General features: G+C 40.4%; 8 protein-coding genes and 1 pseudogene across 9 annotated transcripts; 6 read left to right on the top strand and 3 right to left on the bottom strand.

Moving 5' to 3' along the window:
• Positions 1 to 2,305: 2,305 nt before the first annotated feature.
• LOC307201577 (vomeronasal type-2 receptor 26-like) lies at positions 2,306 to 21,549 on the top strand (the record flags this gene model as incomplete). The annotated part of the gene is made up of 10 exons (XM_079950859.1): positions 2,306 to 2,448; positions 3,295 to 3,586; positions 5,751 to 6,584; positions 6,861 to 7,082; positions 14,821 to 14,846; positions 15,147 to 15,438; positions 16,461 to 17,306; positions 18,768 to 18,989; positions 20,213 to 20,339; positions 20,651 to 21,549. 10 exons carry the CDS (start codon positions 2,306 to 2,308, stop codon positions 21,547 to 21,549), a joined length of 3,903 nt encoding a protein of 1,300 aa, XP_079806985.1.
• Positions 21,550 to 50,368: 28,819 nt separating this feature from the next.
• On the top strand, positions 50,369 to 61,643 carry LOC307201576 (vomeronasal type-2 receptor 26-like; the record flags this gene model as incomplete). Its single annotated transcript, XM_079950858.1, has 7 exons — positions 50,369 to 50,511; positions 51,434 to 51,725; positions 55,131 to 55,973; positions 58,090 to 58,104; positions 58,211 to 58,432; positions 60,144 to 60,270; positions 60,742 to 61,643. The coding sequence occupies 7 exons, from the start codon at positions 50,369 to 50,371 to the stop codon at positions 61,641 to 61,643; spliced, it is 2,544 nt and encodes an 847-aa protein (XP_079806984.1).
• Positions 61,644 to 65,418: 3,775 nt separating this feature from the next.
• On the bottom strand, positions 65,419 to 66,387 carry LOC307201575 (olfactory receptor 6M1-like; the record flags this gene model as incomplete). Its single annotated transcript, XM_079950857.1, has 1 exon — positions 65,419 to 66,387. One exon carries the CDS (start codon positions 66,385 to 66,387, stop codon positions 65,419 to 65,421), a length of 969 nt encoding a protein of 322 aa, XP_079806983.1.
• Positions 66,388 to 71,475: 5,088 nt separating this feature from the next.
• Positions 71,476 to 72,444, bottom strand: LOC307201574 (olfactory receptor 6M1-like; the record flags this gene model as incomplete). The annotated part of the gene is made up of 1 exon (XM_079950856.1): positions 71,476 to 72,444. The coding sequence occupies one exon, from the start codon at positions 72,442 to 72,444 to the stop codon at positions 71,476 to 71,478; it is 969 nt and encodes a 322-aa protein (XP_079806982.1).
• Positions 72,445 to 78,427: 5,983 nt separating this feature from the next.
• Positions 78,428 to 79,366, top strand: LOC307200179 (olfactory receptor 14I1-like; the record flags this gene model as incomplete). The annotated part of the gene is made up of 1 exon (XM_079948595.1): positions 78,428 to 79,366. The coding sequence occupies one exon, from the start codon at positions 78,428 to 78,430 to the stop codon at positions 79,364 to 79,366; it is 939 nt and encodes a 312-aa protein (XP_079804721.1).
• Positions 79,367 to 84,422: 5,056 nt separating this feature from the next.
• On the top strand, positions 84,423 to 85,365 carry LOC307201573 (olfactory receptor 14A16-like; annotated as a pseudogene). Its single transcript has one exon. The product of its transcript is annotated as an olfactory receptor 14A16-like (transcript).
• Positions 85,366 to 90,656: 5,291 nt separating this feature from the next.
• LOC307201572 (olfactory receptor 14A16-like) lies at positions 90,657 to 91,340 on the top strand (the record flags this gene model as incomplete). The annotated part of the gene is made up of 1 exon (XM_079950855.1): positions 90,657 to 91,340. One exon carries the CDS (start codon positions 90,657 to 90,659, stop codon positions 91,338 to 91,340), a length of 684 nt encoding a protein of 227 aa, XP_079806981.1.
• Positions 91,341 to 96,371: 5,031 nt separating this feature from the next.
• Positions 96,372 to 105,753, top strand: LOC307201571 (olfactory receptor 14I1-like; the record flags this gene model as incomplete). The annotated part of the gene is made up of 2 exons (XM_079950854.1): positions 96,372 to 96,622; positions 105,081 to 105,753. 2 exons carry the CDS (start codon positions 96,372 to 96,374, stop codon positions 105,751 to 105,753), a joined length of 924 nt encoding a protein of 307 aa, XP_079806980.1.
• Positions 105,754 to 108,894: 3,141 nt separating this feature from the next.
• On the bottom strand, positions 108,895 to 114,212 carry LOC307201570 (vomeronasal type-2 receptor 26-like; the record flags this gene model as incomplete). The annotated part of the gene is made up of 6 exons (XM_079950853.1): positions 108,895 to 109,796; positions 110,176 to 110,302; positions 110,448 to 110,675; positions 111,185 to 112,045; positions 112,635 to 112,926; positions 114,067 to 114,212. 6 exons carry the CDS (start codon positions 114,210 to 114,212, stop codon positions 108,895 to 108,897), a joined length of 2,556 nt encoding a protein of 851 aa, XP_079806979.1.
• Positions 114,213 to 114,489: the final 277 nt, after the last annotated feature.

Below are 114,489 nucleotides of genomic sequence, written 5' to 3'. Positions count from 1 at the left end.
GGAGCTGAAGGTGGCATATATTCCCCTCTTCATTTTATTTTCACAACCACCCTGTGAGGTAGGTTAAGCAGTGACACTGTGACAGGACCAAGGTGACACTGGAATGGTGATGAGGGGAAGAGTGGGGACTGAAGTTCTGATCTTGCACAACCCATTCAAACACTCCAGCCACTACAACACGTGGCTAACTATTAAATTATATAATATCCTGTCACTATATTTCAAACTGTAAAGATGATGTTGTGTGGTTGTCACTTCCACTGGCAAATGTGTGATTTGTTCTTTATTTGTATTTTTTAAAATAAATAAATAAATAAATAAATAAATAAATAAATAATAAATAGGATTGAAACTGCCTACTTAATGATAGGCCACAATTAATTCAGAATGCAGCTGGATTATTTTATATGCACCCTGTCAGAGCTGCCTCCAGGTCCCAGCTCACAGAGGACCAACGCTAGGCTGTAGTTATGTACAAAAGTCTTTATTGAGATTCAGTTTCCATTTTAAAGCCGCAGCGTGCAGCTCTACGTCTCGACCTTAGACCGGCGAAGTCCCGTCTGAGTCTCCTCCCCTTCCACACCAGTTTAAGACTCTCTCCTTGCTCCACCTCTTCCTAAGTTCCTTTCTCCTCTGGGCCCTCCTGCCCGCTAGGGTCTCATCTTTCCTGGACTCCTCTGACGCTGACCCTGACGATTCTTGCCCCCTCCTTCCGGCGGGCTTTAGGACCTGGTTCCCTATCCGGGCTACCTTTTGTGCCGCTCGCCTGTACCTTTGAACTTGGCGCGTGCGCCCAGCCTGCAACTTTCCTCTTGACCGTTAACTCGCTCTCCGATGGAGGCGTGGTCAACCCTGACTCATCTTCTCTCGCTGGTGGTGCATATGTGGGCTCTGACACCTGGAACTCCTCCCCCCCACTGCGCTCTGGTGGGGAAGCTGGTCCTGATTTCCAACTGCTGCTCTGGGAGTCCCCGCTGGCCCCTTGCTTCTGGGGTGTCCCCCTTGGCTCGCCCCTTGCCCTGCCCATCGGCGCCCCCCTCTGTGAATCCTCCGATTCGCTGGAGAGGCTCATGGAATCTCTCGGGCTGCTGTCATATTCTCCTACGCTGCCCTCGGATTGCTCCCCCTCGCTCTCCATCTCTTCTCCTCCCTGCGCTCCCGCTGAGTCCCGCTGAGTTTACTTTAGATACATAAATACTAAACCTGGATGAAGTATCCTTGGATGAAGGAATTGAGGGGCTGCTCATGAGATTTGTAGATGACACCAAACTGGGATGGGTAGCTACAACCCCTGAAGATACAATTAGGTTTCAAGACAACCTTAACAGGTAGGAGAACTGGGCCATAATTGACAAAATGAAATTCAGTAGGGAGAAATGAAAAATTCAGTGCACTTAGGCAGGAACAGTCAGATCCACAAATATAGGATTGGGGATACCTGGCTTGACAGATGTATATGTGCAAGTTTCTAGGAGTCTCATTGACTACAAATTTAACATGCGATGCAGCAGCAAAAATTCTAGGCAACCTCAACAGAAGTATAGTGTCCAGTCCGAGGGAAGCAATAGCACCACTCTATTCTGTTTTGATCAGCAGGCCCATCTCCTCAATGGCAGGGATGGGGAACCTGTAGCCCTCCAAATATTACTGGATGGAAGCACCCATCATACTTTACCATTGGCCATACTGGTTGGGGATAATAGGAATGAGAGTCCAACAACATCTGCAGAGTTATAAGTTTCCCATCCATGCTTTATGGATTCATCCCCAGACTGAATGCTTCAGTATACATTTTCTTTCTCAATGTCACACTAAGCCCAAGTTCCCCAGCTGACTCAATAAGGAAAAAGATATGAGATTACATCTAATAAACGTGTTTTCTTCTGCTGTTCTGTTCTCCATGAACCCTGTAATTATTTAAAATTATGGTGATCCTCTTCCTTGCCACATATGGCGTGTATTTCCAGTGACCACTCTAAAAAAGAGCAATCATAATGAAAACAGGTATAAAATGGGCCTGTGCTTTTCAGAATGCAGGGTGACAGACTAGAGAAGCAGTGCCACTCAGAATTTTAGAGTCTGTAAGATAACACCATTGACTGGCAGAATCTAGAGAAACTGTGATCGCTTGCTCTTAATAGGCAGATACTTTATGCAGTAAAATTAGACCGAATCAGTAGATTTTGTAACATAAGAAGTATTCACCCTTATGTTTACAATGCTGGTTTTGTTGCTGTGCCTATTGATCGTACGGTTGGTGTTTCTTCCCCTAACTGACTGCAAGGCTCTTCCCTTTATTTGCAACATGAGAGATCCTCTCAGGATCCCACATGAATATTATCAGCACGGTGACCTCATCATTGCCAGTATTTCTTCTCAGTTCTTCTCCTTTTTTGACACCATATCCTTCAAGCAACACCCCAATTTAATGTTTATTGAAGATGTCCTGTAAGGAATTTTTTGTTTACCATAAAAATAATAATATTATGGGCAAGTTATAATAATGTCATAGTTAGATAATAGAAAGACAGGGGATATCCACATTGGGTCATACTCAGTTAGACCCATTGAAATAAATAGATTTATAAAACATATGTCCAATGACTTCAAGTGTGTGATTTCTGAGTATGAGTAATCCTTTTTCACATCTAAAGTCCACCAGTTTCTATGCTGCTCTACATTTTTCTATGGCTTTCACAAAGTCTGTCTGACCTCTTCATCTCATGTCATACGCTCTTCTCCTTTGTTTATTTTGCTCCATATATATTTTAGTACTTGTATAGAAACTATACAAAATTAATTCTTAATACTGTTATTTTCCACAAGTCTTCCTTTTATGATTCCTTTCACTATCTTATGTACATTCCCACTATTAAAAATGAACAAAATGAAGAAGTGATGGTTCCTTTGACACAATTCTGCCTTCACAAAATATGGCAAACTCTATCATGTTTATTGTGAATAGAGCTCCAGAAACACAAACAGTTTATAAATATATCTACATGGTGGCAAACTCTGTCTCTTCTTGTTCCACAGTTCAAACATGCACTACCTTTAGTTAGTGAATCAATGAATAACAATATTATAAAAATAAGTTTAAAATCCTCTATTTTTTTAATTACATTTTCCATTGAAGATGTGTATATTGTAAAGATGTGTGTTGTACTGTGTAGCTATGATGATGCACATGCCAAAAATGAAATCGCTGTGCAAGACCAATGTGGACATGGAAAGCAATGCATGACTTCTAGGATATTGATGTGAATGGGATTGTGACCCATGCTTTCATTACAGTGTAGTGACAAAATACTACCAGCATGTCCTGGCCTTGGTGTTTGCAGTGAAGGAGATTAATGAGAATCCCAGGATCTTACCAAATGTTACATTGGGATTCCATATATATGACAGCTACTTCAATGAAAAGATGACATATCAGTCTACCCTGAGCCTTCTCTTTAAAGTGAAAAGGATGGTCCCCAACTACAGGTGTGATACACCAAATAATGTAATAGCTGTCATTGGGGGTCTTGGCTCTGAAACTTCACTTTACATGGCCAGCATCTTAAGCATCTACAAGATTCCTCAGGTATGTATGGGAGGCATGCAGGGTTTTGCAAAACAAAATGAAAGTAGTGTATTTATTGTGGCATATTCTGCCTAATGATAACTGTAAAGCACAAGCGGAAAATTTGTTTTTTCATTTAGCAGTGTTTTCATAGTATATTGAACCAGGATTTAGCAAAACATAAAATAAAATAGAAATATTCATATAAAGCAAAGCAGATAGATATGAACACATACAAACATAGCAATAACTGAAATATAATAGATACAGGTAGGTAGCCGTCTTGGTCTGCCGTAGTCAAAACAAAATAAAAAAATTCCTTCCAGTAGCACCTTAGGGACCAACTAAGTTCGTTATTGGTATGAGCTTTTGTGTGTATGCACACTTCTTCAGATATAATATAATAATAATCAATGATGGTATTTAACTAAGTTTGACTCAGAGTAGCTCCATTGAAATTAACTCAGCTGGGAGCAGTAATTTCAGTGGGTCCGCTCAGAGTAAAACCTAGCTGTATTCTGCCCCTAAATTATTTGCCAGTTTAGTAGAAATATGAAGACAAGCATGTTTATTCCTAAATTCCCAGCTCTCTCACCATTCAATGCAATGACTGAGGAAAGTGGAAGTATAACTATGAGTATAACATGCTGAATTTCAAGGCAATGACAGAGACTTTCTTGTTCCAGCAAGAAGGGGAATATTATACATCGTATACATGGATCAGAATATAACACAGTTAACGAAACTTAGCAGGAGATACTTTAGGATAAAACTGTCTAGACATCATGAGGTACGAAGATGGTTCTAAGGATGTATGGTGACGTAATTTCATAGTGTCACTCAAAAATCTTGCCACATTCTCTACAATGTCATTACTACAATTGTTCAGCAGATAAGAGTCAGTGCACTAAATCCCCTCCTTCAATAAGGGAAGCAAATACTTATCATATATTTTTGCATAAAATGGGCAATAAAACAAAACATGTGTGATGGATTCAACCTGTTTTGTGCCACAAGGGCCATATCTTTCGGAGTATGGGATTTCTGACAATCTACCTCGCAGAACTAACAGGCCCATACAAAGTTGGTGGGCATTCCCATTCAAATGGTGTGTGTGCACTTCATCATGTGATTGGTTATGCAGGGCTGGGCTTACTTGGGCTCCCACAATATTTTATTCAGGTTGGTACTCAAGTTTTGTTTGCACTTACTGGCTGTGGCTCTATAGCAGGGGTTGGCAAACTTTTTCAGCAGGGGGCTGGTCCACTGTCCCTCAGACCTTGTGGGGAGCCCAGACTATATTTTGGAAAAAAAGAAGAATGAATTCCTATGCCCCACAAATAACCCAGAGATGCATTTTAAATAAAAGCACACATTCTACTCATGTGAAAACACCAGGCAGGCCCCACAAATAACCCAGAGATGCATTTTAAATAAAAGGACACATTCTACTCTTGTAAAAACACGCTGATTCCTGGATTGTCTGCGGGCAGGATTTAGAAGGTGATTGGGCTGGATCTGGCCCCCGGGCCTTAGTTTGCCTACCCATGGTCTATGGTGACATCCCCAGTCTGACTTCAAACTGAAGAAGTCAGAGAATGATAGGCAGAGAAATAACACATGCATGCAGAAGGAATTATTAGGACTTGAGACCTGTTTGGGTACAGGGAAACTCAGTGTTTTTAACTGCTTTTAATGTTGTATTTTAAAATTATTTTAATCTGCTCTGGAATCTTACAGTGAAGGACAGGTAAGAAAGCCAGTAATTCAATCAATGGTTGCCCAGTGCTGCTAATTACAAGAAGGCACAAATCTTTTACTCTAGTGTATTGTTTTTCTGTTTTCACATTCCAGGCAGAGATATTTCTGCCTTGATAAATACATTGAGGGCTGCTTAAAACGTGAGCTTTAGAATCATGTCCGATGTTTGTTTTAATTCCTCTCCATAGTTCTGGGGCAAACATTTTCAAGATCTCCAACAATGCAAAATGGAGAATCTGCTATTAATTGGTATCGTATTTTGGAATACCATGTAGTAATGTAGACCAACCAGTTCCAGATCCGAGAAGCAATGCGATAGATGGGTGCAGGGAGGACAAAATAAATATTTCTCAAATATATCCTCTCTGAAAAAACAGTTAACCTGTGATCTGGTTTCAGCAATACTTTTTCATCTTTATTTAAGATCTCCTACTTCTTATTTGGTCCTTCTCTGAATACAAAAGCCCAGTTCCCTTTCATCTATCGTGTGGTCCCTAATGAGGAGAATCAGTACCATGGAACTGTTCAATTACTTTTGCATTTCCAGTGGACATGGGTTGGGATTATCACATCAGGCAATGATGAAGGAGAGAATTTTGTGCAGACCTTGGTACCAAAGCTTTCCAAGAATGACATCTGTCTGGCTTTCACAGAAACAACGTTTGCCCTGACAGACTTTTCTAAATTACTTGATGATTACCAAAGTACGTGGAGTATGACACGCCTTGTTAACAACCACAAAGCAAAAGCAGTTATGGTATTTGCAGAAACTTTATCTATATTTCATATGATATATTTGCTGCATCAAATACAAACAGTAAATATGGCAGGGTCATCTCTAGGAAGAGTGTGGATCTTGACAGCTGAATGGGACTTTCCAGCACTACAGTTTCACAGGAACTGGAGTATAGAAGTCTTTCAGGGAGCCTTGTCCTTTGCTGTCCACAGCAATCCAATAGACAAATTTCCAAAATTCCTTCAGTCTTTGAATCCTTATTCACCAAATGGAGACAGTTTTATTATGGACTTCTGGCAGCAGGCTTTTGGGTGCTTACTTTCAGAAGAGAGTGGTGATGGTTGCACAGGCCGGGAAAAGCTGGAAAGTCTTCCTGGACCAGTTTTTGAAATGAGCATGATTTCCCAAAGCTACAGTATATACAATGCTGTCTATGTCTTAGCTCATGCTTTACATGCAATGTACTTGTTGACTCTGAAGCACAGAGAAGTGGAAATGCTTTCAAATCCACATCCATGGCAGGTAAGAACTCATTAACCAAAGCATCTCATCTCGAGAGTCATGAAAAGAAAAGAAGATGTGCAACACTATTATGTTTGAGCATTGTGTGACAACATAACTTTGTAGATCCAGATTTTACTTCTCTGTTCTCTTTGTCAGTATATTTTTATAGTGAATTCATGCATTCTGCTTTATCCCAAACAGTTAAGAATAAAAAAGTAGGATGAAGAGCACACTCAAAAAATATTGTTTCCCATTCTATCATTTTTAAAGCTGCTTTTACCTCTTTGATTATAGCTGCATCATTTCTTGAGGAGAATCTCTTTTAACAACAGTGCTGGGGACCAGGTGTCTTTGGATGAGAAAGGTGAATTAGAAAGTGGATTTGATATTATGAACTGGCTTACTTTCCCAAATAGATCCTTCCTGAGGGTGAAAGTAGGGAGGATAGATCCATGGGCAAGCAGCGAGTTCACCATTAATGAGGAGATCATCACATGGCACAACGTGTTTAACCAGGTAGGACCTGACTTTTGATTTAAGGTTATGAAACCCTACTGATTTATTTTCTAGAATCAATCCTTATTCTAGAATCAATCCTACATTTATACATCCCCACAGGGGTGGGTGCAGAGGGAGAGACTATATCTAGGCCATAGCACTAATGTTTGTTTATTCTGCTGGGTTTACACATTAATCTACAGTAGTATAAAGCTCCATGCGTACATTTAGATGTATATAGTTAAGCACATTTTCTCTTAAAATAAAAATTTGAAAATGTAGTTTAAGATTTCTATTCATAACACAAAACTTAGTCTTTAGCAGGTTGTGTAATGAACATTGTAGGACCACTTCTCTTGACCCAGAAAGGATGATCTTATTTTGCATGCAAAATATGCTTCCCCGCTTTCTCTCATGTCATTCCTTTCCTTATGATTGATAAATCAAGATCAGCATATACTAGGGGTGTGTACCAGTTACAAGATTTATCGTGCCTCTGTAGGTTAGTGAAGAAACTTACTGTATCTGTTTCAGAGATGCTCAACTCAACACCCTTTCCCAATTCAAGCATTTGTGAAGGCATTGTTTTAAAAATGGCATACTTTTTCAGCACCTGAGTGACACAGGAAATTGGAGGTTATAATCCAACTCCATGCACATTCAGTTTGGGCATGTGAGAACTTTATCCAAATGACCCTCTTTGCCCTGCAATTCAGTCTAGTAAAAATCTGCTGCTAACCCCTACAATGTACTAGCCTTTCACTTCCTCTCATTTATAAATAGATGCTGCCTTTTTCCATGTGTAATAACATGTGTCAGCCAGGATCTGTTAGAAAAAAGAGGGAGGGGGAGCCATTTTGTTGCTATGATTGTGAACCATGTCCAGAAGGGAAGACTTCAAATCCAAAAGGCAAGTATCTGCCAAATTGTCAAATTGTATCCCTTTGACTTCCAATGGCTTAGTTAGCTTCTAAGTTCTAAGTTCTTAAAAGGTAAAGGTACCCCTGCCCGTACAGGCCAGTCTTGACAGACTCTAGAGTTGTGCGCCCATCTCACTTAAGAAGCCGGGGGCCAGCGCTGTCCAGAGACACTTCCGGGTCACGTGGCCAGTGTGACAAAGCTGCATCTGGCGAGCCAGTGCAGCACACGGAAACGCCGTTTACCTTCCTGCCAGTAAGCGGTCCCTATTTATCTACTTGCACCTGGGGGTGCTTTCGAACTGCTAGGTTGGCAGGCGCTGGGACTGAGCAACGGGAGCGCACCCTGCCACGGGGATTCGAACCACCGACCTTTTGATCGGCAAGCCCTAGGTGCTGAGGCTTTTACCCACAGCACCACCCGTGTCCCATAACTAAGTTCTTAGTTACATTCTAATAATATATTTCTACTTCGCCCATCTGGCTGGGCTTCCCCAGCCACTCTGGGCGGCTTCTCACTGTCCAGGCTGAAGAATGGAGGTGGAGAGACTGCTTCAGTTATACTGGGCTGAGATTAGGGCTTTAAAGGTCAGTACCAACACTTGAATATTGCTTGGAAACGTATTGGGAGCCAATGTATGTCTTTCAGGACCAGTGTTATATGGTCTCGATGGCCACTACCAGTCACCAGTCTAGCTGCCGCATTTTGGATTAATTGTTGTTTCCGGGTCACCTTCAAAGGTAGCCACACCCAGAGTGCATTGCAGTAGTCCAAGCGGGAGAAAACTAGAGCATGCACACCTCTGGCGAGACAGTCCACAGGCAGGTAGTGTCTCAGCCTGTGTACCAGATGGAGCTGGTAGACAGCTGCCCTGAACACAGAATTGACCTGTACCTCCATGGACAGCTGTGAGTCCAAAATGGCTCCCAGGCTGCGCACCTGCTCCTTCCGGGGTACAGTGGCCCAATTCAGGACCAGGGAGTTCCCCGCCCTCGCCCACCCCCTTGTCAGGATTGGTCGTTGTCCTCTTCAGATCACCACACAAACGCTTCTTGTTCTTTTATAACTTTTTATTGTGTATTAACAAAACAATCTTATAAACGGTTCTTAACTATTATTCCTCACTTATTTCAGATACCTTCTGGGCTCTGCTTCTCCGTGACCAGCCACTCTCAAAATGTTGAACACTCCCTTCCTTTCACTTTCCTGCTCTTTTTTCTAACCTCCTGGCTAGAGCTGGCCTGTATCTCCCCTCCTCCGAATCTGAGCTAGAACTTAACCCTTGCCTTTCCTGGGAACATCCTGTCCCTCCCTGTTGTTCCTGTTGCTCTCTTCTATTAGATTCATTGCTCTCCTCCCCCCCCCCCTTGGGGAAAGCTTTCTACCTCTGGGAAACTGGAAACTTCTAACTCTAACTCTTCCCTGACACCCCTGTCCCCCCAAAACAGTTCTTCTGTCTTTTCAGGATTCAACCTCAATCTGTGGGCCGCCATCCATCCTCCAACCACCTCCTGGTGCTCACATAGGGAGCTTCACCACTTTCATTGGTTCTGATTTGAAAAAGAGGTAGAGCTGGGTATCATCCGCATACGGATGAACACCCAGCCCAAAACCCCTCATGATCTCTTCCAGCAGCTTCATTTAGATGTTAAAAAGCATGGGGGAGAGGATGGAACCCTGAGGCACCCCACAAGTGAGAGGCCAGGGGTCTGAACACCCCAAAACCACTTTCTGGACACAGCCCAGGAGGAAGGAGTGGAAACAGCTCTCACCTTTGTCCCTAGCCCGCTGGAGATCATTGAATAGTGCGACCAAGGCAGTTTCTGTCCCATGATGAGGCCTGAATCCTGATTGGAAGGGATCCAAATGGTCTGCATCCTCCAGGCATTGTTCAGCAACCACCTGCTCAGTCGCCTTGCCCAAGAATGGAAGATTTGAGACTGGGCGATAGTGTCCATATTGGCCGGGTCTAAAGATGTTTTTTTAAAAAGCAGTTTAATGACTGCCTCTTTCAGCGGGTCTGGGAAGGCTCCCTCACAGAGAGAAGCATTCACCACCCTGCAGAGCCCATTGCCCAGCAATTCCCAGCTCACTTTTATTAGCCAGGATGGGCAAGGATAAAGGAGTAGGTGGTCAGTTTCACTCCTCCAAGCAACCTGACCACATCCTTGGAAGTAGCAGATTGGAATTGATTCCATTCAACTCAACTACACAGGACTATTAATAGAAGAGTATTCTAGGCCTAACACCACACATGATATAAAAAACCAATTGACTGAATTATTTCATAACCCCTATTTATGTAGGGGTGCAGATTTTCAAAAAGAAGCATCACACATGTTGTCTTTCTCACAGTCTCTAGGAAATAAAGCTATGGCTGACATGTTTTTTCCAGGATTATGTTCAGATTGTTGTGCTAAATTAATTGTCTGAGGTGTCAACATGACTTTTCCTTCCTAGAAATGGACAATTGTATAAATTGTCCAGAAGATCAGTATCCAAATGAAGACCAAGATGGATGTCTCCCAAAGATATTACACTTTCTGTCTTACGGTGAAAATTTGAGTATCACTTTAGCTTTCATGGCATTTACATTTTCTGTGATCACAGCTTTGGTGCTAAAAATATTCATTAAATACCAGAAAACTCCCATTGTCAAAGCCAACAATCGTGGCCTCACGCTTACTCTTCTCATCGCCCTCTTGCTTTGCTTCCTCTCCTCCTTGCTTTTCTTTGGAAGGCCTCAGTTAGTGACCTGCCTTCTAAGGCAAACAGCTTTTGGCATCATCTTCACCGTGGCTGTTTCATGTGTGTTGGCAAAAACCATTACAGTGATTTTGGCATTCATGGCCACACGACCAGGATCCAGGATGAGGAACTGGGTGGGGAAAAGACTGGCAGCTTTTATTGTTTTCTCTTGTTCCCTCACTCAAGGAGCTCTTTGTACTGTGTGGCTCCTTACTGCTCCTCCGTTCCCACATTTGGACATGGACACTTTGGCTAATGAAATTGTGGTTGAATGTAATGAAGGGTCTGTCCCTATGTTTTATTCTATTCTTGGGTACCTTGGATTTCTGGCTCTTGTCAGCTTTGTTGTGGCTTTTCTTGCTAGGGCATTGCCCAGTACTTTCAATGAAGCCAAGTTCATCACTTTCAGCATGTTGATGTTTTGCAGTGTGTGGGTCTCTTTTGTGCCAACTTACCTGAGCACAAAGGGAAAATACATGGTGGCTGTGGAGATCTTCTCCATCTTAGCCTCTAGTGCTGGATTGTTGGGCTGTATCTTTGCTCCTAAATGCTATATAATTTTACTGAGGCCTGAGCTGAACAACAAGGAGCACTTAACAAGGAGAAATAAGTAGGAGTCAGAATCTTGGATAATGTTGTCTAGTGTACTTTTCTTTTTAATATGAGCTCATTGATGGAAATAAGGTAGCCTAAGTTATATATCTTCATTTGTCAGGACATCTAATTGGATGGACATGGATTTCATGCACAAGATTGCTTCTTTGTTTCTGTTTTTACAATATTACCGAAAGGAGGTTACTGGTCCCAAAGGCAGAGAGTATAGCACTGCTGAAAAAATGGTTTTGCTCCTATGTCAGATGTGAGAACAATATGCAATAGTTCTTTTACTTATTTTTTTACTTAGTTTTTTACTTACCATAACTTTTGCTCTATAAGACTCACTTTTTCCCTCCCAAAAAGTAAGGGGAAATGTGTGTGCGTCTTATGGAGCGAATATAGGCTGCGCAGCTCTCCCAGAAGCCAGAATAGCAAGAGGGATCACTGCGCAACGATCCCTCTTGCTGTTCTGGCTTCTGAGATTCAGAATATTATTTTTTCTTGTTTCCCTCCTCCAAAAACTAGGTGCGTCTTATTGTCTGGTGCGTCTTATAGAGCAAAAAATACGATATTTCTTATTATATTTCTTTGTATTTCTTCAAGGAGTTCAGTGTACACACTTCTCCCTGCCTCTATTTTAGCTGCACAATAATCTGGTGAGTTATTTTAGACCGACTGTGTGTGAAGAGGCCAAGGTCACCACATAAGCTTCATCGCTGAGTAGGGACTGAAACTCTGATCTCCCATGTCCTAGTGCCTCACTCTAAGCACTATGGCACATGAAATTAACAAACTAATTTGTATAATTTACCATCAATATTTGGCAGCCTACATGCATTTGTGTAGGCTGTTGCATTAGTCTTCATACTATGAAGTCCACATTGTGTGGTTATTACTTTCATTGTCATATGTGTGTTTTTATTTTTTTGTTTGAAATGTATTTTTTTAAATAAATAATTAACATGAATCAACAGTGTGGAACAGCTGCAAAAAAGCTAACCAATTCTAGGCAGCATCAACAGAAATATAGTGTTCAGATCAACGTAATTAATAGCACCACTGTATTCTGCATTGGTCAACCTTCACATGGAGTAGTGTGTCCAGTTCTGAACACCACCATTTCATAAGAGATTGAGAAGCTGAAACATGTGCAGAGAAAGGAGGTCAATATAATCTGGGGTTTGGATGCCAAGTCTTATGTGGAATAGTTGACAGTTGGGTATGTTTAGCCTGGTGAAGAGGAGACCAAGAGAAGATATGACATCCATCTTCAAATATATTAAGGACTGTCAAATGGAAGATGGAGCAAACTTGTATTCTCCAGCTCTGTAGAGCAGGACTTGAAGAAATGGATTCAAGTTACAAGAGTTCATCCCCAAACTTAATGCTTCTGAATATATTTTCTTTCTCAATGTCACACTACGTCCAAGTGCCAAACCTGTCTCAACAAAATAAATCATGAAATTACAGCTAATAAATATTTCTCAAGCTGTTCCAAACACTATGAGCTGGATGTCTTGGGGACAACTGTGAACCCTGCAATTATCTAAAATTATGCCAATCCTCTCCCTTGCCAAAATGGCATGTATTTTCAGTGACCACTCTCATTAAAAGCAATCATGGTGAACAAAATGTATAAAATATGCCTGAGTTTTTTACACTGCAAGGTGACAGGCTGGACAAGTCGTACTGTTGGGAGCTGTATAGAATATCACCAGTAAACAGCAGAATCTAGGGATGCTATGACTGCTTGCTCTAAATTGGGGGGGAGGGGCATTGTATACAAATGGATTAGGATGCAGTAGGTTTTGAAAGAGAAGGAAAGGATTCACTTTACTGATTGCAATGCTGATTTTGTTGCTATGTCTGCTGATTGTATGGTTGGTGTTTCTTCCCCTAACTGACTGCAAGGCTCTTCCCTTTACTTGCAACATGGGAGATCCCCTCCAGATCCCACATGAGTATTATCAGCAAGGTGACCTCATCATTGGCAGTATATTTTCACAATTCTTCTCCTTTTTTGACACTATATCCTTCAAGCAACACCCCAGTTTAAGGTTTATTGAAGATGTCCTGTAAGGAATTTCCTATTTCTCATAAAAACATTTATGGGCAGGCTATAATAACCCCTTAGGTCAATAATAAAAGAACTCAGGGATATCCAAATTTGGTTATACTCAGATTAAACCCACTGAAATTAATGGATTTTAAAAATATCAGTGTGTTAATTTCAGTGGGTCTACTCTGAGTAAAAGCAATTCTTTTCCACATCTACAATTTACCAATTTCATGCTACTTCATATTTCTCTATAGCTTTCACAATATCTGTCTGAACGTATGGTCAGTTATCCTCTTTCTCATGTCATATACACTCTTCTACTTTGTGTTTTTGGTTCCTGGTATATTTTAAGAATTTATGAAACCATACACAATTGCTGCTAGTTCTTGAAATTTCTGGTATTTTCCACAAGTCTTGCTTCCAAGTTTCCTTTCACTATCTTATGTACATTCTCAGCATTAAATATGAGCTAAAATGAATTCTGTCTTCACAAAAGGATGATAACTCTACACTATTTATTGTGGATAGGACTCCAGAAATACAAGTTATGAAACTTATAAATGGTGGCAAACTCTGTCTTTTCCTGCAGTTAAAAAATATCCTTCCTTTCATTAGGGAACCTATGCATGACAATACTAAAAAATAATTAATATATCCACCTGTTTTTGTTTGAATTCTTCATATTTTTGAAGCTGTGTATACATTGATTCTAAATTGCAATTTTAGGTATGATATCCAAAATCAAATGCTTGTTCCAAAGTTTGGGAACTTGCTTTATTAGAATAGCTGACCAACTACGCATTTCCAGGGGACAGTGTAAAAATGACAGAATTGCAGACGTTTGGTTTGATTTTATTAAATATGTCCACAAGGAAGAACCTTGTTCCTCACCTCCCTCTGCTTATTAATGAATTTAGTTGATTCATTAATGTGAAGGAAATGCCTTTTCACCCCAAAACTTTGGGACCCCAGGCCTAGTGAAAATAGCTTACACAGCAGAAAGCAGCAAAAACCAGAGAGAAAGTTATGGGAAGCTGTTCTGTTTAATTTAGATACTTAAAATATAACTTTTTTGTTTAATATACTGAAGGTGGCCAGCTTCTGTTTACTGTACTGACCAAAGGTTGTTGACTTGTCCTGTCTGCTTGACACAACTATGAACCTTGTGCTATGTGCATGGTTAAAATTGGCTGAGGCAGACATATAGCAAAGGTTAAACAGTTATATAACAAATGCAATGTGTGCATGCGTCAGGCTTTGACATAATTTGGTTTATTAATTGCTAGTTATAGAAATGTATAAAAGTCTTAACAATTTCCTTTTTCAGGACAGGACTTTGGGTTTTCACCTGAGGTGCTGTCCTGCTGCACATTTTGGTCTGCCTATTTTAGCATCCTTTGCTATGAATATTCATTGGTTGTGTTTTTATTCAAGAAACTTCCTACCTGGGAAGAAATTTGGTGAGTGGGATTGGCCACACACTTGAGAATAATATATGATATTATTCCTCTTTAAGTGTCATCCCACCCATGGCAGTAATGTGTTTTATTTTATTCCGTGTTTAAAAATACCCTTAACCTTTCATTTTCATTGTGCGTTTTATTGTCTGTTGTCTGTTGTTTTTGTTTCTGTTGCTAGCCCAGATTTTTTTTAAATAAACAAGATGTATGACTCTGTGAGAGAAATTTGGACTTGGAATGCAGTTCATGAGTTCTAGGATACTGATGCAAATGGGATTGTGGCCTATGATTTCATTACAGTGCAGTGACAAAATACTACCAGCATGTCCTGGCCTTGGTGTTTGCAGTGAAGGAGATTAATGAGAATCCCAGGATTTTACCAAATGTTACATTGGGATTCCGTATCTATGACAGCTACTTCAATGAAAAGATGACTTATCAGTCTACCTTGAACCTTCTCTTTAAAGTGAAAACGGTGGCCCCCAACTACAGGTGTGATACACGAAATAATGTAATAGCTGTCACTGGGGGCCTTGGCTCTGAAACCTCACTTTACATGGCTACCATCTTAAGCACCTACAAGATTCCTCAGGTATGTATGTGAGGCTTGCAGGGTTTTGCAAAACAAAATTTGTAGTGTAGTTATTGTGGCATATTCTGCCTGATGCTAATTGTAAAGCTCAAGCTGAAAATAAGTTATTGACATTTAGCTCCCTTGAACTTTCTCCAGTGCTCTTGTCGTAAACTGAAAGGGACCGAAATTAAACAAAAAATAAAATAAATTAGCAAAATTTATTTAAAGCAAAGCAGATAGATAGATACGTATGTACACATGAAAACTTAGCAGTGACTTAAATATAAGAATAATTTAGGGTTACATTCAGTTAAGTTTCATTCTGAGTAGCTCCATTGAAAGTAGCTAACATGACTAAGCTAGGAGAATTAATTTTATTGGGTCTACTCCAAGTAAACTGTAGTTGAATATCACCCCTAAGTATAAGCCAGAGTTGCAGATTTATGAAGATAACAATAATTTATGGAACAATAATTCTACCAATAATCCATATATATGACCAAAATGTGAGTTGCATCCTTCTAAAACTTGCTACTTTATTAAGTTCCTGTCTATATGACTTTTTAATGTAAAGATTGAACAGAGGGGAATTAGAACTACCAATTATAGGTTGCTGAATTTCAGGCCAATGACAAATACTTTTGTTTATTCCATCAGGCATTTTAAGGTAGTGTAGGGTTTCCTGATAACTTTTATTTTTTTCTTTTCAGCATGGCTTATGTTTTATTTTATTTTATTATTTCATAAAATTGATACACCAGTTGATTATAAAAAGCAAGCAAGCAAGCAAGCAAACAAATAAATCTCAAAGCAGTTCAGGGGGGAACTAGAGTAAGATGAATCCAGGATCCATGGTAAGGGTTCAGAATGGCCTCAATTGAAGATACATTTAAATAAAACTAGGTGGGAAATGGAGGTGAGAAGCAAGAAGAGAAATGGATGCAGAGAGGACAAAATAAATATTTCTCAACTATGTCCTCTCTAAACACACAATTAACCTCTGATCTGGTTTCAGCAATACTTTTTCATCTTTTTTATAGCTCTCCTACTACTTATTTGGACCTGAGAATATGAAAACCCAGTTCCCTTTCATCTATCGCATGGTCCCCAATGAAGGGAATCAGTACCATGGAACCGTTCAATTACTTCTGCATTTCCAGTGGACATGGGTTGGGATTATCACATCAGGCAATGATGAAGGAGAGAATTTTGTTCAGACCTTGGCACCAAAGCTTTCCCAGAATGGCATCTGTTTGGCTTTCACAGAAACAATGCAATCCCAGACAGACTTTTCCAAATTGCTTGATGATGACCAAAGTACAGGGAACATGGCCCACCTTGTTAACAACCCCAGAGCAAAAGCAGTTATTGTATATGCAGCAACTGCACCTGTACTGCATATGATATCTTTGCTGTATCAAATACAAACAGTAAATATGGCAGGGTCATCTCTAGGAAGAGTGTGGATATTGACAGCTGAATGGGACTTTCCAGCACTACAGTTTCACAGAAGCTGGAGTATAGAAGTCTTTCAGGGAGCCTTGTCCTTTGCTGTTCACAGCAATCCAGTAGACAAATTTCCAAAATTCCTTCAGTCTTTGAATCCTTATTCACCAAATGGAGACAGTTTTATCAGGGACTTCTGGCAGCAGGCTTTTGTGTGCTTACTTTCAGATTCCCATGTGTCTGAGGAGAATAGTGATGGTTGCACAGGGCAGGAAAAACTGGAGAGTCTTCCTGGAGCAGTTTTTGAAATGAAAATGATTTCCCAAAGCTACAGTATATACAATGCTATCTATGTCTTAGCTCATGCTTTACATGCAATGTACTCATTGAATCTGAAGCACAGAGAAGCGGAACTGCTTTCAAATCCACAATCGTGGCAGGTAAGAACTCATTAACCAAAGCATCTCTGTGCTTGAGAGTCATGAAAAGAAGATGTGCATCATTATTAAGTTTGAGCGTTGTGTGACACCACAACTCTGTAGATCCAGCTTTAACTTCTCAGTTCTCTTTGTCACTATATCTTTATAGTGAATTCATGCATTCCGCTTTATCCCAAGCAGTTAAGAATGCTGCACGGAGTGAAATGTTTCCCTGTTCCAAAGCCTGAGTGAACCTTCTTTATTCACAAAAAATTAAATATGTCCTTCTGTATAGATGCTGCCAGTTGGATCTGATGCTGACATAAAGCTTGATGCTGGCAATCCATTATTTGCATCTCAGGAGCTGGTTTTCTTTTTAATGAACACAATTTGTTTACTGCTTGATTATAAAAAAAATCTCTCTAAACTATTTGCATAAAATATAAAATAGAGGTTTAAAAAAGTTGGCTTTTAAAAAACAAAATATAAATAAAATGAGCAGTTGGATTTTTTCATTAGAAAATAAAGTTACATACTAAAAAAATGTCAAAATATAAGTCAGGTAGTTTTAGGTCAAATAATAACATTTTAGAGTTGTCTAGCATGAAAACTCTAGGTCTTATTTGCTTGTAGTGGCTCTGCCAACTCTGGACGGACTACCTTACCTACAAAAAAAAATCTTCTATTTTTGTAGAGAATAAATAAGTTATAGACGTTATCAAAGAGATTCACTGTTTCTTTGATTGATCCATGGAAGAAAGGAAAATGAAGCTGACATCTCTCCTCTCCTGAGTCAAATCGGGAACCTTCCATATGAGTTCAAGCTGAATCAGGCTATATTGCAAAGCACTGAGTCAGGGTCTGAACCGAATCTTCACATTGGCATGTACTATCAGTTTCAATATATGTGTTTATATGGTTAAGTTGCCTTATGCGCCTTGAAAGATATAAAGGTGGGATATGGGTATTCATCATGCTCAGAATACCGGATTGGCCTGAATATAAGCCTCACTTCATTTTCCAAATTCTTTTTCCAAATTCTGACAGTGAAAAGTTAAATTGTGGCTTCAATTCACGACCTTACAAAAATTGGCTTTTATGATATTGCTGCTGAAGCAGACATAGGATAAAATGGAATGGGTGTGAGTGCCTGCAGAACTTTAAGGGAGCGGCTTATATTCGGGTATTGTCTTTTTTTTTTTTCCCTTTGAATTTTAAAGGTGTGGCGTATATTTGGGTGCTGCTTATATACGGGCCAATATGGTAATAAATAAAACAAATGGAGGGATGGAGTAAAAATGGCTGTATTGTTATCCCTGCCCTAATTGTTTTGTAACCTGGTTTACCTCTTCAATTTTAGTTTCATTCATTCTTAGTTTATATTCGATGGATAATAAATAAAGTTGGATGAAGAACACAAAAAAACCATATTGTTTCTCATTCTATAATTTTAAAAAGCTGTCTTTACCTCTTTGATTATAGCTGCATCCTTTCTTGAGGAGAATCTCTTTTAACAACAGTGCTGGGGACCAGGTATCTTTGGATGAGAAAGGTGAATTAGAAAGTGGATTTGATATTATGAACTGGCTTACTTTCCCAAATAGATCCTTCCTGAAGGTGAAAGTAGGGAGGATAGATCCATGGGCAAGCAGAGAGTTCACCGTTAATGAGGAGATCATCACATGGCACAACGTGTTTAACCAGGTAGGACCTGACTTTTGATTTAAGGTTATGAAAAGACACTGATTTATATTCTAGAATGAATCCTTAATTTATACATTTATACATCCCCACAGGGATGGGTGCAGAAGGAGAAACTATATCTAGGCCATACCACTAATGTTTCTTTGTTCTGCCCAGTTTAAACATTAATCTGCCATAGTATAAAGCTCCATGCACACATTTAGATGTATATATTCAAGCACATTTTCTCTTGAAATAAACATTTGAAAATGTAGTTTAAGATTTCCATTCATAGCATAAAATTTAGTCTTTAGCGTTTTGTGCAATGAGCATTGTAGGACCACTTTGTTTGACCCAGAAAGGATGATCTTATTTTGCATGCAAGATATCCTTCCCACCTTTCTCTCATGCCATTATTTTCCTTGTCATTGATTCATTGAGATGAGCATATAATAGTGGTGTGTATCAGTTACAAGATTTATCTTGTATCTGTAGCACAGTGATGAAACTCAATCTGTTTCAGAGGTGCTCAACTCAACAACCTTTCCCAGTTCAAGCATTTGTGAAGGCATTAAAAATGACATGCTTTTTCAGCACCCGAGATCACAGTGACGCAGGAAATCTGGAGTTATAATCCAATTCCATACACCTTCAGTCTGGGCATGTGAGAACTTTATCCAAATAACCCTCTTTTTCTTGTAATTCATGCAGTACCAATATGCTGCTAACCCCTAATATGTACTAGCCTTTTACTTCCTCTCAGTGGGTGGTGCTGTGGTCTAAACTACTGAGCCTCTTGGGCTTGCCAATCAGAAGGTTGGTAGTTCAAATCCCCACAACAGGGTGAGCTTCCGTTGCTCGGTTCCAGCTCCTGTCAACCTAGTAGTTTGAAAGCATGTCAGTGCAAGTAGATAAATAGGTACCACTGTGGCAGGAAGGTAAAGGGCGTTTCTGTGTGCTCTGGTTTCCAACATGGTGTTTTGTTGTGCCAGAAACTGTTTAGCCACATGACCCGGAAGCTGTCTGCGGACAAACGCCGGCCCCCTCGGCCAGTAAAGCGAGATGAGCGCCACAACCCCAGAGTCGTCTGGACTTAACTGTCAGGGGTCCCTTTACCTTTACCTCAAACTGTACATGGGTACTTTTTCCCTAGATGACCCTCTTTGCCTTGCAATTCAGGTAGTCCAAATCTGCTGCTAACCCCTACAATGACTAGTCTTTTACTTCCTCTCTATTATAAATAGGTGCTGCCTTTTTCCATGTGTAATAACATGTGCCAGCCAGGTTCTGTTAGAAAAAAGAAGGAGGGGGAGCCATTTTGCTGCTTTGATTGTGAACCATGTCCAGAAGGGAAGATTTCTAATCCAAAAGGCAAGTATTTGCTGAATTGTCAAATGATATCCCTCTGACTTCCAATGGCTCATTTAGCTTTGCATTGATTTAAATGACAAAGCTGACAATGTTAAAGATGGGTATTTTATAGGCCTAACAACACACATTATATATAAAAAAACTAATTAATTGGATGCAGAATGCAAAAAGAAGCATCACACATGTTGTCTTTCTCACAGTCTCTATGAAATAAACTTATGGTCAGTATGTGTTTTCCAAGATTATGTTCAGACTGTTGCCTATGTGCTAAATTCTTTGACTGAGGTGTCAACATGGCTTTTACTTCCTAGAAATGGACAATTGTATGACATGTCCAGAAGATCAGTATCCAAATGAAGACCAAGATGGATGTCTCCCCAAGATATTACACTTTCTATCTTACAATGAAAATTTGAGTATCAATTTAGCTTTCATGACATTTACATTTTCTGTGATCACAGCTTTGGTGCTAAAAATATTCATTAAATACCAGAAAACTCCCATTGTCAAAGCCAACAATCGTGGCCTCACGTTTACTCTGCTCATCGCCCTCTTGCTTTGTTTCCTCTCCTCCTTGCTGTTCTTTGGAAGGCCTCAGACAGTGACCTGCCTTCTAAGGCAAACAGCTTTTGGCATCATCTTCACCGTGGCTGTTTCATGTGTGTTGGCAAAAACCATCACAGTGATTTTGGCATTCATGGCCACACGACCAGGATCCAGGATGAGGAACTGGGTGGGGAAAAGACTGGCAGCTTTTATTGTTTTCTCTTGTTCCCTCACTCAAGGAGCTCTTTGTACTGTGTGGCTCCTTACTGCCCCTCCATTCCCACATTTGGACATGGACTCTTTGGCCGAAGAAATTGTGGTTGAATGTAATGAAGGGTCTGTCCCTATGTTTTATTCTGTTCTTGGGTACCTGGGGTTTCTGGCTCTTGTCAGCTTTGTTGTGGCTTTTCTTGCTAGGGCATTGCCCAGCACTTTTAATGAAGCCAAGTTCATCACTTTCAGCATGTTGGTGTTTTGCAGTGTGTGGGTCTCTTTTGTGCCAACTTACCTGAGCACAAAGGGAAAATACATGGTGGCTGTGGAGATCTTCTCCATTTTAGCCTCTAGTGCTGGATTGTTGGGCTGTATCTTTGCTCCTAAATGCTATATAATTTTACTGAGGCCTGAGCTCAACAACAAGGAGCACTTAACAAGGAGAAAATAGTAGGAGTTAGAATCCAGTGTACTTTTTTTGAAACATGAGGTGCCTGGTGGACAAAAAGTAGCCTAAGTCACTTGTCTTCATTTGTCAGGAAACCTTAGTGGTTTCCTGACATGGGCTTCCTGCACAAAATTACTTCTTTATTATGCAAATTACACCCTTCCCTCCAGTGCCCACAAAATGTCCCAAAGGAAGATAGTGACCCCAAAGGCAGAGTATAGCACTGTTGGCAGAATGCAGCTGCTCTGATGTCAGATGTGATAACAATATGTTAGGCCGTAATATTTATTGAGTGAAAGAGTGTGGGATTTTATTGTTTTATTTCTTATTATATATCTTCAATTATTCTGATTATAGTTATCAAAGGAACTCAAGGTAGTTCACACACTTCTCCCCCTCTCCATGTTATCATCACAACAACCCTTTGGGATAGTTCAGGCAGAGAGTGAGAGTAGCACAAGCTTCATGGCTGAGTGGGGAATGATCTCCCATGTCCTAGTGCATTACTCTAGGCACTACGGCACACAGGTTAACTAAATAAGTGAAATAATTTCCCATAAATATTTGTCATCCTGCATACATTTGTATAGGCTATTGCATTAGTCTGCATACTGTGGTGTTGGTGTTGTGTGGTTGTATCTTCTATTGTCAAATGTGCGGTTGGTTCTTTATTTGTAAATTACAAATAAATTATATACTTTTAAATAAATAACTGAAAAGAAGGTAAATAGGATTTCAACTGTCTTATTGATGACAGGCCACAATGTATTTATAATGCAGCTGGATTATTTTATATGCCCCAGTGTATCTTAGATTTATAAATACCCTTTTTAAATAAATTTTATTTTCAGGTTTCAATTTAACAGCAATTATCTTCCTTTACATTTTTATCCCTCATTTTGAGTCTCCCCCCCCCCCCCACTCCTTCTCTGGTAATAATACTGCACCTCCCTCTTAACATCTTTTTTAAAATCATTCTATGTACTTTCCCCCCAAATCACCTTTTAACTACTTGGCTTTATACCAATCCTGGTAATGTATTTAATTGTTTACAATACTTCTTTAAATCATCTACATAACTTCCCCATTCTTTACTCAAGAGTCTTCCTTCTTGATTTCTTATTCTTCCCATAAGTTTTGCCATTTCTGAGCACTCCATTAATTCTGCAAGCCACTTGTTTGGGATGGTATCTTCCTTCCATCTCTGTTCATGAAGCATCCTAGCAGCTGTGGTTGCATACATAAAGATTCTTCTGGTCTTTTGATGTGCAGTGTCCTATAATAGATATATAGATACTCAATCTAGTTGAAGTGTGCATGGAACAAGGAATTGATGGGATGCTCATGAAATTTGCAGATTACACCAAACTGGGAGGGATACAAAATACGTCAGAAGATACAATCAGGATTCAAAATGTGGCAGATGAAAGTGATGGATTATATGGAACTGGCGGTAATGACTGGTAGAATCCGTGACCAAGGTGAAGAGTTGGTAGAAGAAGATTGGAAAAAAATTAAAGTTTATCTACAGAAACATTGTAAAATTAAAGAATGTTAGAAGGATGTTGGAATGAAGTAATGTGGTTTTAGCAGAAATGATACAAAGAATTAGGTAAAAATTGATTTTTTAATTGGTGAAAGACAAAGAATGTAAAATTACAGTATATTAAGATAAATTATTAGGATAAAAACAAAGCTGGAAAGGATTTGCTGAAATATCTAATTGAACTAGAATACAAAAAAGGGAGGTGTGAGGAGGTCAAGGAAATAAGCAAAGGAAAGAAAGTTATGTAAAAGTTTGAGCTGTTTTTCCTTTTCTAACTGTTTGTATTTTTTCTGTATTTTTTTGTTTTGTTTCTAATTTTCTTTTTGTAATCTTTAAAACTTGAATAAATATTATTTTCAAAAAACCAAACACAATCAGGATTCAAAATGACCTTGACAGACTGGGCCATCACTTACAAAATGAATTTCAGTAGGGGCCAATATAAATCAGTACATTTAGACAGGAAAGACTCTCCTCCCTGGAAGAGAGGGGAGTGGTTGTGGGTGGGAGCCTGAGCTCCGCCCCTAGCAGGGGGCATTAGCCCCCTGCCTCTTCATCTCACCTGGCTGGCGCCCACGCCCCTCGGCAGGCACCCAACCAGGTGCCTCCGAGGGGGCATTTACAGCAGCCTTTTGCTGCAGCGCCAGCCTCTCCCCGGCCTCATTCTTCGCCGTCGTCTCATCGCGAGTCACCCACCCTCCTCTCCCTTTGAGCTCAGGGCTTAGTCCATTGGCCTTGCTATGGACCTTAGGTTGGTTGCCCTGGTTGTCCAGGGGGCCTGGTAGGAGTTTTTCCATTTGACATTAGGCTTTTTGGTTTTTTCGCCTACCTCATAGCAATCGTCACAACTTTTGTGGTATTGGTGGGTAGGTTAGGCATTGGAATAATGTGTTGTGGTGTGTCGAAGGGCTAGGTGTGGCCATCACCTATGCATTGAATTTTTGGGTATTCCGTTAAAGGAATCTGGCGGTCGTGTACTCTGTCTGATGCCTGCTTGGCGGGAGGCCATGGCACAACCCTCGGTGACATCAGGGGAGAGCCTATAGTTGGATTAGCATCAACAGGCTCCACCTACTGGTGAATAAACCCACTTGTTTTAGACATCCAATGCCTAAGCCAATACCTTTTCACTGCTGTAATCAATAAAGTTGTGGCCTTTTCTTGCCCGTTAACCTTACATCATGTGTCCTTGCGTATTCATTTCACATTGCGGGGGTCGGGTCCTCGAACCACAACAATCAGATGCACAATACTGGACTGCATTAACAGTAGTGCCCTGATCAGGGGAAGAAACAATACAATTGTATTCTGCCTTGATCAGACCATACCTGGAGTGCTATGTCCAGTTCTGGCTGCCACAATTTATGAAGGACATTGAAAAGCTGGAATGTGTGCAGAGAAGGGTGACCAAGATGATTAAGGGTCTGGAAACCAAGCCTTAAGCGCTGTTCAACAGTGAAAAAGAAAAGAATTTCATCATTTTAAAGCAGAGTAAGGCAACCGTAACAGTAGCAGAGGACAGGTCATTCTTTTTGCCAGCAAAGGGGCTTTCCTGCATATTGTCATAGCCACCACTGTTGTGTTGCGGCTTTGAACATTTTGCAGAGTGCCCTTGCAAGTAGCTATGGAGCCTGCAGAATGCCTCACAGAATCAGTGACTTAATAAGCAAGTCCCCTGGTCTTGTATGAATCTCAGAGCTGATTCTCAGGAGGTGATTATTGAGGGGCTCCATCCACTACAAGAGGGAGAGAGGAATGGAAGGAACCCTCCTCATCACATGCCATTTGTGAAGCACCATGCTGGCTACCATAGTGCTGGTGCAGACAAATTGGTGGCAGATCTAGTTTCCAAGGAGTGCATCTCCCCTCCTTCCCACCATCTGGGAGGAATGGCACTGCTGCTGCTCTCTTGCCATGTGCTACCTGCCACTTACCCAGGGAATCATGATGGTGAGGAGTGCATGGCAAGCGTGAAGTGGCATGCCACCCTGAGGCCACTACCCCACCTTGCCTCATGGGCAGGCAAGTCCTGTTGTAACAGGAACAGAGGGAAGCAGCTCAATGACAGAACAATCTGTGAACACATGTAAATAATCATGTTTAATTTCTGGTAACTCTTTTTTAAAAAGAAACACAGGTGCTGAGCTGGGAAAAAAAACCTCTTATAGCTCTCAGAGAGTCAAAGACAGCCACACTAGAAGGCCCTGTACAGATAAAAATTGCTGGCATCACCACTTGAGGACAATGGGGTACTACTGAGAATGAGGTGGCATTTTTGTGTGTAGCTGTTTCAGGTTATAACTGATCATGCATTCTTTGGGTCATCTGAGTGTCCTCCATTTTCTTTTCACATTTGACATTATATTGTGTAACAGTTCCTTTCTAAACTGTATTACTAATGAGAATGCACATCATAATTACAAACTTGACAATGCCTTGGATAGGAGATTATCTACAATCACGTATAATGGTAACAATCTCACTGTGGCAGCAGTACCAAATAAACCTGAGAATGGTTGCAGTTCAGCTATGCTGCCTCTTCACAGGAGTAATCACATCCTGATAGGGAATGATGATATAAACCATAAATTATAAGGCTGGAAATATGAAGTCATCATGAAAACCCTAATGTAATTCACATTGCCAGAAGAAATTTCTAAATTTATATAAGAAGCACCACAGTGTAGAACACAGTAAACAAGCCTAGGCCTGTATTGCGATCTCTACCCTAATCATTGGGACGCGGGTGGCGCTGTGGGTAAAAGCCTCAGCGCCTAGGGCTTGCCGATCGGAAGGTTGGCGGTTCGAATCCCCGCGGCGGGGTGCGCTCCCGCTGCTCGGTCCCAGCGCCTGCCAACCTAGCAGTTCGAAAGCACCCCCGGGTGCAAGTAGATAAATAGGGACCGCTTACTGGCGGGAAGGTAAACGGCGTTTCCGTGTGCGGCTCTGGCTCGCCAGATGCAGCTTTGTCACGCTGGCCACGTGACCCGGAAGTGTCTCCGGACAGCGCTGGCCCCCGGCCTCTTGAGTGAGATGGGCGCACCAACCCCAGAGTCTGTCAAGACTGGCCCGTACGGGCAGGGGTACCTTTACCTTTACCTTTACCCTAATCATACCCACCCCCTCAATGGCAGGAATGAGGAACCTGTGGCCCTCCCAATATTACTGGACTACAACTCCCATCATCCTTCACCATTGACCACACTTTCTGGGGATTAAAGGAATGAGGGTCCAATAACATCTGCAGAGCTACAAGTTTCCTATCCCTGCTTTATAAATCAATCCCCAGAACTAATGCTTCTGGATATAGTTTCTTTCACAATGTCACTAATTCCAAGTGTTGCAGCTGACTAAATGAACAAAAATTGTTAGATCACAGCTAATAATAATAATAATAATAATAATAATTTATTTATACCCCGCCCATCTGGCTCGGTTTCCCTAGCCACCTTGGGTGGCTTCCAACAAAGTATTCAAATGCAGTGGTCTGTTAAACAATAAAAGCTTCCCTAAAGAAATATGTTTTCTTCAGTTCTTCTGTTCTCTATGAGTGGAATGCCTTGGGAACCTAATTGTGAACCCTGTAATTATCTAAAATTATGGCAATCCTCTTCCTTGCCAAAGATGACATGTATTTTCAGTGACTATTCTCATAAAAAGGAATCATGGTGAAAACAGGTACAAAACACAGCTGTGTTTTTCAGACTGCAGGGGGATAGGCTGGACAAGCAGTGCTGTTCAGAGTTTTATATGATACAAAGTGTCACCATTGACCAGTAGAATATAGAGACATAGTGACTGTGTGTTTTAAATGCGGGAACACTGTATACTAAAGAATTAGGTTGGAGCAGTGGATTTTGTTACAGAAGAAAAAGATTCACGCTTACAGTTGTAATGCTGATCTTGTTGGTGTGCCTATTGATCGTATGGTTGGTGTTTCTTCCCCTAACTGATTCCAAGGCACTTCCCTTTACTTGCAACATGAGAGATCCCCTCCGGATCCCACATGAGTATTATCAGCAAGGTGACCTCATCATTGGCAGTATATTTTCACAATTCTTCTCCTTTTTTGACACTATATCCTTCAAGCAACACCCCAATTTAATGTTTATTGAAGATGTCATGTAAGGAAATTATCATTTTACTCCCCAAAATATTCGTGGTCACACTATAATAATCGGATAGGTAGATAACAGAAAGACTGTGAATGTCCAGGTTTGGTCATACTCAGATAAGAATCACTGGAATCAATGCATTTGAGATACTTTAAATCCAGTGGGTCTACTGCGAGTATAAACAGCTGTTTAGGAGATCTACAGTCTACCAATTTCTTTGCCATTCACATTTCTCTATGGATTTCTAAATATCCACCTGATCTTCTTATCAGCTATACTCTGTTATATGTCATACACTGTTCTTTTTTGTTTGTTTTTCTTCCATGTATATTTCAAGAATATATGGCATGACTAAACATTACTTTTAGTTCTTTTCATTTCTGGAAATTTTGTTGTCTTTTATACAATCTGATTTTTAATATGAACATGGAGGCATAATGACTGAATGTTGCTTTGACACAATTCAACTTTCACAAAAGTTTGGTTGTGGGAGATTGGATTAAATGACCATCAGGGTACCTTCCATCTCTACAGTTCTTTGAGTCTAACTGTACTTCCTTCCACATCAGACAAATGAAGCATCTTGCAATATTTATACATAATTAAAAGCAGTTAAGAACACCCTAAATATTTTTGTTTAAATTCTTCATGTTTTTGAAGCTTTGATTCTAAAGCGGTATCTTTTACTGATGTGCATGTTAAATATCAGGTGCCTGTGTAAGAACAATGTAGACTTGACAAGCAGTTCATGTGATCTAGAATGTTGTTGTTGTCAGAATCATCCATAAACAGTAGGGTAATTCACAACATAAATATGAATGTGATATGATGCAATGTGCCATATGCTTTCATTACAGTGCAGTGACAAAATATTATCAGCATGTCCTAGCATTGGTGTTTGCAGTGAAGGAGATTAATGAGGATCCCAAGGTCTTACCAAATGTTACATTAGGATTTAATATCTATGACAGCTACTTCAATAAAAAGATGACCTACCAGACTACCATGAACCTTCTTTTTAAAGTGAAAGAAATGGTACCCAACTACAAGTGTGATACAAAGAAGAATCTGATAGCTGTCATTGGGGGACTTGACTCTGAAACCTCCCTTTGCATGTCTACCATCTTAAGCACCTATAAGATTCCTCAGGTATGTATGCGAGGCATGGAGAAGCTTCTGAGGGAAAATAGAGTGCCAGGGGTGGGACGACTTACGGTGGTATATCTTGCCTAATGATACTTGGAATATACAAGTACCACACACATAGGGTGGTAGACAATTTTGTCTACCTGGGTTCCACCATAACCCATAACCTCTTAATCAATGCTGATCTGGACAAGCATATTGAAAGAGTGGGTAAGAAATAAATGGTACCCAACTACCAGTGTGATACAAAGAATAATCTGATAGCTGTCATTGGGGGACTTGATTCTGAAACCTCCCTTTGCATGGCAACCATCTTAAGCACCTATAAGATTCCTCAGGTATGTATGCGAGGCATGGAGAAGCTTGTGAGGGAAAATGAAGTGTGGCTGGTATATCTTGTTATTGTGGTATATCTTGCCTAATGATACCTGGAATACACAAGTGTAAAATAGGTTCTTCAAACTTAGCTCCAGTGCTCTTCTGGTGGTAACCTGAAAAAGAAAGGGGTAGACCCAAAGCAAGATAAATTAGAAAGGTTGATTTTATTTTATTTTTGAATTATATTAATTTTCCAAATTATTACAAATCAAACAAAATTGCTATAATTTAATACAATTTCTTAAAATCAGGTTTTCTGCTCCTGTTGCAAACATATTGATCATTTCCTCCAGTGGCTGCATCATTTCTTATTTAGTGTCCAGTTGTCAACCTTTATTCGCCATTACATTATTCTTGCAGCTGACCACATTTTTCCTCCTTACAAACAGCACCTCTGTTACATCTTACAAATATAAAATCCATTTCACGTGTATAGTCCTTCATATACATTTACATTGTTGTTTCAGACTTGGTGTGTTGGGAAAATTAATTACTATCCTCCATGTCCGCTCTGGAATTCTTCCTCAAATCCAGCCTCTCGCCAGATCTATTTGGCAACCTTTCATTCTCTGCATTAATCCACTACACTCCTGGTCCAGTCCAAAGATAACTTTAAATAATGTTCATTCAACCTTGGTCAAGGGGGGGGGGAGGGCATAATAAAACCTTGTTAAATTCCTTGTTGAGCATAAATCAAAAGCCTCCCCCCTATTTTCCAAGATAACATACAGAATAACAGCCGTGGGTACCACATCTCTTTCATCTTGTAGGGAAGGACCAGACAAGAGAAGACCATTTTAAAACCATAAGAAAGCACACAACACTTTGTCCTCCCTCTTCCTTTCCCGGCTGTTTTTAGGATTCTCAAGCTTCAAAGAAAACATACAGATACCTTCAAAGAGCCAAGCCCAGTCCTTTCGGCAGCTGATTGATTGCAGCTCATTGGCATATGCCAGTCCAGGAGCACCTCTTGATTAACGCCAATATTCCAGATTAAGGAGGAACCAAGCACAAATCAGACCAGAGATGGAGGCTCATTCATGGCAAGTACACAGGTCGCACCCATCCTGCCCTTCAAGTTGCCAGAAATGGGCTTGAGTGACACAGTGAGATGCAGTGAACCCAGACCCCACTGGGGAACATTGCCAGGATTTTTGCATGATAAATCCTGACTTTCCCCTGCCAAAACGTCCCCGCTGCCCATGGAGGGAAGCGAGGAACAACCACCATTGACTTGTGACATAGCTGGAAACCTAGAAAGGTTGATTTTAATCAAAGCAAGGTGACTACCAATCCTAAAGTCCAAGCCAATACATTAGTGATATGAAGGCATGAAGAAAGCCTTTGGACCAACAATCAGGAAAACTGCAGTGCTGAAAAGCATATTGCAGCAAGCAGATGACACAATGGGCAGAGCAATCAACAGTGTCCAGACTCTGCCTGTCATGGAAGAACTGGATGTCCCTCCCTCCCTTTTTGAGCTGCAGAATGCTATCAACTCCCAGATATGTGGTAAAGCCCCAAGCAGGACAGAATCCCATCAGAAGTGCTGGAAGTCCACTTCAATTTATCCCTCATGACACACCACCACCATCTCCTCTTGCAGTGTTGAGAGCAGTGGAAGATTCTGTGAAGGAACCGTGCAGAAGATCCTGGGTGCAGACACCCTCAGCTAAGATGCTCAGTGCCAGCTATTCAAGGAGTTTGGCTACCAGGAGGCCGAGGAACATTGAGAGGCTTGCAGCTGACTGTACAGTCTCTGCTATCAGTGGCTGAAGCCAAAAAGGCACACCAAGGCCTGAATGCTGGACCTGGTGGTCCTAGAGCAGTTTCTGGCCATCCTGCCCCAGAGATGGAGAGCTGGGTCAGGGAGTGCAGAGTGAAGATCAGCTCCCAGGCAGTGGCCCTGGTGGAAGGTCTCCTCCTGAGCCAGGAAGAGGACAGAAAGAAGGAAGAGGAGAAGCAGGTGTGTGTGAGAGAGAGAAACAGCAGAAAACTTGACCAAGAAAATCTTGAAATCCCTATCAGATTTGTACAATTTTCCCATAACCTTTGAATGCCCCGTTCCTAATGGCTCTTCCCCTTATTTATGCTGAAAATCATGTGGTGTTTAGTTTATTTTTTTAGTTGCTAGTGTTTTATCAATTTTTTTTTATGCTGTGAACCACCCTGAGATCTAAGGTGACTGCCATGATTGAAACAGCTACCATGGAATCTCACTGCTGAGTATTGTGGGGAAAGCCTTTGTCAGTGTAGTTCCCAATAGGCTGCAGTCACTCACTGACAGGGTCTATCCTGAATTACAGATGTGGCTTTAGAGCTCAGAAGTCAACAATCAACAGTGTCTTTCTCACTGTGTCATCATAAGGAGAGATGCTGAAATCTGAGACACCTCCTTGTACATCAACTTGATAAACTTGATAAAGGCCTTTAAAGTTGTCAGCTGAACATACTGATAGGATTCCACCTAAGCACCACAAGATGATTGTGTCCTTCCATGAAAACCTGTGTGGCATTGTCCAGTATGGTCGCTCATCCTAAGATGCCTTCCCTATAAAGAGTGGTGTGAAATAAGGCTGTGTTCTGGCATATGCTTTCAGTTTAACTAAAGATGTGAACTTTCATTCAAGGAGCGAAAGAGGTCTGTTCAATTTGACATGTCTCTGCACAAATACAAAAGAGTGACATATGTTGATGTATGAGGGAATTTCTACATTATACCCTCACAGAAAGCACATTACATTTCTGATACGTTTTCAGCAATAGATTCTTATTATATTGTATTTTATTTTCCCTTTTCTTTCTTCTTTTCTTTTCTTGTAGGTCTCTTATTTCTTATTTGGTCCTTCTCAGAGTATGAAAACCCAGTTCCCTTTCAACTACCGTGTGGTTCCTAATGAAGAGTATCAGTATCATTTGATTACCCAATTACTTCTGCATTTCCAGTGGACATGGGTTGGGATTGTTACATCGGGCAATGATAAAGGAGAAAATTTTATGCAGACCTTGGTTCCAAAGCTTTCCCAGAATGGCATCTGTTTGGCTTTCACTGACAGAATGCCATCCCTGACAGACTTTTCCAACTTGCTTAATGAGTACCAGACAACAGGGGACATGGCCTGCTTTCTTAAAAAGCAAACAGCAAAAGCAGTTATTGTATTTGCAGAAACTTTGTCTGTATTTCGTTTTATATTCTTGCTGTATCAAATACAAACAGTAAATATGGTAGAGACATCTCTAGGGAGAGTATGGATCTTGACAGCTCAATGGGACTTCCCAGCACTACAGTTTAACAGAAACTGGAGTATAGAAGTCTTTCAGGGAGCCTTGTCTTTTGCTGTTCATACCAATCAGATAGAGGAATTTCAACATTTCCTTCAGTCTTTAAATGCTTACTCACTCAGTGGAGACAGTTTTATCAAGGACTTCTGGCAGCAGGCCTTTGACTGCTTACTTTCAGATTCCCAGGAGCCTGTAGAGAGCAATGGAACTTGCACAGGTCAGGAAAAGCTGGAGAGCCTCCCAGGACCATTTTTTGAAATGAGCATGACTCCCCAAAGCTACAGTATATACAACGCTGCCTACGTGTTAGCCCATGCTTTACATGCAATGTATGCATTGAATCTGAAGCACAAAGCAGTGGCAGCACTTCCAAACTCACAACCATGGCAGGTAATTTTTAATTAACCAAAGGATTTTGATAGTCATGAGAAATTGTGTAATACCAGGGGCTGCCTGCCAGCCCATAAAGCGGACTGAAGCAGCTCCCTTAGGTGGTGGAATCTAATGGGGCAATGACTCCAGTAATCTAGGCTTTGGTGGTGGTGGTGGTGGTGGTTATTTGCTGAAATAATATAAGCTGGACCTGCACCATCACCACCATCTTCATGACCTTCACCATATTCATTTCGTTCATTTCTGGAAATTGGATAAGCTGGCCATGCACCCTTATCATCACCACCATCAACCATTAAAAGCTTATTAAAACAGGGATTCCTTCAGATATCTCCATCAACTTATATGGTTTGTAAACCCTTTGACATCTGACGGGAGAGCATTCCACAGGGTGGGTGTGACTATCGAGAGGTCATTTTGCCTGTTTCCTTGAAATTTCACTTATCGCAATGAGAGAACTACCAGAAGGCCTGTGGAGATGGACCTCAGTGCCTGGGTGAACAATGGGGGTGGAGACGCTTCTTCAGGTATACAGGGCCAAAGCCGTTTAGGGCTTTGAACATCGAAATAAACACTTTGAATTGTGCTTGAAAATGTACATTAAAATGTGATTAAACTTTAGAGATGCCTAGCATGAAAATCACTGATCCTACTGTACCTTCAAATTTTATCCCTTTTTTGTTAAAAGGAAATTCTATATAATTTATGATTTCCCAGAAGTGAATGGAGCAAGGCAAAATGAAGCAGATGCCCCCATTTCCTGAGTCAAATTGAGGCGTCTCTAAATCAGCTACATTACAAAGCACTGAGTCAGTGTCTGAATTGAATCTTCTCATTGGCATCTATTTTAAATTGTAACTGCTGCCTTTATCTTGTCTTTTCTCTGTTTTTCTTCTTCTTAAAAACTAATTTTACATCTTCAAATTTAGCTTCATCACTTCTTGAGGACAATCTTTTTTAATAACAGCATTGGTGGCCAGGTGTCTCTGAATGAAAAAGGTGAATTAGAAAGTGGATTTGATATTATAAACTGGGTTACTTTCCCAAATCGATCTTTCATGAAGGTGAAAGTAGGGAGGATGGATCCATGGGGAAGCAGACCGTTCACCATTAATGAGGAGATCATCACATGGCACAAAGTGTTTAAGCAGGTATGGTCTGACATTTGGTTTCCGGTACAAAATATCAGTGGATATTCTAGTAGGTATCCCCAAGGTATTTATTCATCTCTTTATTTGCCAGATTTAGGGCTTTAAGATGTCTTACAAATATATCTGAAAATAGTATCTCATACATACATATGAAAAATTTCCAGTGTAGAACACATTGCCACCCTCACTTTCACCTAATCGATTTCTAGCTACCTTTTAAAATTTTGGGTAGATCTCTGTGGAGTGTACATAGCACCAGCAGTCAACACTGAGCACAGCAACAGTTGTGAACTATTGGTATGTAATAGAGTATTATTTTGCAAAATATTATGTCGTTTTTCTGAAATTATGTAGGACCTGGAATCAAGGAAGTTTGGGGCTGCCTGTTCTAGGGATTATTCTTCCTATATGAGAAGATGATTTGTGCCAACTGTATATGATGTTAATAGATTGAATGCAATTAAGATGCCTTTTTTAAAAATTGTGGTAGAGGTAATACGTGTTCTGGGGAGCCATGCGGCAGGGGGATGAGTGCAGAAAGAGAGTCTGTATCAGTCCAGAGCACCGCTGTCTGTTTGTTCTGTGCTGTTTTTGATTAATCTGCAGTGTTAAACAGTTACATTAAAATTGCATTAAAAAGCTTGAGCAAATGCATTTATTCTTTAAAATAAAAAATTGAAATATATTTTCTTTAAGACAGTCATTTATAGTTATGAAGTGTCAAAGCTAGAGATAACTAAAGTGGAAATATGTGGAATAGTTCATGTTTAATTTGTCCCTTGTCATATTATGCACTAGACTTCTTTCAGGCATCAATGGATCCATCATAAGAACTGTGATTCTTTGTGCATTGTGCATTGTAGGAGCAGTTATCTTGACCCAGAAAGGCTGAACTTGTGTTACATCCAACCCACCCCCAACCTCTGATGCCATGACTTTCCATGTGACTGATCCCTTGAAATCAGTATACACAACAGCTGTGCACCAGCTAAAAGATTAATCTTCTATCTGTGTTTTGCAGATACAGCCTGTTCTCCATGGAAGAGATATATTGCTTCACTGAATCAAATATGGGAAGGGTGGTGATGGTCAAAAGAGGTTATTGATCTCCATTATAGTAGAGGTTATTGATCCCCATTAAAGTGTTGGGTGGGGAAAATGTCATGGCCCAGTTAAAACTCTGTTATTCTAAGAATCATTGACACAACTTGTTTTCTGACTACCTCATGGAGTTTGGGGATTATAGTCTATTTGTGCTGGAATAAATCTCTCCCTGCAGAAGAGCCATAGCACATTGGTAACACAACTGTTTTGCATGCATGCAGAAACAATATTGAGCTAATTGGATTAAAGTATAGGGCAGTTTCCTATGCTTCCTTCCTATGTTTCTGCTGCAAGGACATAACGGTGGTGGTAAAACCAAATGTAAAATATACCCATGCAGGAAAAATGCAGCACTTGCTTAAGAGGGTGGCAACGTTTGGCACCCTAGTACCAGAATGAATCAGGTCAAAAGAGAGTTCATGATCCAAATCAAGAGATTTTTTATTTGGGCATGAGGAAATCTCATTCAAAACACCCCTACTTGCCTTATAATTTTGGTAAACACAGATCCAATTGATGCACCCCATTAGATGTATTAGCCATTTCTTTTCTTGCATTTCTGAATAGATACCACCTTCTTCTGTGTGTAATAACATGTGTCATCCAGGCTTTGTGAGAAAAAAGAAGGAGGGGGAGCCATTCTGTTGCTACGATTGTGACGCATGTGCAGAAGGGAAGATTTCTAACCCAAAAGGCAAGTATCAACCATTTTTGTCATATGCGCATCATTTCCTCTTCACCTCCATGGCTCAGTTAAGTTTGTGTGGACTTGGATAATTGAGTTTTCAATGTTAAACTTTGTATATGTTTATTGTAATTTTATAGGCCTAACACCATATGCACATGTGGAATGTTCTTTCTGCATGATTGTGAAGATTGTGCTTCCAGAATTCCTTCTCATTCAGACATTTACCTATGTACTAGTTTCATTGAATTGATTTGTGATTGTATGTTTTATCCCCAGAGATGGACAAATGTATAAACTGCCCAGAAGATCAGTATCCAAATGAAGAGCAAGATGGATGTCTCCCCAAGATGTTACACTTTCTGTCTTACGATGAAAAGTTGAGCATCACTTTAGCTTTCATGGCATTTTCATTTGCTGTGATCACAGCTTTGATGCTATCAATATTCATTAAATACCAGAAAACTCCCATTGTCAAAGCCAACAATCGTGGCCTCACGTTTACTCTGCTCATCGCCCTCTTGCTTTGCTTCCTCTGCTCCTTGCTGTTCTTTGGAAAACCTCAGACAGTGACCTGCCTTCTAAGGCAAACAACTTTTGGCATCATCTTCACCGTGGCTGTTTCTTCTGTGTTGGCAAAAACCATCACAGTCATTTTGGCATTCATGGCTTCAAGGCCAGGATCCAGGATGAGGAACTGGGTGGGGAAAAGACTGGCAGCTTCTATTGTTTTCTCCTGCACCGTCATTCAAGGATCTCTTTGTACTGTGTGGCTCCTGACAGCTCCGCCATTCCCACATTTGGACATGGACACTATGGCTAAAGAAATTGTGGTTGAATGTAATGAAGGGTCTGTCCCTATGTTTTATTCTGTTCTTGGATACCTGGGATTTCTGGCTCTTGTCAGCTTTGTTGTAGCTTTTCTTGCTAGGGCATTGCCCGGTACTTTTAATGAAGCCAAGTTCATCACTTTCAGCATGTTGGTGTTTTGCAGTGTATGGGTCTCTTTTGTGCCAACTTACCTGAGCACAAAGGGAAAATACATGGTGGCTGTGGAGATCTTCTCCATCTTAGCCTCTAGTGCTGGATTATTGGGCTGTATCTTTTTTCCTAAATGTTATATTATTGTCATGAAGCCTGAGCTGAACAACAAGAAGTACCTCACAAAGAGAAATAAGTAGAAGTTAGTAACTTGGGTTATATAATTCTTCTGAGATATTGATGTGACTTCCTCTTTGCTGGTTTGGAATTCTGTTCTGGTTTTTCTCCTGATGATCCAGGCCTGTCTCCACCTGACTTGAGCAGGGGTCCATTGGACACATAACAGAACTCCAGAGATATATGGAAGATTCCCTCAATTTATCTTTTGCAATCATTTTATTTATTTATTTTTTAAAAAACTGTATTTCTAAAATACCTGCTTAACACTTGAAATGGCAGGTAAAGGTAAAGGGACCCCTGACCATTAGGTCCAGTCATGACCGACTCTGGGGTTGAGGCACTCATCTCACTTTATAGGCCGAGGGAGCCAGCGTACAGCATGACTAAGCCACTTCTGGCGAACCAGAGCAGCGCACGGAAACACCGTTTACCTTCCCACTGGAGCAGTACCTATTTATCTACTTGTATTTTGATGTGCTTTCGAACTGCTAGGTTGACATTAGCAGGGACCTAGCAATGGGAGCTCACCCCATCGCGGGGATTTGAACCGCCAATCTTCTGATCGGCAAGTCCTAGGCTCTGTGGTTTAACCCACAGCGCCACCCGCATCCCAGGTAGAATGAAACAAATATCTGAGGATTTTTTTGTGAGTTTGAATAAGCATAACTGTTTATGGTTTTATTTGAGATTATTTTCAGTTTAAATTTAGGTTTCCACAAATGCCATGTGAATTGGATGTTATATGGCAAAGTTACAGACATGAGAAAAGCACCTGATTCTCTCAGGTGATGAAAAGAAATGGAGAAAGGAAACTTTCCACCACCCGTCATAATCATCTGTGCGGGAAGAGGATATGAACAGATTTATAATGTTTGAATGATTGGTATTGGCAGAGAGGATTATGATATTTCTAAAGGAACTGCATTAGATCAAACAATTCACAGAGGTTAAGGCTCATGTTTAATGAAAAAGATCCCAAAGCCTTGGCTTAAAAAGAGACCTTCTCTAAAAGTCTTGGAGAGTTGCTGTCACAGTAGATAGAACTGCCTGCATTGTATTCATCCAAGAAGTGCCAGCTTGGCCCCGTAACTGTGGGTGCCTGAGACCATGAGTGCCATGCAACCTGCATGGCCCTGGCACTGAAATTTGTGGGTGCCTGGCCCCTTCATTGGGAATTTTGTGGGTACCTGGGCACCCAGGACCCCAGGGAGTTGGCACTTATGAGATCTAAACCATTACCAGTAACACCTTGAAACATGGGATGCCAACAAGGTGAACATAATCATTAGAACAGTGTGGAATACAAACTAAAAATTACTTGAACTTGGATTTTTCCACAGTTAACAATCATTCAGGGATAGTAGTGAATATAAATGGTGCAAGGATGTTTGTACTGGAGGCCACACAGGTATGTTTCCATGTACACGGGACCATCACATGCTTGATTATATAATCCTTGGAATATAAAATGGGATTTATGAAATCCTCATAAAAATACCTCATGCAGTATCAAAATGACAGAGGAAGTTTATTAATATATATTACAAGCAGCCAGAAGACTGCACAATTGTAAGCCTATGCATGGGAACAGAGAAAAGACATAATTCGTACATCCATTTCTTCTGGGTGTATTTTCTTGCTCAGTATCACAGTAAGCCCAGGTGTTGCTCCTGAATTAATAAACAAAAAGATGTGTGATGACACCTACAGATACAGTTTATTCATCTGCTCTGTCCCTTGTGAGCAGAATGCTTTGGGGTATCTAATTGTGATCTCTGCAATTATGTAAAATTATGGTGATCTGCCTTCTAGCCAAGGATAGCATGGCTTTTTTAGTGACCACTCTCACAATAAGCAGCCATGTGTCTGGCTTTTTCAGACTGTGGAGTGACAGATTGGACACACTAGGCTGCTAGGGTTTTATAGGCCATAAAGTATCACTTTTGGCTAGCAGAACTGGAATACTCAGTGACCACTTGCTGTAAATTGATTCGACACTTATGAATTAGATCGGAGGAGTGGATTTTGCTGCACCCTGAGTGGTGCAATGCTGATTTTGTTGCTGTGGCTACTGCTTGTATGGTCGGTGCTTCTTCCCCTAACTGATTGCAAGGCACTTCCCTTTACTTGCACCATAAGTGATCCTCTCCAGATCCCACATGATTATTATCAGTCAGGTGACCTCATCATTGGCAGCATTGTGTCTCAGTCTCTCCCCTTTTCTGACTTTGTGAACTTTGATCAACATCCCAATGAAATGCTTTTTGAAGAACCCCTGTAAGGAATTTCTTGTTTCCTATAAAAGCATTTATAGACAGGCTATAATAATCCCATTCCCATTTATTTATTATTTATATTTTATTTATGCATTTTACATATCTTAGTATATGAATTATACAGTTGCCATTGCTTATCTTACATTCTTTGACTTCTATGCACATCCCTATATGGGGTTTTATTTAGTCCTTGTTAAGCTGCATCTCCTTATTTACCACCCTTCTTCTGTTTCCATTAACTGCTGCTCATATATCTAAACCCACTTGCAAGTTTATATGATTGTTATATTACTTTAAATATTTGCCAAAGTATTCCTACTCTTCTTTCATATCTGATTCATTCTGATTTCTTTTCTTTGCAGTTAACATGGCTAGCTCCGCAAATTCTCTTAGCTTATTCTGCCAGTCTATTTTTGTGGGACTATTTTTGTCCTTCCACCTTTGGGCATAAATGATTCTGGCCACTGTTATTGCATAGAGGAAGATACTAAGTACTTTCTTGGGTATTTCCCCCTCTACTATCCTCAATAAAAACATCTCTGGTTTCTTGGGAAATGAGACCCTTAACATCTTCTTTAGTTCCGAGTACATCATCATTCTTTGGCTTTCTTTACCCATGTGAGATATCCATGGGTAAAGGTCTTGTAAGTGTAAATAATGTTTGAAATGTCTCTTTGATATCAGGAAAATATGCTTTTCCTGTATCCTTGCAATATATATAATCATACATACATACATGTATGTTTAAGAGAATAGTTAGTTCCTTTCTCAGTTTGCCATCCCCCCTTTTATCAGCTCCACACACCAACAATTTCTCCATGGTTTTCACAATATCCACTTGATTTTATCATCATTTTGTCTGTCTCTGCTGTCATATACTCTCCTTTCTTTATTTTGTTCCAGATATAGGGTGATAGCCAGTGCTAGTCCTACTCAAATAGATTCAATGAAATTAATAGACATTTCTAATTTAGGGTTAGTCATCTAGTTTCATACAACCCATAATGATTCTGACAAATTAACAGTCCAAAAGTAATTTTACAGCATAAGCTAAATTTTCAGAGTGAATGGTATCCTTTCATAGATTATTAAAGGAGTTGATATAATAACAGTACCATTAATATATTTGTTTCATTATTTATTTATTGTGTTAGTCACCTACAAGAGGGCATTATCAATATGCAAACATGTTAAAAGAAAATGACTAAAACAATTAATTGTGTTTCTAAAGTATAAATGTACATCATTTCTTTTGAGGTGAAGGCAGAACTGACAATTCTGCCTTCTCAAAAGTTGGACAAACTTTGTGCTGCTTAATGCGGACAGAGTTTCAGAAAATGAACAGAATGCCTGCCTCTCTATGTTAATTTTTTTTAAAGATATGTCATGTGGAAAAACAGATGTCTCTGCAAGAACAGTTTGGACTTGTGGGTTCACAATAGCTCAGATATTCATGTTATATGGCCTATGTTCTGATTGCAGCGTAGTGATAAAAAACTACCAGCATGTCCTGGCTTTGGTGTTTGCAATCAAAGAGATCAATGAGAATCCCAGGATCTTACCAAATGTTACACTGGGATTCCACATCTATGACAGCTACTTCAATGAAAAGATAACTTACCAGACTACCCTAAATCTTCTCTTTCAAATGAAAAGGATGGTCCCCAACTACAACTGTGACAAACAGAAGAATCTGATAGCTGCTATTGGGGGACTTGAGTCTGAAACCTCTCTTTACATGACCACCATCTTAAGCATCTATAAGATTCCTCAGGTGGGATATGTATGCGAAGCATGTGATATTTTGCAGATAGAGTTTATAGAAAAATGCTTAAGAAAAGAGGAGGCACATTGTTATGGCATATGCTGCATAATTACAAGCTACAGCTTTGCTCTCAAGGCATAGTGTCACTCACCCCTGTGTTTGCTCAGCATTATAAGATAGGGAGTTTGGTACTAATAGCACCAGAAAATGCAGAAAAACTAGTTCCAAATTCTATAGAAAAAATATGAGGAAATGGATGAAGAGAGGACGAAACATTATTCTCTCCTTTCACCCTTTCTGAAAGTTCACAGTCTTTGACCTGGTTTCAACAATACATTTCTTTTTGTAGCTCTCTTATTTCCTGTTTGGTCCTTCTCTGAGTGCTAAAAACCAGTTCCCTTTCCTCTATCGGGTGGTCCCCAATGAAGAGAATCAGTACCTGGGAATTGTCAAACTACTTCTGCATTTCCAGTGGACTTGGGTTGGAATTTTAACATCAGATGATGACAAAGGCGAAAGTTTTGTACAGCTCTTGATGCCCAAACTCTCCCAGAATGGCATCTGCTTGGGTTTCACTGATAGAACACCAGCCCTGACAGACTTTTCTCAATTAATGGATAGGTACCAAATGGAAGCGGATAGGCTTTGCCTTGTTAACAACACTAAAGTAAAAACAATTATTGTGTTTTCAGAAACTATGTCTATATTGCGTTTGATATATTTATTGTATCAAGTGGAAAGAGATAATATGGCCGAGACGTCCCTTGGCAGAGTGTGGATCATGACAGCCCAATGGGACTTTCCAGCAGTACAGTTTCACAGGAGCTGGAGTATAGATGTCTTTCAGGGAGCCTTGTCTTTTGCAGTTCACACCAATCAGATAGAGGACTTTCAAAATTTCCTTAGGACATTAAATCCTCATTCACTGAATCAAGATGGTTTTATAAAGGACTTCTGGCAGCAGGCTTTTGACTGTTTACTTTCAGATTCTCAAGTGGCTGCAGAAAGCGATGGAACTTGCACAGGGAAGGAAAAGCTAGACAGCCTTTCTGGACCATTTTTTGAAATGAGCATGACTTCTCAAAGCTATAGTATATACAATGCTGTTTATGTGATAGCCCATGCTTTACATGCTATGTACTCATTGAAGCACAAGAAAAGAGGGGTGACAGCACTTCCAAACCCACAACCATGGCAGGTATTACCTCATAACCAAAACATCTCTACAATCACAAAACACCTTTAAGTCCAAATATGACCTGTGACAGTGAGGTACAGAAAACTGAACATTTCCAGCTCTAACCTCTCAGCTATTCTTGTTATTGGATGAAAATATATATGTAGTGCAGGAATGCACACATTTCCTGTCACTCTGTTGGAGTAGCACATGAGCAGACATTTATTGCTTCTGGAGAATGAATGAACCCACACCTTTCTTTTATTATAGTCTCCTAAAATAATGGGCTTGAAGCATGACCTATGTCAACAAGTTCTGTCTTCAGTTTTGTGGGCCCAACGTGATGGAAACCTGCTCATACAAGAAGTTAGACAGGGACCATCCCCACTGATTTTAAGATGCATGATTAAAACAATTTCATTTCAGTATGCCTTTGGATTAAGAATGCTTCCCTGATGTTATATATATATATATATATATATATATATATATATGGAGAGAGAGAGAGTGTTTTCACATTTTTGAGATTTTTAATTTCTGAGGTTTTTTCATTTATTAAGTTTTATTTATGTTTTACATGTTGTATATTGCATTTTTCCCCATTCTAAGCTGCTTTGAGACCTAGATGGTGAAAAGTGGGTTTTTTTATTTTATGAAAGATAAATAAATAAATAAATACAGGAAGCCACTACAAATTGATGGGGTTGCCTCTGTCAACAAAGGCATGAACAAGGATGATTTATTTATCATCAATAGAAAAGAACACAGATGTATACTTATGTTTATTTGCTTACTTCTTTAGTCATATCCTGCCTTTCTTCCATCATGAAAGTCACATAAACTAAGAAGGGATTGACAAGTAGTCTCCCATCCAGGTACTGAATATATTTGTTCACCTTTAGGATGGTGGCCTAACTGGTAACTACAGGCATCAGTAAAACAAGAGACCTACCAAGACAGCATCAGGTATCACCATCTCTTGTCTGAACCTGCCTATCCATTCAGGTCATTTGTGTAAGCAGTGCTGTGTGTTTTCTCATCATCTGAAATGCAGTGGGTTGATTTCCAAAGCAGTGCCTTCTTTGTGGTGATGTCTAATCTGTGGAACTTCTTCTCAAGAGAAGCCTCACATTGCCCCTTCTCTGCTTAAGTTAAGATGATAAATGAGAGTGCTTCTTCTTCACTTGATATTTGAATCATAGATAGTTAGTTGTCACCCTTGATAGGCCTCTTCTTATAGTGCTGCTTCTGGTTTGTACTGATATATCTGCTTATGTTTTTTATAGCTTGAATATGTTCTACCTTTTTTAATGTTACTGTTAGGCTAACTCTTAGATAGAAAATGTCAGATAGCAGTATTTTATATGATAATGAACAAATAAAACTGAGTGAAGCATGAATTATTATTATTATTATTCCTCTTTGATTATAGCTTCATCCCTTCTTGAGGAGAATCACTTTCAACAACAGTGCTGGGGATCAGGTTTCTCTGGATGAGCGAGATGAATTAGAAAGCAGATTTGATATTATAAACTGGGTTACTTTCCCAAATAGGTCTTTCTCGAGGGTGAAAATAGGAAGGATTGATTCATGGGCCTTACCAGAAAAAAAGTTTTCTCTTCATGAGGAGATCATCACATGGCACAAGATGTTTAACCAGGTAGTGTCTGACTTTTGGTTCTTTTGGAAAAACCAACAAACTCGTGAGTAATGACTGACCCAGGAGCAATCCTGGATTACTCATTTATTTATCCAATGTTTAGGTCTTTAAAGCTATTTACAAACATATTTGAATAGAGCTGCTACTGCTCTTGGAAGGCACAAGCATCCATATAGTTCTCCAATGTAGAGCAAAGGAACATCCTCCCTCACAGTTCCTCCAACAAATATGTGTGTGTGTGTGTGTGTGTGTGAGAGAGAGAGAGAGAGAGAGAGAGAGGGAGAGAGAGAGAGAGAGATATTAATTGTATTGACACAATTAACATCACACCCAATTAGGACTTTTGGTTCTTTGAAGAAAAGGGAAAATCATTGATTCAAGCTATCATTGCTTTCAACAAAAATTATCTGATTACAAAAGGAACAAAGCATTTTCAATAATATAGTTTTAGTATATATTAATAGCTCCCAATGGCCTCTATGCACTGATATTGATTTCTGTGGCTCTATACATTCCAAGGACATTCACTCGAATTGTTAAAGCGATTAACAGATAGAAAGTGATTTGTAAACCTATTTTCTCTTAAAATGTACAGTTCTAAAGACTGTTTTGTTTTGTTTTGTTTTGTTTTGTTTTGAGCTGAGAGTGCACCAAAATATTCAGGGAGTGCAAAAGCTGTAGTTAAGTCCCCCTTCAAGTCTATTTGTCCATGTGCTAAGACGGAATTTCATGCCTCCCTAGTGCCACAGGATGTTTCATTTCCAGTGCAAATAGTGTATTGGGAAGGGGTGACATTATGACCACATAGAGAAAAAAAGATGATTTTTCTCACCTCTCTCAGCTCATGCTCACTTGTGCCCTTTTTTTTTTTTACATTTATTAAGATATGCACATCAATCACATTCACCCAATTATATACTTAGCCTGAGCTGTCATAAATTGTAAATCTTTTGCCTTTACAAGGCACCAATGGACACAGCACCAGACTAGTGGGTGTTTTCACTTTTGTGTACTTTCTGAGGCATGTATGAGAGCATGAAAATATGAATGTGCTTTCCTGATTCCATTAGTTGTACATTAAAGCATGCTCTAAGTTTATCCTGTCTTGCATTTATTGATAGATGCCTCCCTCTTCAGTGTGTAATGACAACTGTCGTCCAGGTTCTGTTAGAAAAAAGAAAGAGGGGGAGCAGTTCTGTTGCTATGATTGTGACCCATGTCCAGAAGGGAAGATTTCTCACAAAAATGGTAAGTGTCCACCATATTATCATATTAAAATGAGTATTCTTAGACTTTCCTTACCTTCTGTAAATATTAAATTAGGTTTGTGTGCATATATTAGCAACTTTACAATATACTCAGCAATGTTAACTATTGTATTAAAGGGTGGATGTTAACAGCACACATCATAATGAACTATTTCACTAGACACTGAACAATTAATTCTTTGTGTGTGTGGGGGGGGTGAGTTGAGAGTGAAGTTGCACATACTGTCCTTCCTGTGTATGAATTCAGCTTAACAAAGGCCAAAGGGAGGAGTGCTATCTAGATCTTGGGACTCTTATTGGTTTGTGCTCTCTCCCAAGCCATATTCCTCACCCCATATAATCACTGCCATCCGCTTACCTTCATGTCCTCCATGATTGCTTTGCCTGGCTAGAATGTGTCCTTCAATTGTGAAAATGCCTCTTGCTTATCTAGATGGAGGATGGAGATGTGTGTATGTGTAGAAACCTTTGAACTTGGCACAGCTGGAATAAATATAAATGTAAGGGTTACATCTGTTTCTCCAGCTATTCTGACCTCCTAATGCAACTAAGTTTGTCTCTGGCCTCACCTACCACTGGAATGGAGGCCAAAAAGATTACTCATGAGGGACCATGGCCCCCATCCTGACAATACTGAAAATGTGTAAGAACCATTCTATAGAATTGTAAATATTGCTTTTCAAGAGTACTTCAGAGAAACCTTTGTACTTGTTTCAGAGATGGATGTATCATCATCTCCACAACATATTCTCTCTTTTCTAGTAATGGACAATTGTATTGAATGCCCAGAAGATCAGTATCCAAATGGAGACCAAGATGGATGTCTACCAAAGGCTTTAAATTTTTTAGCTTACAATGATGTTTTGAGCATCACTTTAGCTTTCATTGTATTTTCATTTTCTGTGATCTCAGCTTTGGTGCTAGTGATGTTCATTAAATACCACAACACTCCCATTGTCAAAGCCAACAACCGAGGGCTCAGCTACACTCTGCTTATTGCCCTCCTGCTCTGCTTCCTCTGTTCTTTCCTGTTTATTGGGAAACCTCAAACAGTGACCTGCCTCCTAAGGCAAACAGCTTTTGGCATCATTTTCACTGTGGCTGTTTCTTCAGTGCTGGCAAAAACTATTACTGTAGTTTTAGCATTCATGGCTACAAGGCCAGGATCCAGGATAAGGAACTGGGTGGGGAAAAGACTGGCAGTTTCTATTGTTTTCTCCTGTTCCTTCATTCAAGGAGCTCTTTGTACTGTGTGGCTCTGTATTGACCCCCCATTCCCAGATTTGAACATGGAATCTTTGCCTAAAGAAATTGTGGTTGAATGTAATGAAGGGTCTGCTCTTATGTTTTATTTTGTTCTTGGTTACATGGGACTTCTGGCTCTTGTTAGCTTTGTTGTGGCTTTTCTTGCTAGGGCATTGCCCAGTACTTTTAATGAAGCCAAGTTCATCACTTTCAGCATGTTGGTGTTTTGCAGTGTGTGGGTCTCTTTTGTTCCTACTTATCTGAGCACAAAGGGGAAACACATGGTGGCTGTGGAGATCTTCTCCATCTTAGCTTCTAGTGCTGGATTATTAGCTTGCATCTTTTTTCCAAAATGCTATATAATTGTCATGAAGCCTGAGCTGAACAACAAGGAACACTTAACAAGAAGATGGAAGTAGAAGGAAGTAGTTTATGTCATACATTTCTTCTGAGATATTGATGAGTCCCCCATTACTGATTTTGAATTCTGAGGAAAAGATAAGTAAAAGTTAGAAACTAGGATATTGTTCTTCACTTCCCTGATATTTATTATACAAGTTGAATTGGTCACAACTGTTCCTGGGATAGTTTCTTTTCCATTCAGGATCATTGTGCTATGGAACTGTAACCAAAATACCCCACAAAAGTGTGATGTTACTAAGAATTGTATGTATGAGATTGAGGACAAGAAAACGAGTGTGTCAAGTATGAGAGTTCCCTTTTCCTTTCTGGTAGCTCAATGACAAGAATTAATGAGCATATGGTAGATTTATAGTCCTTTTATTACAGCATTGTGTTAGAAGCACAAACAGGAACCCTCTGCACGGATATCAGTTGCCTACTCTGACTCCTCCCCACTTTTGCAGCAAGAAGTGTGCCAACGGGAAGTTCCTCCTTTGTTCTCTGACATGCTCAGATCTCTGAGTTCAGGGGGGAGGGGGTTCTTCCCCACTCTCTATTGATGTATCGCTCAGCTGATCCCTCCCTACTGGTTGCTTAGCTACTGTCTTGTAACTGGGTAGCTCTTCTCTCAACTGAGCAGCATCTGTGCCTGCATGTCTCTCTGCTTCTGGAAATGCTGGAAGCAGGGTGGTGGCGGCGAATATTTCCCCTCCTCTTCTGTTGGGAGCTGATCTTCCTGCGATTGCATCCCCCAATCTTTCAATTCAGATCAGCCCCTGACAGAGGATGGAGCAAGAATGGTATAAGAAATTTGGGTCATGCATTTGTGATAGATTTTTTGGTTAAAATTTTGCTTTCAGGAAATGGAACATCTGAAAAGGAATCCTGCTTCAGTTTTTTTTTATATGTGAGAGCCATTGCACCCACCCTCCAACTGACCAAAGACCTAGTATGTAGAGGCTGTTTTTTGTTTCTGTTTCCTAAGTGTGTTCAGGATCTTAGGAAAGCTTTTAATTGCAAAAGAAAATTCAACAAAGAAATTAAAATTGAAGTACACACAAAATAATAATAATAAAAAATATTTTTTTATTTATATCCCGCCCTCCCCAGCTGAAGCAGGGCTCAGGGCGGCTAACAACAGTAAAATAATACAACATTCTAAAGTACATATCTAAATATCTAAATATTAGATATCTAAATATCTAAATAAATATCTAAATCTAAATATGTACTTTACATACAAAATTCATATAATTTGAATTTAAACTTTTGTGGACACTTTCATAAAATGGAACAGGGCATACCTATGATTAAGTGCTAGCAAAACTTCAAAACCATAAACCTGAAGCTTTAAACTATGATGAGGTTTCCCACCATCACAATTTCCCTTGCAGAGTCTCAACTCTGTGATAAGAAAAAAAATCAAATTAATAAGTGAGAATTACAACATTATATACAGCAAAAAGAGGAAATATCCACATCCCTGGTCTGAAACAATAAACTGTTCATTAATCATTCATTAGAGCAGCTTTTCAACTTAACTTACTGCTTACTGTAGCCTATTTTATTCTCAATGTGGATCATTAAAGCTAGGGTGATCACATGGGGATTTCTCTTACATCTCTTAAGATTCAGCTGTGTGAAAACTCTGATATTTGATTTCACTGCCATGACCAAGGATAGACTTGGCTTCCCAGAGCTTCAGGGCACCAGTGTTGTTCACTCACCAGCACAGAGGCAAATGTCTAAAGAGCATGTGGGCAACTCACAGCCCTGGTGGGTCTGGTGAATGTTACCCACAGCTGCTGATCTTCCTGCCTCTGCAAAATTTTGTGTTGTGATTCTGGTGGGAAGAACAGACACATGAAGTACCATCCTGCTCATTTATATCACACTAGCTCCAGTCTGCCCAAAAGCTGCTGGGGGGAATTTTTTTATTATTATTATTTATTGATTTATTACGGCCATTGGCCCATATCGAAAACAATACATCAAAATTTATCCATAAACAATACAATTTAAACAGTATAAAATCCAAGTTAAAACACCCATATAAAACCAATTTTACTTCAATTAAGTAAACACTATACACAATAAGCTCCCTCTATGTAAACTGCAATTCAAATCCCTCAGATTTTGGGAGATATGCATCTTAGTTCTGGCACTTATTGATGGTTCTTAAGTTTAGCTAAGCTGTCAGAGTCATACAGTGATCCATTTCTCCTCTTTTGAAATAAGACATTAATCAAGTATCTAGCGACTGCAAGGGATCTACTTGTGTCTTTGTTGTTTAATAAGTATATTATTTGGGCTTCCTGAGGTCTGTCAGCAATTCTCGATAAATATGGGGCCAGAAACTTGGACCGTGAAGCCGAATGTAGTGGACAACAGAAGATTATATGATATAACGATTCTATAGATCCACTTTTACAGTCACAGAGGAGTGAGATCTGTCCGTTGGAGAGTCTGTTACCCAACACATTTGATGGGAAAACATTAAATCTAGCCTTTATAAAGGCATACCTGTGCATCACCACAGATAAGGTAGTTAAATAAGATGGAAGTTTCGTTGGAGGTGTTAAACCAAGGTTTATCGGTGAACAGGTGCCACCACCTGTCGCAATATTAAATTGTAAATCCATCTCCTCTAATTTGTGAGTTATAATTCTCTTGGCAGAAATTAAATCCAATTTTAGTAGTTCAGATGGAGATAGTCCTAAGGACACAGGCCTCTGCAAAATTTTGTGTTGTGATTCTGGTGGGGAGAACAGACACATGAAGTGCCATCCTGCTCATTTATATCACACTAGCTCCAGTCTGCCCAAAAGCTGCTGGGGGGAAGTGGGAAGCATAATTTACATAAGCGGGGGGGGGGTGCATGGAAGGGTCTAGTCACATGCTGCCTTGTATGTACAAATTGCACTCTTACTAACCAGGTGTGTGTGTGTTGGAATCTAGACAATAACATGGCATATAAAAGACAAACACACAGACAACAGTGAGGTGGGGAATGCAGGTGGACAGAAGGGATTTTCATGAACAGAAGGGATTTTGAGCACTGTAGAAAAGATCTGCATATATGTTAAGATGATTACAACGAAACAACCTAGTGCTATGCTAGAGCTTAGCACAAGGAGCCCAACTTCAACCAGGTAGAGGTTAGAGGAGGAGAGCTTCAGTAATGATGGGATTTCACAAAAGAACTGATTGACAGCATTAGAGCAGAAGGTTCTCCCAATATGTAACATGGAACATAAAAGACAAATAATCCACACAATCACTACCATGCATATACAGGCTCCTTTGCACATAATTGACTCATATTGAAATAGGTTGCAAATAGCAACCTAGTGATCATATGCCACTAGGAGGCCAAATATGAAGTTCCAAATAACACAAAATTGAAATTGTTTCAAGTTCCATGGTGGCATTTTTTGTGTAGCTGCTTTAGGTTATGACTGGTCATGTATTCCTTGGGTCATCTAAGAGTCTTCCAACTTCACCATTGTCCATGCTATCTGGGGATAATTCCACACCACATCCTAGTGTTGTACCTGACTCCATAAACAAAAATTATGAGATTACAACTAATAAATAAGTTTTCTTCAGCTGCTGTGTTCTCTATGAGCAGAATGCACTGGGGACCTAATTATGAACCCTGCAATTATCTAAAATTATCTAAAATTATGGCAATATTCTTCCTTGCCAAAGATGGCATGTATTTTCAGTGGCCACTCTCATAAAAAGCAATCATGATGAAAACAGGTATGAAACGTGCCTTTGTTTTTCAGACTGCAGGGTGGCAGACTGGACAAGCAGTGCTGCTGGGAGTTTTATAGGATGCAAAGTGTCACCATTAACCAGTAGAATGTAGAGACATTGTGACTGTGTGCTCTAAATAGGGGAACATTGTATACTAAAGAAGCAGGTTGGAGCAGTGGATTTTGTTACAGAAGAAAGAGATTCACACCTACAGTTGTAATGCTGATCTTGTTGGTGTGCCTATTGATCGTATGGTTGGTGTTTCTTCCCCTAACTGATTGCAAGGCACTTCCCTTTACTTGCAACATGAGAGATCCCCTCCAGATCCCACATGAGTATTATCAGCAAGGTGACCTCATCATTGGCAGTATATTTTCACAATTCTTCTCCTTTTTTGAAACTATATCCTTCGAGCAACACCCCAATTTAAGCTTTATTGAAGATGTCCTGTAAGGAAATTATCATTTTACTCCCAAAAATGTTCATGGCCACACTCTAACAATCACAGGTAGATAACAGAAAGTCAGTGTTATATCTAGGTTTGGTCATACTCAGATAAGAATCACTGGAATCAATGCATTTGAGAAACTTTAGTACATTAATTCCAGTGGGTCTATTGTGAATATAGGCAGTTGTTTAGGAGTCTGCCAGTGGAATTTGCTGCCAAGGAGTGTGGTGGAGTCTCCTTCTTTGGAGGTCTTTAAGCAGAGGCTTGACAACCATATGTCAGGAGTGCTCTGATGGTGTTTCCTGCTTGGCAGGGGGTTGGACTCGATGGCCCTTGTGGTGTCTTCCAACTCTATGATTCTATGATTCTATATACTCTTCACCTTTTTGTTTTTGCTTCCAGGGATATTTCAAGAATATATGAAATGGCACAAAATTATTATTAGTTCTTTCCATTTCTGGATTTTCCACAACTCTTTATTTCAGGATTTATTTCATTGCCTTCTCTACATTCTGATTTTAAAATATGAACACGGAGGCAGAACTGATTGAAGGATGCTTTGACACAATTCCACCTTCACAAAAGGTTGACAAGCTCTGTCTTGCAGGGCATTGAACTACATAACCCTCTGAGTCCCTTCTGTCTCTACAATTCTATGAGTCTAACTGTGCTCCTTTAATCAGCCAAACAAAGCATCTTGCAATACTAAAAAATAATTTAAAACAATTAACTCACCACAATATTTTTGCTTACATTTTTCATGTTTTTGAAGCTGTGTGTGTAGATTGATTCTAAAGCTTTATACTCTACTGATGTGCATGCCAGAAAGCAGATGCCTGTGGAAGAACAATGTGAACATGGCAAGCATTTCATGATATCTGGAACATTATTGTGATGTGATGTGGCCTATGCTTTCTTTACAGTGTAGTGACAAAATATTACCAGCATGTCCTAGCCTTGGTGTTTGCAGTGAAGGAGATTAATGAGGATCCCAAGATCTTACCAAATGTTACATTAGGATTACACATCTATGACAGCTACTTCAATGAAAAGATGACCTACCAGACTACACTGAACCTTCTTTTCAAATTGAAAGAAATGGTACCCAACTACAAGTGTGATACAAAGAAGAATATAAAAGCTGTCATTGGGGGACTTGACTCTGACACCTCCCTTTGCATAGCTACCATCTTAAGCCCCTATAAGATTCCTCAGGTATGTTTGTGAGGCATGGAGAAGCTTGTAAAGGAACACTGAGTGTGTGTGAGAGAGAATGTTTTTATTGTTGTATATCTTGCCTGATAAGACGGTTCTTTGAATTTAAGGCCATTAAACTTGTTCCAGTGCTCTTTTTGTGGTAAACTGTAAGAGAAAGGGGCAGACACAAAGTAGGCTATTTAGAAGTTAGAAGTTAACAATCAGCATGATTTTCTCACTATGTAAGCTGCAGGAAAAATGCCGAAAGCACAGGTGCCTCTTTTACATCACCTTCATAAACCTAATGAAGGCCTTTGGCCTTGGCAGCCAAAAGGGACTCTGCACACTGCTCAACAAGATAGGCTTCCCATCTAAGCTTCACAAGAAGATTGTGTCCTTCCATCACCAGCAATTTCTTAATCGATTCTGAACTGAACAAGCATAGTGGCAAGTCAGCCACGACTCACCTCCCCAAAAGGGTATGGGAGAATGTGATTCTAACTACCAATATCAAGATGAAGGTCTACCTGGATTGTGTGTTGCTTTATAGAAGTGAGTTGTGGGCAATTTACAACCAGCAGGAGCAATGCTTCAATGCCTTCTACATGTGCTGCATCAGGGACACTTTGGGCATCACATGGCAGGACAGAGTCTCAAACAAACCAACCAATGAAAACAGCTCTCCCAAACCTTGCAGAAGGAGTTGTCGTAAAGGTTTGACATGTTCTCAAGCCCTATCTGGGTAGGAACAGGCTTACTGTTCTAACTGATTTTAATACTGCATTTTCACAATGTTGTAATTTTTTTTAAAAAATGATCTTTATTACTTTTTAAACTTACGGCAGACAAGAAAAAAGAACAAAAGAAAAAACAATACAATAAACAATACAAAACACAACCTTAACACTAAATTAAACAAAACAAAACAACAACAATTAAAAAACATATAGCATACCATTTCATTAGTCTATCTTTCATTCCCTTATTTCATCGACTTCCTCTCACCTCCCTTTTTGTATTCCACTTCTGTTACTTGTTTCAGCAAATCCTTTCCATCTTTCTCTATTTTTATCATTATGAATGTCTTAACATATTTTTAACCTTATTTTCCATTAATACTAAAGTACTTATTTATACTTAACTCCTTATAGCATTTCTGCTAAAGCCATAAAGTTTCATTCCAACAATTTTCAAACACTCATTAATTTTACAATATTTCTATGTACAAACTTTAAACTTTCCCAATCTTCTACCACCATCTCTTCTCCCTTGTCTCGGATTCTGCCAATCATTTCCGTCCATTCCATATAGTTCATCAACCTGGAGATCTTCTGTCCGAGGCTCTTAAATCTTTTCCAAGTCCCTTCTGCAATTCTTCTTCATATTCTTTGATGCTGAAAATGCTGAAGAGCAAAGTCTCGGGGAGGCCCCAACCCAGCCATGCCCCCATTCCCTCTCGATAGGCCAGCCAACTCTCCACAGCTAGAACCAAGGTCCATACCATATCTCAAATCATGTTTCAAGACACCTCCAGATCCAAAGACCCCCACAACTCCAATCACCTCCTGACCCAGATTCAGAACCCAAAGGTCAATAAATCCCTGCATGAAAGAGTCTATCCAACCTTCCTTCTCCAGTCCAGGCAGGGCTCCAATCTTCAAATTCTGACTTTTTCTATATTCATTCATAAGAGGCCTCCACTTATAGTCCTCAATTTGCCTCTGAAAGGCTGGGGCTTCCACTTGTATTACTTTAGGTTCAACAACCACAACTTTCTCCTTCTTCTCCCCAGTTTGTCCTGTCAAAGTAGTTTCCTGTATCAGATCCTGAACAATTTCTGTATTGATGGTCACTTTTTGCCCCAAATTTATCACTTTTTGTTCCAAGTTCTCAAGTTTGGAATTCATAACATCCGTCTTTTTGTGAAGCTGTTCCAACGAGTAGCTTATCTTACATAAAACAGTCACTAAATCTCCTTCTGTCAACATTCTTAAAGTCCAAGGTCAATCTCTGATTCTCACAGCTCTTATCTTGCAGCTGGAAAAAACCCAGCTCCACTCTTGTAACAGTTTCAAAAGCTCCCTCTAGAGGGAAACAGTCTCCACTTGTATCAATCCTTTCATGCGCATTTTAAAATATAAAGTTAGTTTCAATTTTCAATTACTTTTCCTCCTTTTTGAACGCAGAAGAGGACAATGGAAACAATATATTTCTCTTATTTAGCCATCTGTCAACATGCTATCCGTTCACAGTCAATGAACTCTCCCAAAACGTTAATTCTGCTGGCAGCCCTTTTCCAGGTTCAGAGCAGTGGTAATTTAATTTTTCACTCTCTCCTGCAGGCTCAGTAAGTCCAAAATTTCCCCCCTCTTCTCCTGCTTCCAAGGGGGGATTTTAACAGTTTTAACCGATGGAGATTTAATCCTTTACAAAATACTTTCCAAGGCTTTAACTTGCAACGTCTTTACTTCAATCTATTTACAAAAGAGGCAGGCGGACTTCCTGTTTAAAACCTTCCCACTTCGATGCCAAATTAATAAATTTAAAGATCCAATTTTCCGTTCTACTCACGGGTAGTTGTTTAAAGTCAGATTGTCCACAGGAAAAAGTCAGCGCTCTCCGGCAACAGCGATGCAGCTTCACTCCGTGAAAGAAGCAGTCGATTCAAAGCACCGCGCCGCTCACCCCACTTTGCTCCGGATCCCCAAATCAGGGTTTCCCCGCGAGTAGGGGAGGTGCAAAAGGTGCTAGCCAAATCCCAAGTTCACAAGCTTCTCCCGCCTGTGATTTCAACAGGTCTCCACCTTCGCTGTGGTGGTCAGACCCTAATTTCCACGGAGCAAATTCCTCCCGATTGGAGGAACTCCGCCATTGCCTGGAGGCGCCAACCCGGAAGTCCCATAATGTTGTAATTTACCCAGGACCTTACAGTGAAGAGAGGGTAAGAATACCAATCAGTGAATGATTGTCCTGTGCGCCTACCCACAAGGAGTCGCGAATCCTATATGTTTTTCACAGTGGTGTATTGACTTAGCTCAAGAAAGTCCTTCTCATCATTTCTGCTTTTCACATCCTAGAATTCGGACAGAGACATTTCTGACTTTACAAAATATTTTGGGGACTGCTTGAAGGATGAGTTAGAGTGTCATGTCCAATGTTTGCCCTAGAACTATGGAATGGAATGGAACCGATCATTTTCAGGATCCTCAGCACTGCAAGATGCAGAGTCTGCTATTAATAGTCATAATATTTTAGAATACCATGAAGCAATGTAAACAAATCAGTTTCAAAACCCTTAAAAAATGAGAGAAATTGATGTGGGAGAGAAAAACAATAATATTTCTCCAGAAAGCACCCTCTCAGAAAGCACGCTACACTTCTGATCTGTTTTCAGCAATATGTTTTTATTTTATTTTCTTGTAGGTCTCTTATTTCTTATTTGGTCCTTCTCAGAGTATGAAAACCCAGTTCCCTTTCATCTACCGTGTGGTTCCCAATGAAGAGTATCAGTACCATTTGATTATCCAACTACTTCTGCATTTCCAGTGGACATGGGTTGGGATTGTTACATCAGACAATGATAAAGGAGAAAATTTTGTGCAGACCTTGGTTCCAAAGCTTTCCCAGAATGGCCTTTGTTTGGCTTTCACTGACATAATGCCATCTCCGACAGACTTTTCCAACTTGCTTAATGAGTACCATACATCAGGGGATATAGCCGGCTTTGTTAAAGATCACAAAGCAAAAGCAGTTATTGTATTTGCAGAAACTGCAGCTGTATTTCATTTTATATTCTTGCTGTATCAAATACAAACAGTAAATATGGTAGAGACATCTCTAGGGAGAGTATGGATCTTGACAGCTCAATGGGACTTCCCAGCACTACAGTTTAACAGGGGCTGGAGTATAGAAGTCTTTCAAGGAGCCTTGTCTTTTGCTGTTCACACCAATCAGATAGAGAAATTTCAAGATTTCCTTCAGCCTTTAAATCCTTACAGTGGAGACAGTTTTATCAAGGACTTTTGGCAGCAGGCTTTTGACTGCTTACTTCCAGATTCCCAGGAGTCTGAAGAGAGCTATGGAACTTGCACCGGTCAGGAAAAGCTGGAGAGCCTTCCAGGACCATTTTTTCAAATGAGCATGACTCCCCAAAGCTACAGTATATACAACGCTGCCTACATCTTAGCCCATGCTTTACATGCAATGTATGTATTAAATCTCAAGCACAAAGCAGTGGTAGCACTTCCAAACTCACAACCATGGCAGGTAATTTTTAATTAAGCAAAGCATTTTGACAATCATGAGAAAATGTGCAATACATGGCTGGCCTGAGGCAGACAACTCCGGTGGTTGAATCCTATGGGGCCGCAGTTCTGCGAGCTCCACACCCACTTTTACCACTGCTGCAAGACCCCAGTAAGTGAGGCTTTGTTGGGCAATGGGGTTGGGTGCCACATGCTTGTTTTGCATCAGATGGCAAAATGAGACGGGCTGACCCTGGCTAATATATATTTATTTAATCCAAAACACCATTACCTTGTGGCTTAGAGGGGGAAGTAGATTGCTGAGTTTCAATCTCTTCCATAGCAATACATTTATTTGAATTTTATATACTGCCCCTCAGTGTGCTTCTCAGAATAAAACATAAGATAAAAACAGAAGTAAATAAATAATACAAAAATAATGAAACAATAACCGCAGCCCTTCCCACAAATATATTTAAAAGGCTTTGGAGTATCCATCAGCCCAATGCCTAGTTGAATGGGAACGTTTTCGCCTGGCGTCTATATATATATATATATATATAGAGAGAGAGAGAGAGAGAGAGAGAAGTCATTAGATGAACCTCCCTGGGAAGAGCATTTCACAAATAGGAAGCCACTACAGAAAAGGCCCATTTTCATGTTGTCTCCCTCGTGGTGGAGAAGGCACATGAATAAGTGCCTCATATTATGAATGCATGTCCCAGGGTGGTTTATATGGGGAGAAGCAGTCCTTGAGGTAGTACAGTCCTGAGCCATTTAAGTCTTTATAAGTCAGCACTTTGACTTGGGCCTAGAAGACAAGTGGCTGCCAGCGAAGTCAGGTCAGGATTGGTGTCATGTGCTCAAAGCGTCTTGTCCCTGTGAGCAAGCTGGTTGCTGAATTCTGCACCAGCGGAAGCTTCCACACCATCTTCAGAGGCAGCCCTATATTTAATGTGTTGCAGTAATCTAGCTTAGAGGTTACCAGAGCATAGACAACAGAAGTTACGCTGGGCCACAAGCTGAAGCTGATGGAAGGCACTCTGCACCACCGAGGCCACATGAGCCTCAAGTGACAGCAGAGGATACAGAAATACCTCCAAGCTACGTATCTGATCCTTCAGAAGGAATGTAACCCCATCAAGAGCAGGCAGCCTCCCAGCCAGCTGCCTTTATGTTTAAATACTGTGTTAACCACAGCACCAAACACCTAGCTTTAATTTCCCAGTTTTTCCCCAGATAGATATGTGGTTGGAATGGCTAAGTGTCAGAATTCCTTGTTGTGAAGCTGATCCCTACAGAAAGCAGGGTTAAGTTGCTACCTATCCGCTACCTATCAGCTAAGTTGCTACCTATCAGCTTTGAGCATGTTGGATTGGTTGTGTGACTGAGTTCCTTGTGGGGAACTCAAACATACAGCCAATCTCTGCAGAAAGCAGGTTCAACATCACAGCTGATCAGTTGATAGACAATAACTGTAAACCTCAACTGATCAGCAGTGTTTTAAAGTACCACACGAGACTCTTTGGAAGCCCTGAATGGTGCTTTGTGGTCCTAACAATCAATACCTGCTGTCAGTGTGATGTCAGCTGATCGACAGGTGTTCATTCCCAGCAACCTGCTAAAATTGGCCCACAATTGACAAAGGAGATAAGGATGAGGCTTTCTAATCAGATTCAGTTTCCCTCCTGCTCCAAGCTTACCTGATACCAGGGTGGGATGGTGGGGGAAGAAAGAGCAGATGGCAGAGAGGGGTTTCTCACTGGCAGGTCAAGCTTATAGTTAGACAGAACAATCTTACCCAGGAAAGTATGTCCTCTTTCTGTTCCGTCCACCCCAAAATCAATGTAAGAGGTGCCTAGCACAAAGGTTGTGGATAAATTTATGTGCTGTTCAAATTACATCTATTTTTGTTACAAGGAAAATAAATTTTATGTAGTTTTTTTTTTATTTCCAAGAAGTGAATGGAGGACAGAAAAATGAGGCAGCTGCCCCCATTTCCTGAGTTAATGGAGAAGCCTCCAAATCAGTTCAGACTGAATCAAACTACATTGCAAAGCACTGATTCACGTCTCAACTAAATCTTCTCATTGACACATACTTTTGATTGTAACTATTGTTAAATTGTCTTGTATTAGAAAAGAGGACTACAGGTATGACCAAAATAAGCAAAAAAAATTGAATGATGTTGTAAAAATATTTTTATGGTTGTCTCTTATTTATTTATTTTTTTAAATGATTTTACCTCTTCAAATTTAGCTTCATCATTTCTTGAGGAGCATCTCTTTTAATAACAGCATTGGGGATCAGATGTCTCTGAATGAAAAAGGTGAATTAGAAAGTGGATTTGATATTATAAACTGGATTACTTTCCCAAATCGATCTTTCATGAAGGTGAAAGTAGGGAGGATGGCTCCATGGGATGGCAGACAATTCACCATTAACGAAGAGAACATCACATGGCACAAAGTGTTTAACCAGGTATGGTCTGACATTTGGTTTCAGGTACAAAATATCAGTGAATATTCTAGTATGAATCCTCAATGTATTTATTTATTTGCCAGATTTATATCCAATCATCTAGGTCTTTAAGGTGGTTTACAAATATATTTGAAAATACTAACTTATGGGAAATTTTCACTTTAAAACATATGGAAACACTCATTCACAGTTCTTTCACCTGAGAGATTTCCAAATAAGTAATTTTAACAATTTAAAGTAGATCTCTGTGGAGAGTACAGAGCACCTGTCTTCAACTCAGCATAGGAAATGTTGTGAACTATTGGTATGTAATAAAGTAATATTTTGCAAACTGTTATGTCCTTTATTCAAACACTGTGTTGAAGCCTAGTGGAGTAATGTAGGACATGGAATCAATGAAGTTTTGGCTTGTTCCTCTTAGAGAACATGCTTGCCATATGAGGATGGTGGGCCAAACTGAGTATGATGTTAATGGTTAGAATGCAATTAATGCACATATTCTTTAAAATGTAAATAGAGAACATACATGTCCTGAAGAGCAATGGGCAGGAGGTTCAGCACAGAGTGAGGGTCATTATCAGTCCACAGCACCACTCCTAGTTTGATCTGGCTGTTTCTGATTAATTTGCAGTGTTAAAAAGCCCAAGGAACACATTTAAACGCATTTTCTCTTAAAATGAAAAAAAGGAAAATGTATTTCTTTAAGCTATTCATTTATAACACATATTTTAGTCTTTAGGGATTTTTAAAGATGTGAACTGCATTGAAATATTTATTAAGCTAGAAATAACTAGAAGGGGAATATATAGAATAGTTCGTGTTTCATTTGTCCCTTGTCATATAAGTCACTAGCCTTTTATACGGCCTCAATGGAGCAAGCATTAGGACAGTGAAACTTTGTGTAATGTGCATTGTAGGAGAGCACATCTCTTGACCCAGAAATGATGAACTTATTTTGCATCGAACCTGTATCCTCTCTTATGCCATTACTTTCAATGTGATTGATCCATGGAGATAAGAATATACAACAGGTGTGCACCAGTCACAAGATTCATCTAGTATCTGTATTTTGCAGATACAGCCTCTTCACCATGGAAAAAAGTTATTGCTTCACTGAATCCCATAGTGGAAGGGGTGGTGGTCAAAAGAGGTCATTGATCCTCATGAAAGAGTTGGGTGGTGAAAATGTCATGGCCCAGTAAAAACCCTGCTATTCCAAGAATCATTGATGTGGGTGGGCTTCTTCCTACCACAAGGAGTTTTGGGAATACAGCTACTTTTTGCTGGGATAGATCTCTCTATGAGGAAGAGCCATAGCTTATCGGTAGATCATCTGTTTTGTACGCAGGCAGAAGACAAGACTGAACTAGATGGATCAATGTATCTATCAGTAAATGGCAGATTCCTATGATTCTTTCCTATGTTCCCCCTGCAAAGAGATAATGATGGTGGTGAAAACAAATGCAAAATACAGTATATCTGTGTAAAAAACAATGCAGCCCTTGCTTTAGAAATGTGGCAATTTTTATGTAACCTAGTACCAGAGTGACTCAGACCATTAGAGCGTTCATGATCCAGCTCAATACACCCTCAATTTGGGCATGAGAAAAACTCAGACCCATCCTATTTGCCTTGTAATCTAGATAGCACACAACCAGTTGATGCACACCCTCAGTATACTAGCCCTATCCTTCATTGCGTTTCTGAATAGACACCACCTTCTTCTGTGTGTAATAACGTGTGTCATCCAGGGTTTGTGAGAAAAAAGAAGGAGGGGGAGCCTTTCTGTTGCTACGATTGTGACCCATGTGCAGAAGGGAAGATTTCTAATCCAAAAGGCAAGTGTCAACCATGTTATCCCCCCTCACCACCAGTGGCTCAGTTACGTTTGCGTGGATTTATTTTATTTTTTAATCATTTCTATTGAGTTTTTTTCTCTTACAACAATATCTGCAATCATTACATTACATTCAAGTTTCACTTCCCCCCTTTCCCTACTGACATCCCTCAACTTCCATCCCTGGTTTATTACCTCTCATATTACAATCTGCTGTTTGTGTGGATTTAGATGATAAAACTTGCAGTGTTAAACCTTATATTTAGATATGGGAATTTTGTAGGCAAATGTACACGTAGAAGTCTCTTTCTGTATGATTGTGAACATTGCTTTTCCAGTTTTCTGTATAGTTCAGATATCTACCCATGTGCTAGTTTCATTGACTGAGTTGTGGTCATGCCTTTTCCTCTACATATATGGGCAATTGTGCTAGTTTCATTGAATTGATTTGTGCTGTATGTTTTGTCCCCAGAGATGGACAAATGTATAAAATGCCCAGAAGATCAGTATCCAAATGAAGACCAAGATGGATGTCTCCCCAAGATGTCACACTTTCTGTCCTATGATGAAAATTTGAGCATCACTTTAGCTTTCATGGCATTTTCATTTTCTGTGATCACTGCTTTGGTGCTTAAAATATTCATTAAATACAAGGAAACTCCCCTTGTTAAAGCCAACAATCGTGGTCTCACGTACACTCTGCTCATCGCCCTTTTGCTTTGCTTCCTCTGCTCCATGCTGTTCTTTGGAAGGCCGCAGAAAGTAACCTGCCTCCTAAGGCAAACAGCTTTTGGCATCATTTTCACTGTGGCTGTTTCTTCTGTGCTGGCAAAAACCATCACAGTGGTTTTAGCATTCATCGCCACAAAACCAGGATCCAGGATAAGGAACTGGGTGGGGAAAAGACTGGCAGCTTCTATTGTTTTCTCCTGTTCCTTCATTCAAGGAGCTCTTTGTACTGTGTGGCTCTGTACTGCTCCCCCATTCCCACATTTGGACATGGACACTTTGGCTAAAGAAATTGTGGTTGAATGTAATGAAGGGTCTGTCCCTATGTTTTATTCTGTTCTTGGGTACCTGGGGTTTCTGGCTCTTGTCAGCTTTGTTGTGGCTTTTCTTGCTAGGGCATTGCCCAGTACTTTTAATGAAGCCAAGTTCATCACTTTCAGCATGTTGATGTTTTGCAGTGTGTGGATCTCCTTTGTGCCAACTTACCTGAGCACAAAGGGAAAATACATGGTGGCTGTGGAGATCTTCTCCATTTTAGCCTCTAGTGCTGGATTATTGGGCTGTATCTTTTTTCCTAAATGTTATATAATTGTCATGAAGCCTGAACTGAACAGCAAGAAGTACTTAGGAAGGAGAATGAAGTAGAAGTTAGTAGCTTGGGTCATATATTTCTTCTGAGATACTCATGTGATTTCTTTACTGGTTTGGAATTCTAAGCTGAAATCTTTCCTTCATTGAGCTTTAAAAACAGATGATCAGTGCTCAAGGATTTAGGAATTCATTTACAGATGTTGTTTGGTCTCCACTTTTGGAGTGTAGAAATAAATAGACGCTCTCAGAGGTACAGCTATCTTACATCAGCCCATAGTACACCACAACTTTCTTTTTCTTTGGAATGGATTTTTGTTTGTTTCCTCCCTGACTAGACAAAGGTAATGGCCAGTTCAGTAATTCAATAACTTTTGTTTCCAAAATGCAAAATGCAAATTCCAAAAATTCATACATGTAATTGGCTCATTCATTCTGTTAGCCACATATGAGAGACTACTTGGGCCAACCTGGATCTGACATTAAATAATATGAATGCTGCAGAAAATTATAGGCTTTATTTTCACTTATGAAATGTCAATATTTATATGTTTAAATTAGGGTTGGTGGAATATTCTTATTGTTAATATCAGCTGAATTGGTTTTGGTCATTTTCTATTGATGATCAGCATGTTTCAAAATAACCTTTTTTTGTTAGGAGAGTTATGGAGGATCTTAATACAACACATTTTAATGAACTAACTGTCCTTATAGAATAGTAATGAAATTGGGGTATATTAATTAATCCCACAGGGACTAAAACAAATAGTTCAGTGCTTTGAATGAATGCAGAACATATTTGAGGTTGTAGAAAATAAAGTTGGAGCCTCACCACTCTTGAGGGAGCTAGGAGACCAAATACAGTGGTACCTCGGATTAAGAACTTCATTCGTTCTGGAGGTCTGTTCTTAACCTGAAACTGTTCTTAACCTGAGGTACCACTTTAGCTAATGGGGCCTCCCACTGCTGCCGCACTGCCGCACGATTTCTGTTCTCATCCTGAAGCAAAGTTCTTAACCCGAGGTACTTTTTATGGGTTTGTGGTGTCTGTAACCTGAAGCGTCTGTAACCCGAGATACCACTGTATCATCAAAATGAACTAAAATAGCCTAATAATGCATTAATGTTTGACTCTATTAAGGAAATCTGAAGTGGGCCATGTGTGTTTGTCCTCATTCTTCCTTAATGCATATAAAGGTGACATGGAATGGATTTAGAAATATTTTTTAAAGTTATTGATTTTAAATAGGTTTCCATTTTCCTTCCCCTATGTTTGCATACACATTATAAGAAAGAAATTTGATGAGAGTCAATGTAATTTAAATGAAATTTAAATGAATAAATTTAAATGAAAAAGTATTAAACCCCTGATGAAATCTGTGAATGTCAGCTGTTAGTGGATTTGATATCCCGCTTTATCACTACCCAAAGGAGTCTCAAAGTGGCTAACATTCTCCTTTCCCTTCCTCCCCCACAACAAACACTATGTGAGGTGAGTGGGGCTGAGAGACTTCAAAGAAGTGTGACTAGCCCAAGGTCACCCAGCAGCTGCATGTGGAGGAGAGGGAAGGGGAACCCGGTTCACCAGATTACGAGACTACCACTCTTAAGCACTATACCACACTGGGTCATGTTACGATGTCAATCACATGTTTTGTGACAGAAGCATTCCTGACATTTACTGGAATATCGTCCCTTTAGTTAGTGACTATAACTCATCATACCCAGAAATTACATAACATTTCACAAAGAAGCAGAGATACAAATAATGAACTGATTTTCACACTTTTTTTTGCATATATTATGTCATCATTTAACATAATTTGAATAAAATATATCGCATTGTCTTATATGAATATAAGAATATTTAAAAGCATAGTTCTGACTTCAGGAGGGGAGATGGAGTGAGATGGTACATAAAGGAGAAAGAAACCAGAACAAAGGAGGAAGAAAACTGAAGCAGAATAAATCCCCACCAGCATTCAACCCATGGAATTGAATGAACTTTTAAATTAGTCATACAAATAATTGAAAACAACAGCAATTTATTGCTTATACCCCACCCATCTAACTGGATTGCCTCAGCCACTCTGGGTGTCTTCCAACATAATAAAAACACAACAAAATGAATATATTGGCAGTATGTCTGCACATCATATATGTTGGTACTAAAGGGTTAAGAGGTAACAAGTCACTCTATTCACTGAGCAGCTGGAAGTCATTAAGCATCCAGGAATGTGAGTTGGTTTGTATAAAGAGTCAGTTCACCCGTGTTTCTCTCCCCTCTTCCCCCCTTGACCTGACTCGCAGACTCAGTTTGTGGCCGTGGGCGTGTTTGCTGATATGAGTTAAGTTTAGAGTAAAGTTTTCTTTATGCCAGAGATAAAAGCATGTGTGCTTTATCGCCAGGGTTTTTTTTCTTTTGTAAATAAAGTTTTTTTCCTGAGTTCCAAAGTGCTTGCTCCAGGATTCTTCATTGAAAGGTACTGACTCTCCTGCCTCCTTCAGCCGCTGCACGAAATTCTCTGCTGAGATAAGACTTATGGCGTTGGAAGCGCACTGGACGTTTACTTAACATTAAACTAATTAAAGTTTAATGGACAATGTAGTGTATCCATTTTGTAATTATTGTCTTCCTAATCAATTCATGGTTCTTAAATGGGTTATTATGGGAGAAGGCTCCTATCTCACCTTGGGAGAAAATGAGGTTGGTGTTTTATCAATCTATGTGACAGTAAGTTATACAGAAGTCAGACTAGAACACCCTGTTCTGAGATTTGCAGCTGTCTGGAATAAAAAGCTGAGAGGTGAAGTATTAAAGTTGATGCTGTATGCTATTGGAAGACCTGATATTGTGTTATAACCTTATGCTATCTGATTAAGGTAGGCAAATAGATAAATTACACAGCTTCACAGATGAAAGCTATGAGCTAATGGCACCATAAACTTAGGTTATGGGCACAACAGAATGTCTAGGCACACTTTTTTATAAGAAGAATACAAAGCTGAAAATGAATGAACTGCAGCTAAAATATTATGTTCATTTTTCCCATGATCTAGTCCTTCCCCTAATATTCTTAAGAGGGTCTCTTCTTCAGCCTACAGAGAGTAGCTGGAAGTGGGAAGGCAGAAAAAGGTTCTCCTTTCCTCCCACTCTGCAGTTTTAATCTGAAATCTTAGGCACAGTACTGCATACAGAGATCAGAAACTGCTCAATCTAATGAAATTCCCTGTAGCAAAATACACCTAGAACAATGGGAATTTCAAACACTGACCATAAACACCTAGCTGAATGAAAGAATGAATGAATGAAAGCTTGTTCTCTTATAATGGCAATGGCGGGCACTTGAGAGATGCCAAAACGGAGTTCTCGCAAGTTGCAGCTGAAAAAAAGACATGAATATCTCTTTTGTGGTACTGAATTCTGGCCTTGTGCAGGGTGCCATTTTATGAAAGATTACAGAAGTCTGCCCTGGGGTACAGTTTGTTCATCCCCTCCATCAATATTCCTTCAAAACATTCCTGTTTCCTCTATCCTGTTGACCCTGCCTGCTCAGTTTACAAATGAATTACTCATACACATTTAAGTTCCTACACTGCAGCCTTCTCATTTTGCTGGTGCAGAATCTCTGTCTGTAGAGAAAAAGAAGAGAGAACTGAAGAAAGCAGCCACTGATATTTATTGTCCAAAGGCCTTATCAATCTCTTCTAGCTGAATGAATACTTGGGATAGCATGACAATGGAGAAGGCAGATCAGAAAGGTTACTATATTAAGATCAAGGGTACTAAGGGGACACGAGTTCAATCCATGATGTTTGGGAAAGCAAATGCTTAATCAACTGTTTTCCTAAATATTGCACCAATTTTCTTCACTGCATCTTTTAGCACATCCTTGACTACTTTATTTCTAAAGCTATAGATAATTGGATTAAGTAAAGGAGTAACCACAGTGTTAAGAATAGTGGCTACCTTATTAAAATTCATAGAAGAGTTTCCAGCTGGCCTGACATAGATGAATATGGAGCTGCCATAATAGAGAGAGGCCACAGTGATATGAGAACTGCAGGTGCTGAAGGCTTTCTTCCTACCTTGGGCTGAGGGCATCCTGATGACAGTAACAATGATGCAGAGGTAGGAGATGGCTGTCACAGAGACGGAGCTCAGGAGTGTGAAACAAGATGAGGCAAATTCAATATTTTCAACCAGGGTGGTGTCTGCACAGAGTAACTGTGTCAACGGGGCTGTGTCGCAGAAGAAATGATCGATGACATTGGGGCCACAATAAGGTAGTCCCGACTTGAAGATGATACCAAGAGCTACACAAATGAAGCCTCCAAACCAACAGAAGAGCATCATCAACATGCAGACCTGGCTACTCATTATGGCCGTGTAGCGCAGTGGGTTACAGATGGCTAAGTAACGATCCACAGACATGGCCCCAAGCAGGAGAACTTCTGTGGTCCCACAAAGGAAGTACAGTGTTATCTGGATAGCACATCCAAAAAAGGAGATGGTTTTTTTCTTTGTGATGAGGAGGCTTAGCATCTTAGGTGTGACTGTGGTGGTGATGATAATCTCCAGCCAGGAGAGTTTGCTCAGAAAATAGTACATGGGCGTGTGAAGGCGGCAGTCAAGGCGGATTATGAGGATGACCAGAGCATTGCCAATTAATGATAATGTATACATGATCAGGAAGATGCAGAACAGTGGCAGCTGCATCTTCTGCAGACTAGAGAAGCCAAGCAACACAAACTCTGTCACGACTGTTCCCGAGATATTTTCTTTTCCATTCAGGATCATTGTGCCATGGAACTGTAACCAGAACCCCTCCACAAAAGTTTGATGTCACTAAGGATTGTGGATATGAGGCTGGACACAATATAAAGAGTGAAAGAACAAGAATGATATAAGAAATCTGGGCCAAACATTTCTGATAAAGTAGTTTTGGTACGATTCCTCTTTCAGAAAACAGAACACTGAATCTTACTTCAATGCACACAATCATCAACTAACTAAAGACTTGGTGCATGGAGGCTGTCTTTTGTTTCATTTTGTTAGAGTGTTCAAGATCTTAGGACAGCTTTTAGTTAAAATAGAAAATGCAGCAAATAAATTGCATACAAAATCCATACAATTTACATTCAAACATTTTTGTTTAAATTTTGGTTCCTCTGTTTTGTTTTTGCTGGATTGGGGTTGATTAAATTTGTTGGAGTTGGTGGTTATTTTAATTCAGATATAACTGTAAACTGATTGTTGTTGTTTTCGATTTATTGGATTATTTATAGTCTGTATATTCTGTCTTTTAAAGACAGAAGTGTCTGGGGAAACCCAGTCAGATGGGTGGGATATAAATATTATTATTATTTCAGAATTTTTATGTGAATGTCATGACAGATATGGAAGTTTCTTTTCACTTCCCTCTTCCCCCCAAAAAAGCCATGCAATAAACTTCAAGGAACCCAACATTTGTGGCTACTATCATCGTGCCCATCAATCATTTGCCATAAATTTTTGTCTAATGCACAAATCAAAGTAAATATGAGGATTCGTATAGAAATTTGAAATAAGAACAAAAGATCAATGAAATGCATCTTAGCATTGGTTATGAACAACCCCATAGCCAGCTAACCCACAGACTGTTTTTACAGTGGCTGAGTTGAAGTCAGGGAGATCCAACAGACATGGAATCCATGGATCAAACATGCTATAAACCAGATATGGGGAATATTTGGTCCTCCAAATATTGCTGAACTACAACTCCCAGCAGCCCCAGCATGCATGGTCAATGGCCAGTAATGATCCAAGTTGTATTTCAGTAACATCTGGAGGGTGAAAGGTTCCCAAAATCTGCTTTAAACACATTTATCTCCCAAAGAAAGATCTTACTAAAATATTGTTGATCATGGAAACCATTGCTCACCCCCCATATTTTTTCCTTTCATTCATTGTTGCTAACTGCATCCGAAACAGAGAAGAGGCAGGGAATTAGCCTCATGTTCTGAATGAATTCTAAAATGGATGACAATATGAAACCATCAATACTTACAGCACTACAGTGACACAAGGCGTTGGAGTGGGGCAACAGCTGAAGGCAAAAAAATATGTTCCAGATTTTCTAGATGAGAAACTCAAAAGCTGATCAAATCAAAAACAGTTTAGTTTATCTTTGTTATTTAGCAGCTCTCGCCATGTCCCTTTCTGTATGGCTCCAACTTCAAAACCATAAACTGAAAGCTATTAAACTATGTTGAGGTATCTCATCATCACCATTTGCCTTTCAAGTCATAGTCTGACAAACAAAATCCTAGATTCAGGTAGGTAGCCGTGTTGGTCTGACGCAGTCGAAATACAGGATGAGTCCTTTAAAAGAGGCCCTGTGAATACAGAGTACACATGTTCCACGGGTCCTCTTTTAAAAGATTCACCCTGTATATTAAAAAATAAGAAAATAATATAAATAAATAAAATAAAATAAAATCCTGATTTAACTAGTGAAAATTACAAAATTATATGCAGCAAAAAAAGGAAATATCCATATACACCCTGAACTGTTAATTAATTGCCGACCGGAGCAGCTTTTAAACACAGCATACCAGTACTTGATTGCAGTAGCCTATTTCATTCTCTTTGTGGATCATTAAAGCGAGGACAATCACATGGGGATTCCTATCACAACCCTTGAGATTCAGCTGTGTGAAACCTTGATGTCTGATCTCACTGCCATGACCAGAGATAGACTGGGCTCCCCAGATCCTCCAGGTGCCAGGGTTTTCCATTCACCATCACAGAGGCAAAAGTCTAAAGAACATGTGGGCTACTCACAACCCTGGTGGGTCTTCCTTGTAGCTGCCCTGAAGGTTACCCACAGCTGCTGAATCCCCCACCATTGCAAAAATTTGCATTGTGATTGCAGGGGGGACAACACACACAGAAAGTACCATCTTGCTCATTCATACCACACTAGCCCCGGTATGCCCCAAAGTTGCAGAGGGAAGCATAATTTACATGAACAGGAGGGAGTGCAGGTAAGGGGATATCAACATGTTGCCCCTGCCTATGTAAATTACACTCTTGCTAGCCAGGTGTGTGTGTCTGTGTTTGTGCGCGCGCGTGCTTGTAAATGCCCCCCTCAGTCCAGGCACCAGCCACCCCCATTGGTAGGTAGGTGCTTACTATTGACCCACTACCACATGAGGCAAAAACCTCGGAGCAGATAGCATTTTCCCTTTCCTGGAAAAGGCATTGGGAGGGCCTGTGCCCTTCTGCTCCCCTTCCAATCATTAGTTCCTATGGCAACCAAGCAACCAAGTCACTCTGTAGTTATGTAAAGAGATGCTTAACATATTTTTCTTCACAAATAAAGTGGAAACAGGTGTGACCATTGTAGTAGTCCCCTTTTTCTGTATTTACCACATTATGTGGTTCTTACTAGTGAATAAAATGGGGGTGCAGAGGTGCAATTGTTTGTAAATGATGGGATTTATGAGCACTTTTTCTTATATAGAAAAACAGTGTTCAGAGTCAGAATATTCTGAAAAAATCATAGAATCACAGAATTGTAGATTTGGAAGAGACCCTGAGGGTCATCTAGTCCAATCACTTGCAATGCATCCATGTTTGATGGCCATCAAACCTCTGCTTAAAACCTCCCAATGAGGAAATGGAATCCATTCCACGATCTGCAATGGCAAGTTTGAAGGTCAATTAAGTGCCTTGACTAGTGATACAATTTATTTTTCAAGTCCATCAGGTGTTTATACAGGAGAACATTAATTATGTCCAGGAGGAAAACACTGTTGTCATGAATGCAAGGAGTAGGTGCACCTTATACAAAAATCCTGAAGCAAAATGGGTTAAAAATATGTTTTAAGGTGCAAGAAATTCAAATCCGCTATTATTTCAGTGATTGCACATTTTGCTTGGCAAACTTATGTTTGATGATGAAACACATAAACTGCTTTTAGAAAACCAAAGAATTTTATTTTACCTTCTGAAATTGTCAGCTAATGCTGAATAATAATAATAATAATAATAATAATAAAACTGCAAGTACTTGACAATCTTTTTAATGATTTCTATTTTTTTATTAATTTTATTAATTTTACTAATTTTATATTTTACTCACCAAGCAAAACTAAATTATATCAATTTAATAAAAATACCATTTGAATTCCCAAGTCATGTTACAACCTTCTAGCACCCCTAATTTTTGGATTATGAAAGTTGAAAAATTCAGCATGCACAACTGCTGCATCATGTCCCTTTAAACCCCTTGAAGACAATTACTCCAATTGTCTTTACCTACATTTCTCAAAAGAACTTGCAGTCAAGAGGGTTGTGGAAAATCTTAATGAATGTATAAAGAAATGCATTTTAATGAAAAGGAGCAATAGAATTGAAATGAAGTTGTAGTAAGTTAATTATTCTCATGGGGGTGGGAGCAAATAAGTTGGAATGAATACAGAATGCAGAAACTATTAGAGATTCTAGACAATAACACTGAAATTTCAAGGTTCCCAAGAGTGTTAGGAGACCATATGTCTCTGATTTAAACTAAAACAAACTGATAATATGCTGGTTATTTCTAGTTATTCTGTAACATTTATTAAACTTTTTAACAATCAACATCACTATAAAATTTTATATTCAGGATGCTATTATTGGTAGATATACATAGGTATGCAAGAACCTGCTGCTTTTAGATATTAACCGAGTAGATTTTAAATTATAGGCCCAACAATTATATAATTGGAATAATCCAGCTTCCAATTGTTTCTACTACATTTGTTCCTTGATATTTGAAATCTAGAACATTAATTATTGGATGGGGGTAGGAAATCTGTAGTGGATGGCATGAGTTTGTACCCATTCTCCTTTCCTTCACAGAGAGCTGTTGTTAATGAGCAGCAATGAAGAAGGTTCACAGCCCCCCCCCCCCCGTTGTGGGAAATGTTCAGATTTGATAAGTGTTGGTGTCAACATTTACATGCAAATTTTGTCAATTTCTATGAATGTCAAGGTTTTGGTTGCACACTTACCTACTTGTCAAATAAAGTATTTGAATGCTCATATATATTACTATAAACATTTTTAAGCAAACTAGTATGAGTAACATTCACCAAATTTTGGATAGTAATTGTTAACATGTCAGAAACATAGTGAATATTGACATTTAACAATAATTCTGTGCGTTAAACCTCACAGCCATTGAATTCCTGTGGGAATGCCTGCCTGATTTACATCATTTACCAGATTACTGTTGCCTGGATGCAATGTCTATTGCAAGCCTTATGACATGAGTATTTCTTATATTTATTGGGAAACCAAGTGTATTCATTAAGATATTTCACCCCATCTCCTGAACTTATAGGAATTGAAAAGAAGCTGTGAAGAAATGAACTATTTCAACATTTTTACATGGTTTGTTGCTTTATTTAAGACTAAAACACCATGTCCTGCTATTAAATAATGTTTCAGTACTCTGGATATTAAAAAATGCAGAAGAAAGCAATTACTGAAGTATGACAATGTCCACAAAAATGATAACTCAATCATAAATATTGGGCTTTCTGATGAGGTGTTATTGATCACAGTTGGGACTAAAACTCCAGTCTTCTCATTTTGCAAGAGCTAGGTCTCTGTCCGATGGTGCTAGTGACCCCAGAAGTGACAGCTGGCTTATACATGATGTGCTGCCATCAAAATGGTGCTCTGTTAGCAGCAGCTAAGGAAGCAGACACAAAAAATCTGATATTTATTATCCAAAGCACTTTTGCAGTTCCTTCTCCTCTAAGAAGTACTTGAGAAAGAATGACATTTGACAAGGCATAACAGAAAGGTTCTAAGTTAAGTTAGGAACTTGAGTGACAAAGAAGCAAGGGATGCCTAATCGACTGTTTTCCTAAATATTGCACCAATTTTCTTCACTGCATCTTTTAGCACATCCTTGACCACTTTGTTTCTAAAGCTATAGATGAGTGGATTAAGGAATGGAGTTATCACAGAGTTGAACACAGTGGCCACCTTATTAAAATTCATAGAAGAACTTCCAGGTGGTCTGACATAGATGAATATGGAGCTGCCATAATAGAGGGTGGCCACAGTGATATGGGAGCTGAATGTGCTGAAGGCTTTCCTCCTGCCTTGCGCTGAAGGCATCCTGATCACAGTGAAAATGATGCTCAGGTAGGAGACAGCTGTCACACAGACGGAACTCAGGAGTGTGAAACAGGATGAGGAAAATTCTACGGTTTCAACCAGAGTGGTGTCTGCACAGACCAACTTTAACAAGGGGCCAGTATCACAGAAGAAATGATCAATGACATTGGGGCCACAATAAGGAAGGCCTGTCTTGAAAACGGCACTAATTGCAACACAAAAGAAACTTCCAAACCAGCAGAAAAGCATCATCAGCATGCAGACCTGGTTACTCATGATGGCCGTGTAGCGCAGTGGGTTGCAGATGGCCAAGTAGCGATCCACAGACATGATTCCTAATAGGAGAACTTCTGTGGTCCCACAAAGGAAGTACAGTGTTAGCTGAACAGCACATCCAAAGAAGGAGATGGTTTTTCTCTTTGTGATGAGAAGGCTGAGCATCTTAGGTGTGACTGTGGTGGTGATGATCATCTCCAACCAGGCAAGGTTGCTGAGAAAATAGTACATAGGGGTATGCAAGCGTGCATCAAGGCGGATTATGAGGATGATCAGACCATTGCCAATTACTGACAACACATATATGACCAGGAAGAGGCAGAACAATGGCAGCTGCATCTTCTGCAGACTAGAGAATCCAATCAGCACGAACTCTGTCACAACTGTTCCTGAGATATTTTCTTTTTCATTCAGGATCATTGTGCCATCATTGAACTGTAACCAAAAGAGCCCGACGAAAGAAACACCAATGTGGCATTACTACTATGCATTATAAAGTTGAGACTAAACCATTGAATATATTGAATGTGTCAATTTTAGCCTTCTGGTCTGATTTATAATAATAGTCCTAGTGCTGCTTTAGCTAATTATATCCTTGTTGATGGGGAATTTTAAATTGTTTAAGTATTTTGTTTTTGAAAATTGCCTGGAGAAATATAATTATGGCGTGACTTAGGAATGGAGCAATATAATAAAAACAAACAAACAAACAAGTAGAAAGGAGAAAAAAATGATTTAAATAATCTGAGCCAAAAAGTTTTGACTAAAATTGTTAAATAAATAAAACCTTTTAAGTAACATTCTAGTGTCAAAGTTCTGGATTATCTGAGGGAACATCTGAGGGAACATGCTGTCATTTGTGGGAATCCCTTCCTAGTCAAGACTAGCATGCAAGTGCCAAAACCAGAAAAAGGATTGTGATAGGCTTCTAAAGGGAGTCTCCACACTGGCTGAATGGGCAACAAAATAGCAAATATGGTTCACTGTTAATAAGTGAGAGGTGATGCACAATGAGACAAAAAGCCCTGACTGCACACATGTACCCAATGGGGTTATAGCAGACAATGACTGACCAATAAAGATAAGGGTTAAGGACCCCTGGATGGTTAAGTCCAGTCAAAGGTGACTATGGAGTTGTGGCACTCATCTCGCTTCCAGGCCAAGGGAGCCGGTGTTTGCCCATAGACAACTATCCAGGTCATGTAATCAGCATGACTAAACTGCTTCTGGTGCAATGGAACACCTTGATGGAAACCAGAGCACACGGAAATGCCACTTACCTTCCTACCTATTTATCTACTTGCACTGGCATGCTTTCGGACTGCTAGGTTGGCAGGAGCTGGGATAGAGCAATGGGAGCTCACTCCATCGCAGGGATTCAAACCGCCAATCTTCAGATTGGCAAGCCCAAGATAACCGGCATTCATCATGATAGCTCAATGGATATGTTGACTTAGTGAGCAGCAGCTGAGAAAAAGCTAAATCCCATATGAAGGATCAGTTAGGAAAGGGATTAAAAATAAACCCACCAATTTTGTAATGGTTCAAAAATATTTATAGTGCAACCACACCATATTTGGAATACTGTTTACAGTTCTGGTTGCCACACTTCAAAAAGTATATTATAGAGTTCAGAAAGGGGTGAGGGGAAGCAACCAAAATGAACACAGAGCTGGAACAAATTCCCTTCAAGGAAAGGTTACACTGCTTGGCTTTTTGGTTGGGAAAAGGGGTAAAAAAGAAAATTATTCTCCCTCCTCCATAATACTAGATCTTGAGACCAACCAATGAATGGTGGGAGAAATGGGACAGCTAAAAAGCTTTCACACAAAAAATTGTTAGTAATCTATGAATGTTTGCAACCACAAATTGGTCACCAATCTGGATGGCTTTAAGGCGGTTAGACAAACTTGATAAACCTCTACTGTATCCCTCCCTACTCTTTGCTATAAAAACATAAGGTTATTGGCATTTAGTCATATGTTACTCCAGTTTGAAAAGGATGAGACCTACAAAAACTAAAACATTTCACACAAGATAATATTCCTCACAGATGATTGGAAGAAAATGGCATTAAATTCATGCCATGCACATAAATGCAATTAATGGATAACAAGAAATTTATTTATTTTTTTTTTGCTTGTACCTGATTTAAAGATGGAGAAATCGTTGATTCGCTCATTTGACAGCACTTATCTAGGTAGCCACTTTTGCCGGGGAGGGGGTGTGTTTGAAGGAAACAAAAAGAATGGTCTGAGCTTTAGGATATTAAGCAGTTAATTAAATAGCAGAATCTTAACTCTGGGCTATCAGGCGTCAGAAGATGTGATGTGGGAGTCAGTAGGGAGGCTCCATGGAAGCAGAAATCTTTGAAGATTATAAAACCAAGGGAAAAGAAAAAGCAAAGGAGGAGAGAGAAATCTAAGTATTTCAGTCCTCATGTTCTCTTCTAGAGGGATAAACTTTCTCTATAATTGTTATTTTGTGTGTGTATGTATGTTGGGATGTCTGCAGTATTTAGTATTATCTATTGAGCTTGGGGATATGCACACTTGGGGCATTGCTCCTTGCAACATAAGAAAACACAAGAATTCCAAAATGGAAAGCTACATTGTCTCATCAGTATAATTTGGTTTTCACTGTGAAACAGGCATTCTCCTTATCCACACACAATTTATGACTAATTAAATTAAAATAATAATAAAACTTTCCCAAGATGCATAAGTATATTCACAAAATCTTCAGAGGCTCATTCTGTGAAATAATATCTGACTTCTTATGTTGTGTGACAAATGTTTCTTTTTTGGGGGGAGGGGGAATTCAGCTCAGCACTACTAATTACCTTTGTAGTGCATATTGTCTTTTTGCTACTTTTTTGCTTTCCTTATTTTTTTTGGGGGGAAGCACATTTGCCCGCCCCAGCTAACTTCTTTAACAATTTAAATTACCGGTAACTTCTGTTCCTTAAAATCACTGATACATTGCAAACTGAAGGGGGCACTGTGGGATTGCTAAGAAACTTAAGTTATTTGAGTTCAGAAATAGCTACTGTGGACAATATTTTGTGAGCTGTATGTATTAAGTATGGCAATGTATATTTTTCAGTCAGTTGCTTTATTTTATTGTTACACTCTTGTCACTTATCTTGTGGTTCAATTCAAATGTCTGATGCACATTTCTGTCTCCTGTACAAGGGGAAGCAGGTGAGCTTTTTCAAAAAGTTGAGTACTACTCATACACAGTACTCTTCATCAAGAGCAAAAGAATGGAATTGCATGGCACGTTCCAAGCCACCAAAGCCACAAAGTTCCCAGGAGAACAATAAAGCACACGGACACAAAGTATTTTGGTTTATGGGTTCAAATAGGCCACAACTTTATTGGTTACAAATGTGAGCAGTTTGGCTTAGCCCAGCGATGGAGAGAAAGAGAGGGTGCCAGCCGGCTGTGCCACAGTTAAATGTGCCCGTGGCCACACCCACACAGAGTTCTGATTGGCTGGGGCTGTCTAACAAGTGCAGAACCCTAGCAACAACAACACAGCTGGCATGATGCAGGGTAAAGGCAGCAACTCTCTGCCCCCTAAGCTGGCATACTGTTGTGACCCAGCTGCCTGGCTGCAACGCCGCCCACCGTGAAAGGTGAGCGGACTTGTGACACATCACTCTGGGCAGTTCACAGTTCCATAGTTTTTTAAAATGTTCCCAGGAAGCAAGATGGCTGCCTACATTGATATCTGTATCTATAACTCTTTGTTATGACATGTGGTCCTTGGAAGCACTTTATATGACTTTTTTACCCACATGACAGTCACATTACTAGCTGCTTTGAACATTTAAAAAGAAATAAGGCAGACTCTGCATCAGCTTTTAAATACATAAATATGCAAAACAGATTCATCTCCATATCTCTGTTGCAATCCGCACATGGGACCCAGAGGGACAAAATGTTTAAGCTCACTCCAAAACGTAGAGTGAACCAAAATTCTCTGCCATAGCCAATTCAGGCAAAACGTGCATGTAATATTTATTTGATTACATTTCTGACAAAATCCGAACAAACAAAACTGAGGGTGAAAATTATTGTTATGAAAGTTATTGTTTGGACACTTGGGAGCAATTTGTCAAAGTACTGAAGTGCACATCCAATTAACCTCCTTTCTACATGAGCATCTTTAAAAAGCCAGTTTAGAAAGGAGCTGCTACACAATATTCATTCAAATCTGAAAAGCAGATGAAAGACTCTCAGATGACCCAAGGGATGCACAACCAGTCATAACCTAAAGCAGCTACCCCCAAAAAATGCCATTTACCCACATTGAGAGCCAACTGCTCTTAAAGGGGCTAGGTAAGTTTTATTTTAATTTTTAAAAATGTAAATTTAATACTATCTACAGTGATAAAAGTCTGACATTTCCCCCCTCTTTATTCACTGGCACACCACCTACATTTCTCTCTTATACAACAACATTCCCTTTGAAATTTCCCATTCACTGAAGTCAATGTCATTAGAGTGGAATAACACAAGCACTATGCATTAACTGGGGGGCGGGGGCAGCAGTATGTCTGTGGGAAACATCAAGGCAAGACTTCCAAAATGTGGAAGTAACATGTAAGCATGTTTGTACACTTAACTGAGAAATCTGACCAAAAGAAAAATAATAAAATTGCAAGCAATTAGGGAAAAAGTGGCCTTACAACCAATTCAGCCTCTCACCATTATACTTCTCCCATGAGTAGACACTGATGTGATAAATTATTTGTTTGCATAAGCTGACTGCACCAGAACACAAATCCAGTGTAGGCTAACAGGAGGACCAGCAGGTCAGTTGGGGCTGATCCAAGGCATTTTTCTGGCTGAGGTAACATATAAGTCGGCACTCCCTGCCCCACTTATCAGCATCTTATGCCACACCAAAGGCTAGTTTAGGCACCACAACACGATCACATGACACACACTTGGTTTATTCTCCAATAGTGTTTGCTCACTCTCCCAATTAGCAGCTATTTTTCTTATTTTCAAGCAAGTCACCTCCTCACCAAGGGGCTAACATTGGTTAAGACAGTACCATAATTATTTCTTAAATACTAAGGCAGCTAAATACTAATGGGGTGCATGAGGTGTTAGGGGAGGGGCAGTACCTCTGGTAGGGGATATGTCATGCTCCTTCTGGGGTAGCTTGTTGACCTTTGGTCCCCACCCTGCACTCAGTTCTCACCTGTGGCTCCTAGGAGCTGTCAGCATGTGACAGTGGCCACAAACTGGGAACAGCTTTGCCTGGCCAGCTAAACAAGCCGAGGGTAGCCAATGGGTCTGAAACCCTTGGTGAATTAAGGACTTCCTCTGCATGCAAAGATTTAGCGGATCTCATTCTGGCTGATTGAGCAAACAAGACCAATGGTGGGTCCAGTGGTAGAGAAGGTGGTTTCTGCAGGTGCTGGAGAGGGAAGTGGGGCAGATGGGGCTTGTCAAACTGGGAAGGTAGCCCATTTAGGAGAAGGAAAACTCCAGTCCTAAACCTCTGCTGCCTTGCAGGATTTCTTCGGGAGATGAAAAAGCTAAGAAGTAAATACTACACAAATCTGGAGAGCAGTCCCTCCAACAATTGGATGGTGGCTTGTACGCTATTAATAATTGTGTGTGCAGTGATATAGTGAGCCCCTGTACTAGTCTTCAGATAAGTTTATGTGGGGCTATGATACAATGGTGCTGCATTCATCTGAGAGTCCTCCATCTTCTAATGGGACCAGAGAGAATATTGAGTAGCAGTTCTTTGTTTATGGGGGGGGGGACTGCTAACTGTGAAAAGGGCCTGCTGTTTGGTGACCTTTCTGGGGCAGGCAGAGGAACTGGGGCAAATGTGTTCACACAGTTTGTGGAAAGGAGGGAGGAAAGGCATCACCAATGAAAATTGTTGATCCACCCTGCCTTCTCAGGCTGCATTAAGTTTCATATTACCTTCCACGTCGAGGCAAACACACAAATGGAAGGCTATATGTGAATATTATGTGCAAATAATCTGGTAGTTTAATTGAGAACCCTGAATCATTGAGACTTATAGCTTGGCGGTGAACTCCTATGACATAGATGTGCCTGCATGTTGGCTTCTCTTTCTGAGTGCATAGATGTCAGGAGAAGAGATTATGGATATAGTCAGATCTTGCCCTGAACACTTTTGCAACAGATAAATAGGTTCAATGAGTGGACAGGAATTCTCTCATGACAATACAGAGGGGTCAGACAGCCTGTCATCATATGTTTTCATTACATATTTCAGCAAAGAAATATCAGCTTCATTTGATTATTACACAGAAGGAGTCCTGCTTAAATTAAACTGCTTACTCAGTATTTCTTCTTATCTTATTCTGGTACAGGTAATATGTGAATATGCCCAGTGGAAAAAAATGCACAATCTTACCTCCATGTCTACATTTCTGCTGCTGGGATTCTCAGACATTCGAGAACTGCAGATCTTGCACTTCTTTGTGTTCCTAGCATTGTACATTATAGCAATCATAGGGAATCTCCTCATTGTTGCTGCAATTGTCCTTGATCACCACCTTCACACACCCATGTACTTCTTTCTTCTGAATTTGGCTATGCTGGACATTGGAACAATTTCCGTCATGGTACCCAAATCAATAGTTCTTTCCCTTCTAAACAGCAGGTTTATTTCTTATTTTGGATGTGTTGCTCAAGTTTTCTTTTTTATGTTATTTGGAACATCAGATTTTGCTCTCCTAACTATAATGGCACATGATCGCTATGTTGCTATTTGCAACCCATTACAATATGAGTCAATAATGCACAAAGCAGCCTGTATTCGTATAGTAGCAATTGTGTGGACTATTTGTGTTTTATATTCTGTGTTACATACTGGGAGCACCTTTGCAAATACCTTCTGTTCTAATGCTGTTAATCAGTTCTTCTGTGAAATCCCACCATTACTGAAGCTCTCCTGCTCTAACTTCTACCTGGTTGAAGTTGGGCTTCTTGTGCTAAGCTCTGGTAGAGCACTAGGTTGTTTTGATTTCATAATCTTAACATATATGCAGATCTTTTCCACAGTGTTAAAAATCCCCTCTGTTCATGGAAAGAAAAAAGCCCTTTCCACTTGCATTCCTCACCTCACTGTTGTCTCTGTGTTTCTTATAAGTGGGGTGTTTGCCTATGCAAGGCCTCCTAGTGATTTTTCTTCTGATCTGGATATAGTTGTGTCTGTGATGTACACCATAATTCCTCCCACATTGAATCCATTTATCTACAGCATGAGAAACAAAGAAATCAAGACTGCTTTGTGGAAACTCTTAAATTTTGGGAAATCTTCTAAAGTTTTCTCCTGAGTTGTTCTGTGAAAATGGGTTTCTGTGCTCTTCTGTATGTGAATGGTTTCCTTTAAATAAAGTGCCACACACATTTCAGTGACCAGCAAACAGTACTTCTATCACACACATTACCCTCTGCCTCCTCTAGCTTACATTGAATTTCTTTCATCCATCATTTTTCATATTCATAGTTTGGCTACATTCAACCTAATATCAGCAGAGTTATAATCTATGCAGAAATCAACATGGCATTCTAATACTGTCTGAACTTTATTGATTAGGTTCCTTTTCTAAACACTGGTGTAGGTCTCGTCCCTTGCTACTACCAATAACAAGGAATGATAATTTCACATCAACTCTCATTCTAAACTGAATCTATCAAATTCACACTTTCAATATATGAATTTAACCACAAATTAAGTTCTCTGAATTTTCCTATGAAGTTTGCCCATAAGCCAATGTTTTAGAAAAATCCATATATTCAGTGTGGAACAGCAAGAAGGCTGTACTTTGACTTGGGAAGCCTCATACAGATCCCATGTCAGCTTGGGGAAATCCAGAACCCACCCTGCTGCCTCCCTCAAGGCACCCTGCTTTGGCTCAGGATCAATTTGGTATTTGTCTGAATTCACCGCACATATCCTTAATATTAAGTAATTCATGCTCTCTTACAAAGAAAATTTTCACATAAATTGCAGGATGGAGGCCCCAGAGTGCTTCTACATAATACAGTGGTATTTTATTTCTTATTTCTTGGACAATAGCACAATTGGAGGTTACCAGAGTCTGAGTGATGGTAGCCAAGCTATCCCTGTCCATTAAAGATAATAGTTGTGCACCAGTTAAAGCTTGGAATAAGCACTTCAAGCCACTGACTCCTGATCCCAAGTGATTATGAACTTGCTCCTTTAAGGGGAGTGGAACACTATACAGGACAGATTGTTTTTCCATCTCCCAAACTCAGGAACCATACACCCAGAACAACTCCATCTTGCCTTGATTTCATTTCATTGTCTGGGCCCACATCCAGACTCTGGACACCAGTCAAGTACTTTACAAGCCTCTCCTGGTACCGATGGAATAGAGAGAGAGAGTTGTGTGTCATCACTACATATTCTCTGGGGACTATTCACGGTGGGCCAGGAGCTGGCAATACCTGTTTTGCCTCAATAACCCCCATATCAATGCAGCCTTTGTTCCCTTAACCCACCTCCAATCATAATAGTACAATGTGGGGGTGGGGGTGTTGTACCCAAGATCCACTCAGCAGGGAGGGAGGATCTTAGGAAACCTTGTTGTGTGTACACAGTGTATGTCTGCTATCTTGCTTTGTTATCTTGTTATTAATCAACACCTGTTTGGACTTGATTTGATTACATTAGTTGAATCTGACTAGTTAATTGGTTTTTGCAGATCTTCAAGTTGTTATATTTCATAAATAGAGTCATACCTTGGATCTCGTACACCTTGTGACTCGAACATTTTGGCTCCCGAACCTGGCAAACCCAGAAGTGAGTGTTCCAGTTTGTGAATGTTCTTTGGAAGCTGGACGTCCGACACGGCTTCCACGGCTTTCGATTGAGTGCAGGAAGCTCCTGCAGCCAATCGGAAGCCGCACCTTGGTTGTTGAACTTTTTTGGAAGTTGAACAGACTTCAGGAATGGATTTTGTTTGACAACCAAAGTACAAAGTATAACCTATTTATTCACATTTGGTTGTGTTGATTCTTCTTCCTGGTATGTTGGCAAATACAATACAATAGCATTTTGAAATGTAATTTACATCCTGAGAGGCAGCAAATGATCTTTGACACTGATAACAGACAGATGCACTTTAACCCTTTAAAATGCCAGAACACACAAAACAATGTAGTGCAACCTATGAGGGTTATCTTGAAGAGCTGGGGCATATCTCTATCTATCTCTATCTCTATCTCTATCTCTATCTCTATCTCTATCTCTATCTCTATCTCTATCTCTATCTCTATCTCTATCTCTATCTCTATCTCTATCTCTATCTCTATCTCTCTATATATTTGTAGTGTAGTGCATGCAGAATGCAGCTGTGCTGAGGGAAACACTAGGCAAAAGGACTTAACCAAAAATCTTAAGGGACAAGCAGGATGCTATGGAAGGTAGCATTTTAAAGGTAAACTCCACTGCCAGCCACTTTTAAATGGAGTAACATTACTCCACCTGGTTGAACCAGTTAGAATATTCAAGGGCAGAAGACTGAAATGTTATAACCATCTTCAAATATCCAAAGAGCTGTCACATGGAAGATGGCACAAGCTTGTTTTTCACTGCTCCAAAGGGTAGGACCTGAACCAATGGATTCAAATTACAAGAAAGGAGATTCTGATTGAAAGTTAGGAAGAACTTTCTGACGGTAAGAGCTGTTGGACAATGGAACTGACTACCTCAGAAGGTGGTGGACTATTATTCATTGGAGGCTTTTAAATAGAGGTTGGATGGCTCCCTGTCAGGGATTATTTACTTGCTATTCCTGCATTGTAACGAGTTGGGCTATATGGCCATTGAGGTCCCTTCCAACTGTTCAATTCTAGGTATAATTCAATGCAACAATTCAAGCAAGAGGTAACCAGAACATGGATTGCTGTGAAAGACTATCTCTATACATAAATGGCAAGAGCTGAGTAATCAGTCAAAGCTGGCAGAATACATTCCATGTCACCAAGTGACAATGGTGGATCAAAGATCTCCTTCAAAGTTGTGCAGTTGCCCCTTTGGATGGGGGTATTGGACTGTAAAAAAATGGTTGAACCTCATGGTTTGAAGCTTCATAATGATGATGAAGATGGTTTTACTGTACTTTTATCAGTGAGGTCAGGAAAAGCTGTGTGTGGTGGACAGTCCTTTGGTCAGCCTCCTGAAGACTCAGTAGCCAATCACAGCAAGATGAAGTGCTAGCCAATCAGGAGGGAGTGGAAAGGTAAAAGGTAAAACCTGACAGTTAAAGTGTTAGATAGGGCTTGGATGGGAGAATAGCTGAGCAGCTAGAGGTTTGCTAGGCAGGGCAAACTAGATTATTTCATAAAACAATTATAACATATTATATCATAAAAGGGGGCTAGATGTGTTTTACTAGCATGGTGGGACAAAGAGCCATTCTAGGATGAATCAGGTGGTTTAGGAACACTGTTAAAGTCATTAGTAAAATTCTTAAACACTTCTGTAAAAAAAGAATTTGACCAAAATCAAGCTTGTACTTTACCAAAGTAACCATCAAGCTGTAATGCTCATTGTGTGTGTATAAATAAAATACCAGTTTTGTTTTAAACATATCTAATTTAATTTATTCCCACTTTAAGGAATAAGTGGTCACAGATCGTGAGTGAATGCCTGGAACCCCATGGGCTCCTGCCACCGCTCAGCAAAGAGAGAGGGAGGCACCCAACTTTTGTAACAGTATGTTTTATCTGCATGGTGGACAATTTACCAGGCAATCCAATAAACTTTTTAAAAAACATGGAAAGAAAGAAGGCAGTCCTCAGAAATCTTCCCAAGTACCATTGAGGAATCCATGTATGGATTGATTCATAGATATGCAGACAAATCCTCTTTTCATGTTCCAATGTCCACAGATGGAAAACCTCTCTGTATACGCAGTGTGATCTGGAATCCTCTATAAGACAGTGAGCATATATTAGTTGCTTACATTTGTGACAGAAACAGAGGAAACAATAATTGGGGAGTTCTGGTTCTGATCAACTGTTTTGGACTCATGGGAGCAATTTGCCACAATGCCAAAGCACATATCCACTTAAGCTCCTTCTAACACACACACCTTTTAAAAACCAGTTTATAAATACATCTGTTATACAATATTCTGGCATGTGCCAGAAGAAGAAGAAATCATCTCAGATGTCTCAGTGAATGTCTGACCAGTCATGGCCTATAGTAGTGAAATGAAAAACTTCACTTACCCAGGCTGAAACTGTTTTAAAAGGAAAAGGTAAGTGGTTGGGGTTTTTAGCTGTGAACTTTACAATACCTGTGGCAAGAAAACTGCAACTCCTTATTTCTTTTCATCATTCTTCATCACCACACCTACATCTTTCTGCAAGTTACTCTTACACTCAGTGCTTTTCTGGGGGGGGGGGGAGATGCATGGGTACGCATACCCCTAAACATTTTGTGAATCTAAGTTTGGCCTCATTGAGGGGCAGTATTTCAATATGAGTAGGAAAATGAGAGTACCCCAAACATATTTTTTTTAGAAAAAAAGCACTGCTTACACTGCATTTTGACGTAAACAATTTCTCAGAACTGAGGTTAATGAATTGAAAGAAAAATAATACAAACATATTACATTAACTGGCATTCCTATATCTGTGGAATGTATCAGAATCAGACTCGGCAGATAAGGTGGTAACACTTAAATATCTTTGTACATATTAAACTGGAAACATAACAAATCTAAGAATACTGCAAATTGTGATTCCACATACCCACCCATCCCCAGTAGGGAAGAAGTGGTCTCAGATTAAAATCAGTTTCCCAACAGTATATTGCTCACAGGGCATAGGCAGATTTGTGATGAATTATTTGTGGATATTAGCTGGCTGAAGAAATGTTTGCACCAGTTGTGTTTTTTAAAAAATCCAGATTAGACTAGGACTTCCACCCAGTCAATGTATATTGTGTGCATTGTGTGTCTTTAGTCTGTCCACCTTATCTGGCACCCTGCATAATTGGGGCCAGCAACTGATTGGTGAGCTCCTATGCACATATAAATATATGCATGTAACTTCCATTTCTGATGTTTCACTGAATGGATAGATGCCAGGGGAAGGATTTCAGGGAGTATAGACTCACCACACCTTGCCTACATTTGCAAATGGTGTGTGGGGGCACAAGTGGATAGGGATTATCTGGTGAGAAAACAGAGGGGACAACAATTATTGCTGATTATGCAAAGGAATATTTGGTGGACTTGATTTCTAGATCAGAGAAGCTCAGTTTAAATTAAACTGATGAATCAATAATTGTACACTAATAGTCCTTATCCTCTTGCTTGTACAGGTAACATGTGGATAAGTGATGTGAACATAATGCACAATCTTACCTCCATGCCTGCATTTCTGCTGCTGGGATTCTCAGATATTCGAGAACTACAGATCTTGCACTTCTTCGTGTTCCTAGCCTTGTACCTGATGGCAATAATAGGGAATCTTTTAATTATCATTGTCATTGTCCTTGATCACCACCTTCATACACCTATGTATTTCTTTCTAATGAATTTGGCCATCATGGACCTTGGAACAGTTTCAGTTATGGTGCCCAAATCAATGGCTATTTCCCTTTACAACAACAGGTTAATTTCTTATTTTGGATGTGTTGCTCAGGTTTTCTTTTTACATTTTTTTTGGAATATCAGATTTTGCTCTCCTAACTATAATGGCACATGACCGTTACGTTGCTATTTGCAGACCACTGCAATATGAGACAATTATGCACAAAGGAGCCTGCATGCGGATGGTAGCCATTGGGTGGATCACAGGCTTTCTTGCTGCCATGTTACATACTGGGAGCACCTTTGGTAATACCTTCTGTGCTAATTCTGTCAGTCAGTTCTTCTGTGAAATCTCAAAATTACTGAAGATCTCTTGCTCCGACTTTTACTTAGTTGAAGTTCGGGTTCTTGTGATAGCCTTTATTATATCAGTAGGATGCTTCATTTTCATCATCATAACATACATGCAGATCTTTTCTACAGTGCTCAGAATACCTTCTTTAGATGGTCAGAAAAAAGCCCTCTCCACTTGCATTCCCCACCTCACTGTTGTCTCTTTGCTTATGTTCACTGGTGCCTTTGCCTACGTAAGGCCACCCACTGACTCTTCTTCTGATCTAGATATAGTTTTTGCTGTGATATATACCATAATTCCTCCCACATTAAATCCATTTATTTACAGTATGAGAAACAAAGAAATTAAGACTGCTTTGTGGAAACTGTTCTATAAAAATGGTGTTGTATACTGTTCTATATGTTAAAGGTTGGCAATGCCATTTTTAACCCAGCAACATAACTTTTGGTAGAGTATTTGCTTTCCATGCAGCAGGTTCCTGCCTTTACCCCTGGCAAGTCCTGGCTGGGGGATAATGATTCCACGTCTGAAGTAATAGAGGGATACTGCAAGTCAGTGCTGACAATACTGAACTAAATGGACCCAGTGAAATAAGTGTAAACCAGTTTGTTCTGTTCCTGAATCTGCGATACAAATCATTCCATAATTCCTCCACCTCATTTTTCATATAATTCATCATCAATTGATCACACATTTTACCATCTTCTCAAGACAGTGTATTTCACTTACAAGTGATACATGTATACGACAATCGAATGTCACCATATTAACAAATATTCCATGTAAACATTTAGTTAGAAAAAGAAAGTTGAAGAACATAAAATGTATCATTTCCCCAAAATGTTCTGAACAGAACATGACATTGTGGGGCATTTTGTTCTTGATCATTCTACAATATTATAAAAATTATTTTTGCATAAAAATGTCATCTGGCAATTTTCTTTCTATTGTTTTATAATATTGATTAGTAAAGGTAAAGGGTCCCCTGACCATTAGGTCCAGTCATGACCGACTCTGGGGTTGCGGCGCTCATCTCACTTTATTGGCCGAGGGAGCCGGCGTACAGCTTCCGAGTCATGTGGCCAGCATGACTAAGCCGCTTCTGGTGAACCAGAGCAGCGCACGGAAACGCCGTTTACCTTCCTGCTGGAGCGGTACCTATTTATCTATTTGCACTTTGACGTGCTTTCGAACTGCTAGGTTGGCAGGAGCTGGGACCAAGCAATGGGAGCTCACCCCGTCGTGGGGATTCGAACCGCCAACCTTCTGATCGGCAAGCCCTAGGCTCTGTGGTTTAACCCACAGCGCCACCCGTGTTCCACAATATTGATTAGTAAGGTAAAGGTAACAGTAAAGGTACCCCTGCCCATACGGGCCAGTCTTGCCAGACTCTAGGGTTGTGCGCTCATCTCACTCTATAGGCCGGGAGCCAGCGCTGTCCGCAGACACTTCCAGGTCACCTGGCCAGCATTACAAGCTGCATCTGGCGAGCCAGCGCAGCACACGGAACGCCGTTTACCTTCCTGCTGGTAAGCGATCCCTATTTATCTACTTGCACCCGGGGGTGCTTTCGAACTGCTAGGTTGGCAGACGCTGGGACCGAACGACGGGAGCGCACCCCGCCGCGGGGATTCGAACCACCGACCATACGATCAGAAAGTCCTAGGCGCTGAGGTTTTACCCACAGCGCCACCCGCACTGTGATTAGTAGAACCATTAGTAGACCCCACAGCGCCACCCGCGCTGTGATTAGTAGAGCCATCTAATTTGAACTTTTGTTGTCCAGTGGGTTGTGTTCACGATAAATTATCCCTCCAAGAGCTGCATGCCAGAGCTGGGTCTCTGTGATAAGATCTTAATTGGCTAATTGCTTTATGGCCCCAATTAGCCCCAGTTTATTGCGGTCCGGCACACTTCTTAGCCAAGCTGCGCAGACCTTCTGCTCTCCGGTTTCGCCTTGCAGAGTAAAAACACAGCGGAACAAAACTGTTGCTACTAGCTTAGATCCAAACACACCAAGCACCTGTGTGTCCAAATTCTTATCAGTTCTTTATTGCAGCAAAATATTTACAGCTCAGCATTTCTCAGATTCTGCTGGACTGCTAGCATTCATGGCGTCCGTTTCTTTCAGAGACAAAGAGAGAACAGAAAGTAAAGTTCCTCCCTCCTTCCAAACCTCCTTGGAAACCTGACGTCAGAATGGGAGGCACTACTCAGAACAACTTAACCCTGTAAGTTCTGAATCCCAACAGTCTCCACTCTTAGTCTATTATACTCATACTACACACACCGGCGGACATGCAGCACACAAACCTACAGATATGGACACACACTGATCATAAAAAGAAAACAAGAACACAAGCAACACCCCGCCCCCAATTGACCCAGGGAGACAGTTCCCTTCATGTGCAGATAGCACTTGTGCAGAGCAAATTTTCACACATCACAGGGCAGGACTGCTTGGAGTGACAATATGATAAAATTTATACATTCAGAAATTACTAAACAAAATATTAAATTATTATATGCTATTACGACAGAGATGTGCATAACATTATGCAGAACATTAACACAACAAATCTTTAGCATCTCCACTCTTTTCAGTTCACACAACCATCATTTCTAATGTATATGAACACTCTGAATGACAGGAACCAACTGGAAACTAATAGAAAAATACAAGGAACAATTACTGACCACATACCTCATCATTCATTAATGGAGGCCATTCCACATGTACCATACTGTGAAGGCTTGAGATCAGTTTACTTGTAAGCTTGCTATACCCCATTTATGCCCATCCGACTGTTTTTGTCTGTGGAACTGGCAATGTTACAGGTGCCACATACTGGTAATTTAGGACTAAAAAAGAAAAGAAATTGTTTTTAACTGTTTTTATTAATAATTATATATTTCTTGTTAGCCATGTGGAGGCTTTATTACAATCAAGTGGTATATAAACTTTGTTAAATGAAACAAATAAACAGAGGCTATTCCCGCAGCAACTGGGTCAGATAGGCCAGTCTGGGACTGACTATCCCAAAGTCACACAATATGTTTTATGACTGATTTTAACCATGGTCTCTCACGTCCTACTCCACTTAATATTCCTCCATTTTTCCCCACATTCTGGAAAAATGACATAGAAGTGAGTAAACTGGGGGGATGGAAGTAATCTTTTCTGATAGGTCTGGAATCTATTGCAGATAGAGGCATATGACGGCAAATAAATAAATAAATAAATAAATAAATAATAAAAGATGGAATGGTAGTTAGAATTATTGCAGGCAGGTTTTGCACTAAAGGAGTCATATTGAAGGGCAGCCCCATGTATAATGCAATATAGCAATTCAGCCAGGCTGTTACCAGGAAATGGATAGTTTGTGAAAGCCTATCTCTATCTAGAAATGGCTACAGTATTTGGATACAGTGGTACCTCGGGTTAAGAACTTAATTCGTTCCAGAGGTCTGTTCTTAACCTGAAACTGTTCTTAACCTGAAGCACCACTTTAGCTAATGGGGCCTCCTGCTGCCGCCGTGCCACCGGAGCATGATTTCTGTTCTCATCCTGAAGCAAAGTTCTTAATCTGAAGCACTATTTCTGGGTTAACGGAGTCTGTAACCTGAAGCGTATGTAACCTGAAGCATATGTAACCTGAGGTACCACTGTATAACTAAATAAATAGCCATAGAGCGATCATTTTTCATGTACTCAAGCACATGTTGTATCTGTTGTTGTTTGTTTGTTTCTACTACCAAAGTCGAAGCAGCAAAATTGCCTTGAGGATTCAGATCAGCTCTGCTGCGCTCTTGGGAGTAGGATCCCAAGATGCCTAAACAGAATTAACTAACACTCTCTCCCATGCCTGCTGGCACTAATAGCTGATGCTACATTTAGTGACTATTACCTTTAAATATGCTGTCTTTTTAAAGGGAAAAAATACTTGGTTACATGTTTGGGGGTAAGTGCCAAGGGAAGGTTGAAAGTGCTTGGTTGAGAAGGTAGAGGGGCTCTCGCATCTGAAGCATATCATACCTTATGAATTTTACACTTGAAGGTATTTCAATTGCTTGCCAACTTTTTCTAACTGGATTATAATTTTGTTCGATTAAATCCAGACTTGGTGATGCTATTTGTAGACCCATTGACTGCAGAGGTTCTGTTGCAAGTATATGACTAAATGTGAGTCCAACCCAATACGTTCAATATAGTTGTATAATTGTGAGATCTGGTACGCCATATTGAATGGGAAATTGTGACAAAAATGGAAGTGCACAAGCCAAGTTATAAAAGATGATATAAGTATTTTATTATTCATGTGACAGTAATAACCGCAAAACTAATACTGTGTGGTGAGCTCTTATGTACATGTATGTGTATGCAGGCTTCTCTTTTGGATGTTCCATCAAACACAGAGATATTAGAAGAAGGATTGAGGTGGTATAGCCTATACCCTCCAACATTCCTCATATGAAACTAGGGATATTCTGTTCTACATCAGTGTCATTCCACCCCCATGCCCATTAGACAAAGTCAAGTGAACACCTCAAGCAGCAAATGCTGGGGATTGGTGAAGTGGCAGTGAGGTTGGGAGGTTAGGGCTGTGTGTGCAAGGTGCCCTGCCCTGTATTAACTCACTGTATTCTTATAAGCTGTTTAGGACCATGCCCTTACAATGCGACATACAAACAAGATATAAAGGCAAGATATAAAGGTATAATAGCTACATGACCAAACATACAACATACTTTAAGAAGCTGTCCTGTAAAACCCAGTTATGACCTAAGTAAAAGGTAGCATTAAACATAAAGGTCTTCACCGCTTGCCTAAGTGCCTGTACACATGGGGTAGGGCACAAGTCAATAGGAAGGGAGGGTATGAGCTCATGATATAATAAGCCAGAAAATTAACAGTGAAATATTTGATTTTCCTATCCCTTATTTTTGCAGTCCCAAGCAGAAACCCACCTACCAAACCTTCAGGGAGCCTCTGTTCATACTGCGTGTTCTGTCTTCAATTTACTGAGGCTACCTAATTTGTGCAGGCCTGCTGCAAATTATCCCAAATTAAATGCATGTGCATGTGGGCATAGTGATAACAAAGTCAGTTTATACGAGCACCAATTCCAGTTCTTACCTGGGTGCTGCTGCAAGCCACTGCCAGACTCAGGAGCACATATATAAAATGGGTATAATAGTAACCTGCCATTTATTTTGGCTAAAAGAAGTAGATTGATTTTGAGCACATAACGCTGAAATTATTTGATGATATGTGTTGTACTCTTAACTCTTAATATTGTATAGGTCACATGCAAGAACATGCAGATTGTTCTGTGTAAACAAAACTGCTCTGCAAGAAGGCTCACAATGCAAGTTCCAATCAGTGTTGCTGGGAGGAATTGGGACAATCCTGGATAAAATGAGAAGCCAAAATGGCTTCTGTAATTCCAGGAGTGTCCTGGAAAAATTGTGACACTTCAAGGTTTTGCTAGCCTCCCCACACCATGCACACATTTCAAATAGGTGCAAGGGGGGGGGGGTTCAGTGACAATCCTAGGGGGAAAGCATAGAATGCATGGTGGATTTGACTGTTTAAAGGAACTTTGTTTAAATTAAATGGGTTAATAAACATTTATAAACAAACAATCTTATCTTCTTCCTTGTACAGGTAATGTGTGAACACGTTGTGTGACTAAAATGTCCAATCTTACCTCCATGTCTACATTTCTGCTGTTGGGATTCTCAGACATTCGAGAACTACAGATCTTGCACTTTTTTGTTTTCTTGTTGTTGTACTCGGTGGCAATAATGGGGAATTTTCTCATTATTGTAGTAGTTGTCTTCGATCACCACCTTCACACCCCCATGTACTTCTTTCTCATGAATTTGGCCATGATGGACCTTGGAACAATTTCTGTCATGGTACCCAAATCGATGGCTATTTCTCTTTTAAACAGCAGGTTCATGTCTTATTCTGGATGCATTGCTCAAGTCTTTTTTTCATATTTATTTGGAACATCAGATCTTGCCCTCCTAACTATAATGGCACATGACCGCAATGTTGCTATTTGCAACCCACTCCAATATGAGTTAATTATGAAAAGAGGAGCCTGTATACGGATGGTAGCCATTGTATGGATTATCAGTCTTCTTAATGCCACCCTACATGCTGGTTGCACCTTTGCAAACACCTTCTGTTCTAATGCTGTCAATCAATTCTTCTGTGAAATCCCAAGGTTACTGAAGCTTTCCTGCACTGACTTTTACTTAGTTGAAGTTGGGTTTCTTGTGCTTATTCTCCATGCCATTCATTGCCATTTGTTCATCCTCTTCACCCTTCTCCCCCCAAACAATGTTTTACTTACTAGTGATACCAGTTAGATATAACTGTTTCAGCAAATACTATTTCCAATCCTTTAGGAGAAAAATGAAAGTTCAAAAGCATAAAATGTATGTCCCCAAAATAATTATCAATTTTATTATATTTTTGCTTGCCACTCCAATTTCTGAGTGGTGTGAGATTCCAGGGGTTCCTGGAATTTACCCAGGGTTCATGTTTCCTTTGGAATGAGGGACAACAGAGACTGTTGTGTCTTTATGATATATGCTTCATTTACACATATATACAACTTGTGCCTACATTGGAGGGTTTCAAAGCATTAAGACTCCAAAAAGGTTGGTGTGTACTATCCATCATACAACTTCAGTTAGAAATACTCCAGTCAGTTTCTGCACTTACTCAGGCTTCTGAAGGGCAGCCCTATGTATAATGCAATACCACAATTCAACATGGATTGCTATGGAAATCTATCTCTATCTAGAAATGGCTACAGTATTTGAATATTGCAAAATAAATAGACATGGATTTCACCACATGTGTGATCATTTTTCATGTATTGATGCACATGTTGTATCTGTTATTTCTTTGTGTCTGCTACCAAAGGACTACCAACATGTACCTGAGGAGTGTGATCAGTTGTGCTTACTCTTGGGAGTAAGATCTCAAGATGGCAAAACAGGCTTAAAATAACTCTCCCTGCCATGTCTGCTGGCACTAATACCTGATGCAACCTTTAGTGACCATTATTCTCACATATGCAATCTTTTTAAAATGGGGAAAACAGCTACCTCCTCAGTGGTAAGTTCCACAGGAAGATTGAAAGAAGATGCATGGGCTCTCACATATGAACTGCATTTTACCTTAAAACAGCTGGAGGGGAAACTGAATTTCACGATTAAAGGTAATGTATTTCAAAATGATGTAAGGGGGTTCAGTAGTTTCCTATTACTTTTATGCAATCTCAAGGTGTTTGCCAGTTTGTTTGTCTTCTGGTCTTCTATCAGTTCTCAAGGGGTCTCATACATACATACTTGAAACAATGAAGCCATCACTACACTGCTCTACTGCTTTAAAAATGTGTAGTTTCTTTCTAACTAGATCATCATTTTGTTAGGCTGGGTCCAGACTTGGTAACACTTGGAATAGACCCATTGATTTCAGCAGGTCTCCTGCAAGTAGGACTAAATATGGATCCAACCCAGTACGTTTCTGTCAGAGCTGCCCGAGGTCCCAGCTCACAAAGGACCAACGCCAGTTCGTTGTTATATACAAAAGTCTTTATTGAAGTTCAGTTTTGATTTCAAAGAAGATGCATGGGCTCTCACATATGAACTGCATTTTACCTTAAAACAGCTGGAGGGGAAACTGAATTTCACGATTAAAGGTAATGTATTTCAAAATGATGTAAGGGGGTTCAGTAGTTTCCTATTACTTTTATGCAATCTCAAGGTGTTTGCCAATTTGTTTGTCTTCTGGTCTTCTATCAGTTCTCAAGGGGTCTCATACATACATACTTGAAACAATGAAGCCATCACTACACTGCTCTACTGCTTTAAAAATGTGTAGTTTCTTTCTAACTGGATCATCATTTTGTTAGGCTGGGTCCAGACTTGGTAACACTTGGAATAGACCCATTGATTTCAGCAGGTCTCCTGCAAGTAGGACTAAATATGGATCCAACCCAGTATGTTTCTGTCAGAGCTGCCCGAGGTCCCAGCTCACAAAGGACCAACGCCAGTTCGTTGTTATATACAAAAGTCTTTATTGAAGTTCAGTTTCGATTTCAAAGCCGCGGCACGCAGCTCTACGTTTCAAACTCTAGACCGCTGAAGCTCCGTCTGAATCTCCTCCCCCCAGACACCAGTTTAAGACTCTAGCCTTGCTCCACCTCTTCCTTTGCTCTTTCCTCCTCTGGGTCCGCCTGTCCGCTGGGGTCTTGCCCTTTCTAGACTCTTCTGACGTTGAGTCCCCTGAGTCTTCCCCCTGCCTCCGGCGGGCTTTAGGACCTGGTTCCCAATCCGGGTTTTCTGCTGTCCCGCGCGCCTGTACATTCGAACTTGGCGCGCGCGCCCAGCCGGCAACCTTTCTCCTGAACGTTACACTGCTCCTGTCACTGCTTCCCCCTTCGGGGAGGCTAGCTGGACCTGACTTCCCCTCCGTTCCCTCACTCTCCGATAGAGGCGTGGTCAGCCCTGACTCATCTTCTCTCCCTGCTGGAGGAGACGCTGGCCCTGATACATGGGACTCTTCCCCCCCACTACGCTCTGGTGGGGGAGCTGGTCCTGATCTCCCGCTGCTGCTTTGGGAGTCCCCGCTGGCCCCTTGCTTCTGGTGCATCCCCCCTGGGACCCCCCCTTGCCCTGGCCCTCGGTGCCCCCCTCTGGGAATCTTCTGATTCGCTGGAGAAGCTCATGGAATCTCTCGTGCCACTGTCATACTCCCCTACGCTGCCCTCAGATTCTTCCCCTTCGCTCTCCATTTCCTCTCTCCCCTGTGCCTCTGCTCCTGAGCCCCTGACAGTTTCATATTTGTGAATTCTGGTACACCACATTTAATGGGAAACTGTGGCTAAAAAGGCAGCGCAGTTATAAATGATGGTGTAAATATTTTATTATTCCTGTAACAGCAACAACCAAAACAAAATCCCCTACCACACTGAATCCCAACCCTATCCCCCACTGAATGACTGAGGTTAGGACAGAATCTTACTACACAAGGGGACGCTAGACTAGCTCTTAGGAGGTCCAGGGCAGATCACATAGCACAAAGCAGCTCTGTGATCAGTGCAAGCAGCCCCAAGCATTGATTTCCACCATTACATATCTTTTGAAAACTGTTCATGAAAGGAGTCAATTGAAGTGGGGTTGTGGGAATAAAGTCTGCTCACTGAAAAGTCACCACTCAGCTGAGAAACAGCCCATTCATTCACAACAAAAATGTGCTTAGGAGTTTCCACACTAGCAATGAAAGCAGATGCACGATGAGTTATTTTTTCAGACCTCAACACAGATAATCCAGGTTAAAGGAAGAAAAAGTATAGGCTGGAATTCTGATGGTGACAAAATTGTGTGGATGACGTGAGAACTTTCTGAGCATGACCAGAACCAAGTCCACAATAAACTGCCATGTGGAAGCACACCTTGTGATATGCATCAAACAAGGGTGTGAGTAGTTGTTTTGTTCCTCCTCCTGCACTACTGTTCCCTTACTCCTGCGTAGGTCTGAGCTAAAATGGTACAAATCTCTCCCCCCCCCCCATGAAAATTGCTGTAAAAATGATGTGGTGTATGTGAGGTGGGAAACTGGAGCCAGTTTGTGGTGAGGGTTGGAGGAAGGCAACATCTCTCTGCATCATGGAGGCTGGTGGCTGATGTGTTGTCATTTCCTATGCTGCACTCTGTTGCATAAGTTTTAGAAAGAAACCTAAGGTTGCCCAGTTGCACTGTTTTCCGTCTATCCCAGTGGGAACAATGGGGGAGGTGGACTACTCCACTTTATTCTTAGAAAAGGCTTGCAAGGTAGGTTAGGCTTCATGGAGAATGCAGATTCCCCCCTCTGCAGAATTGCCCTTGAACCGATGTTCTCCTTTAACCATTTTAGCCATGACCATTCATTATTTCATTAGACTATTGAACTAAAGCAATAGAACTTTTTTTCTTTGGGCTCCCTTTTAAACTTCATCTATTCCACAACCCTACAATGAGTAACTTCTTCCATCCTTCCATCCTTCTCCCTGACATCTGCATGTCCACCCAAACATCAGAAAAGAAGCATGTAGTTTTGTGCATGTATTCGGTGCACCTTAATCAGAACCCTTCATGATTGGGGCCAACAACTGTGTGGTGAGCTCTTACACACATATAAATGTGTGAACATAGGTTTCCCTTTCTGATGTTCCATTGAATGCATAACTGTAAGCAAAGTGTGGAGGGGATAGTCTCACGCCATTCTGCACACATTTGCAAGAGATGTAGAGGCAGGACTGGCAGCAACAGCAGCAGATATGTTCTATGCCTATGATAATGTTTTATTCTCTTGTTAATTATGTTGTTTTAAAGGTGCATTTTATATTTGACTTCATTTAGCAATGTTTTCTTTTGAAATGTTTAAGTTCTTTTGTTAACTTGGTTTGTGTTAAATATGTATTCTGTAGTTGACTTCCTTTGTAATGTTTTATTTTGAAAGCTTTAAGGTAATATTTTAGTTGCCTGTTAATCATGTTGCCTTGACTATATACAGTGGTACCTCGGATTAAGAATTTAATTCGTTCCGGAGATCTATTCTTCACTTGAAACTGTTCTTAACCTGAGACACCACATTAGCTAATGGGGCTTCCCGCTGCCACCGTGCCACCGTGCCACTGTGCGATTTCTCTTATTACCCTGAAGCAAAGTTCTTAACCCGAGGTACTATTTCTGGGTTAGCGGAGTCTGTAACCTGAAGCGTCTGTAACCTGAGGTACCACTGTATTTGACTTTCTTAAAAAATGTTTTATTCTGGATTGTTTTATTTGGTGTTTTAATGTGCTGTAAAGCACTCTGAGATTTTTTTCTTTAAACTATAAAGCGGTATAGAAAATGATGATGATGATAAAATAAAAAAAATATAAAAAAATAAAAATAAGAATAATAAAATAAAAATAAAAATAAAAATAAAAATAAAAATAAAAATAAAAATAAAAATAAAAATAAAAATAAAAATAAAAATAAAATGAATGGACGCAGATACTCTCAGGACAATATCCATGCTGGGATAGCTCAGTTGGTAAACCTGAGACTCTTAAACTCAGTCATGGGTTTGAGCTCCATGTTGGGTAAAATATACTTGCATTGCAGGGGGTTGGGGTCCCTTCCAACTCTACAATTCTATTGTTCTATGGTTCTAAAACTGAGGGGGCAAAAGGGCCATCACAACATTTGCCTATAAATCAGTTAAGCAAAGAATACCATTAGATTTGATTATTAGATAAAAGGCACTGTGCTTAAATCTAACTGGTTAATCAATATTTGTACCCTAACAATCCTTATCTTCTTCCTTGTACAGGTAGCATGTTAATAAGCCCTATGAACAAAATGCACAATCTTACTTTTCTGCTGCTGGGATTCTCAGACATTCGAGAACTACAGATCTTACACTTCTTTGTGTTCCTAGCATTATACATGACAGCAATCATAGGGAACCTGCTCATTGTAGCTGCAATTGTCCTTGATCACCACCTTCACACACCCATGTACTTCTTTCTACTGAATTTGGCTATGCTGGATGTTGGAACAATTTCCGTCATGGTACCCAAATCAATGGCTATTTCCCTCTTAAACAGCAGGTATATTTCATATTTTGGATGCGTTGCTCAAGTTTTCTTTTTATATTTATTTGGAACATCAGATTTTGCTCTCCTAACTATAATGGCACATGATCGCTATGTTGCTATTTGCAACCCACTCCACTATGAGACAATTATGAACAAAGGAGCCTGCATACAGATGGTAGCCATTGGGTGGATTGTAGGCCTTCTTGCTGCCATATTGCATGCTGGCAGCACCTTTGCCAACACCTTCTGTTCTAATGCTGTCAATCAGTTCTTCTGTGAAATCCCAAAATTATTGAAGCTCTCCTGCTCTGACTTTTACTTAGTTGAAGTTGGGCTTCTTGTTCTAACCTTTAGTATAGGAACAGGTTGTTTCATATTCATTATCATAACATATATGCAGATCTTTTCCACAGTGCTCAGAATCCCTTCTGTTCAGGGTCAGAAAAAACTCCTCTCCACTTGCCTTCCTCACCTCACGGTTGTATCTGTGCTTATATTCACTGGGATCTTTGCTTATGCAAAGCCTCCAAATGACGCTTCTTCTGATCTCGATATTGCTTTTGCTGGAATATATACCATTATTCCTCCCACACTGAATCCATTCATCTACAGCATGAGAAACAAAGACATCAAGACTGCATTGTGGAAACTCCTAGATTTGGGGCCTTCTAAAACTCAATTTAGAGTTCTCTAAAAATGCAATTCTATACCCTTCAATGTGTGAACATTTTAATATGCAATTTTTTAACCCAGAATTATAACCTTTGGTAAAATAAATCCTTTGAATTCTAACAGCATGGGAAGGAATTGTTTCCTGTTTCAGGCCCTAGAGAGCCACTGAAAGCCATTGTAGGCATTACAGAGCTAAATGGACAAATATTCTCATTCAGAATATTGCAGTTTCGGTATGTTAATATTTGGCTCTGCAATTTTTTACCTTGAACTATAAGCTTTTGGTAGAACATCTGCTTTGCATGTTGATAATCCCTGACATCTCCAGGGATGGATCATCTGCTTTGTATACAGAAGGTTCTCAATTTAACCCTGACATCTCCAGATAGAGGCAGGAATGATGCCCTGTCTGAAGAGAGTTTACCGTGCTCCTAATTCTGTGATACATAGTTCCCTCCCACCCGGTTTCCCCACAAAATTCTCCGTGTCATTCATTGTCATTTCACCCTATTTTTAAAATTGTTTTTTCACTTACAACTGACATAAATACAGCCAACCTGCCATTTACAGATTTTCAATATGTGCTCAACCTCACAAAAGTGCATCACACTGAACCCAGAAGTGACCTAAAAATGTCACAGAAAGGGGTGGAACGAGGTGTTTACAGGCTTTTTCAATGATGTTTCAAATACACATTATTTCACTTGAACTCGTGGTACCTTGGAACGTAACCCCCACTTAATGGGGGTTGCCTATATAGAATAATCAAAGGTAACGAATATTCATTCTAAAAAGAAAAAGTGTTGAAAACTTGTAATTTCCCATCAGAATTTTCAGTTGCGTGGCTATTCCCGCCCCCTCCCAGATGGAGTAAATAAAGACACCGGGCACCAGAAATTTAGGTTAATGGGCGAAAAATGGCCACAACTTTATTGATTACAGGTAAGAGCGGTATTGGCTTAGGCATTGGCCCTAACAGACTATCCAGTCTAACTGGGAAGGGTTAAACACCAGCAGGGGGAGCCCCCGAGATGCACATCCCTAGGCGCTCCCCGAGGGGTTACCGCTCGGGAGCGCGCTTTAGGCCCTAGCCTCCGTAGGTTTCGGACGAGGCGACGCCCCTCGGAGTCCTTTAACGAACTACCCTTCAAGATTTGGGGGAGGTGATGGCGTTCCTCCCCCCCGATCTCATTTGCATGACAATACCCCGGCCAATGCCTAACCGCCAAGACCAAGGAGTTGTGACGTTGCTACGAGGTAGGCGAAAAAACCAAGTGGCTTCAAAATTCCAGCCAATTAGCCAAATGGAAAAACTCCTACCAGGCCCCTTGCGGCGACCAGCCGAAGCCCATAGCAAAGTCCGAATGCCAAACCTAAAGGGTGGGTGGGTGGGAAATCGCAGCTGCTGTAGAGGAGGGAAAGGGGCGAGCCAGGGGCTGCCCCGACCTTAAGTGCCCCTAGGTCGGCCTGCCCCTGCCGCCAGCCGATTGGCTGATGCTGCAGGAGATGAATAGTAATGGGAATCCCTTGATTCCATGGGGCTGGCGCCAGCCCCGCGAGAGTGTGGGTGGGGTCGTGAGGCCGCAACACCCCCCCTCCTAAATTCGGGAGTGGCTTTTTACTGTAGTGTAGACAGAATCAGACATTTTGATTGTGATCATTCTAAATTATAAAACTTTTTTTGATAAAATAATATATGATGTTGCAATCTTCCTTCTCTTATTTTGATAATATTCATTGCTAGAAACATTTCCCTTGCCATATTCCATCTTCCCATCAGTCACCCTGGAGACTGCCTCTCCCTCTGGAGTTGTTAGGATCCACCTCTGGCTCAGTCCATTGGGATTTCTTTCCACTAAATAGTGCCATTCACCGCTCTAAGAGATACTGCTGTCAAAAACCCAGCCACCCTTGCAGTTACTTCCAGGCTAACATAATTAACAGAAAGCTAAAACATTATCTTAAAGATTTCAAAATAAAACATTACCAAAGCAAATCAAATGCAAAATGCACATTTAAAACAGCACAATTATTAACAAGTAAGATCCACCCTCTATTGTGTGGGCAGGTAATCCCTCCCCTTACCTGGCCTGGTTTCCCTGGCAACGCTTCCCCCAGGTGGGATTGGACAACTCACTGGGGTTAGGCGGGGACCTCCAGGTATCCCACCTGAGGGAAGGCAAAGCCTATGCTGATGGGGCCACTCCAAATCCAGGGCTGCACGCGTCCACGCAAAAGGCGCCCCCCGTTTTAAGTGGGGAGCGGTCATTATCATAGATACCACGCTCTCTGTATCCAGTATCCAGTATCCTATCCAGTATCCAATATCCAGTATCCAGTAACTAGTTGTAATTGCACACTCTAACCACATGTGCAACAATGTGCATTCCCTGATGAACCAATTTATCATAGTTGATTCTTCCATGAAATAATCCATCATGGAATGTGGTATTCTGCCCCCACACCCTGTTTGCAGACACTCTCACCTTCGCATTTTTCCAGCACTTTTAATACAGGTAGTCCAGTTTGCACATTATGGTCAAATATGCAAACATTATCAACTAACTAACTAACTAACTAACTAACTAACTAACTAACTAAATCATACCCTCACAGCAAGCTCATGAAGTACATTAGACTGAGAGGCAGTGACTGGCCTAAAGCCACTCAGTGAGTTTCATGGCTGGGTTTAACCTTGGTCTCTCAGGTTGTAGTCCACTTACACCTTTTTACATCTTTTGGAAAAAGGATGTAGAAGTGAATAAGCTGGGTGAAGGGGATATTTTCCTATTGGTCTGGAAATTTATTGGGTTTCTTGTTAGCAGTCCTATGTAGCACTTTTAAGATTCACCAATTCAGTTTGCTAACCTGTACATACTTATCACAGCTCATTGGCCACTTGTTCATGACATTTTACAAGTCTCACTAGGTCCAGTGAGCACCAACTGCCACTGACAGAGCATGTTATATTCAAAACTATATTATGTATGGATCAAAGAGAGGTAGCTGGTTTCCACAGTAGATATAACACATTTGATCATTGTGTTGTTTTTCCTTATCTTATTCAAAAGTATGTTAGCAACAAACAAACAAAACCCTGGGTGCTGTATTAATTGGGCTCACTCTCATTTGCCTTTGATTCCATTAACCAACAGTGTCTATGGCTGAGGTTAGAGGAATAGTTGCATGCCCAGCCACAGAGGCCCTGCCCCCAGGGAGCCTAGTTGACTGGTGGGAAGAATGAATAGACATGACAAGTGTAATGGGATTAAAAGGCCACAGTTTTATTAATTTCAGATGTAGGTAAACCTTGGCATAGGCATTGGGCATCTATCCCCCATGGGGAACCGAGGCATGACTGGGTCCTGGTTGGGAGGAAGGGTCCATAGCAAAACACTCCTCCTCCTCCTCCTCCTCCTCCTCCTCCAGGGCAGTTAGGAGATGGGGCAGCCCAAACATTGGGGGGGGGGGCTCTATGGCTTGCTGGCCAACCGCTTCTGGCTCTATATGGACAGAGACTTCCCCCTCAAGACCCCTTTAAGAGGGTACCCTGAAAATGCCACTGCTGTTGGGGGGGTGGATCACCCCTCCACCCTCCAGGTCAGAAGATAGACTAAAGGATTCCGCCAAAGCACTAACCCGCCAAAATTGCGACTAGTTCTACGGGGAAGGCAAAACCTGACAATCTGGGAAAATTCCTTCCCAGCTCCGAAAAACAGCAACCATTAAGGAATCATAGGAAAGCCCACTAAGCTGGATAGGAAAAGGTTAGAAGAAAAGCAGAAAAACAACAGCAATGCTAAAGGGTGGGCAGGGTTGGTGACACCACAAGGCTGACTTGGCTGCAGTGAGTTGCGTCGGCCTGATTATAAGTCCAGGGAGTGGACCAGGGAGAAGCCTGCAAAAGCTTCGCTCCACAGACCACCGTGGATTGGCAAGATGCTCTGTGGTGGCTGGGGAGGAACCCAACAGTCAGGGCAACATGGCGAGGCTCCAGGGGCTTAAGGAGGCACCATGGTGGGCCACAACTGCCACTCGCCGTGGAAGAAGGGTAAGTAGCCATTGTCACTTCACTGGATAAATGTTATACTCTAGCTCTCCTTGTGGACTTCCTTTCAGATTCAATAGTTTTCCTAAGGGGTGTAAAACAAGATTGATTTTGTGCCCCACTCTTGTATAATTTCTACATAAATACTTTTTTTTCTACTGTGAATGTAGAAGCAGTAACTTTCAACAATGTTGAAATTCTGGACTCTTGGGAGTAAGATCCCAAGATGACAAGTAAGACTATAAAAAATGATCCTTCCCATGTCTACTGTTGCTAATTTAGTGACTATTATCCTCACCTATGCAGTCTATTTAAAGGAGAGGGGGGGGGGGGAAAGTTACACGTACTGTGGCAAGTGCTGCAAGAAGGCTGAAAGAGCTTGGTTGAGAAGATGCATGGATTCTGACATCTTTATTGTATCGTACCCTAAAGTAGCTGGAGAGGAAATTGAATCTTATCATTAAAGGTATTTTAAAACAATTTAAGGTGATTTGGTAGTTTCCTTTTACTCTGATGTAATCTAGATGTGTCTATCAGCATTTTATTTTCTTCTCATCTTTCAATTTTAAAGGGGTCTTAAAGGTAAAGGGACCATTAGGGGTTGCGATGCTCATCTCGCTTTATTGGCCGAGGGAGCCGGCATACAGCTTCCGAGTCATGTGGCCAACATGACTAAGCCGCTTCTGGCGAACCAGAGCAGCGCACCTATTTATCTATTTGCACTTTGAAGTGCTTTTGAACTGCTAGGTTGGCAGGAGTAGGGACCGAGCAATGGGAGCTCACTCCACTGCGGGGATTCGAACAACCGACCTTCTGAACGGCAAGTCCTAGGCTCTGTGGTTTAACCCACAGCACCACCCGCATCCCAAAGGGGTGTATCATTCAACTTTGTGGTCCGTTTGTGATGCGTGTATGATGGAACTGGGCTGTGTTGTGTTCCAATCAGTCTCTGTGTTGGAAGAAAGATCCCGATCAAGGCCACAGCTTTTTCCCCAGTAACTGGATAATTTGCAGCAGGTTTTTCCCATGTCAGAAAAACAAAAGTGATGACATGAAAATTCATGCTGGCAGAACTAGATTTGTGTTACATTTCATGGGGACACAGATATACCCCAGATTATTATTACCCATTGAAGTATTAGAGACATATATTGGCACAAACAGTAGCACTACCAGCCTGTGAAATTCATTAGGAGATTTTATGTCAGGGGTCAGCAAACTTTTTCAGCAGGGGGGCGGTCCACTCTCCCTCAGACATTGTGGGGGGTGGACTATATTTTGAAAATAAATAAACAATGAATAAATTCCTATGCCCCACAAATAATCCAGAGATGCATTTTAATTAAAAGGACACATTCTACTCATGTAAAACACACTAATTCTCAGACTGTCCGCGGGCCGGATTTAGAAGGCGATTGTGCCAGATCTGACCCCCAGGCCTTAGTTTGCCTACTCATGTTTTATGTCAATATAATACATTCAATTTAATATTTATCTGTAGCAGACTACATTCAAAATAGGCTGTTACACTGTTACCTTAGAATTCTGTCTTATTCGCAAAAGATTCTCCTCCCTGAAAGAGAGGGGAGTGGTTGTGGACGGGAGCCTGAGCACCGCTCCTAGCAGGGGGCGTTGCCCCCTGCCTCCAGCTCACCTGGCTGGCACTCACGCCCCCCCCGGTGGCTGTCCAACCAGGTGCCATGGGGGGGGGGCGTGTCCAGCAGCCTTTATGCTGCAGTGCCAGCCTCCCCCCCGGCCTCATTTCTCTTTGTCGTCCTGGGCGAGTCACCCACCCTCCACTCCCTTTGAGTTAGGGCTTAGGTCATTGGCCTTGCTATGGACCTTAGGTTGGTCGCCCCGGTTGCCCGGGGGGCCTGGTAGGAGTTTTTCCATTTGGCATTAGGCTTTTTGGTTTTTTCGCCTACCTCGTAGCAATCGTCACAACTTTTTGGTGGTATTGGTGGGTAGGTTAGGCATTGGAATAATGTGTTGTGGTGTGTCGAAGTGCTAGGTGTGGCCATCGCCTATGCCTTCAATTTCTAGGGGTATTCCGTTAATGGAATCTGGCGGTCGTGTATTCCGTCCGAAGCCTGCTTGGCGGGAGGCCATGGCACGACCCTCGGTGACATCAGGGGTGAGCCTATAGTTGGATTAGCATCAACAGGTGATGAACCCCTGGTGAATAAACCCACTTGTTTCGCGATCCAATGCCTAAGCCAATACCTTTTCATTGCTGTAATCAATAAAGTTGTGGTCTTTTCTAGCCCATTAACCTTATATCACGTGTCCCTGTGTCTTCATTTTACTTCGCGGGGGTCGGGTCCTCGAACCACAACACATGTATACTCTGTTACTTAGTTCTGAAAAACCAGGAGCACCTATAACTGAGGATAGCAGTATGTTATAGTTTCCAATTTCAATACCTGACATTTCCATATATATGTATATGAGAATGAAAGATTAGGTAGTGGAATAGTCATGTAGATGTAGACAGTATTTTGCAAGATAGACATATAGAAGCACCCTAATTCAGTGGTATACAAAGTGCTTTGTATGCAAGATCTCCCCATATGACAGATGGTTTCAGGTTTGGGAGCTGCCAGTCCAACACTATCTTCTTCAAGTGATATCTAAATGCCATATAAAACATATGTTTAACATCATGATTATCTCTTCAAAGATTACTACAGTGGTACCTTGGGTTACATACGCTTCAGGTTACAGACCCCACTAACCCTGAAATATTAACTCAGTTTAAGAACTTTGCTTCAGGATGAGAACGGAAATCGTGCAGCAGCGGTGCAGCAGCAGCAGGAGGCCCCATTAGCTAAAGTGGTGCTTCAGGTTAAGAACAATTTCAGGTTAAGAACGGACCTCCAGAACGAATTAAGTTCTTAACCCGAGCTACCACTGTATAGCAGATGAGGGTTTGAATTAGGCCACAAGAGATGGGACAGCTCTCCAAGTGACATTAATAGCAGCTTCCTTTGTGGGGCAAAGCAACTAAAGGAAGTAGTTAAAAGAAACCCAGATAGCTTCATGTTACTGCAAGATTACTTAGAGTCCCCCAAACATGCAGACTGAGCAGAAAAAGAAAATATTAGTTAATATATAAAGTTTGGAGTGAAATCACTGTTTGAGATACTTTATATAATAACAGATATGCATGCTCCAATTTACAAATGGGCTATTTTGGCATAATCTTTAATCTCAATTGTTTTTACACTACTTGATTAGCAAAAGAATGGGGAATATATAATGAAATTTCAGGAAGCATGTTTTTTTGTTGTTTTGGTTTTTTTAATGTTCTGTATTCTGATTTTAATCTGTTGGGAGCAGCCCAGAGTTGCTGGGGAAACCTAGCCCGATGGATGGGGTATAATAAATAAATAAATAAATAAATAAATGATATAATTAGCTCATTAATCATTATTAACATGTTTTAGCTTCTTCCTCCAACAGAGAAAATGAAAATACTGAAGAAAAAATGAGCAATCTTACTTCCATATCAACGTTTCTGCTGTGGGAATTCTCAGATGTACGAGAACTACAGATCTTATACTTCTTTCTGTTCTTAGGATTGTATTTGACCACTATGGCTGGGAATCTTCTCATTATTGCTGCATTTGCGCTAGACCATCACCTACATACACCAATGTACTTTTTCCTAACTAATTTGGCAATGATGGACATGGGCTCTGCTTCTGTCATGATGCCCAAATCATTAGCCAATTCCATCATGAACAGCAGATCTATTTCTTACTCTGGGTGTGTGGCCCAGGTTTTCTTCTATATGTTCTTTGTAGCAGCAGATTTTGCCATTCTAACAGTAATGGCACATGATCGCTATGTTGCCATCTGCAACCCATTACAGTATGAGACAATTATGCACAAAGGAGCTTGTATTCAGATGACCCTCATTGTGTTGATTGCTAGTCTTCTTCATGCCATGTTACACACTTGTAGCACTTTTGCAATCACCTTCTGTTCAAATGACGTCCATCAGTTCTTCTGTGAAGTTCCAACATTACTGAAGCTCTCCTGCTCTAATATCTACCTTGTCGAAGTAGGGGTTATTGTGTTAGGGTGTTGCCTGGGACTAGGATGCTTCATGTTCATTATCATAACATATATGCAGCTATTTGCTACAGTGCGCAGAATTCCTTCAGTACATGGTCAGAAAAAAGCCCTCTCCACTTGCCTTCCCCACCTCACTGTTGTCTCTTTGTTTATGGGCACTGCGCTCTTTGCCTATGCAAAGCCACCCACCGGTGCGTCTTCTGATCTGGATATAGCTTTTGCTGTGATCTATACCATAATTCCTCCCATGTTGAATCCATTCATCTATAGCATGAGAAACAAAGAAATCAAGACTGCTTTGTGGAAACTCTTAGATTTTGGGCATTCCTCTAAAAATAGGTAAATATATATTTCTATAAAACGGCATCTGCACTTCTTCCTGTGAATGGTGGGCCCTGCAATTCCATTGTTCTGTGACCCTCTCACCTTATTATTCTTGGAATTCATCCATTTGTTTTAAAATTGTATCTTTCATCTGCAACTGTTTCAATGATCAGATCTAATTTCCCACGTGTCTTCTTAGACATAATACCTAAAGGAGAGACATTAAGAGTGGGGCACGGTGGGAAACCAGGTGGGAAACCAGGAGGGCTCCTATTTCTATTTACCAGTGTAACTGATTTTATATTATAGATCAAGTTTACTGATCAGTAACAGTGGATGAGTAGGAAAATTCCAGCCTGATGTTGACACAAGTCCTTGTTGTTATGGTGTTTTAAATTTCATGGTATATATTGTTGTACGCCATTGTATGATAATATATGAATTGGTGGTATATACTTTTGATATTAAAAACAAATAAACCAGATTTGTGAGAATATCAAGACAGTGGGTGGTTCATAGACAGCAGGACAGCTGTGTGGGTATAGGCCTGAGTCGTCCAAATAAATGGTACTTAGAGAAGAATTGTTTCAAACGTGGAGCCAGTGTTCACACCTTCCCTAGGTTGATTGTATTGGCTCCTCTGTAACTCTCTCGAGGTGGTGAGGACAATGGGGTCAGGTCAATATGTGCACAGAGCAATAAGACAGGATGGCAAATCTTTCAATACTGGGGCATGACTGATGCCATGGCTGGTCATGGCTGTGGTCAATGCCCAGCCAACCAGCAAAGGAACTCCCCAAGACCTGGGCCCTTATTTCCCCATTTGTACCTGGCTTTTGACTAGGAGGTAACACCCCCATGGTTGCAATGACCAAGAGGAAATCCCCACTGGCCAGAGACCAGGAGGGTCTGGCTGGCCAGGAAGGAGGCAGAGGGTTAGGGTCTGCAACAGATGCCCATCAGGAAAGTGGTGAGCATCCATTATAGTAATCATATTCAGGCCAAGGAATACAATACAGCAAGTCACTATTTGCTATCAGCAATTCTTATGAAGGCCTGGAGGTACACCAAATGGGTTTTAGATCTTTAGATCTTTTGAATTCATAGACATATCTCTTTAGTATTTCACTGTAAAACCCTCTTGTCAGACATAACACATAACTCCAATTCTAGCCAAAGTTTATTGATGGTCCAAGTTAAAGGTTATATATGTATATTGGAACTGCTGAATAGTTTTGATTTTCCTTATGAGTTTTAGGTACCTGATCCCCTTAGAACAGCCAAGGGTTGATCTACATTTTTGGGGATGTGAAAAACTTCCCTGTACACACAAAATTAAGAAACAAAGTATACAATATTATTAGTTACATGCAGCATTCTATATCATGGCAATGAGCAATAAATAATTGTAAAAGGAATACATTTGCATCCATAATTAATTATTAGCTAATTAATACAAATTGTATCTCAACCTACGTCACTAGAACAAAAACATACATCATGCCTTTCAACCATTAAACTTTCTGTGTGGGGGTAGTTGAGGTGTGCTTTGTCCAGGGCTTCTTTTCCCCAGCTGGAATTGAGTTCTGGCAACTCTCAGGTCGGTGTCTTTGCCATTATAAGAGAACAAGGTGAGTTCATGATGCATTCCAGCCCCTCGTTATCTAGAAAAATAACACTACCTTTGCCTCTTACTTCCAGATGTGAAACAAAGAAAGAAAAAGACATGTTATAGGGTGGGGAACCTATGGACAGTCATATGTTGTTGGATTCCATGCCCCAGATAGCATGACCTATGGATAGGAATCATGAGAACTGTACTCCAGAACATCTAGAGAGCACAGGTTCATCACTTCTGTTCTAGAGAAACAAACAACTTAGGAAAGAGAAAGAATCAGTCTCACAGGAAAACTGTAGCAAACTGTTATGGCTCTCGTCACAAATGCGAGACAACTCTGCCTGTTAATTATTTCAGATTTATTGCTAAAACAACAAACTAGGATGGAGCTCCTATACTCATCATCCTCCCCAGAAGATGGAGTTGCCCAGACTGAGCTCATCCCCCTTCCCCAGCACGGAAGCCCCCACCTTCTCTTCCAGTAACTTTTGCGAGTCTTGGCCACTTTTGAGATCCTATGAGATTTGGGAGAGAATGTTTTCTGCATTCCAACTTCTGGCTCATTATTGGAACTCTCACACAGCTGCCTGTCACTTTGGCCCTGTTTTTCTCGTCCCCTTTGTTCCAAGCTTAGATTACAGCTGCCCTCCCCCTCCTCCCTGCCTTCCGCTGCTAACTGTTCTCTCCTTATGCCTGCTTCTGATCCTCCTGTCCATACCTGAGCTTCGCTGACACAAACTCTAGGATAGTCTATGGGATAAGCGGAAATATATCACTGCAAATGGAACACTTGAACTTTGTACGATAATACACATAACACATTCATGTGTTCCATTGAACTAAAAATTCAGTTTCATTGAACTGAAAATTGTTGGAAAACTGGTTTCATGGCTGTGACTGAAAATATAATGCATTTAAGTTTCATTCCTGGCAGTAAGCAGAGGGGGAAAAAATCCAGAAACAACTATCACATCACAAAGCAGAACAAAATAAAAGAAAAAAAAATCCTTCCAGTAGCACCTTAAAGACCAACTAAGTTAATTCTAGGTATCAGCTTTCTTGTGCATGCACACTTCTTCAGATACTTTTCACGTGCATGCACACGAAAGCTCATACCTAGAACTAACTTAGTTGGTCTTTAAGGTGCTACTGGAAGGAATTTTTTTTTCTTTTATTTTGTTTTGACTATGGCAGACCAACACGGCTACCTATCTGTATCACAAAGCAGTTTCAGAAGAGGTTGTAAAACAATATATCCACCAGATGGTGGCCAAAGCAAGGTGTTCATATATAGTGCAGTGGCAGAGTGTATGCTTTGTAGGCAAAAAATAAATAAAATGCTGAATTTCTGGAACCTTGGGTGAAAAGATCCTAAAAATCAGGTTAGTCAGTTCTGAGAAAAAAAATGATTTGGAGAGCTTTAGGGAAGATCTGCAAATGTGACAATGCCAAGGGTGAATTTCCCAGAGGTATACTAGTGCATATGCATCCAAAAGGTACTGCACAACAGAATATAACTGAACACAAATACATTTGAGTGAGTCATGCTTTTCTTCTTATTATCTGTTCCCTGTTATTCAGCTCAGGCCTCAACACAATGATATAAAATTTGGGGACAAATATGCAGCCCAGCAACCCAGCACTAGAGGCTAAAATAGAAAAGATCTCCACAGCTACCATATACTTTCCCTTGGAGCTCAGATAGGATGGGATAAAGGATAACCAAACACTGCAAAAGACCAACATGCTGAAGGTGATGAATTTGGCTTCGTTGAAACTGTCAGGTAACTTTCTGGCAAGGAAAGCCACACTGAAGCTGATAATGGCCAGAAAGCCCATATAGCCTAAAACACAGTAGAAGAAAGTCAGAGATCCCTCATTGCACTCCAATATAAGTTCTTCTCTTACTGAATGAATGTCAACATCTGGGAATGGGGGAGAAGTTACCAACCACACAAAGCAAATGCCTGCTTGGATGAATGAGCAGGAAAGAACAATGGAGTTAGCTAATGACTTCCCCACCCAATTCCTCATGCTGGATCCCGGTCTGGTGGCCATGAAAGCCAGGACCACTGTGGTGGTTTTGGCCAACACACAAGAAACAGCTACTGAGAATATGATCCCAAAAGCAGTTTGTCGGAGAAGACATGTCACCTTCTGTGGCTGGCCAATGAATAGCAATGAACAAAGGAAGCAGAGCAAGAGGGAGACAAGGAGAGTGTAGGTGAGGCCCCGGTTGTTGGCTTTGACAATGGGAGTGCTGCGGTGCTTCAGAAATGCTGCTAGCACCAGAGCTGTGATCAAGGAAGAGAAAAGGGCAAAAAAGGCTAAAGCGACCCCCAGTGGTTCTTTGTAAGACAAGAAGGAAGCCAATCTGGGAACACAGGAATCTTGGTTCTTGCTTGGATAGCTTATGTCACTGCATTTGGAACAGTCATTCATATCTGAAAAGGAAAAGATAGGTGCTTTATGCCACCATCTCTGCTATTTCAAGGCAACTGGAGGAACACCAAATGGATACAATGCAAAGTAATGGTTATGTACCTTTTTATGTCCACCATCTCTGCTATTTCAAGGCAACTGGAGGAACACCAAATGGATACAATGCAAAGTAATGGTTATGTACCTTTTTATGTCCATCTGGTAACACTCTAATGTTTAAGGAGAAGGTGGGGGCAGGTGAGTTTTACATCCTTTGGAGCAATAAACTTGTAGCCTGCATCTGCTGCATTGTCGCTTGCTTCTGTTTTCTGGTGCTCTATCTTTGGTGCGCTCTGTAGTTTATCAAGAAGGTTTGACATCGTTTGGCAATATATTTCTTACCGTGTTGGATGGAAATCTTCCCTTCTGGACATGGGATGCAATCATAGCAGCAAAATGGATCCCCCTCCTTCACTTTCTTGCTAAAACCAGGACGACAACTTTCACTACATACAGAATGAGGCTTTGCCTAATCCACAAATGAAAGAGGACCATGTAAGTACTAAAGAACAAAAGAAGAACAAAATATGGCTAAAGGTGGTACCACCTCAGTTTTAACCCCTTCTGTTTTACTCCAGCCCTGCCAACTGAAATTACTAGCAATTGGCTCCTACCTGATTAAACCAGCTGTGCCACGTTATGGCACTCTCATTGATGCTGAATACATTGTCCAGAAGACCTTGGGGGTCCACCTGTCCAACTTTCACTCTATGGAAGGATTGGTTTGAAGAAAAAATCCAGTTGAAAATGTCAAATCCAGCTACTAACTCCCCATTCTGGTCAAAGGAAACCTGGTCACCAGCACTGTTGTTAAAGGAGACTCTTCTCAGAAAGTGATGGGACTAGAATGCAAAGGGAAATGTAAGAGTGTGGGGCATGATGCATTTTAACAGTAGTGCATTGAATCTTTTAGATGGAGTTATAAAAACGCTTTCCTTTGATGAAGAGATGTTCCCCCCCGCCACTCCCCTTCCCTCAAACTGCAGTATAGCAATAACCAAATGAGAAAGATTATTCATACATTTAAAGTTTACTTTTGAGAAGCTTCATTGAAATCCTTTTATTTATTCCTGAGTGGTAGCCTCCTTAAAATGCACTCAGAAACAAATGAATTCTCATGTTATTATTTTTTGCAAATCATTTTTCTGTGTATATAATTGTCTAAAAGGGTAGATAATATCTTGGTGTCGATATAGTTAGATACAGACATCATTTTCCCTACTTCATAGAGAAATGAAGTAATAGGAAATTGGGAGCCATATGCAGCTTGGGAGTCAGTTTACTCGGCATTTTGAGCCTGGTGGAATGTGAGCATAGACACTCTAGGTGCTGTATTCCTTGGGTCCATTACCTGCCAGAACTGTGGATTCCAAAGCTTCTGTCCCCCTTCAGCCCCCATTGCTCTGTATGGGAGTCTAGATGAGAACATCGTTTGTAAAGCATAGGCTACAGCATAGACAGCATTGTAGATGCTGTAGCTGTGGCCAATCATCCTTGTTTCAAAAAAGGGCCCCGGAAGACTCTCTAGTTTCTCTTCCCCAGTACAAAAATCTCCATCCAATCGCTCAGTTACTCGATTTGCAAATATACAACCAAATGCATGTTGCCAGAAGTCCAGGATAAAGCCATCTCCTTTTGCATTCACAAGTTTCCTATTCTCAACATAATGTTTAAATCCTGAAGGATCCTTGGAGTGAATTGAGAAGGAGAGAGCACCATGGATTATGTCTATACTCCAAGTCCTTTGATATGTAATAGATGTGAGCTCCATCTGGGCTGTCAGTATCCACACAATACCTTTTTCTTTATTTGTCACATGTTGTTGTTCTGACAGGTATGAGAACCATCTCAAAAATATAACTGAAAAAGATTCTGCATAGGCAACCACTGCATTGGCTTTACTCTCAATGAGTTTATCATGTATTTTTGCTCCCTGAGTAAACATGCTATTAATTTCACTGACAATTGTTTGCTTGTGGCTTCTTTCTATGAAGGCAAAACAGATACCACTCTGGGAGAAAAGTGGAAATACAGTTTGGACAAATCTATCTCCATATTCATCGTTGGAAGTAAGGATTCCAATCCATATCCACTTGAAATGCAGAAGCAAAGAGAGAATCCCTGCATACTGAATTGCTTCCTGGGGTGCCATCTGGTAAAAAGAAAGGCCAGGGGTTTTGTCATTCATCACTGGAGCAGGGCTATATATGAGCTAAAGGAGGTGTGAAGGAGAATAGAGAATGAGAGAAGTTTTTTTTTCTATTTGAAGTCTTCAAAGATGTCTACATTCATCAAATGAACAATTCTTATAACTCTCCTGGAACATTAAAATTGTATTTTTCCCATGCAGCATTGTGCCTTCAGTGACAAGTTACTGAAAAGTTACACAGCTACTCTACTACTGGGGAAAATTCACTTTCCAGATGTGGTGCAGAAGAGGACCCCTCTGACTCCCACTCCCCTTTCAGGACTCCTGATGACACTGCGGTAGGACCTTATCCAGACCAGCGTCCTGATGTTCCACTTCTGCCAAATTGGAGGTTTCCTCCTTCTCCCCTTCAGAATAATCCTGCCAACCTCACTGTGTCCTGATTGTCTTCATGGGACCCATGATAATTTTATTCTCTTAAAGTACATTCTCTCAATTCAGATTTACAGATCAATTCAGCGGGCTTTATTGCTTGGCTTAGATTTGATGTTTGTCTGTTTATAAGGAAAATCTACCTGCTTGCTCCAAATGTACCTCCTTCTGTCCCTTTCACCTTTGTCTGCCTATAAAAATCTGGAAGGATCTGTCCTACCTGTGGAATCTTGTAAATATCCAAGACTGTTGCCATGTGCAAGGAGGTCAGTGGGTCCAGTCCTCCAATAACTGCAATGAGGTTATCCTGGATGTCACATTTGTAGTTTGGGAGATGTTTCCATGGTGTGAATATAAGTAGCATTGTAGCATGGTAGGTCCCTTTGGCAGTGAAATAGCTGTCAAAAATGCGGAAACCCAAGGTGATGTTGGGTAACAGCTGAGGGTTTTCATTTATTTCCTTGATTGCAAATGCCAAGGTGAGAATGTGTTGGTAATTTTTTGTCACCACACTAGAAAGAGAGATGTGTTCTGTATTATAATGTCATTCCGCAGTAGGGTTAGGGCACTGGTGGCGTATAGATAACCAGATCAAACTCATTAAGCCTTTTCAGCCATTCTCTACCCCAGCAGTGGAGTAAATTGACAGGGTCAAAGCCACCATCTACTGCAGTGTGCTGTCATTACTGTGCTGCCAAAGCATGCTTGGAGCAAGGAGGTAGCTGCAAGGGCTCTTCTGATTTCAGCCAAGCAGAGAAGCACACCTGCCCTACCGCCTGCTTTCATCTAATTCCACCCATGATTGGCAAAAGCATATATTCATTTTGTTAAAAGGCCAATTCCATAGAAGCAACAATGCAGTGCGCCTGTTGAAATATGTTAAATGAGCAAGCCATATTTCCAGTATCAGCTGAGAGGTCAGGAGACAGGAGTTTTTAAATATCTCTTTCAGGTGACATCTCCCCAATTAAGAGGACGATGTGTATGCATGTGTGTTTTTTGTGTGTGTCTTTTATACATGTGTGCGTTTTGAGTGCAGTGCATATAAATGTTGTATACAAGATATTTTAGGGATGCTGGCATGTGACTCTACACACAAAGGGTAGATATGGACCTTGGCTTAACATTTTCCCTCACCTGTGTACTGCATCTTGTAAGATGAGTTTTAAAATATCTCTTTCAGGTGACATCTCTCCAATGAAGAGGGGGATGTGTATGCATGTGTATTTTGTCTGTGTATGTATGTATGTGTGTGTTTTGTGTCCAGTACATGCATCTTATTTGATCATGGGATTTTGGAGATGATGGCATGTGACTCTAGACTTGCGGCAAAGGGTGAATATGGACCTTGGCTGAACATTTCCCCTCACCTGTGTACTGCATCTTGTAAGATTATCGCCATCTTCATTACTAGAGCATTAAATAGACAATTTATTGAAAAGCACTTCTCCTAAATGAAGATTAAATAACCAAACCATATGAAAGTTGGAGTACTTCTGCACTGCAGTTTATCGAGTGCTTGTTGCTGCAAACAATATTAGTGGAGGTCCCACAGTGAAATCTATTAAAAGTGAGACAAACTGAGGCGGCAACTGCCAAGACACATTACTCAAGTGACAGGAAGAATAATGCATTAAAAACAAACTCCTTACAGAAGCTCTTCATGCAGAGTCTGTGGTGGTACTTCTGTGAACGGTATTAAATTTGTTACGATGATGCTCTGGGAAACAATTCCACCAATGAAGAGGTCACCTGGCTGCTGATAGTCATGAAGTGGAGGGTGTGGATCTTTAACCATGCAGTTAAGAATGTGATCCTTGCATGCCATATGAGGAAGCTGTATCAGAAGAAATGCTACTAGAATCTCCATCCTAAATACAATATATTTATTATTATTATTATTATTATTATTATTATTATTATTATTATTATTATTTCTATACAGCCCTTCATCTAAAGATCACAGGGCTGTTTACACTATTTTAAAAACACGCAAAATGTGTAACAAAGGAATTAAGGAATTAAAACAAAAACGGGGCAAAAATACAGATTGGTACACATAATTTTTCTTCTCA

The sequence above is a fragment of the Podarcis cretensis genome (genome assembly GCF_951804945.1).
Source record: "Podarcis cretensis genome assembly, chromosome: 13".
Taxonomy (NCBI): domain Eukaryota; kingdom Metazoa; phylum Chordata; class Lepidosauria; order Squamata; family Lacertidae; genus Podarcis; species Podarcis cretensis.
Note: the sequence above shows the minus strand (reverse complement) of the source record. Positions and strands in the feature narration are given on the sequence as shown.